The 144,179-nt window shown below is 35.4% G+C and overlaps 1 protein-coding gene and 2 long non-coding RNA genes across 8 annotated transcripts; 2 read left to right on the top strand and 1 right to left on the bottom strand.

Annotated features, from left to right (window-relative positions):
- The first annotated feature begins 27,164 nt into the window (after window positions 1-27,164).
- LOC123869807 (agrin-like) lies at window positions 27,165-112,355 on the top strand. Of its 6 annotated transcripts, none has more exons than XM_045912882.1 (27): window positions 27,165-27,334; window positions 36,235-37,083; window positions 52,525-52,560; window positions 63,457-63,666; window positions 69,071-69,283; window positions 72,099-72,323; window positions 76,471-76,686; window positions 77,118-77,339; window positions 79,619-79,722; window positions 82,339-82,453; window positions 87,927-88,166; window positions 88,946-89,248; window positions 89,950-90,102; window positions 91,382-91,663; window positions 92,705-92,851; window positions 93,207-93,340; window positions 93,725-94,025; window positions 95,983-96,150; window positions 97,528-97,891; window positions 98,356-98,568; window positions 98,945-99,339; window positions 99,835-100,081; window positions 100,460-100,624; window positions 101,010-101,206; window positions 101,665-101,851; window positions 106,228-106,592; window positions 107,317-112,355. In XM_045912882.1, exons 2-27 carry the CDS (start codon window positions 36,288-36,290, stop codon window positions 107,460-107,462), a joined length of 6,144 nt encoding a protein of 2,047 aa, XP_045768838.1. In that variant the 5' UTR covers window positions 27,165-27,334; window positions 36,235-36,287; the 3' UTR covers window positions 107,463-112,355. The 6 variants fall into 6 exon arrangements, with proteins under 6 accessions (XP_045768838.1, XP_045768821.1, XP_045768846.1 ...); XM_045912865.1 differs by having other exon boundaries at window positions 36,214-37,083; XM_045912890.1 differs by having other exon boundaries at window positions 27,165-27,343; window positions 36,214-37,083; window positions 69,074-69,283.
- On the top strand, window positions 38,024-43,212 carry LOC123869872. The gene is made up of 3 exons (XR_006796971.1): window positions 38,024-38,037; window positions 40,844-40,845; window positions 43,010-43,212. It is a non-coding gene; the product is annotated as an uncharacterized LOC123869872 (long non-coding RNA).
- On the bottom strand, window positions 75,114-80,963 carry LOC123869880. Its single transcript, XR_006796974.1, has 3 exons — window positions 80,953-80,963; window positions 77,774-77,779; window positions 75,114-75,390 (listed from the first exon to the last, which is right to left on the bottom strand). It is a non-coding gene; the product is annotated as an uncharacterized LOC123869880 (long non-coding RNA).
- Window positions 112,356-144,179: the final 31,824 nt, after the last annotated feature.

Below are 144,179 nucleotides of genomic sequence, written 5' to 3'. Positions count from 1 at the left end.
AATTCATTCAAGTGGATTCAGGTTTTTAAAAACCCAGTGACAATATTTTGTTTTTCCCAGATAAAAAGGGTCTATTGGCTTTTTCCGTTTAGCAGATTTATAACGAATCTCATTAAAATTACTTAGTAGCTGAAGCATCATTATCGTCATCGTCAATCATTAGATGCCCATTTGTGGACAGATTTTTTGTAGGGACTTCCACACGAAGTGATCTTGCACCCTCTGAATCCAGTAGCTCACTGTGGTTCGCTTGATGTCGGGCTGGTCCACTTTTCGACCTCGAGAGGTCGAGAAGTAACGAAAACACACGCAAAAACGACTTCGGTTTCCATGTTAAACTTGTTCCATGCTAAAATTTCGCAGTGCAGGCTTACCCTTAGAGCACAGGCTATTTCTTCACAAGTATGCTGAGAACTTATTACCCTTGAATAGATAGGTATCATAGAGATAGATGTAATTGACGGGTGATTCCTGAGTTTGCCAATCGCTTACAAAAAGAAAACGATTAGGTAGGTACAGTAATTCGGTGAAATCGCAAAGGCGCACAATCAGCTGAAAAGGAATGAAGTTTTTATCGGATGTCTAAGGCCCCTGCTCAGGCTGAATCTAACGAGCTCATTGGCAATTCAAATCGAGCGGAACCACTAGACTGCCATAGTGTAATCAATAATATTACATGTACGTGTTTTCCGAGGCCGAGCCTTCAAGACCGCTGATCGCGTAAGAGGAATAAATTGTCTTTATCTTCAAACCACTCTCTCGCAAAACTTTCTCAGTACCTTTCTTTTTAATATTTGATAGAACTAGGCTATGACCTAATATAACCTTATCAGGGTAGGTTTATTTTAGCCTGCCTTAAGTAGACTACGTTTGCTTAAAATTTCTGATTCCTTAATGAAAATTAGCGTGATAAATCTGTATTTCATACCAAAATAACTTGGCTCAATATCTTTATTTAATGTAAACCAACCTATAGCTCCATGATCTTTTATGCAAGTTATAAGACAACCACCAGCAGGCCGATTCAGAACCCTTCGATAACATAATTGTCGATCGATTCGGCAAGTTGTCGTTCGATAAAATGTATTTTCAATTCAGAATAACCGAATCGACAGTGAAATTGTCGAAACCGAAACCGAATCGAACAGACGTAGATATCGTTCGATTACGACTATCAAACGCTATTCACAACAACCTAACCGAATAATATTTGTCGAACGTCCGATAATTTTTGATGTTTGCTTATCGAAAGCTATAGGGCATTCGATATCTTTTTGTTCACCTAGTTTCGTACCATCGTACAAGAAACAACAGTTTTGAAACTTTGAAATTTAATATTATTTGTTGTTATAGCGGCAAGAAATACACATTTTGTGAAAATTTCAACTCTCTACCTATTACTCTTCACGAGATACAGCCCGCTGACAGACAGACGGACAGCGGAGTCTTAGTAATAGGGTCCCTAGGGTAGGGTATTAGGGTCCCTAAAACCCTAAAACCAGCGGACAAAAATCACAACACCGAGCTTAAAAAAGCTAGAACCCAGAGCCGTAAAACCAGTTAATAAAAAAAAACCAAACTTGCCATTGATTGACAGACGTAATTGATGTTTGACATTTGTGGTGTATTTACGAGGATAGCTTTAATAAAACTTCACTAGTACATTTCGATGTTTTTCTCTCGAAATCAATAATTTAATAAGCTATCATTTTAAGTAATGACTTAAATTACCTTCAAGATGAATAAAAGTTATTTTTTAATGTTTAACTTGAATTTAAAAACAAGTAAAATTTTGGTAACATAACATACTTTATAAATGCACATGTAATCGCAATGTTTCTTATCGAAAACGGTATCGTAATCGAAATCGAATCGAATCCTTTTGTCGAACGTTCTGAATTGCACGATAAAATTTGTTCGATTCGAGATCGATACCGAATCGAATCGATTCGTTATGTTATCGAAGTGTTCTGAATCGCCAGGTCTCCCAACACTACTCACTTTTACGAGTGTCAAACAAAATGTTGCATTAGGTATGACTTATCTTTGCTAAGTACGCGTACCTACTTATACTTTACTTTTGCAGACTGGTATTTTTTATATAAATTGCATTTCTTAGTCGCAACTATTGAATCTTTGATTTTCGGCGACAAAAAGTATTCTTTATGCCAAATTTCTTGAAATCTGCTTAGTTATTTAACCGTGAAATAGTAACAGCAGGATATACTTAAGTACAGACATTTTTACATTTAAAATTACACGATATTTTAATAATCGGATCTTAAAACTCTGAGCAAAATTTCCTCACAAAAGCAATCTACACTCTTTTTTAGAAGCATATCATTAATGAGATTAAATAGGAAAAAGTACACATAGAAATCGAAGCACGAACCAAATAGTTTCTTCTGCAACGTAGTCCGTAGTCATCTCACCTGTAATTACGTAACGTATCTATCCCGTCTCTCAGTTTTCCTTTTGCTAGAAACTTCGATAGACTAAAAATACTTCAATATTGGAAATGAAACTTATTCCATTAGTCCTGGAGTTAAATCTGGCTTATTTACTGAACGAATCTTTTTATTGGCATTGTTCCAGATTGAGACGGGCTTCGGCTAATAACTTATCGAAACTTTGACAAGTTTTCGAATTTTTACAAATGTTTCATCGCTTTGTCTGGCTTTGTTTTCTTTTGCAGGTGATCGTACCTTTATATTACTAAAAATAAGAACGATAAGAGCTGCAAGAGTTGTCAGATCCTTATAAGGTGTACGAGACGCATGCATCGCTCTTTACAATACCTACTGGTAATAAGTCCAAGTCAGCAGCTATATTATATTCAACTGCATCAGTCGCATCACAAAAATGCTGCCGAAGTCAACAAGACCTGAGGCCGCTGTTAGTGATCACTGCTTATGCATATGTACGGCGCGCCTGTTGCTGCTGACGTCACTTACATTTCCAGAATTAATAAATGGTCACGTGCTAACACACGCAAGAAAGAACTGTCAAGGATTCATAGCCATTCTCACAAAAACCATCAAACAGTAATGGGTAAACTAAAAAGAAGAATAGTCAGAAACAAAGTTATTTTCTGTGGGAATTACTGTTTTTATTACCTAGACATTATTTTCCAAGTACTACTAAGTACTAAACATTATCTTGATCAACTATAGAGCTAGAATTGTTATTGATCCTACAATATGCTATTCAGTCGTGGTGAATTATGTTATACTTACCAGATTTTTTTCCATATTTTTATTTTAAACTAGCTGATGCCCGCGACTTCGTTGGCGCGGATATAGGTTTTTAATATCCCATGGGAACTCTTCGATTTTCAGGGATAAAAAGTAACGTATTCAGGGTATTATCTATTTTCATTCTGAATTTCAGCCAAATCCGTCGATTAGTTTTTGTGTGAAAGAGTAACAAACATACACAGTATACACACACATGCAAACTTTCGCCTTTATAATATTAGTGTGATGAAACAGTAGGTAACTGAAGTTAAAATCTGGGAAAGAAGTTAAATTAGCAAGTAAAATTGCCACTTTGGGGATCATTATTTCATAAACGATAGCATTTTTCGAAAAACTGTTTAAAATACCTCGTAATTATTTTAAATAAGTAGGTACCTATTCAACGAGGTGTCTTCAAGGAGGTATGCCAAAATGTATGCAAAACAGAAGAAAACGAATAACTAAAGATTGTGTAACTAAAGATATTATGCTTTTTATTTGAGTCTTTTCTGCGATATTGAGATACATCAACAATATACCTACCTACCTACTCATATCCTTTACTAACTATTTTGAGAAAACTAAATTGGTAAAAAAAGATTGAACTAGCTTGATACTCTTGATAGCTATAATTTATTATTATTATCAATAGAGATATAAGAAATTGCTATAAAAATTCCTGGATCTAAGAAAAAGCTTATTATTTTTATAACGTTCAAACAGCGCTTTCAAAGGCTTCTAATAAAAAGATGAAAATGTCTAGTTTGTTTGATCTCTCTAAAAGAATTCTTTCACAAGTTGTCATCACGTAAAAGATTCTGTGGCTGTTGGAGAACATTAATTAATTTACTAATCAGTTACAAAAAGGATTTACTTTTGAGATAAAATACGTAGGTAAGTATGTTAATTTTATGACTAGAAGTTAGTTTACTGACTGTTGTTCAATCACTCGGACTATTAGCATTACTTTAATGGGATCGGAAAACGGCCTATTAATATTATTCCCATCTCTTATTTAAAAGAAGTAATCCTAGCGTGCTTCCCACTGTTTTCCTTACAAACGTATTTTGACTCTCATTTGCATGTTAGCCTATCAAACTCAATAAAATTATGTAGGAACGTTATAAAATTAAATATCTGTGTCTATAGTTTTCCAAACTTCTGTAAAAATATTAAGTTTTAAAATTACATAGGCTCATAGATTAACATATAAATCTTTGATCTGGTATAACTTTGAAATTACAAATCGCCGCGCTGAGGTTACTTATCTTTAAGTCCAGTATTCCAATTTGCCAAAAGCAATTATTATAGGTGTTATTCATTCCATTCATAACGCTTTCTACGACGGCATTCGTGTGCCGAAGAAAATTGCACTAACTAATGATCGTATCGTTTCTTGAATACAAATTTGAGTCTTTCAGTAGAGGCCGGTAGTTGGCCCATTACTACTATGTTGGACTTGGAGTAAATTGAAATGGCGTTATGATTTATAGTAGAACTTCACGGACTAGTATTACGGTCAGCTTCTGTACGTGACTTGAAATTAAAACGCTTACTCCAAATTGTAATAGGTATAATAGGTACTTATATAGGTAATTTAAACTCTACACAAACCTACTGCTCTGAAGCAAAATTGAGTTTATACGTAATCTATATTATACTAAAGATAGTTCATAGTCTTCTACATTGCTGGTAAGTACCTAATCTTTTTAAGTTCACAAGCAAAAGATGCCTACAATCATTTAACAAACCACAGTAGGTAATTTATTTTTAACCCCCGACCTAAAAAGAGGGGTGTTATAAGTTTGACGTGTGTATCTGTGTATCTGTGTGTCTGTGTATCTGTGTATCTGTGTATCTGTGTATCTGTCTGTGGCATCGTAGCGCCTAAACGAATGAACCGATTTTAATTTACTTTTTTTTGTTTGAAAGGTGGCTTGATCGAGAGTGTTCTTAGCTATAATCCAAAAAAATTGGTTCAGCCATTTAAAAGTTATCAGCTATTTTCTAGTTTTCTTGTAGAAAAGAAGGTTAGATAACCCTTAGGTTCATAATATTCAAGTGTCAATTGACAAATGTCAAGCTGTCAAGATGGACGTTGCCTAGATATACATAATTATTTATTTGAAAATGATTTGTCGGGGGTGTTGAAAATTTTTAATTTACACTTGTAGACATTCTCATTCTTATTTTAAACAAAGTATATAACTTATAGGTTCTGTATTTTGTGCATCAGCACATGATGCAAAAAGTCATGGAATTTTCCATACGACCAAATTTTTCCCAAGTTATCGACTTCAGTGCAATTCGAACCCAGCTGTCTTTAGCTTGTCAGCTTCAGTTCCAGGAATAGCTGCAACCTTGTTTTTAGCATGCTACACTTCCATTTGCCACCTCGTGGCTGCCACACTAATAATTCTTCTCAAACATCATTCTCTATTTTCTATTTAATGACACAAATTGGAAATCATAATTAGTTTATGGAAATGTGTTTTTTAAGAGGGCTCTCTCCGTCACTCGCTTCGTACAAACATAGTTCAAATTTCATTTGAATATTAAGCAACCAAAGTCCATGAAATTTTTCAGAGATATTCTAGAAACTAATATCTGTGTCTGTGGTTTTCCAGATTTCTGTTAAAATATTCGGTTTCAAAGTTACGCGGTCTTAAAAATTTACATACAAATCTTTGAGCCCCTGTAATTTTAAAACTACATATTTTTAGAAAAATCTAAAACACCACAGACACAGATATTAGTTTCTAGAATATGTCTGCAAAATTTCATGGACTTTGCTTGCTTAATATTCAAATGAAATTGGAACTACGATTGTATGAAACGAGTGACGGAGAGAGCCCTGTTAAAGGTACGTTGCCTAAGTAGTTAGGTTTGTTAGAATAAAATCGGTCCCTGAAAAGACAAACTTATTTTTGTCAATTGTTTTAAGTTTCAGTAGGATAAATGATAAAGAATGATTAATATTGTATTACCCAAATTAGCTACCGTATTATAATATGATTACGGCATAAACAATTAAATCACGCACGCCTTCGTTTCGAGTTTATTGGCAATCTAGTAGCCATTATAAATTTCGCAACAAATTTGTTATGTACCAAATTGGATGCTTTCGATCGTGTTAATACTTTCGCATTATCCAATATAACGCTATTAACATTCCACACGATTCATTAAGCTTTCGAATTGTGGGTAAAAGATTTTTTTAATGTTTTTCATATCCATTCAATTTTTAAATACTTACTTATACAAACTTTTCATTTTCTTAAAATCAAATCGAACCTATTTTGTATTTTAATGGGCTGTACGATTTCGTTTGGTAATATAGATCTATCTCTATTTTGCTTATCTCTCGTATTTACCTAATTGTTGGAATTAACAGTTTCAATGATATTATTCGTTAACCAGTTTGAGATTATTTTAGACTACATGCCCGTGGCTTCGTCTGTATGGGTAAAGATTTTTTAATCCCGCGGACACTCTGAGTTTCCGGGAAAAAATGAAGCCTAGCTACTTATTGATTTAAGAGCATACTTAGCAGTCATTGTGGCGTGAAGGAGTAACAAACATCCAAACTTTCACATTTATATTATAAATAGGAAGGATGAAGACATGCCAAATGGTTGGTTTATTAGATTCCCGGCAAAAATGCTATTATATATTTATATATATACTAATCTTCAACAAAACGTTTAATATTAAGTACATTGTGCAAAATTATTATTATTAACGAACCTTAATTTCATATGCAAAGTGTACCTGTTTCATACATGTCGCAGATTGTGAACGATTTTAATAATTTACATACATGGTCTCGGGCAATTAAATACCGCCAATAAACGAACACGTCTGTCGGTAGGTACGTCGGCTGATTGAGCCATTTCATAAAATATGTTAATGCTATGTAGCTCTACTTTAATTTGCAAAAAAAAGAGCATATTTATTGATACAACTTTAATTTCCAAAGAGAAACATATTTATTGATATAATGTGAGTTTTTTTGACGTGACAACGTCTTATAATTCGATAGAGCCGGCTGCACGCACGAAAAACATGACTCATGCGGCGTTACCTCGCTCTGAGGCGTTCCATGTAAGGCTTGAAGTGCAAGCGAGAGCGCGGAACGAGCGACAAAGAAACACAATCGGCCTTTGTTGTCACGTTCAACTATCGTCAGTAAACCGACTTTACAGACAGCCAATTTTTTTATTATTTTGAGAAAATTGACGACAATCATGCCTAGTTAAAATCAATGACGAGGTCTAGGTTAGAGCACGCTTGCCTACACGATACCTATTCACTCTTGCCTTTACGCAGATTTAAAGATTTTTCACTGCAAGGAATACCTATACTCAAAACCGGTCAAGTGCGAGTTGGACTCGCATAGTAAGGGGTCCGTACCATCGTACAAAAATAACTTTTTTTTGTGATGTAAGCTGCACAAATCGCGTTTTCCGGATTTTTCCATTTATCTACTTGTGCTATAAGACCTACCTACCTGCCGAATTTCATGATTCTAGGTCAACGGGAAGTACCATATTGGTTTCCTGACATACAGACAACAAAGTGATCCTATAAGGGTTCCTTTTTTCTTTTGAGGTACGGTCTACGGAACTCTAAACATAAATCAATCTAGCAGATTGAAGTCCTGGGTTGATTAGTATTCACACAGCTGACGTTAGCAAAGTCGTCAAAAATCTATTTCAATGCAAAAACACGTATTCCGAAAGTTAACCTCAAACCGTCGATAAATAAAAACTGTTTTTAATAAAAGCGCTGCATCGAACTACCGCTACGATTTGCACCCATATTGCAACTGAACGTATAAATTCGCTAATACGCCTGAACTTGTGCGATAAAGTCTAAAATCGCTAAAGTTATTTTACTGCCGGAATAATTCTTGGCATTTTTGACAGTCCAATCGAAGTTGCCTTGTTTTAATTAAACACTGCTCCGGAACTAGAACACCTACATATTGTACCTATATTTTGTAGAGATTATTCATGCATTTATGTTATAGATAAATACATGATAGTATTTATTATTTACATAGTAGTTATATGCTAAATATGGGGTGCCATACAAAATTACAATTATTTTTTATTCGGAGTGAATCGTCCAAAAAATCGAGCGTACCGGGAATTAAAATTTACACTTTGTGTCAAAATGGTTGTGTGTTGGCAATGTCTCATCACTAACATTCAGTTCCAAGTACGCTCAATGACGTTTACTGATGCTATCAACGCCAAAAAGGCGATAATCAAGTTGCTTCAAAAACACGTCGTCTATCGCATATTATATCTGGTGTTCATTCAATATATGTAGTAGTATATTATTGTACATTTATAGTTTTAAAAAAACTCGTTTAAATAATCCACTTGTCACAATTAATAGGCTAAAAATAGATATGCAAAAAGGATTAACTGAAAAATGCAGCGACCGGCGACGGTCGAGTTAAACTTGTATTTAACTAGTTGCGAGCTATTTAGAGTGGCTTATGGCTTAAATTGAACTGACTTTAAAATTAGCGCATAAAGTTGTGGTCTGAGTTCTGCTCGAAATTAAATCTGTTTTGTATAAGCTTTTGTTTTAGTAGGTTTCATCGATAGGTCTGTGTTTAACTCTATAATAAAAAAGTCATGTTTAATTTAGATTAAGATTTATTTTTTGCAGTTTTAAGTATAAATTAAGATACATATTATATATTATTAAGTAGGTACTGTATGTCACAATCTACTATACAATGGCAAACAAAGTTTTACGTATTTACATCAAATAATAATGACAGTTCTTGTCTATCACTAGTTATTATAGTAATGGGGCAAACTGAGTATAAAACTATTTACACGTTGTTTGTACTGCAAAAAAAATATATACTAACAAAGTTTTAACTGTGAGAAAAGTTCTATGCTCAATGCATGCACCACTATGGTATTCGGTTAGATTATTCTTGCAAGAAACGTGCGGTGTGGTGTTATAATGCTAAGCTTAACCAGAATTATGTTGACAGGCGAGAAAATGTTACAGTTTACAAAAAAGGGGACCGATTACAGTAATAGGCGGGATCACAACGCTGCACAATCAGCTAAAAAGAACGACCGATTTGCCCGCTGTCCAAGACCCGTAACCGCGCCGGTTCTAACGAGCTCATCGGAAATTCAAATCGGCCCGAACCACCGGACCGCCGCACTGTAATCAATAATATTACATGTACGTGTTTCCTGAAGCCGTGGCTTCAAGACCACTGATCGTGTTACGCTCAAGTGAACACGGTGATACTGTTACACCCGGTACGGGTAAAATCATAGATAACCATATTGCGTCTGCTGCAGAATTCCTACCTACCTTAGCCTTTGTCTGTGTACTTGTGGAAATTGTATGGTACTAGGTAGTAGGTAATGTTCAGGATTTCGTTTGCGTGGATTTAGGCTTTATAAATCCTGTTTGAACTCATTAATTTTCTGACACAAAAACATAATACATATTATGTCCATTTTCGGGATGCAAGCTATCTTTGTACCTACTGAATTTTGTTAAAATCACTCAAACTGATACATTTTCGCATTTATAATATAATTAAGACTGGATCACTACTTTGCTCAGTTAAATTAACAGCCCTAAAATTAAAACCTTCCTATTCCTTATTATATTAGTTTGGAAAGCACGGCACTTTTCGATTTAAACCTGTCTTGTTCAATTTATTTTTATCAACTACATAGTGCTAACTACCTATTGTTTTCAACTAAATGACACAATTAGCTCAAACCAAAACTTTTAATTTGAAACTACGGATCAAAATTAATATTCCTTATTGCATTGCTAGTTCTATTAATATCTCTAACAATAAACTTGTGGCTTTGTACTTTGAAAAAAAAAGGTAAGTATAGGCACTCTAAATTTGGGCATGAAACTGTTCCATTAGCAGTGGTCTTAAATCTGGTTTATTTACTGGCCGAATCTTTTTATTGGCATTGTTCCAAATTGACACAAGCTTCGGCTAATAACTTATTGAAACTGACAAGCTTACCTACTGATATTACCAGTCTTATTCATTGCTTTACAGTTATGAAAAGTATCCGTCAGATTATTAAAAAACAGAAATAAAATGATTAATAATTTCCACCACTGTCTTAAATACATTAATGATGTTTTAGTAGGTAGGTATATTAGATACTTTCTTTAAATTTATCATACACTTTTGCTCTACAAAAGACCATCATTATATAGGTACATCCATATGCCGCAGTCTTGTATAGCCTGTAACCAGCGGCTATCTGCGACTCGTTCACAGTTGGTTAAACGAATGGACCGTAAAAAGCCGACAGACAAGCATACGGGGTATTTATAATATTACTAGCTTATGCCCGCGACTTCGTCCGCGTGGATTTAAGTTTTCCAAAATCCCGTGGGAACTCTTCGATTTTCCGGGATAAAAGTAGCCTATGTGCTAATCCAGGATAATATCTAACTCCATTCCAAATTTCAGCCAAATCCGTTCAGTAGTTTTTGCGTGAAGGAGTAACAAACATACACACACACATACAAACTTTCGCCTTTATAATATTAGTGTGATTATAGATTATTATTAAAGCCCTGCCTGAACTCATACGAAACAATATACCTAAATAATATAAATATGCCTGTATGCTTGCCGGAATACTTCCAATTACAGCGTGACCGAGCGGAACTTGTGGGATCACAAGGAATATAAACTAATGCTATAGATATGATCAAAATATTAATTAAAAAATATGAAATTAAAAGCGATAGAGACTTAATTCAAAAAAGGAAAAAAGTATAGCATTCTGCAATGGCTGGGCATACACATTCTCGTGCAGTAAGTACCCAGGTAAAAAAATATTGTCCATAATTTTAATAATTTACATTGGCTCGTCCAATTAAGTGTTGCTTATTAATGAGTGTGTCGGCCGGTTGATTGGGCCGTTTTATATATGTTAATTTGTATTGAGCTGCTTTGGTTTAATTTATAAAGCGAATGATCAGTAGCCGATGAATTGAATTTGTATCGCCAAAATATTGTAAAATATTTTTAAAAGTTGTATCTCATAAAAAATTTAATACTCGTTGAAAAGGCGCTTTCAATTTATTCAGTGTTCATTTTCGTTTTTCAGTAACTTTGCCTTCATTATTTTTATCAAAGATATCGAGTAGGTAATTAAGAATACCTACTGGCGTTATTAGTAGTGTAATTAATTACTTGAAGTCAGCGAAGAGATAGCTACTGAAGAGCGAGGACAGAAGCTGGATCAAAGAATTGCTAGATGACAACTGGTCGTAGAAGTGGAAAATCCGATAGGTACGCAGTAAATGCGCTGCTATCCAGTAAAAAATAAACGCGCGGTATTAATGCCGTGTAATCCTGGTCTTGGCCGACCACCTGCGTGATAATACAAACACTCGAGAAGGCAGCGGGAAAGGATTGGATGGATCATGGAATTGACTAAGAACCGTAGTAAATGACTTCCTGCAAATCAAGCCTTGCGCTGCAAACAGTTGCAGTTGATGAGGTTCTCAAAAGTAAACAAATGCTACGAACATTAATGCATTATTTCCCATTGCAAAAACATACAATACCGGTAATGATTTCTCAGTCGGCTTGTGAACTAAATCCAGTGTGAATTGGAAAACAGATCAATATTCCTACCTACACGAGCTACCTAGGTATCGTTAGGTTTAAAGCAATGAATAGTCATTTTACTCTCGTATACGCTCTTGGGAGACCACCTCGATCATTCACTTCGAAATTCGTGAAGAGGGTCATTAGGCCTCATTATAAATCTTGTAGTTAGGTATCTGAAGATAATGGAAACACAAATTAATGTCAGTTAAAACACACGAATAAACGTACAAACAGTGGTCAATGATCTATATGTGCGGTATTTCAATACTAGTTTTTACGCGAATTGGTTTGGTTTGGTTTTTAATCATGTAGGAATCCTTTACTTTCACAACGCTTAAGTCAGATTCTGAAATATTACACTGTTGCTACTTTTCACAATATTTTAATTAACTGTTAGCGAAGGCTTCTAAGCTAGCTCAAAGACAGCAATTGGAATAGGTACAGGTTTTAATTATTTTCCACTGAAACCTAGAAATGTTAGTAATTGCCCTACAGAGAATAAACCGTCAATAAATAAAAACAGTTTTTAATAAAAGCACCCGATGAACTAGCGGCACGGACCGTTTCGATACTGCATTCGGATGTATAAATTCGCTAATATGCCTGAACTTGCACGATAAAGTCTAAAATCGCTAAAGTTATTTTACAGCTGGAATAATTCTTGGGATTTTTGACAGGGCAATCGAAGTTCGCCGGTAGGCTTTGCCGTGTTTTAATTAACAGCCAGTGCATTGAAGTGGTGGAAAACTCACATACCGACTCAATGTTATATATAAGCAAAGGTTTTTAACGCACTGAACGTTATTACTTATTTCTGCTATACGCTAAGTTATGTAGCTTATTCCACATCCCGTAGTTTTAAGATCGTGAAAATATGACGTGAAACCTAATACGCATAAATGTACACTTCTACCACTAATATTATAAATGCGAAAATATGTCTGTCTGTCTGTCTATCTGTCTGTCTATCTGTCTGTCTGCCTGTCTGTCTGCTACCTTTTCAGGGCCCAACAGTGTAACCGAATCTGACGAAATTTGGTACAGGGTTAGCTTATAATATCCCGGGGACGGACATAGGCTACTTTTTATCCCGGAAAATCAAAGAGTTCCCGCGGGATTCCTAAAGACCCATCCACTTAACCGATTTGTATGAAACTTAGTACCGAAGTAGCTTGCGTTCCTGTAACCGAAATAGACAACTTTTTATCTGAAAATCAAACAGTTCCCACGGGATTTATAAAAATCTAAACCACGCGGACGAAGTCGCGGGCATCCTCTAGTTTTTTTTTATATTTAAACTGATTCCTCGGAGAGTTCTGAACTAATTAATTTTTATTTACTCAATCGAAAAAGTATGCATGATAGTCTCATAAAAATTTCTGCATTGGACTCTTTAATCCTGATACTGCAGGGTTACTGGCCGTCTAAGTCATAGGGATTCAGGAACTGTTAGTGCAAGTAGTGACTTCAGGGTTGAACTCCAAGTCCCAATTCCTGAAGCTTATCAAGGTTGAGTTGCAGCTCTCCTAAACCATAGGGGTTAAGGAACTGTTGTTGGTAACAACATTTTAAGGTACAGCATTCCTAAACCATAGGGGTTAAGGAACTGTTGATGGTGAAATAATATGTTAATGAAATGAAATTCAACGAAAATTAACTTCGTACTGTGATTCAACTTACTTTTAGAATTTTGTTAATATCACCTTGCTTGAGTGGCACAGTACAACTTTCACGTAAGAAATTTTAAAATAATTCCTTTCCTCCACTTAAAACACGAAATAATAAGGGTTTTTTGAATAAGAGTGCAGGACTTGAATGGCGGTTTCAGATCTATTACTATAACTTTCGGTTTAAAGTAAAGTAAAAGTAATATTGTTTATTGCACACCAACAAGACATAGTAATATATAAATAACATTATAGATTTATGTACAAAAAGCGGCCTTATCGCTAAAATAGCGATCTCTTCCAAGCAACCTCAGGGTGAGGAGATAATAAAAATTAAAGAAAGTGGAAGGGGTGTACTAATAAATTAAATTGAAATGGAATTATGATTTAGGTATAGTTAAACTTTACGAACTGGTATTACGGTCAGCTTTCAGCGCGAACGTGACGTGAAATTAAAACGCTCACTCCAAATTATAATGGTTGCTGTAACAGCTACATATTTTACTTTGCACCACTAAAAATGAGGGCGCATTGCGTACCCATGCAAAAAATCTATAAAACGTTATGACTTAGTATATACACGAGCTAATATTCGGTATCCATTGCAATACATACTCCAATTTAAGACTTACATGCCACTTATTTTACTTGATAATGCCATGCCAACAATAAGTGTACTATCAACGGGCAAACATTAATTTTTATAATTTCAAAAGAAGCTAAACGAAAGTAATAACACTATCATCATACAGCTAAACCACTGGTTTTAGAAACATAAGATTTTGCATATAGATAACTTTTCCTTTTATCGTAAACCCCTACTAAGAACAAGGTTTCAGAAATTCCATCCGGGCAAAGCCAGGGCGCGTCAGCTAGTCATATACCAGTATTGCCACCACCTCCCGAGCTATATGGTCCTGAATTTAAAATCCGTGTGAGCCGCATTTTTTACCATGCGTGTGTAATAAATTGCACAAATTGATCGCGATGCGAAAAAAGCGCTATTTTTTGGGAAGCACGATACAACGTAGCTATTCTCTCTGGTGTTTGAATGTTACAGAGAATGATTGATATAACGGTAAATATAAGCTGATGGATACAATGGAAAAAGATAGGAAAAAGCGTGCAAGCTAGGTGGGAAGAGGAATAGTGGATGGTAAAAATAGTAGGTAGGTATATTGTTACATTCGTTTTTGAAGTAAGAATTAATATTTATTAATATTATCGAGAAATAAAATATTTTACATAATATATTAATAACTATTATGTTGGTACTTTACATAATAAAACACACACACACACAAACACACGCACTCGTGTTGTGTATCACCTATTGCTACTACTTTACTGAAAAACTTCTGTTATAATTTATAATCACTTTTATGTAAACTGTAATCATATATTGTAATCCCATTTGGCTTTATTTTTATATAGTCTAAAATGTAAAATTATAATAACTGTACCGCTGTTGATTACAAATAAATGAATAAAATAAAATAAAGTATAAACAATTTTAGGGTGAAGTCTGTATGTAATATACTTACAAAAACTGTTCTTTCCATTTTGTAGCGTCTGGGATATAATTTTTTTTGAAATTCCGCGAGAACTTAAATTGTCTGAAATTAAAAATAGTCTGCGTATTCATTAGGGTCGAGGCGGTAGAGGCAGTCTCTATTCCAAATTTTAGCCCAATCGGTTCAGTAATTGTGCAACAACGTTCACATAATATTAATAGTAGGATGATAATAATAGTGAAAATAGGTACTAAGATGGAAATGGGATGGAACTATTCCATTTTAACCGTGAACTGCTTGTTGTACAAAATTGTATAGGTATAATATTAAAATTGTTTGAAAATATTTATACAAACATGAAACTACTGAAACTCGTAATAAAGTTTTCACTGTTGTGTTGTGTTGTTTAGCGGCAGAAAAGGAAACTTTAAGCATGAGGCGAACGTCGGAAAGTTTGGAAATAGAAAAAGTATCAGGCAATATTCATATTCATAGAGTTAGGTATATAGTTTCACAAAATAAACGTCTGCAGCAGCATTTTATGATCTAGACAAGGAGATGAAAACAGATTTATTATTTAATACCAGTTTTCATCCGTAGAGGCATCCGCATAGAGTTAGGTACTGCATGCATTGTTTTGAATAACCTTTGGAGAAACTTACTTTCAGGGAAGTGATTTTTATGAGTTTAAAGTTTTGAATTTTCTCTTAGACAATGTAATATAAAGATATTACTTTGCCTGGTAAAGCGGCTTTTATTTCACTGCTAACAAAACTATAAAGTAAATTTTTTTAATACATGTAAAACTACTTTCAAAGCCCCATTTTACAATTATCATCATCATTATTAACCCATCGCAGGCCCACTGAATAGAGATGGAGATAGATTTATTTAGAGTTTCCCAGCCAGGTCTATTCAACAAGCATTTGAAAAGAGTCTATTTAATTAAGAGTCTATTTAAACTAGTTTAAAATGCTAATCACTATTCATGTAGTGATTAAAACTTGTGCTTGTTTTTCGTCTTCAAATAATTGATTCAGAGCAGTAGACGCTGCTGAGCAAAAGGTTTTTAACGGAAAGCTTCCGAGTGTTTTTGTGATAAGAAAATTGCTATCGATATAGTAAAATATCTAATTTTTTATAATTTTTTTATGTTACAGGGTTGCTACCTTAGTAAGATGTAGACCTACTACTAAAACTTTCGCCTTGTTTGATTACTATTTATCTCAGGAAATTAGTTCTAAGCGTAGCAGGTTTTTAGTGCAACTAATAAAGAGCAAATTAAATCCAAATAATATCCATTTAGCTCCACCATTCAGACTATATTAATTTCCTGTATAAGCTTTAAATACTAAAGTCGTTGGATGCAATTTTGTTCAGTTAGCCGAATAATGTTCCTATCTGATACTGTCCACTCTGGCAGTTGACATCGGCAGCCATCGGAGTTACTAAAATGGAATCCAATGCAAATAGAGTTCCTGCATGTCCATTAATCCAACATGTGCACTAGGAATATATCGATGGCATGACCCACTTAAGGGTTCTAGTGACAAAACGGGCGACGAAAAGTGTCCAATGCGGCTTCCAGAATAAGTAATATGCCTACATGGGACTTATACCCGTATCCACAATCACTACTATGAGGTCTCACAGTGCGCTCGAACGCACAGTGTAGGTTCCACCAATCAGATTACTGTGTCACGTCAATTTACAATGATGTGATTGGTGGAACCTACACTATGCGTTCGAGCGCACTGTGAGACCTCTTAGTAACGGTTGTGAATACGGCCATTAAATGTGCGGAACGCGTGTAAATGATGTGCCATGGCCGTCATATGAAATGCGCTGTTGCCATTCCTCAGTATCATCACCAACCACCATAGCCCACAGCTGAGAATTGGTCTCCTCTCCGAACTAAAAGGGCTACAGCCATAGTTCGCCACGTTAGCCCACTGCGGATTGACAGACTTCACACATCTTTGAGAACATTGTATAGAAAACTCTAAGGTATGCAGATGTTTCCTTATGAAATTATTTTAGTTGATCATGAAAGCAAGTGATACAGCTTAATATGCGTATAACTCTGAAAAGTTAGAGATACCTGTCTGTGATCGAGCTCCTTGACCTCCTGAATAAGAAGTTGATGTCTAACACGAGGCTAGCACCACTTTTGACCGCCCCATAGTTACCATTGGGTACAAGTATTCCTTGCTTCATATAGTTTCTTATATTATATTACAAATCGTGTATATAGTCCATGTAATGTTCCACCATCTGCTGCTGCCGTCACGTTTTATATCTGTGCAGGCCTATATGCCTACAGAACCTTACTGCGGTACTCCTACAAGTGTCTAGGGAAACTCGTAAGCTGTTATTACAAGAGAATTTATGAGTTCAAATTGTTCGTTCTAAATTCGCAGTTTACCGTAAACTACAATGTACAACTTGGCATGTGTTTAGGCTTTAAGTACCAATATTGGATCAACCCGCCTGGAAATGCCGGGATTTGATTTTGCGGTGAGAGGGTATGTATAATGAATCTCTAAATATAAAAAAGGAAAAGCTGATTGACTGACTGACTGACTAATCTTTCAACTCACAGCTCAAACTACTACATAGATGGATCGTGCTAAAATTTGGCCTGTATTAACAAGTAAACATCCGCTAAGAAATAATTTTTGAAAGTTCTATTTCTAAAGGGATAAAAGAGGGGTTTGAAATTTGTGTACTCCACGCGGATGAAGTCACGGGCATAAACTAGTTTGTTCATATTCAAAATTTGTTTATTTACGTTAGACCTTCATAATTAAATCGTGCGCCATTATAGGTATTATGTGCACCAAACAACTTAATCGGTTCAGTAAATTCGGAACTGATAAAAGAACAGACAGACACACGAGTAACCCTATCTATGCCTTGCATTTTTTCATTCGGACGTACGGAACCCTAAAAAACAACAACATTCTATACAACCTACGCGGCCGAAGTTAAGGTAAGGCCTGTAGAGTGTAGACACGGGGAGTCTGTTACCCGCGGGAGAGTAGGTGTTTGAGATGGAAGGCAAGCCCTTGCTTTCGGTGAGCCTTAAACTATGTCGGGGACCTCTTTTAGTCCCAGAGTTGGGCCTGCCTTGGCGGGCGCCGTTAACTGGGTCGCAGTTGAATACGTTCGTGGCCCTGTTCCCAGCAACAATGAATGAGACGGAAAGCCATGGGGTTTTATTCGGTAAGAGTCCGACATAATCACCGCACCTCTCCAATCGCGGTGATCTCCATGAGGATTTCCCCAAGTTTCGAAAAAGGCTTATAATGGTGGCTGTATCATGGTTGATCCCAGCCTTTAGTTGGTGCCTTGTCGATCTACGTATTTAGGCGCCAACATAATGCGACACGAAAAATGGAAAGAAATCTGCGCTTGAAAATTTGTCAAACGTCGTGTTATGAAACTTTATTTGCTGTTATGTAAAACTTTTCTAGTGATAAATTAAACTGTTACCCGAGGGGTTCTGAAATTTGTCGCTTAGTTTTCTGTTTATATTAAAATTTTTGTTTGTTGTGTTACTTTGCAGTGTTGCACTGTGTGCAGATAATTTTAGGATCCATTGTACTTTATTGCGTTAAAGAAAGTTTACATTGCACGATATGATATCGTTATGATACGATAATTTTACCTTCTTCTTTTTTGTCTGTAATTGATCAGCCAATTTACATTTATTTTACACCATCTGTTATGGGTAGTGTATCGGATACCTAATTTTTTTATTGAACTTATACATACATACAACAGCAAGATCGAGTTTCCGTCCCTCTGCACTAATGTGTAGTGTTTATAATTTTATGGTGGACTGAAATGTAAGTCATTCCGATTTCAATAGTGATTTCTAGCATACAACAAAGTAAAACCTCGCCTGTATTTAAGTAACTTTCTAATATGACAAGAAAAAACAGAAAAGTACGCCACTATTTTCTGTAACACCATGCTTTGAAACTTATTCATTGATTAGTAAAACTTTTGTGTGATCAGAAAATTGACATTTTATCTTCGTTTTTAGGATTTCGTACACGAAGAATGCCAACGGGAACTTATTACTAAGCTTCCCCTGTCCATCCGTCCTTTCTTTTTTCTTCTCCTTTAACAAAACAAACCTGATTTTGCCTTTCTGGTTTTGATTTTCTGGTTGCCTGGTAGAGATTGCTCCAAACAATAAGGCCGCTTTTGCACACAATTGTTTTTTCTGTTTTCTTCTTTCTGTGTTGTGTTCCTTTACATGTGTTTTTTGTGTGCAATAAAGTGTTCTATCTATCTATCTATCTATCTGATATGTAACCCAATTGAAAACTAAATATAATAATAAAACTGTCTGTTACTAACAAAAAATGTACATATAAAGATTAGCAAGACTTTTCATACCAAATATTACAATGTAATACATATTATGTAACATTATTCAACCCATTACTAGCATTGCAATCAACAGCGTGAGTGAAGTGAACACGCTATTTAACAATTAGCTATTATAGTTGCCTTTTCACATGTTCCAGCTGTCGGTCTGTAGTTGTCCCACTAGCAAATTGTATGAGCATGCTGGTAATTAACCGCTATGTGTGAACACTATACAACCACATTCACTTCATCATTGGGTATCCGGTCCCTACAATCCGGCACCGGAACGTGTGAAAAGGCACTTATTCTTCAAGTATGGTTTCAAGGTGGCTTACATCGTATTTACGGGAGCGCACCCAAGCGGTTGCTGTTAAGGGCTTTACAACTACATTTGTCCCTATCACATCAGGTGTACCCCAGGGCTCGCACCTTGGACCATTGCTATTTAATATCTTTATAAATGACGTCATAAAAAGTGTTAAAAACTCTAATATATTATTATATGCAGACGACACCAAAATTTTCAAAGTAATTAGAACGGTAAAAGACTGTCAAGATCTACAGGAAGATCTAGATCGCATTAGTCTATATTGTACAAATAACGGTTTAGAGTTAAATGTGGATAAATGTTGCACCATTACCTTTACGAGAAAAAAGAATTGGATTTGCCATAATTATAATTTATTTAAAAAACCGGTACGCAGAGTCAAGGAGGTGCGAGACCTGGGAGTTCAGCTGGATAGTCAACTATTATTTGACTCACATTTAACTAAAATAAGAAATAGAGCCTATAAGATGTTAGGATTTATTCTCCGTCAGTCAGTTGATTTCAAAAATCCAAATACCCTCATTTTACTTTATAACTCATATGTAAGATCTCATTTAGAGCATGCTTCTACTGCATGGAATCCACAATACGCTGTTTATATCAATATGTTAGAATCTATCCAACGTAAATTTTTAAGATGTCTATGTAAAAGATTTAACTCCTTTAATGGTACCGAATTAATCTCTTTGGAACTCAGAAGGGAACACAAGGACCAAATCTTCTTATATAAAATTGTAAATGATCTTATTGATTCTCCTTATTTGTTAAGTAAAATAATGTACTTCATACCCAGAATGTCCAGACGAAACGTAAAAACCTTTTGTCTTCCACAAATCAACACGAACTTTGGCCATAATAGATTTTTAGTGAGAACATGCGATAAATATAATAAGAAATATGTACTTTTAGACCAATTTCAACACAAAATTAGTAAATTTGTAAATGAACTTAAATTTTTTAAATAATACTTATAAAGGCGTGATTTATACTAAATACATTATTACTATATCCACTATTCATAACTATTTTATAAATACTTGATAACATACTAACTTCTTGTAATTTAATTTTACTTAATTTAATTACTTAGACTAACCTACTAACTCCCGCACAGAATTGAGATTGTATAGACTATTCGTGAGCACTTTATGGGCGACTGTAACATCTAGAAATGATTGGCTAAGTGGTATTGTAATATGCTGTATGTGTTCCTACAATAAAAAAAAAAAAAAAAAAAAAAGTATTCACGTGATGATGTAATTCGATGGCTGTTGGCATTTTTATTATTTATCAAGAGAAGCACTATATGTGATTACTTACGTTATGAATGTTAGAGATTATACGATTAATAAATTCCTAGGTAATGGATAAAGTGCTTAATCCACTAGCATAAAACGACTGGGCAGCTGAAAGTAATTAGTTCAGAATTTTAGATATTAGCCCACGTCCTTTGTTAGACTTTATTTATGTTTATTTTGATAAAATTAAAACATAAATGAACAATGAGACGCCACTTTTAGGCCACTGCCTCGCTGAAGGCGGTGGATGGGCGGAAGCGGAGGCGAGAACAAAGCGATGATACAATAATATGCATGCCATGCTTTTTTTCAAATTCAAATTCAAATTATTTTTATTCAATTAAACTTTCACAAGTGCTTTTGAATCGTCAAAATAATCTACCACTGGTTCGGATTGCTGTTCCTACCGAGAAGAACCAGCTTTCATCCACCTCCGCTCTCATCCAGGACGGCATCATATAAACGAATTCGTATGTCCCATGACCGTTAGTAATACTATTTAGTATTATTAAGAAATCAGTGGAATTGTATCATCGCCTAGCTTCCGCCACCACTATTTACCGCCCCGCCCGCCGCTGTGGACATAATATGCTTTATAATCGATGTTTCCAGATATAAGGCTGCAAAGCTTCACTAGATATTCCCGTAGAACCGGTGGTCCCAAACGCCCCTTCTGCCAGTTATTAATTGCATGAGAACAAAAGCAAATGACTGGATGGAGGTGATCCCGTGAGGGAGGGTCGACGTTATCCATTCAGCCAGTAGACGTCCACACGAAAGAGAAATGTTCATTCAAGATAGGAGAATTTATTAGTTTGATTTACGCGAAAGTTTCGCGTGGCCCTTTCAGCCTTGCTACGTAAATAGAAAAGGTTCATAGATTGACGTTTTTGAGTAGTTCGTTAATATTGCAAGAAGGGGCCAAGTGCGCTTGTCACTGTTCAACCTCCATCGACCGTAGTTTTGATTTATGAGGGAACTCGGCGTGTCCCTTTTGGACTTGCCGCGTAAATAAAAAGGTTGCCGCTTTTGAGTACTTCTTTATTATACGTACGGGTTGAGTGCAGTCGTCACTATACAACTTCCATTGACTAGTTTGATTAATAAACTCTAATCAATCTTGTATCGAGACGTTCGATGGAACTACTCTTCTTTACAATGTGTTCAAAGAATTTAAGTACTTACTTATGCGGCTGCAAAAATCCACGTGATACTTTCAGACTCGTCGTAAAGAGCTACAAAGGCTCTTTACGCACTACATCCAATCGGAATCCAAGAATTCTCGATCTGAAATAGCCTTAAGACGCTTGTAGAGTGTAGTAGTCCGAATTTCATAACGCGCAACCCCTCATAGGTCAATACTACGGTTACATCCATGTTACATCAGACCGAGAATTTTCGGATTCGGATTAGATATCATCGGCATATTATTGTAAATTGAATACTTGAAAAGAGCAACCGCCGAGTTTCTTGCTGGTTCTTCTAGGTAGGAACGGCATTCCGAACCAGTGGTAGATAATTTTGACGATTCGAAAGCACTTGTAAAAGTTTACTTGAATAAAAATAATTTGAATTTGAATTTGAACTTGAATTTGAGATGCAATGCGTAAAGAGATGGTAAAGAGACTTAATAAGAAAAAGGGTCGCAGAGTGACAGTTTTGACAGATGAGTTGTTTGCTATTGAGTGCCAAGTGCTTTTGTCACTATTCAACTTCTATCGAGCGTGGCGTGGCAATTTTGATATGGGAACCGGATAAACACGGATGCAAATTTATATATTGTTCACTTTTCACCCTTGTCTCACTGAAATATGATAACTCTGTTTGCAGATAGCAAAATAACTTTTTTTTTTTAGCAGTGAAGCGCGTTGGACGTTGGTGTTATGACATCATTCGCAAATAAATAACATTTCCAATACTAAATATATTATTATAGAAAGCTACCCATAAGATCATCAATCTTAGAAATTTATGTATATAAAAGATATTTTTATAAATAATGGGTATTTCTCTCGATAAAAGAAATACTATGGTACACATTTAATAAAAACATCTTTTTTTCCTTTTTTTATCACCAAATCCTAAATTTTTAACTCATTCGAATAAGAGTATCTGAAGAGAAAGGTCCTTACTCATTCAAAGACTCATTCACTGATTAATTTTATCAACGCCCAGGCCAAGCCTTTGGACCTAGGAAGGTAAAATTTTGCCAAAAGAAAATTACAAAATTTGCCTTTATAATGAAGACACGGAACAAGGCCTAATCTTTGAAATTCCCACGGGAGCCGCAATGCCGCGAGCGGTCTCTTTTTAACCCCCGACCCAAAAAGAGGGGTGTTATAAGTTTGACGTGTGTATCTGTGTATCTGTCTGTGGCATCGTAGCGCCTAAACGAATGAACCGATTTTAATTTAGTTTTTTTTGTTTGAAAGGTGGCTTGATCGAGAGTGTTCTTAGCTATCATCCAAGAAAATCGGTTCAGCCGTTTGAAAGTTATCAGCTTTTTTCTAGTTACTGTAACCTTCACTTGTCGGGGGTGTTATAAATTTTTAATTTACACTTGTATAAAATGTTTTACTGTTCGTACACGCATTACGCCAAAAAAATACTTGATAAAATTTTGCAATTGTGAAGACATAATTTTAATTGTCTACAAATATAATACTCTAAGTTCTAAATCGATCTATTTCAACCCAAAATACAGATTGACCAAATCTTAACTTAACGAAGTCTCATATTTCGTTCTCTAAAAATGTATAATTTGTCAAAGTCAAAATAACGCTGTTGGAAACACAATATAAAATGTAACATTTCATGTATTGCCGGCTCTTAAAAATGTATTTGTCAAAATCAAAATAATGCAGTTGGGAAATAACCAACACAAAATGATTGCGTTCTTGTTGTCGTCACATTGTTCGCACAGTGCAGCGGCAGTTAGGTAGTTTCAACGATATAAATCCACTAGATGGGGCACTTTATACAGGGTGTAACTAGAACGCTAGCAAAAATTTATAATTATTATACTACCTAAACATAACTCAGTGCCAATAACCTTTGCATTATAGTATAGTAATTTTAGTGATTTAGTATTTTTCAAACCCGCAGTGTATAGCGTGCAAAACTTGGGTCGATACCCCATTTACGACGCGGCATTGACTCCGAGTGGCCTATTTACTCAACGTTTCTTGGCCTCTAGCATCACTCAGATGTTTTATTTGAAATATATTGTGAACTTTTAAAAAATACATTTTTTTTAAACGTTTTGGTTCTGGTTACACACTCTATAGTAACAACATATCCCAAGGAACTTCAGCGTCCACACTCCTGTCAATCGGAACCCGCTTTAGAAGCAGTCCGTTTCAACGAAAATAGATAACTTACATCGACTAAATACTTAAGTATAGCTGGTACATTGTATACTTAAAATGAAAATAGATAAGTTAAAACATAGTATAAGAAGGTACTAAAGGTATGTGAATAACATAAATAAATTTAGATTTATCGCGCAAGTTTAATTTATATACAAACGGACTGTGGATTACGATTGACAGGTTTGGACACCGTTGTTGATTGGAACATGTTGTTGCTATGAAGCGCCCCATCTAGTGGAACATTTACACAGTTAGGTAGTTTTATCTCACACAATTTCAATTTTTCATCTGCAGCTGTCAGCTCGGCGGCGGCAGATAAGTAACGTTCCCGTTCGCGTCGCGTCCCAGCAGAAAAGTTTGTTCCCCGCCAGTTTGTTCGCTCCACTTCCTTTTATAAACTTTTTGTATGAGCTGCTACCCACGAGATATCAATAATTCTTACTATTGCGGCTGCGTCTCAATCGATATCAGTCGCCCTATTCTGCGATATTAAAAGTCAAAGTTATTATAGCCTAAATAGCTCAACGGTTAAGGAGCGGAATGGAATCCGGAAGGTCGGCGGTTTAAACCCCGTTGCACTATTGTCGTACACACGTACCAACTCCTAGCACAAGCTATACGCTTAGTTGGAAGGGAAAGGGGAATATTAGTCATTATTATTATGTCTAATATATTTTTTTTTAAATATACCCTTCACGCAGTTTCACTATCGCTACTCATACTAAATATCTGAATATCTGTCGATTAACTTTTCACGGCTCAACCACAAATCTTGACGAAAGAGCAGATACAGCTTCACCCTAGAGACAGACATATAATATTACGAGATTTTTTTATCTCGACTAATTAAATTTTCTATGGGATTTTAAAAATCGTAAATAATTGTTTTGCATCAGCTTTTCTAATTATTTATAAACAGGTTTTTTAAATCATCACCATCATCAATTTCAACCGAAAGACGTCCACTGCTGGACATATAATCAAATTAAACTCTATATGAAAGTGAATAAAGCTGATATTAAATCTTCAAAATGGGACGCTGCGCCTTGGCTTCACTCCAGCACGTGTATAGGTAGGTGTACGTTGCGCCTAGTCGTAGGTGGTGGCAACAAACCAACTAAAGACTCAGACTAAACAATTATACAATAAAATTCTGAATAAATGATAGATTAAACACATTGTTTTAGTACATACACATACGTGTAGAGGTGTACGTTGCACCTAGTCGTAGGAGGTGTCAACAAACCGAATAAAATCTCAGACCTACGGATTGTTATTCGTAGTCTCAGACTAAACAATGATTTACTCTTAGCAATGGTTTGGTGGTGTGTACCTATTGTTGTGTTGTGTTATGTTAGCTACTGAAAAGCTATAACTATGTATACGGTTCTACACTTGGCGATTATAATTGCCTGCGTAGATAGGCTTTCAAATATTGTTTTGGCTAATACTCTATCAATAGAGGCGCTCCTAATGGGTAAATATAATACTTACCTATCACCTACCCGTCCCCTACATCGCTAATAATAATTATTATATAACGCTCTTAATCATCATAAAGTATAAATATATTTTTATAACTAGAAGGAAGACCTGGGTTCAATTCCTATCTGTATCAATTTTTTTTAGTCGCCATCATCAAGTTTTTAGGGTGCCTTAGTCAACAAGGAACGTTTATAGTTTCGCTATGTCTATCTGTTCGTCCGTCTGTTCATCACTATGCGCGACCGTCTGCAGCTTTTCTCAGAGACTTTTAGTATTAGAAAGCTGTAATAATTAGGCATGGATAATTGGGTAATTAAACGGTCATTTTTATCACGCCAACAATGTGCTAAGAATATAAAATCTTGAAAAAAAATTGTTAGAGTTTTCATCTACTACTATCTAAATAAAATTATTTTTTATGCCTCTACATTTTGTAAACTCCAGATTCCAATAGTACTTAGCCAAGATAGGCAATGGTTCGATTAGGTTTTTAAAATAAATATTAAAGCCAATCACTCAGTTAATCAATTTGGTCGGAGAAGCTGAGGTTTGTTTGCTCGCTTGAAGTTATCGGATCATTGTTTGTTATTTTACGGGCAGTTAATTAAAGCTGTAGGTTCTTAGTTTAACTTGGTTGAACTTTACACCGATAACAAAATTAATGAAAACTCGTCTAGATTTGGGTAAGTAGCGGTGACAGGGGCGTTGGGAAGGGCGGGTGGTGGCGGGTAATTGCTTCGTTGGTCTAGCGATTAGCTGGTTTGACTGCTGATGATGAATCTTGGGTTCGATTCCCGGGCCGAGCCAAAAATAGGTAATATTTTAAGAAATTCTCAGTACTAGCCCGGAGTTAGGAATTTGGCGGTGGTGACCCCCGTGCCCCGAAGAGCACGTAAAACTGTTGGTACTGCATCTAATCTCCAGATTTCCATTACATTGAGCTATGAGAGTGAGGGGATAAAGACTGCACCTTTATTTGCGCACACACTTGTACCCTATAATATCTCCCACGTTGACAAATCTCTATGGAGTTTGGATAAGTTCGCCGTGCCTGAAATTCGCTCGGGAGGACGTTAATATAATTATTATTATTAAAAATTGACTTAACTTTATACCGATAATAAAATTAATGAAAAGTCGTCTAGATTTGGGCAAGTAGCGGTGACAGGGGCGGTGGGAAGGGCGGGCGGGGCTCGTAGTACTGCCGCTTTGCCAGTCCGCGACGCGCTACGGCGAGGCTACGTCGGTGCTACGCCACCTTCCGGGAGTCGCGTCGAGACCGCGAACCACATGTCATTAACAATTCGAAATCCTACTGTCCCCACCGTAACATGAGGACTCTTGTGAGAGCAAAATGAGAGCCGACATGTGTTTAGTGTTAACGGATGTGTCACTCGTTGTATGTGAAGTTGGTATTTTCGTTTATATGGGTGCATTGGTTGATCGCCCTATGCGGTCCTTTAGTCACTTTCGATGATTAGCATGACCCAGTTTGTGTTATTTACATTATATCTACTATCGCGATGACATACAATATGTGTTATATGATGCTATCTACGTTTAACCGAACCTTATTAATATTGCTTCACAACAAACTGATTTTTTGAAAAGTTTTCTATTACACAAAATATTTAATTACTGTACAACTTTATCTATGACTTTCAATTTGCTACTAAAATTAAACTAGATGATGCCTTCAACTTAGCCCGCGTAAGTTTTGGTATTTAAAAATCCCTTGGAAATTCTGGATTTTCCGGGATAAAAATAGCCTATGTCCTTCACCGGGATGCAAGCTAACTCCGTACCAAATTTTCAAAAATCTGTTAAACGGATGGACCGTGAAAAGCTAACACATAGACAGACAAATAGACTTTTGCATTTTAATATTAAGCATGGAGGAGTGGAATACGCATTTAATATTCATAGTATCAATTAACAACACACAATATAATAATTATTTTACTTATAAACACTTTACTAAGAAAACTAAGATCTTTTCATTTTTTGTAAAATATTGTGAAAATGAAAGGGATTTGACCTCTGACGGGTTCAAGTACCTACTTTTAAAACTTGCTAACGGGTACAAAAGAATATGAGAATATACTTATTAGTTATTTTATAAAAGGAGGTAATATTTATGACTGGTAGACCTGCCCCGGCTCCGTACGTTGGACCTACTTATTCTATAAACAAAATGTATTATAATATAAAATATACTTTTAAACCTTCGCAGGGAAATCTTTGGAATGAAAATGAAATTCGTATTGACCTGTTACGATTAGGAAAGAAATTAAAATGTGTGTTATATATGCTATAGATTATGGTTAAAAATCTTCTTTTTACTAAACTATCACATTGATCGCTACTGACTTGCCGCTCGAGATTGTACCGAGATGTAGTTACCTACCTATAATAAATCTTAATTATTATATTGAGTAAGGATATTTATCTCTGAAAGTTTGGTTTCGTAACAATGCTTAATTGGCTAGGTATGTCTAAGTTTATGTTTTAATATAACGCTATGTAACGGCTTGCCGTAAATTGAAATGTACCATAATATACCTAGGTAGGTACATGTAGGTAATATACCTAGTTACCTACCTATAATATTAATATCTATAACTATAGATTCTATAGTATCAATATTAATACTCGTTTTACTACTTTCGTAAATAAAATAAGAGTATTGTAAACGTGTTTTTTAATAAATAACCTCAAATATTATAAACTATCAAATCTTTGATATTATATATCATTTTAAGAGAGACTAATTACTTAAATTCATCTAAGGTATACGTACCTACTACCTAGTTACCGAAACTCCAAATTAGAATGCAACAGAAGAATATTAAGTCTTTTCGGCGTCAATACCTCAATATTTAAGGATGAATATCTTTTTTAACCAATATGTTCTTCCCATCCTATTAACTTATGGTGCTGAAGTGGCCTGATTGCAAATTTAAAGTTCACTCCTTAAGCTATGGAGAGGACTATGTTAGGTGTTTCCCTGAAGAATAAGATCCATAATGAGGAAATCGGCAGGAGAACCAAGGTCATTAACATTACCCAAACCCAAAGCAAGCTAAAATGGCAGTGGACAGGCCATGCTCGGCATAAGGCCGGCCCTTGGAGCTGAACTGTCCTAGAGTGGAGACTTTGTACAAATAAGCATAGCGTGGGGTGTCCTCCAGCACAATTTGGATTGACGATGAAAAGATGATGCCGAAAGCAGCTGTATGAAGTAATAAAAAGTGTCTAACTAATATCTCTTAAGAACTTATCAATAGAGAGCTCTCGGAAAATACTTTAAAATTAACAAAAAATAACGAGTATCTAGTAATTTTTCTGACACAAAAAGTACCCATTCCATTCGGCCATCATTAAAGTTAGTTTAATTAGATATTTAGGATACAAAGGGCTGACAATTTTATTACCTTATTAGGTACAAACAGAAGAGGATACAGAACGCCACAACAAGAGAATTAAGCTCATTTACTATTGAATTATTCCGAACTGCGTATTTTCCACTGTAACTAGCCTGGTCTAAATATTTTGGCTATTTGCATATATTTCACGTTCAGGTGGCCAATTATTCTAAATTCTAATACAAGACCCGAAACGTTTTAGTAAATCTACTGAATGGTTTCTCCCAGGCTTTATTTACTTTTTTTTTTTTTTTTTTTTATAACCATAAAGTACTGACAGCAGTACTTTATTAAGATTACAATCTAGCCTACGAGTAAAGCTAATAAGTAATATTATGTTAACCTAAACTTATAAAAGTACTTATATCTAAGAGTCCGTCCATTGACATATTTCTTAGTTTATCGTTAGTTATTATTTTATGACACTTTGTTCTTGTGTTCATTATATTGCACTAGCATTAAATTTTCACTTTGTTCTTTCTTGTGTTCTTTACACTGCACTAACACTATAACTACACTAGCTCAAAAGGCTTAGTCCTTTTAAGTCTACGTTTTAGGTCTGTGTTGTCGAGGAGCTGGATAGCCTCGACGTTCACATGTTGATGGAGCCTGCGTTCGTGGGATTTAGCATGTTTGCTAATAACTGAGTCCACGAAGTCCATTTGAAGATCGCGATGAATGTCTTCATTTCTGACGTACCAGGGTGCATTGATGATACCCCTGAGTACTTTATTTTGGAATCGCTGTATTATTTGAATGTTGCTTTTTCTGGTACATCCCCACAACTGGATACCATAAGTCCACACTGGCATTAGGACCTGTTTATACAAGAGTTTCTTATTTTGTGTTGATAGTAAAGAGTTTCTACCTATGAGCCAGTACAATTTTTTGTACCTTATCTCTAGGTCTTCTTTTTTCTTCTTGACATGAGCTTTCCAGCGTAGCTTGCTGTCAAGAGTCATTCCAAGATATTTTGCCGTATTAGCATAAGGTATCTTTTGTTGGTCAATATAGATAGGGTGATAGTTCGGTTTTTTATTTGTAAAATCAATATGGGTAGACTTGGAATCGTTCAATTTTATTCGCCATTTTTTCGTCCATTTGTTGAGTTCATTTAATGCTGATTGTACTTTTCCCGCCGCCTCCTGATGAGTATTACCCACAGCTATGATGGCAGTGTCATCGGCAAAAGTAGCGATGGTATTATGATCAGGTTGTGGAAGATCACAGGTATACAGGAGATACAGGACAGGTCCTAGAACGCTTCCTTGAGGTACTCCAGCTTTGATCTCCTTGAGTTTGGAGTAGGCTTCCTCTTGCCTCACTCTAAATACTCTATCGGATATATAAGATTCAAGTATGTTTGCGAATGGTTGAGGGAGTAATACTTTAAGTTTGTGAACAAGACCTTCATGCCAGACTTTATCAAAGGCTTGTGCTACATCGAGAAATACGGATGAACAAACTTTCTTTTCTTCTAGTGTTCTTTCAATTATATTCGTTATTCTGTGAACTTGATCGATCGTCGAGTGCTTTTCCCTGAATCCGAACTGATGGTCGGGAATCAGATTTTTTTCATCCAATATAGGTTTTAATCTGCTGAGTAGTAGCTTTTCAAAAAGTTTTGAGATAATTGGTAGCAGAGAAATTGGTCTGTATGATGTAACCTCATTTGGTGGTTTTCCTGGTTTGGCGATCATAATTACTTCTGCAACTTTCCACAAGTCAGGGACGTGCTTCATTCTAAATGCTGCATTAATCAGCGTCGTTAATTTAACGATTCCTTTTTTTGGAAGGTTTCGCAAGATTTCTGTAGTAATTAGATCATATCCTGGAGCTTTTTTCAGGTTCAATTTATTAATTATATTAAGTATTTCTTTAGGGGTGACTAGTTTAATGGGAGTGTTTTCTTGACTTTATTTACTTAACATAAATTTTTACGCAGCTAACGTTTATTTTCAATAAAAATTAGTAATTTCAAAACTAAAAAGATGTTTTTAAAATCTGTTTCTTCAATTTAACCGTCAGACATCCACTTCTGAATAGATTTCTTGCAAGTATTTTAACATAAATAGTTACCTATTTGATTCATAATAGGTACAATAATTATAAACTCGTCAATAAACATTTCACCAGGATTAAAATTTTAATTAATATAATGTTAGTATAAATATTAAGTAACATGATTCATTTATAAATTATCTAATAATAGTCTTTCACATAAAATAACAAGTTTCAGCTTACGTTTCATTATCGCCCACTATAATTTTGCTTATTAGACAGGTGATGTCAAAAGAATTCTTCAGTAATTATTAAAGATTTTTTCAAATTAATTAACATAATATCTAAGTACAACGAAAATATTTCGTTAATATTTTAGTCCAATAATAACTCCACTGAATTATTACCTTGTCCTTATATCATTAAATAGGCAGGCTTTTCGGTTTACTTTTACTCTGTGCTTAGCGGTCGGGAAAACTACTTAAGCTTATAAACTTTTTCATTGAGCTATATTAAACCAGTTTTAACGGTGTGGCCAAAAAACTTTACGCTTTTAAGAAACTGGATACGTCTCTAGAGTTTCATTCTTAGGCTGCTTATAAGCGTATTTATTGTACGTGGGTATAAATTCAATAAAAAAATCACGAGGCGCTATAAAGGCGCGTAGAGCGTAGGAGACGCAGACGACGCGTATGCGAAGCGCTTGATTTGGGCCGACCGATGTACATCTACTAAAAAAATTATTTCAATTGTACGTCAGAGTAAATAAAAATTATATTTCATTCTATTTATATTATTATATTTATATTTATTTAATCTTAAAATTGGTCTATTTACAAACTGTGCCGGGGGCCCTGAATTAAGTCTGCCACTTCCCCGCTCAAAATAAAAAATACGCGTGTGCGTGTGATGAGATTATATATATTTAGTAAAATGAAACTAGGACTGAATGAATGAAGAATGAAGGACCCTTACTCGTACTCTCGACACAGTGGAATTAAAACAATCCCTTTAAACAAAATATTGTAAACCACTTTTAACCCGCTCAATCCAATAATCAAATCAGCAATATTATAATAGCGAATATTGAATTTCCTCCCCTCCCCTCCAAACTTTCGCGGTCTGGATGATCATTATTAAGCTACATGAGCGAGCACTCTATATTTATGAAATGCAGTGTCTGTCTGCATATAGCTACTAAAATATTTATTAATGCAATGTCTGTCTGTCTATGCTATGGTATATCTTATAACTACATACAGACATGTAGCTCGAGTCCTCATAGAACTTGCATTAGTAGTGTTTTTGTACATATAATGCGTTTTAAATAAAAAATAAAAAATCACTGTGAACTTAAAGCTGTTTCCATGTGCCATAGTTGGCTGTACCTAGTATCCTGTAATCTTTTATTTAAATCATTCATGCGAAGTATGTAAGGAATAAAATTGTTTTGCAATACTCGGAAAGATTGTTATCTTGGTGGTGATAAATATGCTTGTAGCATGCACAAGGCGTTGACCTCTCAGTTGTTCTGGATAAAATGCACCATTAGGTACCTAGCACTCGTGTAAAAATCATGGAAAGCGTTGAGACATTCGATCTGATTTTAATCTATATAACTTACCTATATAAAATACTAGAATCAAAAAGTTACATGATTGCTAAGGAAAACGACTGGGTAAAAATCAGACTAACAATATAGGAATATTGGCAGTAGATAAATTCTTATTGCATTTTAAAATGTTGTGCCTGAATCACTGGCGCATCTATAGACTACTCATGTGCGTTGATAGATTAGTCATTCAATCAGTCACTTTTTCAATTATATATTTAGAAGAAGACAACTAAACTTGCATAAAATATTAAAATTGACGCTAAACTATCGATGAATGAGCATGTCGAAGTCATAGCGGATAGAGCCTACAAACAACTAGGTTTCATTAAACGCGTAACACGTACTTTCAGTAATATTGAATGTATAAAAACCCTATATTTTGCATATGTTCGTAGTATTCTCGAATATGGGTGCAACATTTGGTCACCGTATTACATTATACATACTCAAAGACTAGAATCAATACAAAAACAATTTCTTAAGTACCTGGCGTTTAAAGAATTCAAAAAATTTAGCAGTTATAAAGAAGCCTGTTCGCATTACAAAATTGACTCACTGGAACTTAGAAGGAACCAAAGTGACATGATGTTGCTACAAGCTATTTTGACTGGACAAATCGACTGTCCTAGCCTGCTGTCAGCTTTCTCACTCAACGCTCGCTCCTTTAGGCCTCGTAAACCTCAGCTACTTTGCGTACCGAAATCCAATACAAACTACGCCCAAAACTCCGTACTTCTACGCCTGGTGCGAACTTACAATAAAACTTATTCAGATTTAGACCTTTTCCACCTATCCAAAATACAATTAAAAAAAGAAACTTAAAATTAAACTGCATCAGAAAAATAATAATATGTAACTATGTATTTATGATATTATAAAACTACTATTTATGAATTATAATATTTATGTTAATATCTATAATCACACACACACACACATGCGCGCGCGCACACAGACACTCAAACGCACACACACTCACACACACACACACACACACACACACACGCACACACACACACACATACACACTAACACTCGCTTAGTTCTGTTATAATTTATAATCTCTTTTATGTTAACTGTAATCATACTCATATATTGTAAACCCATTTGGCCTTATTTTTATATAGTTTAAAATGTAAAATTATAATAATTGTACCGCTGTTGTTTACAAATAAAGGAATAAAATAAAATAAAATAAGAAAGTGTTCAGACTTCGAAATCCATAAAGCTCAAAGTCTATATACCTAAGAAGCTAAGAAAATAGCTCACAGTAAATAGAAGCGGTTTCAATGTCTTTATGCGTTCAAGACTTCAGTCTTGAGAGTGTTGCATGCCTTTGCTTGACCTGCTTTAGATTTTCAAAGCGTTGTTCAAGATTTTTTATAAGATAGAACGTTGAAAGCAAATAGAAGGAGGCTTCGGTTTAGCGACTTCAAAAAGGATTTATTTTCCTTGATATAAAAAAGCTCCGGTGCGTTTAATCTGAAGTTTTTCTTTTACTAGGACACAATCATAGTTGATTTAATTTTTGATTAGCTCTAGTCAATTAGATTTTAAATACCTGTCAGACTTTAATTTTAGGTAACACTCGTACTACGGTAGTTTTTAGGACTCCGTACCTCAAAAGGAAAAACGGAACCCTTATAGGATCACTTTGTTTTCTGTCTGTCTGTTTTTCCGTCCGTCCGTCCGTTTCAAGATTTTATTCTATCACTTTGTTGGGGTTATTAATATGTATAATACCATGCCGACACACAGCTTTCTAGTCTAGTAATAAGAGTTTCTGAGGTAAGGCACGGATGGACGGACGGACACACGGACATGGCTTAACTAAGTATAAGGGGTTCGTTGTTGATTACGGAACCCTAAAAAAGTAATCACAGCTCAGCAATTACATTAGATTTAAAACCCACGCGTTGAATATCATATTACGTATTATCTATGGAATAATCCAGTTTTCATGTGACGACTGTGTTGTTTGTTTTTAATTAAATTACTTAATTGTGACCGAATGTACTACTGACCACAGGGATTAACAGCCATTAAATTATTATTAACTTCACGGAATAGACGACCGAACTTTTCTTTTAATTATTTTAACTAGATGATGTTCACGACTTTGTCCGCGTGGATTAAGGTTTTTTAAATCCCAAGGGAACTTTTTGATTTTCCAGAATGTATCCATATTAAATGAGATGAAAGTATCTCTGATGACTGTGACTTCATCCACGTGGATTTATTATTTTTTAATCCAATGGGAACACTGAGTTTCCAGAACAAAAAGTAGCCTTTATCCATCCCCATTTTTGTACTAAAAGTCAAAATCGGTTAAAAAGATGGGCCGTGAAAAGCTAACAGACAGACTTTCGCGTGTTTAATGTTAGTATATTATGTATTCAGTTTTAAATTAAATACTTACTTACACTCGAAGTAATAGACGTATTCATAGTGAATTCTTCTTAAGTAGGTATGTGTATAACAAGCATGTTCTTAACTTTAACTTGTGTTAACATAAAGACACACGTGAAAATTAGATTTATGAGCAAACAAGCGAGGAAAGTTTGTTTACTCACGTTGTTACTTCCTTGTCTACGTTATCCGGTAGCGGGCGAACTACGGGCGTTTGTCCTAATACAAAAGATAAATACCATCGTTGAACAAGAGAAGTAATTGAGATAAACAGATGTGTATTCCATTCTATAAATTTCGGCCTCCAAATGTAACACATAACAAAATCAGCGAAGTTTATCTTCTAACTTAGATACTTCCCCTGTATCGTCTACGTTTATATGCATCGGTGTTTCTTGGTTATATTTAGGTTCAAGATTTTTTTAATTTACCTATACCTAAGTAGATGACTTCGCCATTTCGTCCGCGTGGTTTGAGGTGATTTTAATCCCAAGGGAACTCTTCGATGTTCCAAAAAGTAGCTTATTTTCATCATAGGAAAGAAAGCGAATTTCGTCAATATTAGTTAAACTGACAGATAGACATATCGCGCGAAAGTTCGCGAGAGTCATCTTGTAATTATTTAAAAAATATTTACAAATCTGTCGTCAAACTGGTGGGCCAGTTTTTGGTGAGTTAACGCTCTTAATAACTAGTCGTAACATATTCTAAGCATGCGACATTTCCTAACTTAAGCTTACTTATATCTAAACTTAACCTAAAAACATTAAACGAAACATAGATCATGGTTTGGTTACGTTGATAGCATTATATTCGTTCCGTTTTTAGAGCACCCTATTTTATTATCAGTAATGTCGTCTTTGACAAAAAATAAGTTCAAATGTGGCGAATAAGGACTAAAGATGAACAGGTCGGGCTACGATTACAACGTGCCTGTATCTACAACCTACTATGCGACGAACTCGAGGCCCCCGCAATATGAGCGGGGATACGGGCAGCTTGCGCCGGTTCCTCTTTACAGCCCCTCCTCACACCCCCTCTCCAATTACGCAGATGTGTATGAGGGCAATAACGATACTACACTCCGAGCGGAGGAGAGGCACTGGTACATAGAGAATCATAAAAATCTGCAGAGTAACTACAATGGAACTCACGAAGCCGTACCTCAGGAGGCGAAAATTAAAAAGGAGGAGGAGAAAAAAGTTGACGTGCAAATCGCGAGGGCTGACACGGCGCAAGTCCGCCAGAGGAGAAAAGAGGACCGGTGTTCCTGCGAGTGTTGGCCTAGTTCAGACAATAATGGTGTCCAGGACAGTAGTGCAAACGAAACGACGAGGTCGCTATCGGGCGTCGATATGGTGGCGTCGTACGGCGTTTACGGCAACTCGCAAGAGGAAGATAGCTCGGGATTTGCACGCACGAGTATATCGGAAAAGAACGCCACTTATAGTCAAAGAAATGAAACTCCGGTACAGGGTGTTATAGTTAATCAGCAAGGCAACAGTGCCGTAGTGCGGTCTGCTAGTTCGACGGATGCATCTTGTGGCAAGTGCTGTCCATGGTCTTCGAATGCCCAGGCCGCGAATTCGGAAGACTACTGTTGGATCCACTATTGCAAACCGACGCTTATAGTGCTCCTATTGTTATTTTTTCTAGTATTGTTGGGCGTTTCAACAGGGTTTTTATTAACAAATAATTGTAAGTATTTTCTATAATAATCAATTTTAGAACTAGGTTTATTTTTATTTTTGAAATACAAAAATCATCTAATCTTTCATTATCTTACTAAAGTTCATAATATACCTATTCGAATTTTAAAAATTGAAGATAATAATTAATTGTGTACGCTTGTATGTGTGTGACAGGCATGCGCGTAGCGACTTAGATTACGTAGATTTACTGTCGCAATGCTTACGTAGCTTTGAGCAAAACGTCTCCTGAGCATGTTTAAAAAATGGTGGCCCGTTACCAAAAGTCATTGCTTGGTATATTATATTTTCTCACTAACTTCACATTTATTATATTATCTGATCATCTTATGTCACCATCTTTGACGATCCTAATAAGTCAATTACTGTTAATCTTTAAGGGTAACTAAAGGCTGAATAAATAATAACTATTATATGTAAAAACTATATTAATCGCTAGATATTACTAAGTTAAAAAACTTGGACCCTCTTCAAGAAGCGGACAAAAAGTTATAGCCTAATTTCGCGTTATCGCAATGAGGGTATTAATCAAACAAATCCCTTGGGTTAACACCGTATAAGCGACCTAATTGCAACGTACCTAACTGATCTTTGACGGAATAGTGATATAAAGCTTCTCAGCTTTCATTTACGACTACCTACATCATCTCGTAAAAACAATTCATCAGTATACCACATTTTCAATGAAATAGTATCGCTATATATATGAATTCACAAGTAGATATGCAACACAGTTCTCGACTCATAACTTTCATTGTAAACGACAAATACAATAGTACGGCCGAATTTACAACTTGATGTTAAAATAAAACAAAGCGAAACACGAAGGCGTATAAACAGAGGACTTAAATCGTGCATTTCCAAAGCAATATAAATGATAAGTGCTGTTTGTATGGCCTACGCCCTTAATTCACGCTTGATTCTGCTGAAATGAAATAGTGAGGTGAACGAGTGGGGAGCGGGTGTGTGGGAGCCGGCGTTCCGCTCGTTTTTCTCTCTGACAGAACATTTATTTTAGTGGCACTTTGCCCGCCACGTAGGGGATTTTCAAATTGCAACGAAACTATCGGGCGAAATTTAAACACTAATCCGATACATATTACCAACTTTTTCACCAAATTCAGGACTCTCAGTGCAATACAAAGTGGAGTAAAGCCGAGGCTTAACATCATCTTCTTTGATAACAACTTAAATAGTCAGCTTTATTTACTTTGACATACGGTTGAAGTTTGAGTACTGAAAAAACGCGCTGAAATGACGCACGTTTTGATTCGCCAGCACTATGCCTAAGTAAATAAGGCTGAGTTGGAATTGTTTTCAAAAGAGACGCTGCATCTCGCGCCACTCCTCTCTGTAGGTGTGCATCGCATTGTTATGAACGCTGGTTATAAAGTTAAGGATTGAGAAGGAGTTGGATCCAAACATATTCATGGGACCACCACGAAAACGTCTGTAGATTAAAAAAAATTGCAAATTGGTTCAGAAATCTCGAAATTATTGATGTACTGCTTTAAGAAAAAAAAACGGGCTGAATTGAGAACCACCTCCTTTTTGAAAGTCGGTTAAAATTGAATATGAAATAGGACTATTAAATTTGAAATATAACCCTGTATATTTTTATTTTTATTGCAGCCCATTTTTATCCCAACCGAATAGAATGCATATAAAACAGTATGGTAATTCAATTGATCAATAAAAGTAGGTTATGTCAACATTTGATTCACCGGTAACGAAGCCTTACTGATGCGGATATTTGCTAAACTGGCGCTTGTGTACCTACTATTACTACAACGGCATAAAATTGTGAAGAGTTCTCGAATTCTATTGATAGTGTGTCGAAATATCGGAAGCATTCCTAGGGTTTTATGTAAACGCCACTTGACGTACCTAGGTACTACGAGACAATTCAGATTTTTATAACGTAGACAGGGTGATACAACCTTGAAATAAGTAGTGAAGACATATTAAACAAAACTATTAGCCTATCGGAAAGGCAACTGTCGCTGTTAAAATTCGATGCAAGAATCTTATGGCTAATATAAATAAATCGATCTCTCCGTAATCTGTAGATAAGTTAGGTACTTACTTAGTAATGTAGTTATTTGTCAAAAAATACCAAACAATTTTTTTATAAATAAAACACAAGTGTAAATTAAAAAATTATAACACCCCTGACAAGTGAAGGTTACAGTAACTAGAAAAGAGCTGATAACTTTCAAACGGCTGAACCGATTTTCTTGGATAATAGCTAAGAACACTTTCGATCAAGCCACCTTTCAAACAAAAAAAAAACTAAATTAAAATCGGTTCATTAGGAGCTACGATGCCACAGACAGATACACAGATACACACGTCAAACTTATAACATCCCTCTTTTTGGGTCGGGGGTTAAAAATAATGTTGGTGAGTAACATAACGTCCGATTACAGATACGAGTAGGATTGCTTGATTAATTTCAGCTGTTAGATGTCAAAATGTGAAAAAGATCGTTTAGTAAATAGACCTTTTTAAAACGTGTGAGAAAGGTGTTCACATCAATACCTACTCCGACTGCACTGCCCGTTAGGTACGAAGTACAACCGCTTTTTTGTCGAGCGAATTAATTTCGACGCAATGACCGGGGTGGGGACTGATTCACGGGTCTCGTTCAACCTTAGCTTTGGAGCAAATGGCTAATCGATCGATTAATTTTCACGCTGTTCGAGCACAAAATTCTTGCGGAATATATGAACCGAGTTTGGAATTTATGGGGAGATCCACCTAACGTTATGTAATTATATCGCAAACGTTCGTTTAACTAGTATCTATAAAAGGTAGTTTTACCTGTTATTTTGATACACAAAAACAGTTTTTTTAATAAGCACACTAATAGCGAACAAATGATCAGGTATTTTACACTTTGCGGAAACGAGATCTAAATGTAATAAAGGCACTCGACGGCCTCGATAGAGGCAGAGGGATGCAGGTCTAATTCTTGCCAGTTCCACAATTTTTGATAATGCATTTCGGAATATCCTTCAAGTGTAGGTAAACTGTAATAAAATTATAGACAGCAGGTGGTTCACACTTTAAGTGATTACCGCCTCTCATGAACGCACCAGAGGAACCAAAGCTCCATATTCTAGATTTGAAAGAAAACAGCAAGTGTAAGCTGGATCTATAATTTGCAAGTATGAGAAAAGTCCTTGAATAAAGATAGGTGGAAGGTAAACAGGTTACCAGGTGGTAGGGCTAAAATTTGTTTCTGCGACGTAAAGTGCGATCAGAAAACTGGTCGTATCATTTCAACTCTTCAAAACACTCCCCATAATATTGTAAAGTTGATAGAACACATAATATCATAAAATTTTTGTTAGTTGTCGAGACATCAGAATATTTTCGAAGGCAAAATATAGTTACCTAGTTCGGAAACATACATCTCTGATCTAAATCAGTCTATTAGAATACGATATACAGCTTGATCTGAACTTGATGCGGGCGAAGACAAAAGTAGGTAAACACAACAAAGTTACCTTTCTATGACACAGTGGAATCGTAGGATCTTCAAACCATGAATGTATAACACATAGGTAACTATAGTACCACATAGCTATAGCATTACTGTGACATGGGTGTCCCTGTCGTTGACCTATTGATGCTTCATAGTAGGTCAATCATATCTACATAACATTTAACAGACTACATACAAGTTGCTACGCTGTAAGCGCCTCATAAAACAATGTAAGAATCTGTCATACTCGCTTTAAGAGTGGTTACGCATTCATCCGATCCGAGTGAAAATACGGATATAAAAACTCGGACCGAACTCGGATATTTTTACGCACTAATCCGATCTCTGATCCAAATCCAAGCTAATGCAGTGGACCTCCTTGACATTTCTACGTAACATGTCCGATTTGAATCCAAGGTATTCTCACGGATAACGGAGAGAACTCGGGTGATAGAAGTCGGAGCTAATGCATAAGATACCATACAAATAGTTCTATGATTACTTCGGAACGTATTTTCACGAATTCGGATCGGATGCAGTGCGTAATCGCCCTAAGGCAGAAACAATTACTACACCCCACCTGACGTCATTAAATCTAATTTTTAACCCCCGATCCAAAAAGAGGGGAGTTATAAGTTTGTCGCGTGTATCTGTGTATCTGTCTATCTGTGTATCTGTCTATCTGTGTATCTGTCTGTGACATCGTAGCTCCTAAACTAATGAACCGATTTCAATTTAGTTTTTTTGTTTGAAAGGTGGCTTGATCGAGAGTGTTCTTAGCTATAATCCAAGAAAATCGGTTCAGGCGTTTGAAAGTTATCAGCTCTTTTCTAGTTACTGTAACCTTCACTTGTCGGGGGTGGTATAAATTTTTAATTTACACTTGTTAATCTTGTGTAAAGGCGAGTCTTAAATTGATTGTGGGATTTTGTTGTAATAGATGCTCATTCCCACATATGACTTTCAGACACAAAAGTCGTAAGCGAATAACGATTTCTAGTTTCTATGACCGCGGTAATTAATGTAAAAGGATTAAATCCGTGTGGATATTAACAAAACTGGCAAATGTTTGTGTACCTAAACTTCAATCACATTACCGTAACTAACTGACAGAGGCATTCGCGTCGCCCGCCCGGATTCCTGAGATAATAAAATGCTTCTAACTTTAATACAATTTCAGTTATCAAAATGTAGGTTGACATTTCAGCAATATTAAAATAGATACTTGCTCTCTCTCATATTATTATTACTATAGGTACACATTTCGAAAGTTGTTAGTTTCATTCTTGATAATGTTCCTGACTTCGTCCGCATGATTTTCAGTTTTTTGAAAATTCTGTGGCGACTCTTTGATATCCCGGTATAAATATAACCTATACCCGTTTCCAGTATGCAAGCTATTTCTGTACCAAATATTATGATGGCGACTTCTTCGATGTAGATTTAAAAATTCCGTGGAAACGCTTTGATTTTCCGGTATAAAAATAGCCTATGTCTATCCCCGGCTACAAGCTATCTCTGCGCCTTTCGTCAAAATCATATCAGCCATACAAAAGGCCAAGAGCGAGGCTACCACTATAAGGCCTCACGCTCGAAGACGGGACCTGCTACCGAGCTCGCTCCGGGATAAGCTCGAGAAGAAGCGCGCCCTTCGCAAGCTTTGGGCGCGCACTCGCTGTCCGAGAGTTAAGCGTGACCTCAACCGCCTTGCACAGGAAGCGTCACAAGCACTCGGCGCCCGCGAAGATGACGACTGGGAGAAGACCATCGATGCGGCAGCCGAGTCTGAAACCACGTTGTACCACCTGTGCAAGACACTAACCGGATCTGACTCACCCGTCTACCCTCTACTAGACAGTCAGGGTAGGCGAAGATACTCCGCCAAAGACCGCGCAGAGATCATGGCGGAGTATATGGAGGGCCAATTTACCCCCAACCCACCGGCCAACGACGACACTGTCTATAGACACCACGCGGCGATCCAACACCAAATTCCACCAACACCAAATAGAGGGCTTCTTGTCGGCCCAGACTCCTCCGCTCCGGGGAGATGATTTTATCTCACCGTTAGAGCTGAGGAAGGCCGTCTTCCGACTCCCCAAACGGAAGGCGCCAGGCTACGACGGGATCCCGATCGCCGCAATACAGCAGCTGCCTAGGAGAGGCCTTGTCGCGCTGACAAGACTCTTCAACGGTATACTCCGTACCGCCCACTTCCCGGACTCATGGAAGCTGGGGAAGGTGATCACCATCCCCAAACCAGGAAAGGACCGGCGACTTCCAGGAAGCTATCGACCAATCACCCTCCTGCCGCACATCGCTAAGCTGTTTGAGCGTCTATTACTGCGGAGGCTCGCCCCGCACTTACGCCCGCGGGCCGAACAGTTCGGCTTTCGCAGTAACCACTCCACGACGCTCCAGCTAGCGAGAGGACTAAACTTCATCGCCAGTGAGAAGAACAGAGGACACTGCACCGTCGGAGTCTTCCTCGACATCGAGAAGGCCTTCGACCGCGTGTGGCATGCCGGCCTCCTGGCGAAGCTCCTCTCGACCAACCTACCACCCGCGATCGTGCGGCTGGTAGCATCGTTCCTGGAGGGCAGGTCCTTCCGAGTATCCGTGGAAGGCGCGGACTCCCAGCCGCATCCGATACGGGCAGGAGTACCGCAGGGCAGCTGCCTGTCCCCGTGTCTATACGCGGTGTACACGGATGACATCCCTACCCTCGCCGAACATCTGCGCGAGGGGGAGGAAGACGTGCTGTTATCGCTCTACGCTGACGACAGCGCGTATCTTGCGTCGTCGTACCACCAGATCGTCGCTATCAACCGACTCCAACGTTTGTTGGACCTGCTGCCGGAGTGGCTGGATAAATGGAGAATGGCCGTCAACGTGGGGAAGACGGCCGCCATCCTGTTCGGTGCTCGGCAACCCTACCGTCAACTCCGTCTTCGAGGGCAGGACATAGAGTGGCAGACTTCGGTGCGCTACTTAGGTTGTCACATCGACGCCAACCTGCACATGGTTCCCATGGTGAACCACGCCGTCAACCAGGCATGTGCAGCTACGTCGATGCTGCGCCAGGTCCTCGCCTCAAGCCTCTCACTGAAGACCAAGCTCCGCATCTACGGAGCCTATGTCCGCTCAAGGTTGACGTACGCGGCCCCAGCCTGGTACTCACTCTGTTCGGAGTACCAGAGACGCCGCCTACAGGTCCAGCAAAACAAGTGCCTGCGCCTAATCGTGGAAGCTCCGAGGTACGTGAGGAATGACGTCATCCATCGCGACCTCAAGACGCCCACCGTGGAGGAGTACGTCCGCACACTCGCGCGGCGCATGTTTGCCCGCGCGGACAACGGACCGTACGAACACCTCCACGGCATCGCTCCACTCATCCCTCGACCGCCGACCGGGCGTCAACTACCTCGTGAGCTCCTGCGATCGCCATCCCCGGCGCGGCACGCAGCCGACCCAAGCGACGACGATAACGACGACGCGAGATCCACCGGACATGACTCCGTCTCCGCGCTCGACAGCGAACTCAACGCCGTCGTGCGGAGACCAGCCCCGGACTGACTAACATCGGATATACAAAAAAGTCCACTAGGGCCATAAGCCAAGATGGCGGGCCCTAGCCGGTGAAATCCCGGCTAAAAGTTCGACACCAGGGTACAAAGTTGCCCTGCGCCTCACCCGGGTAAGGAGGCCATGCCTCGAGGCCCGTACCCCCGCTTGGCCATTCCGACCAAACGGAGAAGACCTGCTTTGATGACGCTTGCTGCGCTGCGCCGTGCGATCCCAAGGGTGTTGCGGTGTGTGCGCGATGCGTCCCTTGACCGCGTTGGTGTGCGCCGTGCGTCAGTGTGCGGTGTGCGTCCACTTTTGATCACGTCGGCTGTTGCGGTAGTGTGCGACCACGCTTGAGTTGGTTGTGGTGGTGTGCGATCCGTCTTCGATCACGTCGTCTGCTTGTGGTGGTGTGTGTGACCACGCTTGAGTCGGTTGCAGTGTGCGATCCGTCTTCGATCACGTCGGCTGCTTGTGGTGGTGTGTGTGACCACGCTTAAGTCGTATGCAGTGTGTGATCCGCCTTCGATCTCGTCGGGGTCACCAATGGACGGGAGCGTGGCTGTCTGCTCGACCGTAGCAATAGGGAAATTTCCCAACCGAGCGGTGTTGTGCTCGGTAGCGCCAGCTGGGCCGACGGTTGTGCGTCGAAACTCCTATATATAGTGCAATCTGGTAAACGCTCTGTTATTGCGATTGAAAGTTGCGTGTTTCTCCTTTGAGTTTTCGATTAAGCTACCCGTGCTGCTATCTAGGCCGTAGGTCGTGTATCGAGCGTTGTTGATTGATTGAGTATAGAAGCGACATCTTCTTGCGAATGTGGCAACCGCTACAAATCTGATAAGTATAGGTTGGGTCCAAGATTATGTACTTAGTATGTTTTCCTAATAAACTAATAAGCCTATGACGTCTATAAAGATGAACGTCTATAAATGATTTATTACGGTTGATCTTACACATTAATAATAATAATTAATCATGTTATTGTAGTAAGAACACATTACTAAAATACCTAATGGGAAATGTGTAGGTATTTTTATATCATTAAAAGATTTGTTGTTTGTCGGTATTTCTATTTGAATCACGCAGGTCTCTACCGTCTACGGTTGTGTCCTGCACAGTAAAATAATTGAGTATAAAGCTATAATTTATACAATAGTGAAAATGACTAACGGTTGTTAAACACGCAGGTTTTTACCCTAATAAGGAGGACCCAGTTACCGTTGCTAAGGTTGGAATGGTGTAATACATCTAGCCGTTATTTTTTAATTTTTGTAACTTAATGAACGAAAAAGAAGGATCCACCATTATCTCGGAGTTAAGTTAAAAAACAATTCCAAAGCTATACATATTATTAGTTATCTCAAAAAAGAATGCTCAGATATCTAAATAACACAGAGGCACCTATTAAGTCTTGCGTTGCGACTCCTTTGATGTCTATCCACCTAGTGGGAGATGGCTGGTGGCGTTGGAAATCCCTAAAAAATCTAAGTCCAACAGTGGGCATCTATCGGTAGACGGTGATGATGTGATGATAATAATGACCCACTAAGTACAGAGATAACTAATTTGATGGCACTTGACCAGGATAAACCTGTAGTTCGAAACCCGCGATATTGTTCGAAAGCTATTTCTAACCCCCGAACCAAAAAGAGGGGTGTTATAAGTTTGACGTGTGTATCTGTCCGTGGCATCGTAGCGTCTAAAGTAATGAACCGATTTTAATTTAGTTTTTTTTATTTGAAAGGTGGCTTGATCGAGAGTGTTCTTAGCTATAATCCAAGAAAATCGGTTCAGCCGTTTGAAAGTTATCAGCTCTTTTCTAGTTAATGTAACCTTCACTTGTCGGGGGTGTTATGAATTAAAAATTTACACTTGTTGTTTCAATACTTTTCGTAAATCAGATATAGTTAAGCAAATCACGATATAGATTGCAGCTAGTGCGTGATTGCGCTTGACACCCGTAATATCCGGTGGCTGCCCACCGATGATATCAATTTCAATTTGTTGCGGGCTGTACCGGCCGCCTCGATTCCTTGTAAATCGATACCACTTCAGTTTCCTGTTGCGTCTCTACCGGATTTAATCTCGGACTCGATTGAAATGCTATCTATCTGATATCTTTTAAACGATTTTTTATCGAACTCGATAACACCCAAAATATTTAACGAAAATTTTGGCTTAGGCACGATTTCAAGTAGTCCCTTTAAATCTGACACCGTTTTCTATTCATCTGCGTATTACACGATTGTCTCAAAAAGGAGTGTGATTTTTCAGGGTTCATGTGAGTTTCTTTATGCCACAATAACTTCTAAATACCTGAACAGAACTGGATGCATTGGATATCGTGAGAATCCTTAGAATATCATCCCGAGTGACACAGGCTATAATTTCACTGAAACAATTTAATATATGTATGACTCCATTTTCAAATACGAAAAAAATAATTTTTAATTAATTTTTGGTATGGCCACGACAGTCGTGTTTGTCATTTATTGTATTCGAAATTATAACGGTGTTTTAATTAATGTATAATTAATAATATTGAGTTATATTAATTTTCTCGATACCAAAATATTAAGGCATCCTGCTCTACGTACTTCAGAGTATGTACAAAAAATACTTATCTACATATTGTGTCTGTGGGAACTTTATGCAAATAGTTGCTGTACACTTCCTACAAAACGTCAGTTACGCTTTAAATGCTTTAGTTTTTGGCAAACGTACAGCATTTTTTAGACCGCATAGCTACAGTTTTGAATGTTGGATTTAGTTTGATATTTGCATATCTTTTTTTATAGACGGTCTCTCTGGTGTACCAACTCTAGGATTTGATTTCCGAATGGATCCATTTCTAAAACTGTACCTATTCTTTATCGGCCAAAATTAATAACCAATAACTTTTAGCTATCGAAAAGTTGCTTAGCAATGTTGTTATTTATTAATAACTGAAAATGTAAAGAACCCCCGACACAAAAACCTATATAAGAAAACTAGAAAAGAGCTGATAACTGTCAAACGGCTGAACCGATTTTCTTCGGTTATAACTAAGAACACTTTCGATCAAGCTACCTTTCAAAAAACAACTAAATTAATATTCATTAATTTAGTTGATGTTAAGTTCTAAAACAACTAAAATTTCCAACTAAATTAAGGTTCATTAGTTTAGGAGCTACAATGCCACAGACAGAAACACAGATACACACGTCAAACTTATAACACCCCTCTTTTTGGGTCGGGAGTTAAAAATAGGTCATACTTATTTTTGATAAATAAAACAACGTTGCTGAGTTTTCTTGTTTTGGTTATTAAATTTGGTTGTAAGTAAATTCAGATCTGACTTTTTATAAAAAAAAAGCATCGTAACTATGATGAGAGCCGATGCTCGTCTAACATTTTGCAGCGATCGGATTCGTTTTAACACGTGACTGGGCACTGGCCGTAGTTTAATAGCCTCGTATATGTAAAGGACTGGCGTGGTACATCCAACCAATTTGCAATAAAACAATATGGCACCCCAGAACAACCCGGCCTGTGACCGCGCGTTTTGCCAGCCTCTAGTTGTATTTTATATTTATCAGTACCGCGGGACCCATTAGGTGAGCCGTGATTTTGTCGCGTTCCAAAATGCTATGTTCCGTTCCCTATGTGGAATTAATCCTCGCCAAATGTTTGGACCTTTTGTATCTAGGTACTTTGTGTATTGGATTTAACTGGATTCCCGAGTTGCTGCAAATTATTTTCGATTGCTCTAATTTTTATAAAGTTTTTATTAGGTTTTTGCGTTCGTATGTTGTCATTCCAGCGAAACTGGTAGCTGGTTTTTTTTTTTTCATTTGTCCGATTGAGTTGAAATTTTAAAAACACGTGTGCTTCGGATGACTATGGATAATTATTGTGATACAATTAATTTCTGTTGATGGAGGTGTGAAGTGGATATTGGAATGGGGACAGTTCTGGTGGCACATAGCAAGTCAACTTTGGACTCATTTGATTTATTTTCATGATTAAAAAATCAACTACAAGGTTGTGATGATGGGCATATGGCAGGAGTTTAGACTAAATATTATCATTAAATGAGTTTATAATTTGGTAATAATCATTAAAAAATTGACTTTAAAAAAGCTTTCTTACGTTTTCTTATTACAAGTCATTGAATGGTACCATAACACTCCAGTATGTCATACTTTTCTATATTACGTATATCTACTAGTTAAAAAACAACGTTGCAGGGTTACATAAACTTAAAAGGGGTCTCTCCGTCACTCGCTCCATACAAACGTAACTAGTTCCAATTTCATTTGAATACTAACCTAACAAAGTCCATGAAATTTTGCAGACATATTGTAGAAACTAATATCTAAGGCTGTGGTTTTCCAGATTTCCGTTAAAATATTCGGTTTCAAAGTTACGCTGTCTTAAAAATTCACATACAAATCTTTGAGCTCCTGTAATTTTAAAACTACATATTTTTTGAAAAATCTAAAACACCACAGGCAAGATATTAGTTTCTAGAATATGTCTGCAAAATTTCATGGACTTTGGTTGCTTAATATTCAAATGAAATTGGAACTACGATTGTATGGAGTAAGTGACGGAGAGAGCCCTGTTAAACACGTTTCAGTAATCCTTCCTTTGAGTCAAGTAATAAACAATAATAGAGTATTTAATCAAAACTTTGTCAAGACTATAATAAATAATATAAGTACGTAGGTGAATAATCGCTCCTTATTGTTCTATAATAACATTTCGAACAATTTACGTAGCTAATAAATAGGTGGGTGGCGACCAAGTTTCTATTCAAAGTTCTAGTTACAATATAACAATACTTATACAAAATATTTTTTCTTTCAATTAATTTACTTTGATCAATGGCCTAGAAACAATAAAACAATGGAATATACAATTCAATAACAGGAGGGCCATTAACAAAATAACTGAAACGAAATTGGTTATATTCATTGCTTTAAATTAATACAGTAATTTTCAATGCCATTATTTATTTATTTTATAACCTAAAATTTTGAATAAAAAAGAAAAAGATGGATTACCTCGTGATTTTACGAGAAGATTATTTATACAATTCTTTAAAAGTTGACTAAATAAAAATACTAACCTACCTCTGTAGTCTCTATTTCTGTAATTTACGTTAGTTTGTGTTATTTTTAGGGTTCCGTATCTCCAAAGGGAAAAAGAAATCCTTATAGGATCACTTTGTTGTCTGTTTGTCCGTCTGTCTGCTGTGTCTGTCAAGAAATTCTATAGAGTACTTCTCGTTGACCCGTTTCCATGAATTTTGGCAGGTACCTATCTTATAGCACAAGTAAAGGAAAAAATCCAAAAACCATTTTTCATCACAAAAAAAAAACTAATTTAATTTACTATCACATAATATAGTTGGCGCAGTCCGTCATAAACTTGCTGTGCCATAAACTTCTACACGTACAAGTACTAGGTTTATCTTGTAAGCTGGTACGGAACCCATCGTGTGCGAGTCCGACTCGCACTTGACCGGTTTTTTTGCAATGTTCTTAGGTATACAACTTATAAAATAAAATCATAATCATCATTATCAAACCATCTACTAAACACGGCTCTCCTCTCAAAATGAGAAAGGTTCTGGTTCACAGTCCACGCTGGCCAAGTGCGGACGGGCAGACTTCACACATATTTGGGAAAACATTATGAAGACCACTCAGGCATGCAGATTTATTTCCGAACACGGAAATGGAAAAATAATATATGGTTACAAATACATTGGCATATCGTAAAAAAGTCTATGTCTAGAATAAAATCCAATCCAAAATCAATAGGACCACATGAATAATTAAAACCACTTTCACCGTTCAAATGTGTTTGTAGCGATATAAGTTTATTTGATTGGAATAAAGTATAAAGTAATATTTTAAAAGGAGGTGGTAATAATTTTACTTTCATTTTGTTGCGCACCAAAAGAATTAATTATCGGTATGTGATGTCACTTCACTAAAAAAAAAATCGTGTCGTGTCGCCTGTCGTGAACAATACTTGCTAGTATGCAATTTATGCAATTCTGTCCTGCATACTACGCTTTATGCCTGCAACAACCAATTAAAAATGTAGACTCACATATTATTCCAGGAATTCGATTACGCGCATTGTTTCTGTATCCAAGCCCGAACGAAAATACATTACATTTAGCACCAGAAAGTAGTAAAAACTAATGGAACAGTGAGCTAGTAAAGTTAAAATGTTGCGGTGTGTATGGCCTGGCTTAATAATTAGATTATTGTGGTTTCTGCTCTAAATAACAATTCGAATGGGTTTCACAAATGAACTGCGCAGCCGACCGTGTTATTTTGGCTATATGATTTTTATTCACGAATTATTTGTGAATTGTTTATTTTTATACTATTAAGCTATATCTTATTTTTACCCGCGACTTTGTCTACGTTTATGAAGGTTTTGTAAAAATCCCATAAGAATATATAGTTAGTATATTATCTATGATCACTTCTTGTAACTATCTACCAGCAAAATCCCATCAAAATTAGTTCGGCTGTACGGAAGATACTCGAAAGAAAATATTATGAGCTTTACAAGTGTAAATTAAAAATTTATAACACCACCGACAAGTGAAGGTTACAGTAACTAGGAAAGAGCTGATAATTTTCAAATGACTGTACCGATTTTCTTGGATTATGGCTAAGAACATTCTCGATCAAGCCACCTTTCAAACAAAAAAAAAAAACTAAATTAAAATCGATTCTTTAGTTTAGGAGCTATCCCACAGAGAGACACACGTCAAACTTATAACACCCTTCTTTTTGGGTCGGGGGTTAATTAGGTAACCATTGTAATATTTTTCCTTTGTACCAAACCTTAAGGCTACTAAGTTTTCTCCCAACAAGTCGGTATAACTAACAGCAGTAGGTACGGTACAGTCAGCACTTAGTAGAGTCGTTCGCCGAGTGGACATGCCAGAGAGTGGTTTGGCACGTGATCTATTCTCCCGGGCAACTTGGTTTAAACTAGACCTAAATTTATTTTGTTTACTGCCAAGTTTATAGTGAAATAAAAGTTAGGTTGGATGTCAACAAAATATAGCTTTCCTGTATCTTTTTGAATTGTACGTAAGTCTGTTTAGGGCCAAATAAAGTTTACCTGACGAATAAATTTGACGTTTTGGCAGTTCTTAACCCCCGACCCTAAAAGAGGGGTGTTATAAGTTTGACGTGTGTATCTGTGTGTCTGTCTGTGGCATCGTAGCTCCTAAACTAATGAACTGATTTCAATTTAGTTTATTTTTGTTTGAAAGGTGGCTTGATCGAGAATGTTCTTAGCTATAAACCAAAAAAATCGGTTCAGCCGTTTGAAAGTTATCAGCTCTTTTCTAGTTACTGTACCTTCACTTGTCGGGGGTGTTATAAATTTTTAATTTACACTTGTTAATTTAGTCTACACTTAACCTAAAAAGGTTTTGTTTAACCGAAATATCACTAATGTACAATGGGTACTTACCTACTAATTTATATTTTCACGTACTGTGACTAAAACCCTAACGCATACGATTCGCTCTTTTAATTTGTACTGAAGGTCATAGGGCCATCATTTCGTGGAAAAACTAGTATCGTGTCAAAGTTAAATGCCGTGAAAATAGCTTAACGTTGAGTCATGACGACAGACTCTGTAGGTACTTACCTACTAAAATAGCAAATACTTGCCATGTCAATAACTGGAGGTCCTAGATACGCTTCTCTGCATAGGTTATTTAGAAAAACTTCAGCGTGGAGTGCTTAGTACACTAAGCGTAGCATTACTAATAATAATTTAGTAAGTATTTACCATTAGGTTGGTTCCGCGGTCTAAACTAGACAAGGCAGGGAATACTGAAGGCGGTGTGTGTACTTTTACACGTTGGTGTGATTAGTTAAACCACGTCTTCTGTATAACTAAGTATAAATTACGTCTGGGACTCAAACGTACCACCTACCTAGTTACTTTTTAATTTAGCAGTTCAGTTAAATCTTGGGAAGAAGCTTGTTTATGTACCTATAATAATTTATTAATCCATATTAATATTACAATAAACCCAAAACTGTGCCTGTTTGTTGATTTATTTGTTTTTGCATCTTTTACGCATTAACACCTATTCCACCAATTGCAACGAAATTTTGCACAATAATGACAATGTATATCCATGTCACTTGGAGTAGGATGTAAATAAAATTGGACATTTTATCGCTGGAAAACAAAAGGTTCCCGCGGGATCTATAAAAACCTAAGCACCGCGAATGAAATTGTGAGCAAAACTTAGTTCTTCATAAAGCTGTCAGCGTCGCTTCTACCCTGTGAAAATGAATGATAAGTAAATGTTGTTTTAATTTGTTTCAGATTTACATTATCAGCCACGACCACCCGCCCCAGAAGGTACGCGATAATACATCATTTTTACTGACGTAGATGTAATTTGTTATAAGCTACAAAGTCATTAATAGCTTTAAGTTATATTTACCCCGTATAGGTACTAGCAATTACCCGTGACTTCACCCACGTTGAATATGAATTAGTTATACCTAATGTTCTTTTTAGTTAAAAGTAACTGCCTTATTTCAAATCAAATGCAAAAGTCTATGCATTTGATAGCAAAATACGAGTACTAGGCACTTGCCCCACTGCCGACGAAGAAGCGACTGATTATTATTTTCTCATTCAAGAAACGCACAATCGATGCATGATTCCGTATCAATAAAAAAGATAAATATTAATAATAATATTGATTACTGACTGCGCATACAGGCGATGTCGGCGAGAACTCTCTCACCACTAGTTTGTCGCAGCGAGAAGAGTTATAATAATAATAATATAATAATAATAAACCTTTTATTTTAAAAAATTAAAGTGAGAAGAGTTATCAAATAAAAAAACTCTCTCCTCAACGCTCTCTTCATGGTCAAAAAACTCGCACAGCTTGTGCACGAATTAAATGAATAATAATATATAGGTGGCCGGTGTGAGTAATGGACCAACAAACTCAAAAAATGAGTAATAGCCCAACGACAAAACTATCCCAGCTACAAACTCGCTTCTCGTTGCTCACCGACTCATTTCTAGTTTTAGCTCAACTTGTTTCTCACTAAGTAAGTAGGTAATCGGAGGCGGTCGGACAGCTGCTATACCTTCAAAGTAAAACAATTTAATACAATAATTATTCAAAGACTGTATAACTAGTTAAAAATATAATTAGATGTCGTCGCATTGTACGCTTAGAACATGAAAAGCCTTATCTCTGGTCCACACGTGTTCATTGTGTGGGCGATGCCGACGGAGCAAGGGGCAAAATTATTTTCGTCATAATTGAACAGTACTTGATCTCTTTAGCCTCTTTCACAACATATACTTAAATGAGATGTTCACGTAAAATGTTATACTTATTTAACATTAACGCGGCGGTCTCCGTTTTCGTCGATACTAAAGTTTACTAAAATGGAATTAAGTTAGGAACGCATGGATCGAAAAATTTGAAATTAATATATAATATTTTTCATTATATCCCCTTGGATTTGGTCCGATTAAAACATGATTGGACAAACTTTCCTCGATAGAAAAAAAATCAGAAGTTTGGTCTAAAACCTTAGACTTTTGGGTTTTTCTCTTTAATGACAAAGCTCTTAAAGACGTAACTTTCACCATAGGTGTAAAACAATCAAATAAATAATTCGGTCCGATCATTTCACAGTAAGTGCTATATTTCAAATTATATTCTAAATTATTTGATTTCACGCTTCCTCGCTTATTCTCTTCAAATCGCGTACAGAGCGAGTACAAAGAATTTTCGACCCTATTGTTGAGTCTTATGGGCCGTAATTACGTTATCTTGTCAGTCATACCCGTCGCCTCAGCGCGGCAGGACCTGTTTCGGGTTTCATAAGCATTTTGTCATACTGTAATTGTACAGAATGCCATAGAGTAGTAAATTCAGTACTATGTTATAAAGTATTTTTATTTAGGATTTTTCTAGATTTTAAGATAAGTTTATATTGTGCATTTATTACATTAAAAAAGTAATTATTTTAAAAAGAATGCAGTAAACAGTACATTGCAGTGTAGTGAAGCTAATATTAGGTCATTATAGACCAGGACTTATAATTTGAAAATAAAAATTAATTAATCTGAGTGCTCTATCCCGGTAGCTCAAAGATCAAAAACCAAACTTGTAAAATGCATAAGTATTAGAAGATAAGATGGAAAAAAAACTTTATTGATATCAATTTAAAGGTTTTTAGGGGAAAGTACTAATTATTATGAAAATAGGATGAGAGGAGACCGCGTATAAGCAAGCGTAGTGTAGGACGTCCTCCAGCACGATGGACTGATGATATAAAGCGGCTGGCGCTCTTTAGGGAAGGCCCATGTCCAACAGTGGACATCCACGGGCTCATAATGATGATGATGATGATCATGATTATTATGAAAATGACATCCACTTTCAAGTCCGAGATGTTTATCCAAGGTGTTATAATTTTTAGTTTCTTCACTTGCTATGCAATGATATCATTTATTAGGGTTCCGTACCTCAAAAAGAAAAGCGGAACGCTTATAGGATCAATTTGCTGTCTGTTTGTCTGTCTATCTAACTGTATGTCTGTCTATCTGTCCGCCTGTCAGTCTGTTTTGTCCGTGTGTGTTGTGTCTGTCAGGAAAACCTATAGGGTACTTCCCGTTGACCTAGAATCATGAAATTTGGCAAAAACCATGAATTTATGGGTTCATTAAAAAACAATGTGTTTCAATTTTCAAAGTAAGATAACTATACCAAGTGGGGTATCATATAAAAGGGTTTTACCTGAACATTCTAAAACTGATTTTAATTTATTTTTAAGCATAATAGTTTTTGATTTATCTTGCAAAATGTCGGAAAAATACCTGAGTACGGATACGGAAACTTGGTGCGCGAGTCTGACTCGCACTTGGCTGGTTTTTTTATGTATATACGTCACTAAGTAGTCAATAATAAGTTTGACTAAAAATTTCAGTGTCATAAATGTTTTATAGATCAAAAAAATAATCATACTATTAAATATTCCTTCAACTTAGACCTTATTGTCACAGCTTAAAAGTTGAAAATGTGCAAAACAAAATTTCATACGTACTTAATACTTTTTCTCATAAAACTAGTTCAATTTACAAGAAATGAAAGATCCTATTGTGTTTGCCTTTGTCAATACAAAGGATCTTTGTGGCTTTTGTGTTCTCACTCACGTATACTAACATTAAAATATCGATGTTAAAATATTCGTTGTAAAACTTACCTTATGCAGTTATTCTTAAAGTATACATTAAATTGTTATTAGGACGAGAGTTGCTTCGTTTTGGAATGCCAAATCAGTGTATCAATTTTTCTTGTTTTGAATCGAAAGGTAAGAACAGTAATAAAATGTAACTACTGAAATCGTTTGTTCGTAGCTTTTATAGGTTCGTGAGAAGTAGTATTGTTGTATGATAATTTGGTCAATTTACAGATCAAATTTCTCAAAATCCTGTCTTAGTGCGGGTCTACGTTATATAGAGAACCAACTGCACCTTTTCAAACTTCAAAATCCCATCAGGACCAGTCCTGGCACAATTGTTAGTTAGTGGTAGTACCTTTTCACCCCCACTTTTTTTCATATTACATCCGTTAGGTCAATTTTTTTCGTATAAAATGTAGCCTATGTTACCCGGATTTACACCTCATTCATCAAAATCAGCCCAGTAGTTTCGGCGCTACGGTGGAACACACAGAATCTGGATACAACACACACACACATACATATACAGACTGCTAAAATCATAACTCTTCCTTTAGGCTTTGCCGCAATGGGGTAAAAAAACAGGCTGAATTGAGAACCACCTTCTTTTTGGAAGTTGGTTAAAAATTAAAAAAGGAGCAAGCAACAGACCATTTAGACTATTTACTTTTCCAGACGTTTTAGATACTATCTCATTCAGCGTTTATGTCATCCAACTATGTAATTTGACGTCTGGCTAATGAGGTGTTCTAATCATACAGACTATTCACAATTCCAGACGTTTTGCTACTTGTGCATTCTGTTTTTATGGCATACAGCTAAGTTGACTCTCTGCTGACTGGGTAATCTGCTTTGATGTCATCTAGCTGAATTGTCTATTGGCTTACTAGGCACTTTGCTTTCATGTCAGTCAACGTAAAATTGTCTTTTAGCGAAAAGGTAATGTTCTCTTTTTCTGGATGCCTAATGATAGGCATCCAGAAAAAGAGCTCAGCTTCTGAATTAGAGAACATAATTACTACAAATTTAAAATTTGAATCAATGGCCCGAATCTGAATATAACAAAAAAGCTATAAAATATTTTAATCTCTGTCTTGACTTTGTTCAGTATCATATAAAAACATTTCTCCAGCGCTTTGACTTTGAACCTTAACGTAAACAGTTAAGTTAGCGTATTGAATGTGTACATACCTACTTATGCTCTTTTGGAATATTTCACCTAATTAGTTAACTTTTATGGCTATTAGCTCCGAGCGGGCCGGTTTGACTGTAACCATATTGAATAAACAAAAACAAGGATTATAAACAAAACAGCTTTTTATACAACACGAAATATATTATAATGTTATCCTGTTATGGCTGCAGGTGCATATAATCTCTTTCAGGTGTTTTTGCACGCCTAGCGCGTGTGATATTTTTTTACTGTAAACGTTTTGATAATATGAAAAAATAGGATTTTACGATCTCGGTAATTAGTGAAATGCAATAAATAGTTACTTGTGTAATGTCCGTGCTAACTATATTTTCATTGAATTTCAGTTGAGTGTAATTTCTATAATCTCAGCATCTATAATAGCAATAAGATATAGAAAATATAAGATTTACCTATAAATGTAAGTAATTAGGAATGACAGTATTATCATTATCAATAAGTGAAAATTTCAGAAACTTGGACTTGTCTATGCTATAATCTTTTATCCATGTGAAGTATCTTCTTTCAAGGCCAAATGTAATGGTCACCACAGTAATGACCAAAACTGGCAGATAGGGGTTTATAATGAGAACGTTAACGTAAAATAGACCTTAACCGCCTTGTTTTATAGCTCAAATTAATCCATTCATGTATAGCCAGTCAGACAGAACCAGAAATTAAAATCGGTGTAATTGAATTTAGGACCTTAAGTCAAGGTTATTTAGGCCCATTTTAATTTAATGTTACTGTGTGTGTGTGATCTCATTCTATGAAAGTTGGTGAAATGTTGAATCTCCTACTATAATAAGCATACAGGTTGAAAAAGACACCTATTAGCATGATTGTAAATAGATCTCATTCATTATTTCTCGTTGTTGACAAAACAATAAAAGTACATTATAATATTGTTGTTTTTTTTTTTTATCAGTGACTGTTTACTAACTAATGATAGTAACTTGGCAACAGTGTGCATTAAAATCCATACTAATATTATAAATGCGAAAGTGTGTCTGTCTGTCTGCTACGTTTTCACGGCCCAACCACTGAACCGATTTTAATGAAATTTGGTACAGACTTGGGATACATCCCGGAGAAGGACATAGGCTACTTTTTATCCCGGAAAAATGAAGAGTTCCTACGGGATTAAAAAAAACCGAAATCAACGCAGGCGAAGCCGCAGGGATCCTCTAGTAGTATATAAAACAATATTTAACTTGTACACATATTTTTTATAGATACGCAATGTTATATATTACAATAAAGTAACCCAGCGAAGTCGAATGTAATCGATTCTGATGATGCCTACAGATTAATTTTTTTAAATAAATTTTTAATTATTTCATAATAAATATTTTTTATCACTATAACTTTGAATTTTAAACTTATACATAACTTGACTTTTTACTCCATCGTAAACACTGAAGTGGGGTGACGTAATGATTAAATGCAGGAGCGATGTGAAAATAATAATCTACACTGTGGCGATGCGCAACCGGTTCAGGGGCGTCTAAGAGAGATGCCGATACAATGTGTATCGCCATCTCTAGATTTGAAATTATACCTGGAATATACCGTCCCCTTAAGTCAAATGTTTTGATCTGTGACTATTGCACGATGTTAAACCAAATGTGACTTATATGATGATGAAACCATACCTAGGTTTTTAACTTTTAAATTTAAAGAAAAACAAGAAAAAGCATTATTTTAAAATAGATGATGCCCGCGACTTCGTCCGTGGAGATTTAGGTTTTTAAAATTACTTGAACTGTTTGATTTTCCGAGGTAAGAAGTTGTCTATGTCAGTTTTCGGGATGCAAGGTACTTACCTCAGTACATATAAATCGGTTAAACGGATGTGCCTTTAAGAATCCCGTGGGACCCCTTCTTCCGGAAAAGTAGCCTATGTCCTGCTCCGAAATCAAAAAAAGCAAATTTCATCAAAATCTGTTAAAATGTTGGGCCGTGAAAAGCTAGCAGACAGACAGACACACTTACGCATTTATAATATTAGTATGGATCAAAACGATGACGATTTTTTAAAAATTGAAAATAAAACAAAATTTACAATTTATACGCAAAAATTACTGAAATATAATGCCATGTTAACACAGACTGCAACGAAATTCAAAATTGCCAAACTATCCTAATTAAACATCGTCACATCGTTGGCTCAGTGTATTTAGAACTTTACAAGCCTTATCTTTGGTCTGCACGAGTACATAGTGCGGGTGACATGCCAACTACTGCGAGAACAGCAAAATTGCTTTGTTCAGACTTTGGGAGGGCGCGGCCCACATTAACCTCTCAAGCCCGTCCCATATTACATTTTATCATCTAACTACATCATTTAACGAATAGAAAATGCTCGTATTTTACACGAGGATGACAAAAAAGTCGAAAGGAGTGGCTCATTTTATTAACCCCCGACCCAAAAAGAGGGGTGTTATAAGTTTGACGTGTGTATCTGTGTATCTGTGTATCTGTGTGTCTGTGTATCTGTGTATCTGTCTGCGGCATCGTAGCGCCTAAACGAATGAACCGATTTTAATTTACTTTTTTTGTTTGAAAGGTGGCTTGATCGAGAGTGTTCTTAGCTATAATCCAAAAAAATTGGTTCAGCCATTTAAAAGTTATCAGCTCTTTTCTAGTTTTCTTGTAGAAAAGAAGGTTAACTAACCGTTAGGTTCATAATATTATGTCAATTGAAAAATGTCAAGCTGTCGAGATGGACGTTGCCTAGATACATAATTATTTATTTGAAAATGATGTTTTGGAAAACTCGAATACCTTGGATAGCTATAATCCTAGAAAATCAGTTCAGCCGTTTGAAAGTTAGCAGCTCTTTTCTAGTAACTGTAACCTTCACTTGTTGGGGGTGTTATAAATTTTTAATTTACACTTGTTTTAGCGTTTTATTTGATAGCACAGACACTAACTACAACCATAATAAATCGAATGCTTTAATTTAAAACATAAATAATATTATACAAAAACATACGAGCAAATTTTCACATCTTAGCAGACAACGCTACTTTACTCTGTAGTCTAGTAATACTACTGGAGTTTATCGAAAAAAAAAATTAATAGCTTTAAATACCTTATCAAGTTCGGAAAATATTAACTGTGCAGCTTCGAATTAGACTTTGCAAAGACCAAAAAAATATTTATATACTTACTTAAAAACTTACCACTAATAATGATATTTTTTTTAATATTTTAAGTTAATCTTTTTAAGTGTTTATGTAAATAAATATTTAATTTTGTTCTATGAGTTTTATCAAGTCTTAACGAAATCTTTTTTTAATAAAATATATCATGTTAGTCAAAAAATTTACTATATAAACAAAACAATGTTTGGGTATTTTAACGCTACGGAAAATCATATAAAATGTATGTAATATCGAGTAATAAATCATGAAAAGGGTAGAACAGTAGCCTATAAATATGCATCGTATTTCTTGTAATATGTTTTGTGCCTGGTTGTTTTTATTAACTCGATAAAATATAAAAAAGACAATTTCAGAAAATGCTTCACTGATCAAAGCAAATGTAAACGTACGTTTCACCTTTCAGCCTAATTACGAAAAGTTAATTGGGACTTTCTGTGGTTCCCTTTATGAAAAGGAAAACGAGCGGTCAAGTGTGAATCGAATTTGCGAAATAATTTGATAGTCTGCCTGATGGACTAAGAACCAGCGCGTGCAAGACCTTCGTTATTTTATAAAAGCTTTAAATTTCTCCGCGTGTTGTCTCCAACATAGGGAGGAACGACCTGTGACTATGAAGTTTGGATCAGGGTGGCTTTGGGAGATAACAGGTCTTAAAAATCTTGACATGACAAGATTTCTAATACTATTCCGAAGAAAATATAAAAAAAAAATTAGACTTTATACTTTGATATAACATTTTTACACCTTTTTTACCAGTTATCTCCCAAAGACTCTCTGTCTATGATTTTAACGCATACATTTTAAAAATGAAACTAATTTAGTTTTCTGGGAAAAGGGCAAGGAAGGAAAAGAATACTTTCCTTTTCCTTCTTTCTGGTTTTTTTTATATGGATATAAAAAAAATTATATGGATTTTTTATATGGAAATTGTAAACGAATAATTACCTACTCGTATATCCATCCCAACGCAACTATTTCATTACAACAGTCTTTGTTGATCTACAAAACGACGACGAAAACTGCATTTAAAGTTTAGTAGGTAGAGACAGACAGAGAGAAGAAGATATTAAAACCTTTGATAGTTATATTTTATTTTCATGATTTAACAAACATACAATATTTGCAATGCTGTCATATCCACTCCTAGCACAAGCTATACGCTTAGTTGGAAAGAAAAGAGGAATATAAATCATGATTAACATGGCGAATACTCATTTTAAAAAGTATAGACGTACAGAAAATTTCGCTTTCTATTTATATAAGTTTGTATTCAACTCACCACCAGCCCCTTTCATTTATAGCTTTAAGGAAAAAATATATAAACGGAGCTACTTACCGATAATTTATACAGTTCGAGCGCGGCTGAGAGAGCGGCGAATATCCTAATTTTCTTCAATTCACGAGGCATCCGCCATCATTTTTATCTCCCCTCCTGTCTCCATTTATATCAGCCGTCTACAGCGAACCACGTTCTAGAATTTTGTTTGTTTCTTTCGAAATTGTTATTTCCGCCTGCTTTCGTATCTGTAAGCGGATTCGTCTACAGCCTTTATAAAAGTCGAGGAAATGAATTCTTGGCTAAATCCCGACGCTTGATCTTATTTCGTGGAAGATAAATCTAATGTATATGTCTTTGGTGTTGAATAAGGTGATATTATTTCGATTTAGTTTTCGTATGGGATTTTTTAAACTGAAAGCTTTTTTTTGTTTTGCTACACCGCATTTCAAAAGATTCCTATTTGCTGATATAATTTCTGAACAAGTGAACGCTATAGGGAAATCCAATTATTTTCATATTAATTCAATTTTTACTCTATCTATTTTATATTATAATGCAAATAAAATATAATAATGATAATGACTGACTGATTTTCGGAGACTAGCTAACTACGCAGGAGATATTATACTACATACATAAGTATGTGTGCAAACACTCTCTATTTCCTCACTTCTGTGTACTCTCTATTCTCTCACTCCCATAATCGGTACGATGGAACGGCAATAAGTCCAGGCCAAAACACAGCAGCTTTAGGTATGTTCCTGAGAACATTGAGAAGTTATCATAATATTATTATGACTGCAACTATAAAGGTTATCTTTGATAATTAAAACTCTTGGAAGTCCATTGTGTGTACAGCAAACGTAAGCTTAAAGGATGAAAGTTGTGCAATACAACCAAAAGCATTTTCAACTTCAGAATTGAGAAGAAAATTGTAAATTAACTTTTGCTAAAGCGTTGTGTGAGTTCGCGCTCGACAATCTCTGCTCAGAATTTTAACTAGGCGATAGAGATCGGTAATCCCAAATCCAGAGGCTGCTAACACAATGCGGTGGTAAAGCGGATATTCGCATCTCATTTAAGTCCGCCTTTAATAATTTAGTCACGAATTCAACTCCTCAGGTAGAAAATTGGGAATTGCGTGATTCTTCGGAGTTTGGTTGAGTTTAATCATGCTCCTTTAGACTTGGATCGTTTTGTTTACGCAATTGTTTTATTGTTTTATGGCGGCGAATGTAAAATTTTATTAAATTAATATCATTATCATCTTATCCCATTGCCGGTACATTACAAGCACAGCTCTCCTTACAAAATGATAAAGGTTTAAGCCATAATATAATCCATCACGCTGGCCAAGCAGGGATTGGGAAACCATGAGAATATTATGGAAAACTCTCAAGCGTGCAGGTTTCCTAACGATGTTTTCATTCATCATTAAGTCAACTGATATTTAATTGCTCAAAACGAACGTTACTTCGAAAATATAGAGGTGCGAATCCTGGGCCCACCAAATAGGAAGCTAAAGTCTGAAGGTTATTATCATTACTTCTGTATTAAAATTGATTAATAAATTAAAATACATAAATTAAATTATAACTTTGTGTTTTAACATAATAAAAATTAATGTTTTTGTATTTATGTAAACTAAATTGCTATAATTTTTATAATTTTTATGCTGAAAAAGAATACCTATTCGCAATTATAATGAATAGGTAACCATCGAGTTTCTTGCCAGTTCTTTTGCATAGCTCGTAACGTTATCCACATTTACCTATACTACTGTTTTGATCATTCAGAAAGTTTTCAAGAAGTCTTACCTATTTATTAAATGACGTTGTTTTGTATCCAGGCTACTTAGTTTTTGCAGCAACATTCTATGGATTTTCTCGTAGCACTTTGTATTACCGTATATATTACTATGTGAATAGTAGCTGGCTTTCAAACGCGCTGGGGGAGGGTCTCACGCAGTTATGAACGTTATAATACCTGGGTGTTTTTTCACCCATAAAAGTCACGAAGAGAAGTGGAGGATTTATTCATAACTACCAGATGCCTGCAACTTCATCCGCGTTTTTATAAAATTTCGTGGAAACTCTTTGACTTTCCGGGAAAAAGCCTATTTTATCCGTTGCTTGATTGCAGCAAGGTTGAAAAACAAACACACACTTTCACATTTATCATAAGGGTAGTGATAACCTTTATGGATTAAAATGTATAAGTTACAGTGCCCGGCAAATAGCTTGAACATTGACGCGACTGGCTTACGAATGGCGGGTGCACGCGATTGGTTGATTAGTCTGCGCGGGTGCATGCCATTGGTTAATTGTAGTTAGCACCCAAGTGGTTTGCCGGGCATTGTATTTATAAGATTTTTCAAACTAGTTCCGTTTTTAGAGGCCTGTGAGAAGACGTTTTGTCGGTGGGGAGCCGAGTGCGTCTCTCTTGGTGACGGTCGTGCGCACTGCGCGTGTCCTACTAGCTGCCCGTCCTCAAGCGCGCCTGTGTGCTCCACAGCGGGAAGAACATATCGAAACCATTGCCACTTACGTAAGGAGGCGTGTGAAAGACGGCTCAACTTGCGCGTCAAGCATGAGGGTGAATGTGGTAAGTATCGATATTTTAGCTCTTGAACCGCACTCGATGAACGGTGAACCCTTGTGCCCTGCCCTAATGCCCTAATGACTCCTAAGTGCATGTTCATGTTAATTCGCGGGTGCGAGTAATATCATTGTATGAAGTAGGTATATGTATGTAACACCCAAATTTTTTAAAGTATTCAAATTACGTGAGCTTTTATACAAAAATTGGTAGGTACTGATTTCATTTAATATACCCTAGCTATTTACATTTTTTATCAATGTAATAAGAGAAAAAGAGGTACACACTTACTATAAAACGTTTTTATCAAGCCACCTTCTTGCTGGTCTTTTTTTTTGGTACCTACTTACACATTTTAGATTTTTTTGCGAAGAACTGTCAACAAATAAACTATGTGTGATGTAACTTTGTGCTTGAGCATGGTGTTTGTAGGCTAAGCATCTAGGTAGAACTAAAATTTGAAGTTAGTTAATATTCATTGCCCGACCTTTTTTAGCAATATAAAAAAAATGCAAGCACTCCAAATTAGCTCTTATATTAGTCTCGAGACATTAGAAATGATGCTATTCTCAAAAATCATAAAATGTAAAGTATGGAAGTAGGTAATGATAAATGTGATAATATAAATCTTTACTTGTGAGTTCTATAGCGATGTTATTATAAAGGTATATTATCAAGCAACATACATGAAAGCGTATAAAAATAAAATAAGTAAAGATAATAATATGTGAATAAAAAAAAAGTTTGGATAGAATCAGGCGTTACTTTGCGGAAGTTCATGTTTAGCAAGAAACAGTTAAAAATTATTTTGCTATAATCCGCCAACAGGATAAATCTGTATGGTCAAACATGCAGTTACAAGCTAAGCACCGCTTACCTCCCCAACCAAGCAATAAAGCCAAGTTCCCAAGCAAGCACTGCCACCACCATTCACATGCAACACCACACAAGACTTTTCCACTACTCTCGACGCACGTTTCGCCCCGACACCGGAGCATCCTCAGGAGATTTCGACTTTACAATGCTGTATTGTCAAGTGACGTTCTAATCAAATGCGCGGTATTATATACTGTTATTTAGTCCCACAACTGTTGCCCCGCCCATTACCCCCCTCACCCCCTGTACTACCCCCGCACCCCTCCAGTCTACCCCTTTCAAACAAACGAAGCAACGGTGAATTTGAAACATTAACTTGTTCATTGAGTAATTTAAATTGATTATTATTATTATGTTTTATTATTTTTAATTGTTCGAACATGCTCAATCGAAGACCTTTATCGCAAGTGTGTAGGATTTTATATGAATGGTCGGATGATAATTTGTGTCCACTATCTAGGAGATGTTTAGCAAAATGTGATTTTTGGGGTTGGTTGTTCCTAACCGCGGCTAAATATTCTTTGTAACGTGTTTCAAATTTACGACCCGTTTGACCGATATATGTGGCTTTGCAGTCTGAGCATTCGAGTTTATAAATGTATTATTAGTCCTAAATGCAACATGTTGCATTTAGGACTAATAATACACTTAAAAATATTTGCAACGGTAAAGATAAATTAAACAACAAACAAAAATCCGGCATTTATAAACTCGAATGCTCAGACTGCAAAGCCACATATATCGGTCAAACGGGTCGTAAATTTGAAACACGTTACAAAGAACATTTAGCCGCGGTTAGGAACAACCAACCCCAAAAATCACATTTTGCTAAACATCTCCTAGATAGTGGACACAAATTATCATCCGACCATTCATATAAAATCCTACACACTTGCGATAAAGGTCTTCGATTGAGCATGTTCGAACAATTAGAAATAATAAAACATAATAATAATAATCAATTTAAATTACTCAATGAACAAGTTAATGTTTCAAATTCACCGTTGCTTCGTTTGTTTGAAAGGGGTAGACTGGAGGGGTGCGGGGGTAGTACAGGGGGTGAGGGGGGTAATGGGCGGGGCAACAGTTGTGGGACTAAATAACAGTATATAATACCGCGCATTTGATTAGAACGTCACTTGACAATACAGCATTGTAAAGTCGAAATCTCCTGAGGATGCTCCGGTGTCGGGGCGAAACGTGCGTCGAGAGTAGTGGAAAAGTCTTGTGTGGTGTTGCATGTGAATGGTGGTGGCAGTGCTTGCTTGGGAACTTGGCTTTATTGCTTAGTTGGGGAGGTAAGCGGTGCTTAGCTTGTAACTGCATGTTTGACCATACAGATTTATCCTGTTGGCGGATTATAGCAAAATAATTTTTAACTGTTTCTTGCTAAAAAAAAAGTTGAAAAAACTATAACCCGACTACGGAAAAATGAGACAACTTGAACCCGACTTGGCACAAATACAATAAACTAAAAAGAAAGAAACAAGATTGTGCTTAGTGCTATCATCCTCTTCATCGTCTTGAGTAAGATTCAATACAAATGCCGTGGTCGTGCGTTGTCAACAGCGTATTTCTTATCCTTGATTGACGGAATTCCCAATGATTTTATTTGTCTACCAAATTAGAATATTTTCTTTTTGCTGTCGACAACGCACGACCACGGCATTTGTATTGAATCTTACTCAAGACGATGAAGACGATGATAGCACTAAGCACAATCTTGTTTCTTTCTTTTTAGTTTATTGTATTTGTGCCAAGTCGGGTTCAAGTTGTCTCATTTTTCCGTAGTCGGGTTATAGTTTTTTCAACTTTTTTTTTATTTGAAACTTTTCCGTTGTCTATGATGCGATGACCAACCGAGGTCTCGTGAATGACCAATAGGTGGCGCTGTATAAGAAATAATAATTATAATAAAAAATGATTTTCTGTCGCTTGGTATATTTTAATAATAACTATATTTATATTTATGAACTCAAAATTTTCTCCTCTTTCACTGGACATCTCACTCGACACAATAGCAATTAATTTTTTTTAAGACCCTCACTTTTTTTGATGTAACATCCATCTGGCCGATTTTTTTCGTATAAAATATAGCCTATGTCACCCGGGCCTTTACAACGAATCGATTGACACCTCATTCATCAAAATCGGCCCAGTAGTTTAGGCGCTACGGTGGAACACACAGAATCTGGATACATACATACATACATACATACATACATACATAGACTGCTAAAATCATAACCCTTCCTTTCGGCTTTGCCGTAGTCGGGTAAAAAATAAAGCAAGCAGGCGGACTAAAAATAAAAATCTGTGACTATACTATAGATATCTTTCACACATAAAGAACAGGTCAAGTGCGAATCAGAATCGCACACGAAACGTGTTTCGTACCATCGTATAAGAAATAATATTTTTACTTAATTTCTTTTTAATTACCATAACGGCCATTCAAAAAAAAAATATGTGTCGATAAAACGGCATACACACTGTGAAAATTCAGCTCTCTCACTATTTCGGTTCATGAGATACGTAGGTAAGGACAACCCGTTGACAGACAGACAGACAGACAGACGGATGGAAAGCGGAGGCTTTGTAATAGGGTCCCTTTAGCACCCTTCAGATATGGAACCATAAAAATGAACTGTCTACTAAACTCACACCTCATGACACAATATACCTACGAGTATTACGTGCCTGCATAAATTCAACATAAATTAGCGTAGGTGGGTAAATAACAACACACGAACAACCCTTTACCCCCCAAGTCATCTCATAAAATATGTCGCCTCGCGACAGCAATTGCGAGTATTTTGCCACGGTAAATTGAACTGAAGTTTTAGTTCATTTAACATCTCGGGCGAATTTTCAAAAAATTCAATGCTCCTAGAGCACCGGCGGCGGAGCGTTTAGTCTATGCATCCATTTTGTATGCTTCATTTTGTATTTAGCTTTTATATAAAAATACAGAATAACACTGAAAAGCTTTTGAAGTTAACGCGTTTTGTTTACGTCAACACAAGCTGCGATGACGTATTAGGTTTAAGGCACTGCAATGGACATACAACAAGTACGCGGGAAGTGGTGTGCCACACAGTATGACAATTATTTTTGTACCGATTAGAAAGCTCCTAGAGCACCGGCGACGGTGCGTTTAGTCTATGCATCCATTTTGTATGCTTCATTTTGTATTTAGCTTTTATATAAAAATACAGAATAACACTGAAAAGCTTTTGAAGTTAACGCGTTTTGTTTACGTCAACACAAGCTGCGATGACGTATTAGGTTTAAGGCACTGCAATGGACATACAACAAGTACGCGGGAAGTGGTGTGCCACACAGTATGACAATTATTTTTGTACCGATTAGAAAGCTCCTAGAGCACCGGCGGCGAAGCGTTTAGTTTATACATCCATTTTGTATGCTTCATTTTGTATTTAGCTTTTATATAAAAATACAGAATAACACTGAAAAGCTTTTGAAGTAAATGCGTTTTGTTTACGTCAACACAAGCTGCGATGACGTATTAGGTTTAAGGCACTGCAATGGACGTACAACAAGTACGCGGGAAGTGGTGTGCCACACAGTATGACAATTATTTTTGTACCGATTAGAACTGCCACACAATATGACAATTACGAGTATTTTTGAGATTAGAAGAGCCTCGCTTGCACCGAGTGTACCGGGAGGCGGGAAATTCAAATTGACACTTTGTATAGTGCGTACATTCTGAGATCTGACTCGCTATTTTAACTCTGTGTCAACTATCATGTCAAAAGTGCGGTTAAAATTGAAAGTAAGGACTAAATTCGTGCTTTTGACATGACATGACAGTTGACACAGAGAGCCTAAAATGACGAGTGAGATCTCAAAATGTATGGTATCATAAAATGGTCATGGTATTCTGGTTGACAGACTTGACACCTTGTTGACAGTATGCGAATATGCTCTTAATATTATTATGAAGCTCACTGCTAATAAGTATCAGCGCCAATAATAATGGCGAAAATCAAGTTGCTTCAAAAAAGGATTGGTAATCGCAGGTACAGTGTACGTGTATTAGTAGAGGTCAGTGATTCAAGGTGTTGGTTAGTTTTACATAATTAGAAAAAAAGTCAATGGATTATATTTTTAAACAGGAATATTTTGCGTTCAACATAAGTGGATAAGCTAACGTAAACGATATACTAATACATAATTAGCGTTTATTTCGTACCTACCTATGTGTAAATCTTGGAGATTTGAAATCAAACATTTTCCTTTCCATACTAAGGCGCCATCTCCCCGGACGAGAGAATACCGGTAATAGTCTCGCCGAGCGACAAAATTCGATACAATAACTATCGCCGCGATGTTGTCCTGTGGAGATTAGCCCATAGAGTTTTACTTTTTATCACACGGCAAGGCTATCGCCGCGATTCTCTGACGGTGCCTAAATGAAATAATTACGCACAGTTATTGTTCACTTGAACAGTTTAACTATAGCCTCTGGTGTTAAAATTGTAACTATATTTAGTATTTTTGCCCATAGAAGCTGGGGACCCGTGTTCCGGAGTAACGTGTCCGATAGGGTCTCGTTGCATCGTGACGTACGGCCAAGCCGAATGTCGGTGTCCACGCAGCTGTCAAAGACGAAAGCCGGTGTGCGGTAGCGACGGCCGGGAGTACCCGTCCGCATGCCATCTCGATAAGCAAGCCTGCGAAAATCTGCTTAACATCACTATCAAGTATCACGGCAAATGCGGTTAGTATCCATTTTTTTTTTAGTTTATTACATCGATGGTTTGTGCCCTATCCGCGCAATTTAGTATAGCGCTGCGAATGTAAATCCAAATCTTTGGTTGTATTTGTTACGTAATCTATATATATAAAAATACTTGTCCTGACTGACACACTGATCTATCAACGCACAGCCTAAAACGCTGGGGTTAGAAACATGAAATTTTGACACTAGGTACCTTTTAAAACGTAGGAGAAGAAAGTGTGTATGAAAGTTCGTCATTTTTCAAGTTGTTTCCATGAAAATTGGTATGTGGGCTTTCGGTTACAAATGAAGCAATTCGTGTTTTAAGATTTTTGGAAATTCCATCCCCACGCCGATTTTGTAAATTCCGCCCGAGCGAAGTCGGGGTGGGTCAGCTAGTCCCGTACAAAAACAGAGCTATACTAATTTCATTCCCTGGTTAAGTTAGTATATAAATATAAGTTAGTATATTATAAGTTCCCAACTAGCTTGTATCACCAAAAGATAAATAACGTCGCAAGTCCTTATTTGCTTGATTCATTTAATACTCTGTTTTGTGTAGAAATAGCTTATATGCACAGTTTTTTAATTAAAATGGATTCCTTTCTGATATTTATTATGTTTCTCTTATTACAAATACCACATTCAGCTAGAAGAAAAACACCCAACATTAATCTAAAAGTTGAGAATATTTTCAAACAATGTTGTAACAAATTAATTTTATAACTCATCTTCTCTTAACGAAAATTATACGAACAAATTGCTTTGTATTGTTTCTTCTTAAGTTTAAGAATATGAACGGATCTTGTTAAGGGGGTCGTTCCCTAATAAAAAGGTACGCTCGAAATAATAAAATTGAAACTGTCTCAAATGGTCTTCGTATTGACACTATGTTGACAGATGTTTCAACACTAACATTTAGTTCCGAGTACGCTCACATGACGCTGCAGCGTCTAAATGTTGAAAATCAATTTGTTTCGAAAGCAGGTTGGCAATCGCAGGTCCAGTGTACCTATATTAAAAGAGGTCAGAGTACGACTTTTAGGCTCTGAGAATCTGCATACGAAAAATCAAATTGCTCTTTTTTGGCGCTAATATTGTACAGCAGTTAAGTATGTAAAAATGTGTTCTTTTATTTGTCGTAACATAAAAATAAACTCCGAAGGGATCCCGAAAGAAAAAGGAAAAGGTTTCTTACTGAAGTAGGTCTTTTAATAATACAAATAAAACAACTTTCAGAAATTGTTTTCTTAGAGAGTAATTTAATCTGCTTCACTCTTATCTGTGCACGTTTTGTGAACCCTTTTCACAAAACTTGTCCCCGAGCATTCGATCTGGACTGAATTTGTAAGACCAAATGTGCGGAGCATTTCAGCATCGTTTGTGAATTTCACTGTTTGCTTTAGTTACTGGCTCGCTTTTGTGCTTATATCAAATGTTTGTCTTGAACTTTGCTTTCATTTTAAAATAATATTAGAGTTGATTTTTTTTTTTTAAGTTACATTATAATACAATTCTTACTATCCATAATTAATATTATAAATGCAAAAGTGTGTCTGTCTGCTAGCTTTTCACAGCCTAAGCTTTGAGCTTGCATCTCAGGGATGGGCATAGGCCACTTTTTATCCCTGACAGACAGACATACATACTGAGGGGCACACTTTCGTATTTATAATGTTAGTAGATATTTGTGGTAGGTTAAATATTTGATGAAGAGAAATATTGTACTTAGTTTTAAGAGAAGGGAAAATTATAGTATGTGTATGGGCAGAAGTTGCTTATATTTTACTATCATACGCGTTAATTTTTTTTTGGCACAAAATATTATAAAAATACCTCTTTTATAAATTAAATTTTATGTTAAAAAGTTCATAGAAGAGAATTTAAATGTGCAAAAAAGTTTAAAAAACTAGATTAGACCACTGTATGCACTGGTTAAAATATTAAAAGCGCCACTTGTGACCTTATACCTCACGTTTACGGGCAAAACATTTTTCGACGTGGGAATTTCTGTATTAACCAGGGCGCAGTGGATAACTTTAGGATTATGTAGAAAGTCTTTTTTTTTTAAATTGCTTTCGAGCGCTGATTGGATTGTTACGTTCTAAAGCTTTTTGTTACTTGAAGCATTAAAATGCAGAAACTACTGAAACGATTAAATTTTATGTTTTAATCTGGGTAAATTGAAAATGAACCTAAGCTAATATTGAACCTTAATAAATGTGGAGTAATCTTATGATTTACAACCGTATAGTGCATTTATATACAACTTGTAGTATCTTGTGCACTAGTAGTCCAAATCCAAGACCATTTTACAATTTTGTAAGACAGACTGGACTATGGACTACGCGACCAACTGGACTAAGTGACCAAGTGCGCTATAGAATGAAAAGTTTCATAGAATGTCTGGTTTAATGCAGTCAGTAGTCTTGACTTGACTATTAGCGCGTGAGATACCAACACTATTTGAGTACGGCTACCTGTAACAATTGCTGTTGACTGCATCATCACTTACCACCAGGCGAGATTGCAATCAAGGGCTAACTTGTATTTAAAAAAAATAAAATAAAAATGGAATGAAATGAAAATTTATTAACCAAAAAACTTTAACATGCCATGGAGTTCTGGTCCCTAAACTAGGACAACCCGTATCATAGGTGCCAGTGCCTTCCCATACAAATGGTTAAAATTGATGGAAACAAAAAAAGTTATGTACTTTATTGACTTTTATAGCTCTAAAACTATTCCAGATAGGCCATGTACATATACAGACAACTTAATAATTATTTAATAGGTATTCTTTCCTTTTGCGTAGATCCTTGTGCGGACCACGAGTGTGCTGACGGTGGAATTTGTCAACTCAACGAAGTTCGTGCCCCAGTATGCAGATGTGGTCCTCCTTGTGATCTGATACCGCGCTCAGGGTCTGCGGTATGCGGATCCGATTACAAAGACTACGAAAGTGAATGTGCCCTCCGTAGAGCATCTTGTCGCACTAGACAACAGCTCTCCATAGCCTACAGAGGAGAATGTGCTTCAGGTATGTAAGTTAAACGTGTTATTCAAGTGCTTAATGCCATCCATTAACTTCATTCTCAAAATCACTACCCATATAATATAACACTACCCATATTATAAATGTAAAAGTGTGTTTCTTTGTTGGTTTGTTGTTTGTCATTCAATCATGTCACAACGGAGCAACAGATCAACATAATCGTTACATGGGTGTAATTGAAGACCTTGAGAGTGGCGTAGGCTATTTTTTATCTCGGAAAAGCCAACACTTCCCACAATTCAATTCAATTCAATTCAAAATATTTTTATTCAATTAGACTTTTACAAGTTCTTTTAAAGGTCACAGGATTTTTAAAAACCTAAATCCACGTGAAAGAAGTCGCGGAAATCAGCTAGTAATGTATATAGGATTTAAAACCTAATAATGTTTCGTACAACCTAAAAAATTCAAATGTCATGGAATAGTCATTTTTGTAAATTATCGCAGCGGTCACTTTGTCGATTTTTCTTATTTACTTGCCTATTTTATTTGGTAGAAAGGTTCCATGTTAGAGAGTGATGTTCTTTTTCATTACAGAACTAAACGACAGGTCAGATTAACAAGAAATAAGTTTTCGTAGTAAAGTAAAACTCTCACTAGGAATACGCACTGATAGTACGTCCATATTTGGTTCTATGAACAAGAATTTTGTCAACGAATGTTTATTTTATTTATATAATGTGCCTTCTTTCTAAATCAAAATGTTTACTGGCGACGAAACTGAATCGTGGCGCCATATAAAACAAATAGATAAAATAAAACAAAACACACATAAGTTTTTATGATGTCTAGACTATCTAAGTCTAGACAAGTTCGATTGGATTCTATACTTTATTTGTTTTAGAATATAATATCGATGAACAGTAAAAACATTAGTTTGCTATACCACTTGGTTTCACTCCCTCTTCCAACATCAATAATATCAACTGTCCAATTACGCTCAATATTCTATGTCCATCTTACTTTTTGCCGCTGATCTTAACAATACAAGTACGCTGGACGCGTAAATTCACGCAGACAAAGTCACGACTATCAGCTAGCTCAATAAATTTAAATTGTTCCTGAGCCATACAATACAAGCTTATAAGAGTAGATAAACATCTACTAAGAACTAAATTTTTCTATCGCCCGGATTTCTACCAAGCATGTTCTATCCTATAATTCTATTGGCATTTTAAAAATTTGTAAAAGCCGACGATTAGCTGAAAATTTCTCATTTTTGAGTAAATAGTGACCTAAATCTCTTGTCTCCTAATCTAAAATTAAATCTATTCGAAACGCACCGAGGCACCATTATTGGGGCTCCTGTTGAGAAGACATTTTGTTCTAAAGAAAGTAATTGAACACGAGCGGCGAAGCGTAGTCTTTCCTGAAAGCAATTGTGACAGTTACAATATAATTCAATTTTCGAGAGTTATTAACTCAATATTCGAAGGGTTGTTATCGTTTTATCTATCCTTTTATCAATAAAACGAATACCTTCTCTTTGCTCAAATTAAATAACTGAAGGTTGGAAATTAATTCCGATAAGTGTTATTTTAATAGGTAGAAAATTATTCCTTTAAAATAGATTTCTCATTCGAAAGGTTCTTAGTAGCGTTCAGAGAACCACGGTTTAATTTGCTCATCCAACACGAGTACCTACTAGTGATGTAACGAATGTTGGATTTTTCACATTCGCGAATGCGAATGCGAATGCGAATATTTATCTTCAACATTCGCGAATGCGAATGCGAATACGAATATTTTTAAATTTCAAAAAAAGCGCGCGTAAAATGTTTGACATGTTTGACGTTTCGTGTCGGCCATGTTTAAATTGAACATAGCCGAGCCGATATTGGTTAAGGGTCATGAGCCCGGCCTGCCCGCGAAATTTAAATTTAATGTGGTTTTTCGCAATTTGTAAACTAATGCGACAACGTAGGCTTATGGTTATTTTATTTGCGACAATGGCAATATCATCCTCACAGGTTTATATAAAAATCTTCACTTGAAAAGGTCCAGTTTAAGAAATAAATTAAAGTACCCACTATTCTCACAAATTAGTCGATACTTTATGAATGAATTTAGTCACAGAAAGTTCATTCTTAAAGTTTTGTTTTGTTTTGAGGTTAGTTTTATAGGCCAGTCATTAAAGCCAAAACCCGAAAGTAATTAGTAACTTGATAACATTTTAGGGGATTTTTAAAGAAGGTAAAATAACTTACCGTGTGATTTTGCAGCGTTGTGGGGTGTACAGAAAGGGTTGAAAAGGGCTGAAAAGGGTTTTTAGTTAATAACATTGCCAAAAAATTAGTAAGACGCTGCAAATTTATAATAATGACGTTGTTCTTACCGTTTTCAAACGTTTATTAAATTTGCAGCGTTTTTCAACGTACGGAACATTGTTTTTTTTTAAAAAACAATGAAATTTGTTAATAACAGGGGTAAAAAAAGTAGTAACACGCTGCAAATTTATAATTAAGTTGTTTTTACCGTTTTGTAACGTATATTAAATTTGTTGTTGTTGTTAACAATGTTCCGTATGTTGCAAAACGCTGCAAATATGATAAACGTTTGAAAACGGTGAGAACAACGTCATTATAAATTTACACCGAGTTACTAATTTTTTTACCCCTGTTATTAACTTTCATTGTTTTTTAATAATAAACAATGTTCCGTATGTTGCAAAACGCTGCAAATTTAATACACGTTACAAAACGGTAAGAACAACCTCATTGTAAATTTGCAGCGTGTTCTATTTTTTTTTTACCCTTGTTAATAACAAATTTCATTGTTTTTTAATAATAAACAATGTTCCGTATGTTGCAAAACGCTGCAAATTTAATAAACGTTACAAAACGGTAAGAACAACCTTATTATAAATTTGCAGCGTGTTACTAATTTTTTTGGCAAAGTTATTAACAAAAACCCTTTTCACCCCTTTTCAACCCTTTCCGTACACCCCACAACGCTGCAAAATCACACGGTAAGTTATTTTACCTTCTTTAAAAACCCCCTAAAATTTTATCAAGTTACTAATTACTTTCGGGGTTTGGCTTTAATGACTGGCCTATTATGTTATTTATCAAATTTAACTGATATTTAAGGGACAAAGTGGCATAAAAACATGAGTAAAACATAGTTGTAACAAGGCTGATTAATGTTAGATTTGATCAGATCTCTGAAGTTCTTTTTTCATAAATGAGACTTTAATTTAGAATGTAGAAGTGTTATCTACTGTATTATTATTTCATATGCATGCATATAATAATTTCCTTTTTGATTATTAAAAACATTCGCTAAATATTCGCATAATTTTTGCGAATGCGAATGCGAATGCGAATATTGAAAAATATGCGGATATTCGCGAATGCGAATGCGAATGCGAATATCCGTTACATCACTAGTACCTACCTACCACGGAAATCTGCTATTATCTGAAATACTTATTAGGTAATTAAAGTAAGATAAATCGATTTACAATAATTTAATAACGAATTCTATAAAATAAACTCAAATCCTATAATGGATTTACACGGCAAGATTTAGGTAACGCAGTGCAAGACATAAATTAATGAGTGCATTAGTCATGTGTGATCATTATGTTTTAAGATTGTAGGTATAATTTCGTAAAAATGCTAATATAAAGTAATGACTTATCATCACTATCAAATCCAGCGGAATTTTCGCCCGCGCAGATAATATGGAGATTGTGAGTTGAATTTCGTTTTGAAAATTGAAATCCCGTTTCCATGATTTTCTACTAGATTTGCCCCTGGTCTTAAAATATCAAATAAAATATGATTAAAAATGTTTTCATTGAAAGATTTATAGATTTTACTAGCTTTTGCTAATGCCCATAATTCTTCTTCCGCATGGATCTAGATTTTTAAAAATCCAGTGGGAACGCTTTGGTTTTGTGGAATAGAAAGTAGCCTATGCCAATTTACAGGTTTTCACAACTACACCTACTACTAAAGGTACTACTTACTTAGGTACAATGTGAGTGAAAGGCAAACCAATAAAATATACCAATAATCAAAAACATTTGCAATTATAATTTTTCTATATTTTTTATAATTTCGATATGGGTAGTGATGGGTAGTGATAGAAATGAATAGCCTGTGTCTAATACTACATTCTCTTGCAGCTCAACATCCTTGCGAATCGGTAAAGTGCGGTGTTCGCGAGCGATGTACACTCGACGCACGCGGCGTGGCCGTGTGTGGCTGTGGCCCAGATTGCGAAGATGTGGTCCGGCCAGTGTGTGGCTCGGACGACCGCACGTACGACAGCCCGTGTTTACTAGATCGAACAGCGTGTTTGGATAATCGAGACATACGGATCGCCTACATGGGCGCTTGTGGTACGTAGTTTTTGTATGATACTTAAGTATAATGTTTTCACATTTCATACGCATACTGGAGCGCAGACTTCTTGACAAATCTTCTTGTTTGTTTTATTTTGTGGATACTGCGAACACCGTCACTTAACCACTGATCTCTGACACGCTAAACCGGCGTTTGCCGGCCTATTTTTGAAACAACTTGATTTTTCCCATTTTGGCGCTGATAGCAGCAGTTGTGTCATGTGAGCGTACTTGAAACTAAATGCTAGTGATGAGACATCTCTCAACATAGTATCAACACGAAGAGCATTTGACACAAAGCCAATTTTAATTCCCGGTACGCTTGTTGGGCGTATAGCGCAAATTTTCCAGCCTTGCTTACGTCCATTTGATTTTAGAATTTACCGAATTAATGAATTACTTATTATACTTTTTGTCAATTGTCGTAGGAGTAGAAAACCCTTGTGCTCGAGCAAGTTGTCCGTGGGGCGGCGCGTGTGTAACACGCGGTGGTTCCGCGCATTGCTCGTGCCCCGTATGTGACTCGACCCTAGCCCCGGTTTGTGCCTCCGACCACAACACCTATGGCAGCGAGTGCAAGATGCGCATGCACGCGTGCCAATCAAGTCTCAGGGAGGGAGAGCTTCGGGTTTTATATAATGGAACGTGTCGTAAGTATCATTAATTGTAGTCAGCGTGGTAGACTAAGGCCAAAAATCTTTTTCACTCTAATGATGATGATATGCATATTGATTTTACACGAGTGTAAAAAAAGAGTGTTATGTTTTCAGGGTGTATGTATGTAAGTGTCATTTTTTCACCATATTATCTTCTAAATACCTGAATAGATTTAGATTACGGAGTATGGTTACATTCTTTAGTGACACTGGCTATGATTTTTTTTTTCAATGATTTTTTATTTAAGTTTAGTATAAGATCATGAAAAGATCCTAATACACATCCAAAATTTTTGAGTGTTACAAATCGCATCATGCTTGAGTACTTTAATAAACACCATAATACCCCTATGATTATGTAAGTGTGAGTGAACCCATGAGTACATTAGTTACAATCTTGTCTAAACTCTGCGTGGACTTTTATTTACCTATATCTTTCTTTATCTATAGAGAATTTCATCAAAATTATAATTTTCACCTCACCTTTTTAATGTAAAAGGAATGGCTCCATCAGCCATTCAGCTATAAGAGTCTGAAAGCAATGAATTTGAAGGTAATGATGAAATCAATTATAAAATTCCGTCCTTTAGTAAAATCGCTATCAATTTCCCGTGATGAAAGTCTTTTTCTTTTATGAAGTTGTCAATAGAAGCGCACAAGATTTCTTTGCCGTAAAAAATGCTTTTATGAAAAACCGCTCACTTTTGATATAGAATCGACGTAAACTCACGCAGAAGATATTATATTAATCTTATCGATAAAATAAATATTAAGGAGTGGGACTTTTGATGAATAGGAAAAATATCGGAAAAATATCTCAATAGGTACATTTAGTTATATTTTATTACCTTCGAGTATATACCATTAACTTTTCTATATCATATCAACAATTGCTATAAAATGTCGAGTCTTATAAAAGCTTCGCTCAGTATAGAGCGATTAATTACATATATTTTATTTAGTAATCAAATAACAAAATCACTCGATTAGGTGTGTCTGCCAAACGCTGCGAAAGTAAGTAGATATACAAAGGATTTATTTTACAGGATCTTATTGGGCATTAAATCAATATTGGACAACGATGCCCCCTTATAATCCTTTCAAATTTTAATGAAATCTCTTTCAGGGGATTTCAATTTTGCACTTAGAAAATCATTTACTACGAACTGTATTCCCCGGATCGAGATTAAGCTAGCTTTAATCCGCTAGAGAATTGCTTAAACACGCAATCCTAAAATGTAAATTATAAACGAGGATGCTGGGATTAAGGATAAAAAACCGGCCATGTGCGAGTCAGACTCGCGCACTGAGGGTTCCGTACTCGGGTATTTTTTATACGATAAATCAAAAATATAAAAATAAATAAAAATCTGTTTTAGAATGTACAGGTAAATAAATCCCTTTCATATTATGATACCCCACTTGGTATAGTTATTTTAATTTTTTTTAATGATGTAACCACAAATTCGGGGTTTTCACATTTATTCCTGTACTTGTGCTATAAGACCTACCTACCTGCCAAATTTCATGATTCTAGGTCAACGAGAAGTACCCTATAGGTTTTTTTGACAGACACGGCGGACGGACGATGGACGGACGGACAGACAGACAGACAGGATGATAGACAGACAGACAACAAAGTGATCCTATAAGTGTTCCGTTTTTCTTTTTCAGGTACGGAACCCTAAAAATTTACTCAAATATTTACTTAGCGGATTCATTTGTTACATGCAAACTTGTATTTGCGAAGAAGCTGTCCATTTTACTTTTTCATACAAAAAATATACAGGAATTCCTTGAAACTTGAACACTGGCTTATGTGAGCGTAAACAGAGTGACGTATATTAGGAGAATTTTGCTGAAAGTCAACCTGTTTTTACAAGTTAATAGTTAATAGCTATTAACTTGTTACGTTTTTTTTTTGTTCATAGAGTTGAGCAATCTGTACGGTAATTCATGTTTTTAGGGTACGGTAATTCATGTATCTCTAGAGAAGAAAAGGAAGCCTTATATAGGATCACTTCGTTGCCTTTTTGTCTGTTTGTCAAGAACCGTCAAGGGGATCAAAATCTATAGATTCTTCCCGTTGACCTAGAATCATTAAAGGCAATGCCTTATAGTACAAGTACCTAACCTTAAGGGGAAATCCAAAATCCGCGAATTTGTGGTTAAGTACAACACAAAAAAAATGTTATTTGTATTTATACCCATTAGTACCCTTCGTGTGCAAATCTGACTCGCACTTAACCGTTTTTTTTTATTTTTCTGTGTAGAAACATGTGCGGATATGATTTGCGAGGGTGGAGGAAACTGCGAAGTAGATTCTGAAAGTGGTCGCCCTGTTTGCCACTGCAACCATAATTGCACTGAAGTTCAAGTAAGTACTAAAAGTCAATTACAACAACAATCTCTATGCGTTACTGCAAAGATGAATAACATAATCAAACTCGTATTTATTGACATCGTAATTATTCACAGATGATCCACATCTGCAGATAATACCTACTATACATATTCTTGACCCAGCAGAGTTAGAAAAATAAACATAGTATTATACCTACTCTTTTCTTTTTTAGATTATGATTACAATAATTGTAAATCATTCGGAGTTGATGACTTTTCGAAACAAAAGCTAGCAATTTCTGTAAATATGCAGATTAGGCAGTATTTTATGTTATCAAATTAAATTTATTGCCAGGCTCGGCGTTATTTTGTTTACAAAATAACTTGTGTTAATTTGTACAATTAGTTTTCTTATTTACTTAGTTCTGTTAATACTGCGAATCTGTTGGATTGTATTTTGATCTATTTAGCTACTATAATTTATTTAATTCTGTGCCTCAATTTTACTCAATACATGTTATAGTTTTATGAAGCAAACTTCCAAATAACTTGTTTGTAAAAAAAGTGTTAATTGAAAAGAACTGATATAAATGCAACAATAATATAAAATAAACTATAAACGTCTTTTAGCGTGAGTCTGGGCCTGATTCTAGGTCTCCAAATCTTAAAATATCTTCTGTAGCAAATCAGGCTGAAATGTGATCTTAAGTCTCCGTTGGTCCCTGAAAAATTAAAAAGTAAAATGTTAAGATGGTTAGTGGTTACGTAAGACCAGCACTCGCTTCACTTAGATATATTCATTAATTAATTTGTAAAACTTTATTCTTTTAAAAAACGGTATAAAAAAAAACTTCTAATTTATAGGGCGAAAAAAAATTCAAAAATTATATCAATAATATTTAGTATATCAATTACTTCAATTACTTCAAAAACCCTTGATCTGTTACTGCTTATATGGGGGATCTAAGCTCGATCAAATCATTACTTCCAAAAACATTGTTATAATGTGGTTGAGTTAGAACTAACAATTTTCTTATGTTTTTAAAAGTTCACAATATATTGCAAATAAAATATCTGACGCTAGAGGTCAACGAACGTTCCGTAAATAGATCACTCAAAGTCAATGCCGTGTCCGTAGGTGGGTCATTGACCCGAGCTTTGCACGCTATACAATGCGCGTTTGAAAAATACTAAATCACTAAAACTACAAGATAAGGCAAATGGTTATTGGCATTGGATTGTGTTAAGGTAGCATAGTAATAACGCTAAGTTTCTACAAGCGTTCTAGTTACACCCTGTATTATATTAGTATGATCCCATATTGCATAAATAAATCTAAGCGCGTCAAAGGCGATAATGTCGATGGTATACTGTAAAACGTAATAATTTGGATTAAATTTGGAATAACGTAAAAAGTCATTATTTGGATTGGATGTAGGAATTATTGTGTTTTAGTGGTATACCCTCGATATTACTGTATCTTTTTGAAAGTATGTGTTGGGGTGAAAACTGAGGCAAAACCATGCAATACTCCTTCGGCCGCCAACGAAACCATTCACAGGATACAACAAGCGGGTGCAAAGTTTCGCCGTATTTATACTTCTTGTATACTCTTACAGCAATGCTTGCGTGACTCAACATTGTTACAAAGTACAACTCTACGCAAATTTAAGCGTGCCTACCGAAGAAACTTTTCTTAAAGCTTTATCAACTTAGCGCTTGGAACGATTTCGTATAACACCACCATTTTAGCTTTTGCCTTGGAATTTTTAAACACCAAAGCATGATAACACTTTTGTCTGTAAATGAACGAGAATATTTAAAAAAATCATTTATGAATTATATTCCAAATTAAATTCCAATTTCACAAAGTTTTAACATTTCTACATTAATTGTTTTTGAATTAACGTAATTTTAGAACAGGTTAAAATTTTGAAGATTCGGTAGGTAGCTGTACAGCTTGTATGAATTTGTAAACAAATATCTAGTTACTGTAGCTATATGTACATAGCTACAGTATGTACAGCATAGTATAGCGTCCACCAATTCTTCATTTTATAACATGACATCGGTATTTTCGTTTTGTCGTGGTATAAAATGAAGAATATAAAAAACATTAATGTTTGTCTGATTCGCGCGTGTTTGCGCATCATTCATATACGATTGAGTTGAAAGTAAAGTTGTTGTGAACATGACGTCACTCAACGATATCAGGGCATTTATAATAGCTAGTAATTAGTAAAACTAGATGTAAAGAAACCGCTCAACAAAACTACGTACGGTAGTCGAAATACGATAGTAAAGGCATCAGGTATCACACTAATATTATAAAGGCGAAAGTTTGTATGTGTGTGTGTGTGTGTGTGTGTGTGTGTGTGTGTGTGTGTGTGTGTGTGTGTGTGTGTGTGTGTGTGTGTGTGTGTGTGTGTGTGTGTGTGTGTGTATGTTTGTTACTCCTTCACGCAAAAACTACTGAACGGATTTGGCTGAAATTTAGAATGGAGATAGATAATATCCTGGATTAGCACATAGGCTACTTTTTATCCCGGAAAATCAAAGAGTTCCCACGGGATTTCAGAAAACCTAAATCCACGCGGGCGAAGTCGCGGGCATCGGCTAGTTCAGGAATAATTTTATCGTTTGCTCGCAGGATTCGGACGTGGTGTGCGGTACGGATGGTCAGACTTATCCGTCACAGTGCGAGCTCGATTTGACAGCGTGTCGCGACCAAAGCGAGCTGCGGCTAGCCTACAAAGGAGATTGTGGTGAGTGATTGGTCTGAATTTAACATTCTAACTCCATTGCTGTTATTACCAGCGATTTTATTATTCGCTGGTTATAACAGCAATGGAATTCCATAGAAGTACTAGTTACGTTCTCGTATGGCGAAACAAACACAGTATGGTCACAGACCACAGTATATGGAAAGACACGGTACTCCTACACCTTTGATCGCGTGGTAAATGACTCTGCCATATAGATCCCAGAATTACTGTACTATCGCACTGTCTAGATGGCTTCGTTGAACCTCTGGTAGGGAATAACATACTATCCTACTCTGTTGTATGCGGTGCATATTTACTCTATCCCATGCCTCTTCAGTTTGATTTTAACTCCGTAACTGTCACTTTGAATCGGTCAGTCACGGTTATGTCGTATGACACACAGTATGAACCAATCATGAGCCTGTTACTAATTAGTGTACTAATATAATTGGTTGAAGTTACGTGTTTAACATATTTTGTGAGTTTGTGGCCTCTATACTCAAATAATAATTGTTAGAAATGCGTCTTCTATATTTATCATTCGCTGGTTATTACAATATTTATCTATTCATGTAGTGTGAATATAATTCAACGTACTTAAAGTTTAATTAGTTACTTCTACTAAAATTGATGTGATAAATTCGTTATGCAAAAGGTCACTTATTATAATAAATCAATAACGTAACACAAGGATTATTCCTGCGTTGTCGGTCTACGTGCAATCTGTAATAATAATATGGATTTACTACCCGGCTATTCTGTCGATGGGCAGTGGAGCGTATATTATTAGTTCAGGATGACATGAGTTGTTAGATTCAGCTAAGCTTAAGTACAAACATCGATATCAGCTATTATTGATAGGCTGAAATTACAATAATTTGAATCATCCCTGCGGTGTTTGTTTTTCAGTTGAAATCTGTAGCGAAAATTATAGAGGCATTACAATTTGTGCACAATGCTGGGAACAAATTATGGGCACTCAGGATAATTTCACAGAAACAATTGGATTCGCCTTACGCTAGTACGTGATTACACAAATTGCATTCTAGCACGAGAGCGTGCAAATGCAATTGAAAATATTTTGCGTATAGAGCAATTTTGTATTCAATTTCATCAAACAATGTGGAAGCAAATTTTTTCTTGTGATCCAATATACCTATATATAGCTTTTTATATAAGTGAAGTCGGGGTGGGAGTAAATTTCTTAAAAATCCTTTCCCACGAAGTTAATCTTCATTATAGAGAAAGCCTAGATGTAAAACCTCAAGTTTCTAGAGTCTAAACCGAGCAGTTTGAGCTGTAAATTGATAAATAATATAATTAATTGTAGTGACAGTCAGTTTCCCTTTCAATATACCTGGTTTTTTTTGCGGTGTCACTGCATAACTCTTTCAAATTTATACCAATTTAAGATAAGTGCAGATTCAGTAAAAAGGTCAGTTTTTTTGCTAACCATACATGATATAATATAATAGAAGAGAACCCTCCACAAAACTTCGTACATTGGCTCTAAAAAAATAATATTACAGAATTGCATTTTAACTCTTGTATCCATAATAAAAAAAAAATTGTTTTTCAACTTTCAATGCTATTTACAGGTTTCAGTACTATTTAAATAGGAATTTCTAAAAGTCCTTTTTTCTAATATTGTGACAAATTAATTAATTATCTTTGAAATTTATATTCAATTTGAATTCTTATTAAAAAGGTCGATAAATAATTTATCGAACGCCTAAAAAATATAGGCGCGTTTGTATAAAATATGCAACGTGGTAGAGATTCATATAAAATTTAACAGGGGCTTTTAACGTAGATTTCAGGTACGTTGTATCCCTTTTGGTAATGTTTACTTTCCAAACTCAAATACAGACTAATAAAGAATCAAATGAGGTAGCCACAGAATCTATTAATGTTTAGTTAGTAGGTACGCAGCAATGTTGGGAGGTTATGTTACGTAGCACAGTAATTTACCTCTACTACCTACATACATATTTAGTTCTCGTAGCAACGCGTAGCAATTCGTAGAACCTACTAGTAACTACATATTTCACTTTGTGAAAACGTTCCTTGCATAGCAGGTAAGCATACTGCCGTATTTTTCCAATTAGTCTCCTTCTAAGACTGACTTAGATCATCATTACTCACGACCGTAAGATCGCAGTCTTGTCGTCAAAGACCAAAAAGGCAAACAGTAGGTCTTCATCGTAATAAATTTTGAATTAATTAAATAGTAAATGAAGGACATACTAGACTTTCACTAGTATTCTATTTATAAGCTTAAAAGCAAATAAAACCTGTACTCTACTTGATAACGTAGGTTTTTTTTTAACACCCGACCCAAAAGAGGGGTGTTATAAGTTTTACGTGTGTATCTGTGTATCTGTCTGTGGCATCGTAGCTTCTAAACTAATGAACCAATTTTAATTTTGTTTGAAAGGTGGCTTAATCGAGCGTTCTTAGCTATAATCTAAGAAAATTGGTTCAGCCGTTTGACAGGTATCAGTTCTTTTCTAGTTACTGTAACCTTCACTTGTCGGGGGTGTTATAAATTTTTAATTTACACTTGTTAAATCAAGTTTTTACTTATTTAATGCTCTAGCAGAGACGTTGCGCGGTGTATCTATAAAAACTCGAATTGAATCAAAGCGTACTTTTACGGTGGGCTCTGAAAATAATAGCTGGGTGCATACTAAGCAAGGCAGCTTCTCGAGGCGTTGTTACGAGCAGCTCGGATGTAAACTCTCCAGTGTCTCGAATAAGGTAGCGCGGTGCGGCGGTATGCGGTGCATCTACATCGCTGCTTGGCAACTTCACGATGCTGCCGCACTTAGTGTGGACCCTGCTATTGGAGCACGTGCCGCTCAGCACAGTTAGTACGCAAACATAGTGGATATTCAGCTTAAGATTCTAGGTTCAGTTAAGTAAGCGGGCTCCGTAGTCGCTTAATGGCCTATAAATAACCTACATCAACGAATAAATGTCTGAAAACATACAGTAATATCCTACTACACTAATTACTTTTATTATTTGCTTTGCAGTTCTCGAACATAAAAGCTAATTTAGATTTGTTTGTGAGGATAACATACTATTTCAACTATTCATTTCTAAGCTTAGTTTGATAAAATGTTTGTCTTTTTGTTAAAGAAATTACTCGTATTTCCAGAACACATAATATGCTCTCAATAATAATAATCAAAAGGTTTTCAATCAAAAATTCCTGTTCAAAATATTTATTTCAAGCACTTAAACTTCTGGCTTTTGTCATGTTAACTTCAACAAACAATTTGTGGATGATTACCAGTTTCTGAAAAAAAAATTAACTTTGATAACAAAAAATATTGTTGTAGACATCTTGTTTTTTCTCTGTTTAGTGAACAGAAATAGTACGAGTAGAAACATTAAATATTATTACAAGTTTTGTACTTATATGTAATTTTTAGCGTGAACAAAAAATTGTTAGGTATAGACCTTGGCGTAAGCATGGTTTTATCGAACCAGTAAATTAGTAAATTATTCTGTTGATTCAAAAGCACTTGTAAAAAGTTTATTTGAATTAATAATTAATATTTTATTCTGTTCGGAAAGCAGATTCTACTAATATATATTTTTTTCATATTAATTAATCATTGGGCCCTTATCGCAGTCTAAATAAAAAGGTCTATAATCTATATAAAAATTGAAACAAAGGGCGGTGTTTTCGCCGCTTTGAAAATTAATGAAGTTTGCTAAACAAAATATCACATTCCTTACGTATTTTCACATAATCATTACCGCCTACTCGCGTTCCGTTTTCAATGTTTTGCTTTATAAAACTCCTCTCAAAGCTTTTTGCCGACTTAATGTTCTGTGTTTCCCTTAAAAGCGCGACGTCTGCTCCTTCGCTCGACGACGGGGTTTCAGATCGATAAAGGATTTAAGTGCTCCCCATATTGGAGTCCCCAAAACCAAGTCAGATGAAGTAAATCGCCTCTTTGACGCCGGGAGAGTTATTTTGTGCTAAATCGCTGAGAGAAATTCGTTGAGCGTGAAATTTTGTATAGTGAAGTAAATAATTTTTATTTTTTGGTATTTTTTTACTTTAGTAAAATACTAAATGACATGCCCCAGCTTCTCTTCGGGGAACTTTTGATTTTTTTTGTTAGTGCGGGTTGTCTTTACAAAGAAAACCTTTAAACGAAAAAGTTCCTTGTTAATTTACATTAGTCAGTCAGTTTATCCTTTTGTATTATGTATCTATCTATAAAAATAATTTAAATTATAGGTCTATATTATGTATCTATTTCTTACATTTCTATTTATATTTTAAAAATTGCGTCTGATTAATCTAATAATATACCTATCATTGTAACTATAAATATTGAGTGCCAATCACCATAAATCACGAATCAAATAAGAAAAATGTTCTATGCTCTATGCAGCATAAAATCTAATGAGTATTCGTGTATTTTTTCTCAAACTTTTTAATTAGCCGCCTCTTTTGTTTTTATTTTGCTGCCTACAGGCAAAAATGTATTTTTCTTCTAGCTTTCTCAGCGGCTAGTAATCGACCGCTCTACAGGCTTTCATATTGCGCAGTAGTGGTAAACAATCGTTATTAAATTTTCACGGATGTCTTCCCTCATCCCTCATTCCGTTAAATGGAAAGCCTGGAACATGTCTCGTGCAGTAATAGGATTGTGTGCGAGAAATTTATCGTCCTATTAGACGATTATTAAATTGAAGGATGTAGTTCTCAATTTATATGCAATTAAATATTATATTAACATTATAATTAGATGCGCCACTGTTTTCAAAATTCTTACGATATTAATCAATCCTACTATTCAATAATGAGTATCCTTACGACACAAAGATTCCAATGATTAGTAATTAGTTTTTAAAATGAGTGTGTCGATATAATTTTAATGTCGCATTATTTTTAACTCATGTTTAAAGGTTTTTAAAGGACTCTTTGATTTTCCGGGATAAAAAGTATCTGATGCTAGTGACTTCATCTACTGGATTTAGGTTTTTTAAGAATTTCGGGGGAACTGTGTGATTTTTCGGGACAAAACGTAGGTACCTAGTCCATGTATAACCCCAGGATGCAAATTATCTCCGTACCAAATCGGTTAAACGAATGGCACAGTAAAAGCTAACAGACAGATAGACAGACAGATACACTTTCGCATTTGAAATATTAGTATTATATGTATTATAGTATAGCCGTTGCTCACGACTTCGTCTGCATCCCGCGAGAACTGTCTTATTCCATGGATTTTCCAAAAAATCTATCATATAAACTTTGTCCTGACAATAAAAACACAACAAAATAAAATTATCATAATGTTAATAGATAAAATTTATTATACTTTATTGTTTCAGCAATAAGTAGGACAGTATTAATAATTGTTATTGTTAGTATGTACCATTGATATAGAATCGTACCTATTTATTTATAGTTAGTAGGTACTGAAGTCGGTCTTTGTTCCAGCTCTTTGCGAACCTGTCCAGTGCTCTTTCGGAGCTCACTGCATAGCTGGTGAATGCGTATGCCCAACCGATTGCACCACCGCACTTCGCGAACCAGTGTGTGGAAGCACAATGCAGACATTCCCCAACGAGTGTGAACTACAAAAGGCAGCCTGTAAATTACAACCACCCAACAAACTTCACGTCATCTTCTACGGAGACTGCAAAGACAGGCTCGCCGTAGTTCCACCAATCGCTATGAGTACGTATCTATAGAAATGAGTTTACATTATAGCCAACCTTTCTTACTATCTCTATCAACATTCTAAGCTGCTTAACTAATAATTTAGTTAATTAACTCCTGCTTAAAGTTTTATTATATACCTATTTAGCACGCGCAAAACAAGTAGACCAATCTGAACGCAACCCGTATGACTTCGCATATATAAAAAGTAGTTATAAAAAAATAAAACACTGCTGCTGAAAACGACTGCTCTGCCATATTGATTTTTTTCGAAATTTATAGTCAATGTCACTTGGGACCGAGTAAAGATTCTAAGTTTTTTTGAACTTTTGGACGATTATAAATTTATGGTGGTGTGGAACAAAGAAACTACACGCATACACAAACCCTGAAAACAAGGTCCTTTTTCGGGAAAAGGACCCAAAGTCCCAGGAAGGACCATCCCAAACAAAGGTCCTTTTCTGGGAAGTCTGTAAAAACAGATCTCAGCCGGGCTTGAGTAGGTAGGTATTTATTTAATTCTTAATCTAAACCTGAGAAAATAGCGATGTCGGAACTTCAGAATGGACTATTTGATTTGCACGCACTGTATCTGTATTCTAAACAGAATAATTTTACACTTAAATTGTTCATTATAGTTAGGTATAAGATTATTGAAATATTTTCTAACGAACCGCGTATCGTAATGAACTCCAGTTATTAGCAGAAATTCAATATAGCAACTTTTCCTCGTCCAATTAACTAACTTTCCGCTTTACGCTTGACTAACACGCAAATATTTGGGTACGTGTGGGCAGCTACGACCGCTATGACCACAACAGAGGCGGAAGAAGGATCGACGGATTCTTTGGGCGCAACCGAGGGCGGTACCATGAGCCCATCGGCGTGCCGGGATATCCGATGCGATTTCGACGCCAGCTGCGAGATTGGTTTCGATGGTTACCCGCGTTGCTCTTGCCTATTCGAATGCCCGGTTGACGATGAATACTTTCCGGTGTGCGCATCTGACTTTCGACTTTACCCGAGCTTGTGCGCGATGCGTAAGGAAGGCTGCCAAAAACAATTGGAGCTTAGACTGAGGCCCTTGGATCTATGTAAAGGTTGGTCACTCGCTAACTAACAAATCGATCGCATGATTTACTTACTAACATCATACTCGTAATAAGCATTTAATAACTCCCAAATTTAACCCCTAAAGTGGTGAAACGGCCTTTCAAAGGTTAAGTCTATGTATAAAAATTAATTAGTTACATTTTACGTGAAAACAGCAGGCTATTATTACATGAACTTAGTCATTACTAGCTTTTCTCGGGACTTCGTCCACGTAATATTATAATTTATAGCCAGCACGCGAGGATATTGTACCTAGCTACTTATTAGTTAAAGAATTTTTAGTTGGATATTACCCGCATACAGTCAAACTTACAAATTTTCATTATCATTATCATGAACAACCCATCACCGGCTCACTACTGAGCACGGGCCTCCTCTCAGAATAAGAAGGATTCGACCATCGCCTACTACGCTGGACAAGTGCAGATTGCCAGATTTCACACACCTTTGAGAATATTATGGAGAACTCTAAGGAATGTAGGTTTCCTCACGATGTTTTCCTTCACTATTAAAGCAAGTTAAATTTTAAGTGCTTAACAGGCACGTAACTCTGTAAAGTTAAAAATCTGTGCCCGAAATCCAACCCTCGAACTTTATAATATTATCGAACTTTATTCACAAAGTATCATTTATAAGCTTTACCTCTTTATGAATTAGTTTACATTTACAAGCTCGTCACTGTACACAGGTATGGAAGTGAGGCCTTGCGGTAATAACAAGGCAATGATAGATATGTCAACGGGGCTTGAAATCGACTGCGGCAACGGACCACATCGCCAGGACTGCCCGCCGGGGAGTTACTGCCATATAACGTTAACTGCCGCAAGATGTTGCCCGAAAAGTGAGTTTATACTAACATTCAAATTCACGAGGGTCTGTTTACTTAGCACTTAAAGTAACTGATAGTCGCCTTCCAGCTTAGTATTCCTATTTTAATAATGTTATTTACTTTGGACGAATATTATATTTATAAAGGGACAATGTTTGATATATTATGTATAAATGCAAAATACCTTGGTTGACGAGTTAATTGAATACGCAAAGTTATCTTGTTTTATTTTAATTTAAAACCAGTTTGTTTAGTATGTAGGTATTATTTGTAAAGTTTTCGGCAAGCAAAATAAAGTTAGTAAAGATTATACGTACCTAAGTATAAATAATTGTTTAACCTAATTTACTTACATGAAACTCGCTAAGAACATTTCTGAGAAATACTCTGAACGTATCGTAGCATGTTATGTAAATTTTTAATGAACGTCTTGTATTCTATACAGCAATATACAACTACCTACTTATTTATGAAATTCAGTACTACGGATAGTAAAGTTGCAAGACGCTGTTTCTAAATTGGATACAATCACGCTAGCTGTTACCGCTTTGAGTCCTTTGTTCGCATCTCATAAAATTCACTTCACTTTATCTCTTTTTTTATCGATAACACATCGGCGTTTCACTATCTACCCTTATCAGTGAGTAATAAGTTGTTATCAGTGAATAATAATCAACCTATCCGTACGTTAATTACCAACATTGTTAATTGTCAAAAAGGCCATGCAATTTCTGACTAGTTCTAAATGTATTGATATCTCTTTTATAATGTTCCTGCAGAAAAAGATATCACTAGATTTAGACCTGTCTTTAATTTAGTTTAGAACCTGACAACCTCCCTGGCGCAGTGGTAAGCGCTGTGGTCTTATTGGTGGGAGGTCCTAGGTTCGATTCCCGGCAGGCTTTGAAATTTTATAACTTCTAAATCACTGGTCTGGCGTGCGGCTTTGGCCATGGCTAGTTACCACCCTATATTCAAAGCCGTGCCGCCAAGCAATTAAGCGTTCTGGTATGATGCCGTATAAAAACCAAAGGGGTATGGGGTTTATAAAAAAAACTGCCAAGTGTCCAGGTTAGCCCGCTTCCATCTTTGACTCTATTTTCATTTACCACCACTAACTTGTATCTGAATAGTAAAAAAAAGAAACTAAGTAAGTACAACAGATATAGCCACAATATTTACATTTTAGAAAATATATTTATAAAAGTTATAAAATGTCAAGGTATTATGTATCTACGAAAAGAAAAAATACATGCACCTTGTTTTTTCAATGCACTTCAATTTTATACAGACGATACAAAACAAGTGGATGAAAGGAAGATTGTACACTGCTCTGAGAGTGCTTATGGTTGTTGTTCGGACGGATCGACCGCCGCCTCGGGTCCGGGCGAAGAGGGATGCCCAATTACAACTTCGACTTGCGGCTGCAATCGTCTGGGATCAGTGTCGGATCGTTGCGATGACAGTGGCCAGTGTGTTTGTCGTCCCGGGGTGGGAGGGCTTAAGTGCGATAGATGTGAGCCCGGATATTGGGGACTGCCTCGGATAGGATCTGGTCACACGGGATGCATTCGTAAGTACGAGTACTGCTACTATCCCGCCGTTTGGTTATTAGTTATTCTATCTCACAAAGCCTGTTCGGTCATGGTTGGAGTAGAATTGCGTATCGTAAAACTAAGTGACATTAAAATTTGGTGAGCAAAACAATTACATACACAGGGACTCAAATGATGCTAATAAAATCAATTTGCTTTGATGTAAAAAATAAATAGAGTCAAATGAACTGCCCGAGATAAAAGAACTATAACGAATTTCGATTATCAATTCGTTTGTCGTTCCGGCTTATCTTCTCAAAAGGCGAAAAATTTTACAATTTAAATTCTGCAAAAAAAGCGCAAGTATTGCTACTATTATACTTCCTGAGTATTTAATTTCGTATATTTTGGGGATAGTGGTAATTTATACATAATTATTATTGCATCGATTGATAACTGAACAACGAACCAAGTATTTACCTAAAGTTTCAAATCAAGTTGTACCTATTGATATTTGCAATTAGATGTCAGAGTCTTGTATCTTCATCAAACTTTCACAAGCTTGCGAAGTTTCCTACACTTACGTTAGTTCTAAACTTAACAAACGTATGGAGTGGGTATGCAGATAACGAGAAAGGTCTAACATCAATATATTATATTATACTAGATGATGTTCGTGACCACGCAAGTTTCCGTCCGTCCGTTTTTTTTTTTAGAAATTTTTGATTTTTCGGGATAAAAAGTAGCTTATATAAAACGTTACCAGGATGCGAGCTATCTCTCCACCAAATAGATTTCTCCACCAGATCCACCAGATAGATTTTTTCAGTGTGGCTGTAAGTTTTGTAAGAATCCCGTGGGAACTCTTTGATCTTCCGGACAAAAATTTGCCGATGTCCTTCCCTGGGACGCAAGCTATCCCTGCACCTTACATCAAGAACAGTAAAACAAATGGTTCATAAAGCTAGCAGACAGACAGGCAGATAGACTCGTTTTTATCATTTTAAGTATGAATTTACATAGTTAGTTACATTGTTATAACTCTACAGCATCTTTTTATGTTGTATGTTTCTTTATAGCCTGTGGTTGTTCCGCCTTCGGTTCAGTTCGAGAAGATTGTGAGCAAATGACAGGTCGCTGTGTATGCCGAACTGGCGTACAAGGCCAGAAATGTACAGTGTGCGCCGACCATCGCCGCCGCTTGGGCCCTAACGGCTGTTCTGATCGTAAGTACCCGATAATCCTGATATATTGGTTTTTATATTGGGATATCGACCCTCTATGAGCCACTTTTTATTCCTTTTATGTGCTTTGGAGGGCTTCGTAAGGAATAGAGACGTTAGCGTTTATTAAAATTGATTGCACTAAGACTGATCATATAAAAGTAACTGTAGGGCCTTTATTATTATCTGCCAAATTGAAATAATATGGTAACTAAGGAAATTATTATTATAGATAATAATTTAGAGAAGTTAACATTTTGTGACGTCAATTTTTATACCAATTTATTATATTATATCAACTAAGAAGTCTGTTTGTAAATCTTATAATACTTAATATAATAAGGTAAAATTATTTTAGCGGAGATTGGCGGTATAGTGGAGTCATGCGCGGACTTATCATGTTACTTTGGAGCAGTGTGTACTGAACGGACTGGAGGCGCGCTATGCGAATGTGCGGCTGCGCCATGTCCTGATAGTGATCTCAACATGCTGGTAAGTATCAAAAAGATTACAAACACTAATTATTTAAAAATAGAATGCAAGTTGAACTTGAAAAATAAGAGATGTTCATTGTCTTGTTCTTGCGCCGCTTGAATCCATCCAAGCATAGTTATCTACATCGCTCGTTGAGTTTCTGAGCTTTTTTTAAGGCACATAGTTGATGAGGAGGAAATGTAGGTATACAAAGTAAAAAAACATGTTAACGTCAACGTGCCAAATTAAAACTCGCAGTTACATAATACCATGGCCGTGGGAAACGTCTTGAAATGCAACAAGTGTCGTTAGTTTATTGGTCTCTTTAAGGAACTCATTAAAACTTTAGTGCAGTTAAACGAAATGCTCTTTAAGTTTAGTAACTGCAATGAAAATCAACAGGTATGCGGGAGCGACGGCAAAACTTACGAGTCAGAGTGCCATTTAAAACTGCAAGCGTGTCGCACGCAGGAAGACATAGTAGTGCAGGCGTTTGGTCCCTGCAAGTTGTCCGAAGTAGCTGGCACAGCCGGGCCTCCGCGACCCTCGTCTCCGATACAATTTACACAACAAGACGACGGAGCCGCTTCTAAATCAACAAGACACTTACTAAATCCCGATAAGTACTACAATAAGTATGATTGGACGAGGAAGGAGACGCCCAGCGATTTCGACAACATTCTATTGGGACAGAAATTAAAAGGTAAGTGGGGGATCGAATTAAACAATGGACCTTCAGTAAAGTAATTTCGTGCTCTATTGCCATACTTAATTGATATTTTAATTTGATTGATTTTATATACAGTTGAAGTTTATTTAGATTCCTAAGTTATAATCGGTTTATATTTTCAAAGGTCGCAATCGAAAGATTTATAAAGAAGAAGGGATCAAAAGAATACTGCTAAAATTATTATTTTCATTTGTAACACTTATGCATTAAAAACTGAAACTCTCTTTCTAGTATTAATGGTTGACTTAATTATTTATAATTAGATGATGCCCGCGACTTCGTCTGCATGGATTTAAAAATCCCATGGGAACTTTTTGATTTTCTGGGATAAAAAGTTGCCTATGCGGGTTTCCGGGATGCAAGCTACCTCTGTACCTTTCATATAAATAGATTAAACGGATAGACCCTTAAAAATGCCGTAGGAACTATTTGATTTTTCCGGTATTTGAACTCTGTACCAAGCATTAAAATCAGGTCAGCGTTTGAACCGTGAAAACGTAGCAGACATGCAGACAGGCAGACACACTTTCGCATTTATAGTATTATTTATTATTTTAACTCAAAATTTAAAAAACCCCCGACACAAAAACCTTTATAAGAAAACTAGAAAAGAACTGGTAACTTTCAAACGACTGAACTGATTTTCTTCGATTATAGCTAAAAAAACTCTCGATCAAGCCACCTTTCAAATAAAAAACTAAATTAAAATCGGTTCATTCGTTTAGGAGCTACGATGCCACAGACAGATCATAGATACACACGTCAAACTTATAACACCCCTCTTTTTGGGTCGGGGGTTAATAATCCGATGAATTTTGGGAACATTACGTTAATTTTGTTGGAGATTAGGTACAGTTTGGCTTGTTGTGTGAGCAGTTTCCCTTGTCACTCGTGACACTACTCCTCGCAACCTTAACTTAGTTGCCGATTTATCTTACTTATTTGTTGTTCCAACATAATTATACAGAATTTGTTGTTGCTTATTTCTTAGGCGACTTCGGCTTATAGAGGATTAGTTTCAACGCGATAGTTTCGAGTAGCAGTGTAACGTTTTCTTTGGTAAGACACGCGTCTGGCTTTTAAGCAAAGAAATATGGATCACTAGAGGATGCCCGCGACTTTGTCCACATGGATTTAGGTTTTTAAAGATCCCGTGGGAACTGTTTGATTTTCCGGGATTAAAAATTACCTATGTCAATTACAGGGACGCAAGCTACCTCGGTTAAGCGGATGGGTTTTTGGGAATCCCGTGGGAATTCTTTGAATTTCCGGGATAAAAAGAAGCCTATATCCGTTCCCGGGATATACGCTAACCCTGTACCCGTCAGAATCGGTTAAACTGTCAGGCCGTGAAAAGGTAGCAGACAGACATACAGACAGACAGACACACTTTGGCATTTATAGTATTGGTATGGAGGATTGGTGAAGTGGGAAACCAGAAATCATTTGAAGGCAGTTCGATGCTCTAGCACCAACAAGTATAGTCAGGGCACGCATCCCGTGACAGTAATGTGTTTAAAAAAAATGTTTCTGGCGAAATCTTGATACTGACGAAAATTCTCAGCTTGCCTTTCATCGTACTGGCTTTTGTGTGTTGTAATTCGGTGAAGTTAGCGGATTCAGCCACATCTAAGTATTGTTCAAGTTATCAACACACAAAATCTGGGTTTTCAGTCCTATTTTTAAACTTTATAGAATTAAATTGATTTTCGTTAAAAGATTAAAATGAAAAAAAAAATGAAAAAAATATCTTTATTAACACTTAACAAAATTTCCTACCAATTACAATTCGGGTACTTTTAAAACGAGCGAATCTTCTAGGTGAACGCGTTCCATCTTAGGCCACATCAACACTTTTCAGCAGGATGTGATTATAATTAAGCGTATGCCTTTAATGAATAAAAAAAAACTTTAAGCATCCCCTTATCAGGTTCACAAACAGCAACAACAGCTACCGTGGGAGCAGTGGGCGCACTACTAGGAGATCTCTGTACCGAGGACGCTGATTGTTCTGCTTTGCCAGGCGCGTACTGCGCGCGTGGTGGTTGCGTGTGTCGACTGGGGTACACTCCCACTGTACATAGAAAAGCTTGCATTGGTAAGTAGGTTATAGATATCAAACTACTTTAATTTCATAATTGACTAGCGGCTGCCAGCGGCTTTGCTTGACAAAAATATAAGCCCTCTTTATTCCGCGAGAATTTATAAAAACCCAGCCTTTTTATTGTCTACATTATAAAAAGAACCTCTGTGTATTTCGCAGCTCTAGAGGTCCAAGGGATGGGTATTGATTAGACAGCCAGTTAATGAATCGGGTCTTTTTTGAAATAATATTTTCTGTAGGTATTATTAAAAAAAAAACACTTATAAACACAAAATACTCATCAATATACCTTCTAAGTCCTACATACTCTTTTGCGCTGTTGGGCACCCTGGTGAAAGCACATATTACATTTTACAAAGGATACCCTTCGTACCGATACAATTCAATACTGAACTTACTAAATTTAATAAAATAAATTTTAATACAAGGTTTTCGTAAATTAAAATTATTGTTAGCTTAGGTAACAAAAACGTTTTACTCGTGGACCACTCGTGTTCCGAATTGTTATTTAAGGAAAAGGTTATTCCGAGAGGTCGGGTACCCCTATTATGTGTGTATGTAGGTCAATATTCAGTTAAATGATATTATCATTTACTTATTACTGTTTGTATAAAAATTTCGGTTCCCAATTCATTTCAGTCAACTATTCTTATTATCTAACTTAAGTCAAAAAAATCTATTATAATCACATTACATAATATGGTTATAATAGTTTTTTTTTACTATACTAAACAGTAAATATTTCTTCTGTGATACCCCAATAAAATATTACAAGTAATTTATCTTAATATTCTTTTGCCTATGATAACATAAAATTATCCTAAGCACAAAGGTATATTTAAGGCGGCAATCATAGAATTATGGTTTCGAACTTATTATTAATTTAAGGTTAAATATACCTACCATGTAATCCTACTACTCGTTACTATTTTGAATCACAGCTGTCTTCAGCTATTATTTTTGAATTTTTGATGGTTTAATTTTAATCGGTTTGACTCACGGTACTACCTGAAAATATTGTCAAATTGAAATGAATATTTTTCTATGAACATTTTATTTTCCTATTGATGGCGACTTGAAAATTGCTTTATTAATATACTACCTACCTATATACATAACTTTTACTTGTGTGTGTTCTGATTTATACACGGGCATAAATTGCGAACTCTTATCGATTTTACTTATAATAAGTACCTATCTTTTGTTCCTACTCGTCAGTCAGATTAAAGTTAAAATTTATATGAATAATATAAATGGCAACTGACTTTAACTGTTCAACTTAGGGTCCCTATGTTTATTTAGAAGATTCAGTGCTAATTGGTCCTTTTGTTTTTAATTAAGTCTAGCTCTTTATTAAAATGTTTCTTACAGAACAAATAACGCAAGAAACAACAGAGGAATACAGTGCCTGCTTATCTGAACCGTGTTATAATTTTGGCACATGTATAGACTTACCCGGCTCCACCTACACTTGTGTGTGTTCTGATTCATACACGGGCGTTAACTGTGAATCTCTCATCAAAGATGGTCCGTCAATTACTTACATTGAAACTCCATCCTTCGACGGTACATCGTATATTCGCCTAAAACCACTGAAGGCTTACCATAAGTTGAACATCGATATTGAATTTAAGGCATTCTCCGAAAATGGGGTTATATTGTACAATCAGCAGAAACCCGACGGTACGGGTGATTTCGTTTCGCTCGCCCTGGTAAATGGATATTTGGAGTTCAGGTGAGGCATTTTTATTTTTTGTTCGTATATTTTCGTATTACATTATAATTTGGGGTTCATGTTCAACTTCTTGATGGAATACTAGATACATGGAAGTTATACTATAATATGGATAAGTGTAAGTTTATCTGCTGTGCTACCGTCCTCAATTTAAAAAGCGGTTAACTACAAAAGACGTGAGAATTTTCAAAACTAATGTTTCTAAAAAATAATGCTACGTAGGACTCAATATTTGGTTAGTTTTTAGTTTGATGCTATACGTACTTATAAACTTTTGAAGATTTTAGATTTTCTAAATTCTCATATTTTTTGACGATAACAGCTGTTATGTGCCTACCTACTATTTTTTGCAATCGCTTTTTAGACATAAGACGGCAGTAGATTTGCAATTACTTTTGTTAATATCTCTCATTCAAAAATGGCTAACTTGAACTAGTACAAATAGAAAATTATTTTTGTACTAGGTACAATCTTGGAAATGGTGTGATAATATTAACGTCCCTCGAAAAGATTACGTTAAACGAATATCATAAGGTATCGGCAAAAAGATATCACCGAGATGGCATTCTATCAGTCGACGATATGGAAGATGTGGCTGGTCAATCGAGCGGTAATTTGAAGGCCTTGGACCTTTCTGAAGATGCGTATATTGGAAGTGTGCCTGCAAATTATTCCAGGTAAACTTATTATGTCACAAAACGTGGTATTGACAAATCCAGTAATTATTTTAGTAACTCAAGAATTGTGTCTGTAAACTTCAACTGAATCGCAAAGTTTGTAAGGTGAAAATTAGGTATCAGAAATTCGGGCGCATTCCTTTGTTTTGTATGTCAGAAAATTATATAATTGAATCAACAGCGTATGATTAAATTCATTGTTTATGTTAAATGAAATAATCGAATTACTTTCACATGTTTATAAATGAATAACCATTTGAATATTTGTTAAATTCAATAAAAGCTTTGGAAATATGATAATATTTTATTCATTCCATTAAAATTTCTGTTACTTGAAAAATTGAGTTACTTATAAAGATTATTTCTATTCACACAGGGTATTCGATAATATAGGAACGAGAAGCGGATTTATTGGCTGTATAAGGTATCTGAGGATAATACGCCATCAAGTGACAAAGAAATTGGGTCGTCCGGACTCATTAGTGGTGTCTATAGAGAAGGTTCGAGAGTGTCAATCTAATCCGTGTATGAGTATGCCGTGTAGGAACGGTGCCACGTGTATGTCTGTGGAGGGTTCGGCGACTGAATATACATGTAGCTGTTCTATCGGATTCCAAGGAGCCAATTGCGACGAGAGATTAGATCCATGCGAATCTAATCCCTGCGGATATGATGAGGGGCTATTGTGCGATATCGGGCCCGACGGCGGACACATTTGTCGCTGTTTGTTTGGTGGTGATATTGATTCTAATGGAAATACGTGCAACAATGGTAACTTCTATTTTATTTATTGTTAATTTTAAGGAACATTAATCTTATTTGTAAAGGGTCTTGTAGACAAAATTCAATTGTATCGAGACGGTAAGATATAGGTTTCGTAATTGTATTAGCCATCTCAAAAGGCGTCTATGTCTAAATAATCACACCCTGTATAAAACACACATGTTAAGTCGAGGCTGTTAAACAATTATTGATGAATTCATTAATCACAAAGTTGCGTACCTGTGCCTTCAGCCCACAAGATGATGTAGTGAATTGTTCAGGATAATGTTGTTTTTTATAATTTGAAAAGAACAACTGCTGAATTTCTCGCTGACTCTTCTCAGTAGAATCTATTTTCTGAACAGATGGTAGAGTCACCGACACAGCAAAAGAGACTCTAGTTGTCCAACAAGGAATAAATAAATTGGATTTTGTTTTTTTTTTTAATTTTCAAGTTCATAAAATATGTTTTGATTTTTGTATTAACTATCAGTTTATTTTCAGATGTAAATGTGATGCAAGAAAGTTGGTCGCCACAGTTCAATGGGACGAGCTATATCGAATCACAGCCGCTCGAAGGGCTAGGGAAGGCGTTCCGAATCGAAATTTGGTTTTTAACGAACCGTTTTTCCGGAATGCTCCTCTACACCGGCCAGTCCAATAAAGCCAAGGGGGATTTTATAGCGATTAACTTAGTTAATGGATACCTACAGTTTCGGTACAATTTGGGGAGCGGAATCGCCAATATCACGTAAGTAAGGCTTACGGGCCGAAGAATTAATTTAACAAATTAAGTGAACTCAGCTAAGCCCCACGGGTCATAATTTATTCTTAATGCAAATAGAATTTCAGCTAGTTTACAGTTTGGGAGGAGTTTGGATGAAAATAAATAGTTTAACAGCATAATGAGTTACGGCCCTAATAATAATTACGTCTAGGGAGCCGTTGTCACGCCTTTGCTAAGTAGATCGAGATACGAGTATTTACCTACTCAAGCTTTTAGTTACATCCAAGTAACCAGATCTGCTATAAAAAAACGTTTTCTCTTTACACTTAAGACCTATTATTACGTTCATTTCGATTCGCATAAATAATTATGGGTAGTGATATTTCTGAATGTTTGCCGTAGGTCGCCCGTGCCAATAACAAAAGGTCGTTGGCATAGAGCACGCGCAACTCGCGTTGGTCGCCATGGCAGCCTTCAACTCGATCACCACCCTACACAGCGAGGAAATTCTGCGCCGCCTCTTACGCATCTTGAACTTATCTTACCGGTCTTTATAGGGTCTTTACCGTAAGTATTGTACTCCATTTTTATCGTAAACTAGAGGATGCCCCCGGGTTCGCCCGTATGGGCATTTAGCTAATGTCGCCTTCTCTGGTTCTCCTTTCCAAGCAACTTTCTCCATTGCCCGCTTAGTAACTCTGAGCTTTCTTATGAGTATCAAAATTAGCAACCATGTCTCATTACCTATCTTTTGATGTTTGTTCATACATCAGCTACTGATATTCGATTCTGACGGCCGCCCTGCTCGCCGCTACAGTCACCGCATCGGTATGAATGGGCTGTTAAACATCTCATCAGAATATTATCCACAATATCCAAAGATCATCAATCTTATTCAACTACGAGCGTAGACATTTATATTTCTTAGCGTTGAAGTAAGCAATCTTTTCAGTGCTTACGTCCGTCCGCACAAAATGTCCGGCGTGACCAGCAGTTTCATAGGCGCGGTGCAACAGGTCTTTGTGAACGGCAATCCACTGGCTCTGTACAGTGGGGAGACTGCCAAGTGCTCTGTTGTGGCCGACGAAGATCAACTGCCTTGCGCTACGAGCGGCGTGTCTAAGTACACTGGACCTCCTTGTGGAGATGGTAAGTGCTTAAAAGTCTGAGGAAGCTTAAACTTAAGCTAGCTAATTTAAAACTTTTTATTTCATTGACTATTTACATCTTAGGATGTTGACTAGAGCTCATGCTACGCCAATTCAATAAGCGCATTTTCCGAAAATTCTCCGAAAAAAAATTTAAGAGAAAAATCTTTAGTCTGATTTTAATATTTCTGTGATATCCGTTTTTTTAATATTGCAACAGAATATAATATCAATCAAGAAAAAATACCTCTAATATTTTTTTTTATTTCTAGGTGTCTTGTTGATTCTCGTGGTTTTGTTTCGTACTTTAATATTCTATCTACTAAATAGTCAAATCACTGTCAATGCTTGAGCTATGTATACCTATTTGATTAAGCAATATATTAGGATCTGGTAGGAAAGTATTCTTGTATTCCTTGGGATATTAAACATATTATAATCATTATGTAACTCTGTTAGGTCTCACCCCGTGCAAAAATAATGGCTCCTGCATACCTTTGCTAAACGAATACAAATGTATCTGCCCAGACGGGTACCAAGGAAGGAACTGCGAGGTGCAATTAAAAGTAGAGATGCTAAACGACGGAGCGCCTATTAAGTTCGACGGAAATAATTACTATTCGTACCGAAGTCGGGGTGGACGTAGGTAAGTGGTAATGAATTGAGAAATATTATGAAAATTGGTACAGTGTTATACAGGGTGTAAGAGACGTCATGCTAACGAAAACTTTAACCAGAGATTTCAGTATATGATACACATGGTTACTAACTACAACATAGAATCACCTATGAAATGTATCAACATATTTTTAAATAAAAATCAACAAATTACCCAAAACAGCAATTTAAATTTAAACTCCCATACGTGTGTGATCAGCTGTTTATCAAAAGTTCAGAGAAGGTCAGGACTCGGTATAAGTATTCACAAAGTTTTCATTAACATGGCCGTTACACCCTGTATAAAATGATAACTAAAATAAATATATAACTAAACCATCCTATTTATGATATTTTAAAAGATTATAGTAACTGCTTTCATAAAAGCTCTCTTTGAATTTAACTCAGAAGGGATATATATTATTCTAAAAGCACAACCAAGCTTTCCAACTACGAATGTTAAAATCTTGGTCTCATATGTTTTGTTTTCACGATAAAATCAACGTCGAATAAAGGCATTTAAAGAATAAAGAAGAAAAAAATAGCGCTTAAATGTAAAACGTTATACCATTGCCCCGATTTTGCCCCGAAAAAATTCAGACTTCTTATTAAAATTGTACTAAAACAACTTTTTATAATTAAAAGTAAAGACGGCTATTGCTTAAGTAATTATCCCTTTTTATTAACAAATTAATTGCTATTCTTTGACTTCGTAAAAAGCTCTATGTTTTTAATGAATTCCATTAACTAATTTTATGTTTTTCTAGCTTACAAACTAACACAGAGGTCGGTGAACGACATTATGATGTAAGATAGCATTTGAAGGTCTTCAGTCATGCCTTTAGATATAAGTTTTAAAGAAACTACATTCATTTTATCATAGCTTAGGTAAAAATATTTTTAAAATAATTATTCTATGCATGTTTTATATCATGTTTATCACTTGTATTATGTAATACACCTATAGCATAATATATAGCACCTCACTGAATCGTAATTAAGCGTTGATTAATCTTTCGATAGTTGCAAGGAACACTAAGATCCATAATATTTGCATGATAAATAAGCACACAATATTTTTTATTTTCCTTGTGTACCTATTTTCTGTCTTTCTTCGCCGAAATCTTCGTAACTGAGAGTTATGCCCCCTTCCACTTAAGTCAAGAACCATATTTATAGAAAAATTGGAATTCTCCTCCCTATTTCTCTCTTTCAAACCTAATATCTCTATATCAAAGTCTAAAATGTCCGGTTTATGTATATTATTGTAATAAAAATATGTCTAAAATTATGCTACCTAGCCATTTTTGTCAAAAGTACAAAGTACCTACTTACTGCGACTTTTACAATAACAATCAAAAATGTTAGAATTTGTTAAAGAGCGGGATTATCAACATGCTACGGGCTCTTAGGGTTGTATGTGTACAGCCTTGTCTTTGCCCGAGAGAGATAATTATTGTGTCATCAATTTTAAGTAAGAAGTTAGCGAATAAGTTTGAATCTCTTTGACGCCATTGAAAGGACGTTACGAGTTCCGCATAATCCAGCGGTTCAAACAAGTCACGTACGAACACTTTGGCGTGATCTGATAAATTCAACTCAATTTACAAAGGCTAATGAAGTTCGACTAGGTAGGTACTTGGAATATGCTTCGAATGTATTCCTAGTTAAGTGGGGGGGTACGAACTTTATAACAAGTTACATCTGTATAATAGTTGTTACAACCCTCCCACTTTTTATACGCAAACGATAACTAACTACGTAACATACAGATTTGTTGACATGACTCTCTATGACTCTACACAAACTTCCTGGTTAACTATGTCATCATCAGCATTAGTAGTATCAAAAATGCAATTATAGATGTTTCACACATACAAAGACAAGGAATCGTTTACAGTTATAGACGTCAGGTCTAAAGATCTCTGACATTAAACCTGTGCTCTCTCTTTATAGTCGTATAACTCATTGCTGAGGGTCGTGATCCCTTTCTATTAATCACATAATGGTAGAAGTTGCTTGGCATTCACAATCGATTGATATGCTTTGTCACAAATAGGCCTGTTTCCCCAAAACTTGTGCAGTAGGTGAAATATGGATCTCTTTGGTGATATGAAGATAGGCTGATGGCTCACGGGGGTATCTGTGCCGCCAAGTTTTTGGTTCGTCAGTCAAACTTTTGCTTTCCACGCCGTAGAAAACTACAGTATGCATACTTAGATACATCCCATTCACTGTCGTCAAGACTCAAGAGGTCTATTTACTTGACAGCATCTATATTTTTCAACCATAGTACGAATACGTTAGACATGTAAATAACAAAATATTCCTATTCACATATAGTTGTCTGTAGTTGCGACAAATCCATTAAGCTTTTAGTTAGGTAAGTGATGCGTATTTTATTAACGTAGCGTCAGGAATGTGACGCACTGTCAAATCGATTCCGATTTTGCATGCATTTTATATGAAGCGGTTTGTTGCCCCATTCAGTAGTTTTATAATCGGCATTTTCCACCAACGGGATGTGAAAAACTCACTGCAATCTGGGACTCTAAAAGTTCTATAACACTGCAATATGCAAGACTAAAAGTTCCATAAATAACGTTGAAATTGTTCTTTTACACAATTCTGAATTTCTATTAAGCTTCGTATACATTTGCGCAACCGAATACCAAGCAATCTGACTTGAAGCAAACTAAGGCTGCTCAAATGTATGCTCGGTTTGAGGCTTTTTTGAGTGGTAGAAAAAACTGAAAGTACACAAAAAACAATGCCCAATATATATTTAAAAAAAAATGTCAATTTAAACAACTATCAATTAACACAATTTATACGTTATTATGAAGCATATACCTAATGTATAGAAGGTTATATGCATTTAGTTTCTTCGGAATACGCATTTAGTTTTGTATGAGTCTCATGTTACTCCAAATTAGCATAATTTGAGGCTGTAAATAAGTACAGTAAGGGAAACTTTTAGTACCTACCTACTGTGTAAGGTTATGATATTGGCCTTTTTTCACTAAAAGTGAAGACTTATTAACACCACATTTTCAACTTGCACTAGATTTTTTACAACAGACTAGCTGGTCCACCCGGCTTAACTTGTTTGTTTTTCGATTTGGTTGTTTTGGATTTTGATCCGCGCCTACCTCTAGTGGAATCGAAGCTTTAGGTGTTTTTTTTTTTTTTTTTTTTTAAAGAATATTAGCCATGTCAAATGACTAATATTCCCCTTTCCTCTCCAACTAAGCGTAAGGCTTGTGCTAGGAGTAGGTACGACAATAGTGCAACGGGCGGGGTTTGAACTGTCGACCTTTCGGTTTTCAGTCCACTCCTTTACCGGTTGAGCTATTGAGGCTCTTTTATTGTCTTTTATATTTTTCTACGTCCATTTTTAAATAGCATCCATTTCATAACGCCCGCGCCAGTTTGATATTCTTACAGACCTACGCTACCGCGTGGAATCACAGCGGACGCCATATAAAAGTTGAACCGATGTTATCCATTTACATAATAGCATAAATTCTAAATGCTGCTTGCTGCTAGACGTGGTTGTATTGCATGCCATTATTTATGTACATAAAGCTAATTATTTGCATACAGATGTTTTCGTTGTAGTTCTAGGGAACAGTCTATGTTAGTCATAAAACACATTTTTTTTATTGCGGCATAAAAAAGGTATTCTTGACAAAATACTTGTTTGGTTTCTGATATCACGTAGATGTTTGTGGAAACTAATAACATCAAAATATAAATTCTGTATCTATTTTTGGTGACGTTAACTATGGTAATCGTTTTCTTTCTACCTACGCTTCGCTCAGGTTATCTGATGGAAACCCTAAAATCATACTGAATAACCTAATATAAAATATAAATGATTTCGTGATAAATAAATGAATATTTATTTAGACAAAACTACAAGTGACAGAAAATATACAAACAGATAGAGCACATAATTATTTTCATGATAATGTAACCTATCTAAGTATATCATACTTAACAAAAATATAACCCATTGCAATGCCGCGAAGGGACAGCATGAAACAACATCATAATAATATGGTACATGAATGCGAATAAATTAATAATTGAATGAACGCAGAGTTTAAAACGAAGTCCATAGTTAACATTTTAAACTTAAGCTGCAGACACATTACTGTGTTGTGTTGTGTCGTAGCGCAATCTGATGACATTATCGACTAATTTAAAACGCGCTTCAAACGTCAATGTGCCTGGCACCACGATATTTAGTTCTTGACTAGTGTCATGAAAATCTCCACACACCACAATAGAGTACTTAATGTGATTGCACCTTTAATTTAACATAATTACTAATTACTACAGATTTATAACATTTTTTAGAAATCGAGGTCCTCGTGGTATTAGATACGAAATAAAGTTCCGGACTTATAACGATTCTGGCCTGTTGATGTGGAGACGGAAGATCGGTATACGACCCAGAGACTTCATCGGACTTGGACTGAGTCATGGGAAACTGCAGCTTATATACACTGATACGGATGCCAAGGAAGTCAGTTTGGCTGCCAATGAGGATTGGTTCCAATGTATCGAGTCGAAGGATAGAGTGGACGATGGACTTTGGCATACGGCGACTGTCAGGAGACGTAAAAGGCTTGCGATGCTCCAAGTTGACGATATGCCACCAGTGAGGGGTTACTCGCAGTCATTGCTTGTACCTTCGAAAGCAAATCCCAAATTATGGATCGGTAAGTTGAAATTGAAGCTATATCTTTCACTGCTTTGGATATGTTTTTAACCCCCGACCCAATAAGAGGGGTGTTACCTGTAAGTTTGAAGTGTGTATCTGTGTATCTGTTTGTGGCATCGTAGCTCCTAAACTAATGAACCGATTTTAATTTAGTTTTTTTTTTGTTTAAAAGGTGGCTTGATCGAGAGTGTTCTTAGCTATAATCCAAGAAAATCGGCTCAGCCCTTTGAAAGTTATCAGCTCTTTTCTGGTTACTGTAACCTTCACTTGTCGGGGGTGTTATAAATTTTTAATTTACACTTGTTTATTGATAATATTGTTATTTTTTTACATTTTATTTTCGTGGTTAATGTTAACCATAATTAATTTATTATAATAAAAATTATTATTATTATTATTATTATTATATATATATAATATTATATAGACTTAGGACAAATTTCAGAATCAAGCATACCTAACTAAAAATGTAAAGTAAATTTTTAATAAAAAAAATTCTTAGCATCAAAGGGAAATACGACTGTTGTACACAACTTTAGCCAGCAGCAAAAATATTGTACCTATTTCATTTCTAACAAAGCAACAAAGGAACAAGTAGGTACAAAATATTCCTATCGTAGTCTTCCTTAAGCTGGCGCAAAAATCCCATTTCGGGGGGAATTTTTCTGCTCTACCCTCTATTCTGTTTTATGAAGTGAATTAATTTGACGTTCCAACGATAGGCGGATCACCGTCGCTGCCATTGGGATTACCAGCGGCCCTTTACACGGGGCTTCGGGGCTGTGTAGCGAGCGTCAAATCAAGCGGCAGGCACATCGACGTCACTGCACCGATACGACCAATGACTACGATACGATATTGCGACTAAAAATGGCACTTATCCATCTTGGGATATGTTTCGTAGCATACGTAACGAGATTTCACTATAAAGCTGGAAATGTACAAGCGTGTCGTGTTGTCTAGTGACGCATTAATAGCATATCGGTTCCATACATTTAATATAGTCAAAGAGAGAGATGTAAGGTGTTACGACATTTACTCCAATATAATATTGTGTTTCTAGTTACAACGACGATGATTATTTCTGACTTGACGCGTCTTTTTTGAGATCTTTAGCATATTATGTAACGAGATATTATACAAATGCCTACGTTGTGGCATATAAGACCGAACACATATCGAAATCCCTAATAGTATTTTGAACTAATCGGCGATCAACTTAGGGCCAGGGCACACAGTCGGAGCGACAATGAAGAGCAGTCGACATTCCAAGAGAAATACAGGCAAAGTAGCGGAAAAACGTAGCTACTTTTGTATACGGCTGAAATAAGTAAAATAAAGAGCGGTCTCGAGGTGTGTGGTGAAGCCAGCAGACTTGCATTGGTTTTTGAGATAATATTATATTATACAAAGATAACTAAAGTTTGTTTCATTTATATCGAGCTTTATAAGTTTACGCCAATATGCTAATCAATTAGTCCGCGCTGGCCCTAACAAGTAACTTTTGCGATGTTTTATCTCATTACGTGTGCTTCGAACTAAGATTTTTTGTTTCGTAATGGAAACAGAAAACGAATATCGATTCATATCTTCAGAAGATTATGTAAAAGTGAAATGTGAAAGTATTATTTTTTTGTGTATAAATAGTATTAGAGTACCTGTTAGGCGTAGTTTTCACTGGGTCTGTGTTGCTGCGACAGAGTTTTGGTATAAAAAAATTAAAATCAACAGAATTTTGTAATGAAATATCATGATCTCTTTTTAGGTTTCCGTACGTCTGAATGCAAAACGGAACTCTTGTAGGATCACTCGTGTGTCTGTCTGTTACTGCCAATTTCCTCTGTATCTGTTGGACCGATTAAAATTTGTATTTTGTACCAATATGAATATCTGAAATCCAACTTTTAACGTAAATATCAAATTCATCAATTTTGAAGAGGCTTTTATAAAAATGCATACCTATAGTAGATATGTGTGATATATCTTATGAAAAGGCTTCTTGTGAGGATCTTTAATACATAGATTTTATACAACTTTTTGCTCAAGGTAATTTAACTTGGGCAACTTCGGTTAATCAGCAAAAATGGAAGATGTGCGTTACTTTATGCTGTGCAATTAAATATTTCCCTGCTTAATTTCGACGAAAACGTACCTAACCGATTAAACGACAACTTTTCCTAAGCTGTTCCTCAAACCAATTTGTAAGTTAATTAATCATCGAATTAAATACAGAGAGGAGATATGGTTTTGCATTTAAAATTATACGGTTACATAATTATTATGTAAGGCGCAAGTTACATTGGCATAGAGTCGAAGCGCAACTTTCCTGTAATTTTGGAAAGTTTACTAAACTTTATCTACATTAGGTACTTAATGTACAAATTTTGGTACAGTACAATTGTATAATTCATCATCTGTTTCGTAGTAAATTAAAGTTCAGTTTAAGTTCTGCATTTTTGTGCGTTTCTGCGCCCATTAGCTTTGAGCTTAATATTTTTGACTCAAAAACGCCTTGCTCCTATATTTTATCAATATATGATAATGAAGGAATGAGGCATAGATCTAGAACATTTTTACGTAGAAATCTGTCGCAACAGCATAGATTCAGTCGCCATTTAGAACATACCTACCGATACATATCCTGCTCATACTCGTTTATTACTTTTGTGTAATCAATGCCGTCATTAAACTGCGCGATTAAAGGGGCAGAAGTGAACACAGTTTATATTCTGAGATCTGCAAAATTAAGTGAATTTTTTCGTTTAAACCCGTCGATAGGTTTTCTTCACTTTCGTAATTTAGATCAACTTGACTGTGATGGAAAAGGCAATATGACTTTTTCACGAAAATGATGCTATCTTATTGCTAGGTTCCAAAATTCATTTGCGTAGAAATGTGAGTGAATTGTAAACATGTTATGAATAAACTTACAAAACCTTGGTAGAAAGGCAGCCTAGGATAGCTGTGGCGTTAAGTACATAGAAAAAGCGTTTAGGGTACTGACTGACGGTTTTACATTTCAGTGACGTCATTGGACATTATTTAGCGATCACTATGTGATGGCACCAATCAATGTGGCGGCATTACTACGCTTAACTAGATCATATATAAATGTCTAATAACGTGTAAACAATCAACAAAAGTTTTAGCCTAATAAGATGTTTTCCACTCTCCTACTCTAATCGCGCAGATTTTGTTAGGTAATCTGTATAATCGATTATAGGTAATCTTGTATTCGTATCTATAACCAAAAGATAATGTTGCCATAATAATTTATGTTTATAGTTTAAGATTGTAGGGTATATAAAAAAGTTACATCGGTGCTCGGTTTACACATCAGAGGTATATTAATATGAATAAAATTGCATAAACACAAAAGATTAGGAGATATTATTGTGTTGTTATTACAATTAATATTGTATTAATATTCTAATATTGGTTTACAAAATGAGAAAGGTCTCTTCATCACCAGGGATATCTTGAAATTCTAGATGAAAATTAATATTGAATGTTAGAAAGGGTATTGAGAATATGAGAGTAATATTATAATGTTGAAAGGGCTTTAATATTAACATTCCGTATTATAAATGTAATGCTTTTAAATTAAAATCTATTTACGTGAGTAACGCCGATATTAAATATAGGCAGCTAAGTAAATAATAACTCAACCTATTACTTATATGCGCCAGGGCCATCAGGTGAGATTTAAGATTTTTTAAGATATTCAACCTACCTACCTTCAAGTTTTTAATTTAGCGATTCCATTGTTATCATTCCATGTTGATTAAGGTACATACATTACATAGTTATAAAAATAATACCTATACTTTAAACAGTGCCATAGTTGTACAGTAGATGATTTTACTAGATAATAGGTATAGAATAATTAAAAAAGCTTAGTAAGTTTTTATTTAGGAAAATATATTAATGTTTTTTAAAACTCAAGGCATTAATTAAACCATGCGAATTTGGTACTTTATCAAGCGAATGTGAACATATTATGCAACTTATTTTTAATGGGTACTTAATAATAATAAATAACTATTATATAGCGCTATTAGTAAGTACTAATTTATTCGGTTACAGAAGGTTTTAGTGCCACACACTCAAACTAATAATACTCATCAATGAATTACTTGATAATATTATTGTGTAACCACAAAATAACTTTCATCAGTAGGTATACGCAAAACAGTCTAAAATAGTAACCGAAAGAAACTACTGGGAGTTATTAAACAAACCATTGAAATAAAATCATTTCATAAACACTTTTTCTTAACTTATTCGCTATTTACATTGTCTAAAAGTGCCTAGTCCACATTGGGCCAATGTAATCGGCAAACGTGTAAGTACAGAGTTACTAGAGAGTACATTTGCGTACGACCAGCGCTGGTTCGCTGACTTGTGTGTTTTCGTACAAACATCAAGGAATATTCCGTGATTGGTATTCGTATTGGCCGTTTATACATTGCCGAATGCATTAGTACAATGTGTACTGGGCCCTTTGAATATTATTAATAGGGGGAAGAAAAAACAATAGCAGACACGTAAAAGTTTGACGAGCTCTTGAGAGCTTTTTTTGATAAAGAAATTTACAAACTATAACTTAATATTGTTCGATTCGTGAATCAAATTTACCTTTTCAATCTTAACTTTATAAATGAAAATACATTTTTCTCGCTATCTCCCCTGTATTTAGATTATGTTATTTTGTGGTTATAATTTTTCTTTGTATGTGAACTTGATACGCATTATTTTAACTTAATCTAATCTATTTTGTAATAAAATGTATATAGACTGTAGATTAGAATTTTTACACAGTGTTTGATTGCTGCTTCTTATTATTTACCTACTTATTAATGTCCAAGAATTAAGTACGAGAACTTATGATTTTTACTGCTTTATCAATGTTATACCTATCATTAAAAGGGTAATTTGGAGTCTGAAACTTATTTATTTTATAATATAAAGTTAGCAATCACGAATTTATACTGGACATCATGCATATGTTGAATATGTATTTAAATTCAATTAATTTGTTTTCTACAGCATTTACTAAATAAATAATAGAAAAATAGTAAAGGAATTTTTGTACTTACTTTTATTGTTGATAATTGCTTTTGTAACGTAATACGTCTTTTCTACTCTAGCGATGTACATGTAAAATATTATACGTAAATGCTAATTTAAAGTAAACTATGACAATATTAAAAATATCTTACACGGCGTCTAGACTTACTTTTATAATATGTTAGCGCTTTGTGGTCAAGGTCGTAGCCAGAAAAGTGTGGGAAAGTGTTATTGTTTTTGTAATGTCTAAGTAAACTTCCTAAAATTATTTTTCAATCTCGTTATTACATTTAAACAAAAAGTTTTTATTATCTTAGACGAATATTTAAAGGAGGTCAAATTTTCCCACTGCTCCTCTGACTACGACCCTGTTCGTGATGGGACGATACTAAAATCGTTTCAATCCTAGATTTAGGTTAGACATCCTGCCGTTAATTCGGAAACATTTCGGTCAGTGGAAAATCAATTTGTAGATATTTGCTTACTCTCCATGCGGGAGGTGTTAGCCTTTCGGTGGAGATTTTCGTCCGGGGGTGGTTTGGGGAGGTGCAGCAATAAATAAACTGTTGTAGTACGTTGTATCACTGGTTCTTAACGTAACTTCCGATCTAATTTGTTAATACGCATGTGTGTTTTGATGTACCTATATTAGTTTAAAATACAGATGATAAATTAAATGAGACTGCATATATTTAGTGTTTTATTTTTATTTTCATAAAAAAAGTTATACAGGCATATATTATATAGCCTGCTACTAAGCGGACTAATCTGGTAACGGTATCTTAGGTTGCATCATCACTTATCACCAGATGAGATCGCTATCAAGGGCTACTTAGGTATAACTTTTCACTAATAAAAAAAGGTCAGACCTAAATACAATACTTTGATCAAAATCGCTCAACCAAAAACCGAGCATAATAAAGTGTACCGTCTGTACGTGTATTATACGCAGACAGAATCAAGGGAAACAGCTAGTAATTAATAATTATTCAAAGTTGATACATATTATACATATAATGTGTATACTATCATAATATATTGTGTACTTTATATTTTAATAGTTCAAAACTGGGTGCCCTACTTTCATATTCATCGACGACCAGAAAACAACCAACAAATGCTCAGGAACGTGTTTTATCAACGTCTTGATCTAAAATTTATAGACAGTGAAATTTTAGTCTATTTTATCGTCTAAACCCTTTAAGAATCAATATAGAGAGTCAACTCGCCTCGTGACTTCATCGAGCTTGTGATGGAAAAGCCAGGAAAATTCTGACAGAATCTGTTTACTTGCACGATACGTTTCTGATACAAACCGCTATGAGTGCGCCAGCTGTGTTTCGTGCCACATATAATTTAAATACCTTCAAGGCAACAGGCAAATAATGACTTGGCATCTTCTAGGCAAATAGGCTCAATGTAAAGCTCATATGGGTTTAACTGAACTGCTATTCCCTTTCCAGGTTAACTGGTTTCCTTCATAGGCTATTCCATCTAAATACCAGCAAGATAGCTGTCAAGACCTTATTTGTCATCAAATATAAAGTAACCACATATTATTAGACCCAATATTTTATTATTTTTCGATATTTGAACAGATCAGTTGATCAATTTGCACAGCTAAATCAGCTGTTGCGATCAGGCTGGTCCCGTTTCACAGAACGATAGTTTCAACAGCGGTCGTACCCTTGAATCGTACAAGGCTAAGGTGGGGGAGGCACAAATTATACCTTTATTTACAACCTTCAATCACGGAAGCTTTAATTGATAACTACAGAAAATGAAAGTCGATTCAATGTTTCAACTACTATAATGAATCGAAAGGAATAAATATTGGCTTAATAGTTTTCGTGTTCGTTATCGAAAAACTTCATGTTTTCATGTTATTCGTTTAGTAAACCTGCTTCTGAATTTAGGAAAGGTCACGCACTGTACAGTCAGACACAAAGCCACGTTTGCAACCGTCCATAGTCGCTTGGACTAACGGGTGTAAACCAAGCTTTGTTGCTGACTGTACCTATAAGTAAGTAGATAATAATTAAATGGAAGACAAACAGAAGAATCGCTTGGTGGTAAATTATAGCTACTGTATTATTAAAACACTCCATAATACAAGGTATGTATGTATATTGTATTCTATGATCGTACGAGTATGATGTCCTCCCGACCGAATTTCGGCCACAGCAGCCATCTCCGTAGACATTAGCCAACTGCGCGGGTGATATTTTACTATAGTGCACATTAGTGTGTCACAAGTACACTCTCTATTCCCTCACTCTCACATCCCGATTGACAAAGGCTAAAAATAACCTACTTATTAACGGGAAAGATAAGATAAAGAATTTATTCTACATTCTTTGCATAGCTACAAATCACGGGAAACCGGAATCCCTTGAGGCGTTATGTATGAGGGAAAATAAATAATAGATATCTAGTAAACAAAACGCTTGGAAAAGCAATTTGTTCTTCTTTCGCAAGTAATTTCTGATAAGGAAGCAATAGATTTTTTGTTCAATAATATTAGGTAACTTCTTGATTTACTTTAAAACTTATTATGTAATACTATATTAGGTTTTGAACTCCAGATAAAGTTTTATTTTTGTAAGTACTTAAGCTCTAGGAGACCAACAAACAAATCAATCCAAGTCGAAAGTACTCGTGGTTGATTAGTTGTATGTTTTATTTATGATATTATCTATTATACGTCTTTACCATAGACATGTTACGTTCATATAACAATATTACATGGCGTTTAAAGTACGTATCACCACGTAGTAGGTATATCTTCTTTTTACATAATATAATAATTAATATCATTGGTTTAATTCATAATAATTAGAAATGTTAGATACATTCTTAATTAAATTCGTTCTTTCTTTCAAAAAACAAAGTTTTCATAAGTAATATATAGTTGCTATTTGATTTACATTTTGTTTATTTTATTTATACCGATTTCTGAATATTTAGGTACGTAATCATAGCACACGAAATAGGTATGCGAAATAAACAGGGCTCTCTCCGTCACTTACTCCATACGATCGTAGTTCCAATTTCATTTGAATATTAATCAACCAAAGTACATGAAATTTTGCAGACATAATCTAGAAACTAATATCTGTGCCTGTAGTGTTTTAGATTTTTCTAAAAATATGTAGTTTTAAAATTACAGGGGCTCAAAGATTTGTATGTGAATTTTTAAGACCGCGTAACTTTGAAACCGAATATTTTAACAGAAATCTGAAAAACCACAGGCATAGATATTAGTTTGTAGAATATGTCTACAAAATTTCATGGACTTTGGTTGCTTAATATTCAAATGAAATTGGCGCTACGTTTGTATGGAGCGAGTGACGGAGAGACCCCTCCTTGCGATTGGTGAATAAATAGGTACAATGTGTTTATAAATTGACCGTTGACGAGGCAATACTGCGAATCATTTCAGTGATCCGGCTCATAGAATCTCCGGTTCTCAGAAAATATAAAGATATGTTATTAGGTAGAGACGGATCAGCAGCTTTTATATAATATGTATCTTCATGTTTTTACACAAAAATAACATTCATTTATTATCACAAACTTCATTTATTTTAGTTCATGATCCGAATTCACCTTTTCTCATACGGCATATGTATTAGAAAAGGTAAATTTTCTACAGGGTATCATGTCACTAGTCCGGATAATTTAAACAATATTTATATAAATGTTTAGGGATTAAAAGGTAATTTAGAATTCAAAATTACATTTTTATGTTTGCTTTATAGTAGCTTACTTGACCTGGGCGGCTCATTTTACACAACATGAATTGTATTTTTACATGATATAAATCTTGTGAACTGAAATCTACTGAAATCATCGATGTATAACTGAAATGCTCTAAATGACATTGAAAAACCGCATTGAAATATCAGCAAATAAGCAAATAACGTAAAATATCTAAACGGGGTTTGATCTAGTCTGGTTTAAGACTTCAACTGTATATATGCTATAGTTGCCACAATACTGGAAAAGATGTGTCATCAAGCGATTTTGCATACCGGTATGATATCGCATGGAAACAGTTGAATAAAACTACCCAATCCAGGTTAGCCAGCTTCTATCGTTAGACTTCATCATCACTTAGGTAACCATTAAGGCAGTCAAAGGCTAACCTACTTGTCTTGAAAACCGCTTTTTTTTCTTATTATGAGTACCAATAAGTCAAAGGCTAACCTACTTGTCTTAAAAACCGCTTTTTTTTCTTATTATGAGTACCAATAAGCTACTCAATTATTGTACTAAGATCTAGGCTTATTTATGACTAGCTGATGCCCGCGACTTCGTTCGCGTGGATGTAGGTATTTTAAAATTCCCGTGGGAACTCTTTGATTTTCCGGGATAAAAATTAGCCTATGTGCTAATCCAGGGTATAATCTATCTCCATTCTAAATTTCAGCCCAATCCGTCCAGTAGTTTTTGCGTGAAGGAGTAACAAACATATACACACACACACACACACACACACACACACACACACACACACACACACACACACACACACACACACACACACACATAGTAGTTTAACTTTATCTAAAGCTTATAAATTATCTTACATACTATCTTATATAGTTTACTAAGAAAGTGTCCATTGACGAATCTTACTCTTTTTTGATTAGAGATACACTTTGTTCACGTGTTTAAAAACCGGACGTGGACAAATAAACAAGTTTAATTATGTATGAGTTTTTAGACAGCAATCTAAAAACAACAAAGCGAGCCGTGACAAGGGCTTCGATCGAAAATCCGAATCTGTGTCAATAAATCGTTTAATTCCACCCCCGTGACTCGGCCGATTGTGAAGGGTCAGAGTACTGTCACAATTTACTGCTACCCACTCTTTGTATGTGCCTATTGAGACAGCAAAGTAATATCGTTCGACACGTCATATTCCATTGGCAGGTATTAGGTACTGCGATGGATAAGTCAATAACTGGAAAAAAGATTTTCAAGGAAGGTTAATTTCCTTTGAATTCTATTTAGATACTTGTAAGTCTTTAAATCTCGGTGGCCCTATCACATTTTGGTTGATACTTTGGTGGATACTAAGTAGAGCATTTTTCAAATGAACACTATTCCAAGGATGCATGCCCACTGAAGCGGAGCGGAGATAGTATAAAGTCGACCAATCAGATTTTTTTCTGATGTCTGTCATCATCATAAAGTTATCACGGCTACTACCTACTAATAATCTGATTGGTCTGCTCGATACATCTCCGCTTCTGTTGATGTGTGACGTGTGTACTTAGGCAGCGGTTTATTAAAGCTATGAATTTTGTATAATGTGTTTTTTACCTTTATTCATTGTTGCCGTACCAGTAAATAGAATAGCGAAATAGAATTCTATCAAAATAAAGAAATTTTACTATTTCGCTTAATACATGTATGTGTAAAAGCTGCAGCTTAAAATTATATGTATTTTTCCAGATTGTGTAATTATACTCTTAATCAGAATAAATGTGCAATAACTGTTTATCCCGTATAAGATGTACTCGTAAGCCTGTAAGATTCCTGTTCAGTAAATACAAGCGCGCTCCGCTGTCGCTTAATGACTGCTTAAATATCCTACAGTAGCGAATAAATGTCAGAAAAACATACGGCAATGTTATTTCTGTGATATAATTACACATTCTAGATAATTGTCGTAATATTATATTTAACTAGAGAATGCCTACGACTTCATCCGCTGGAATTCAGGTTTTAAAAATCCCAAGGGAACTATTTAATTTTCTGTCATAAAAAAAAAGTATACGGGATACGGGAATTCAGAATAAATAAAAGGAAAGCACCTAGATTTCTAACAAGGAGAATAAGGCTATAGGAGAAGCCACAGGAGACCTAGGAACCACATTTTTCAAAAATTTGCCCATGATAGTTCCCATAGGGTTTATAAGTAAGTACCTAAATCCACGCGGACGAAGTGGCCTGCTTAGCCAGTTTTTCTTACAAATATACAGTATTGAATACGAAATTAATGTTTCGAATAAAATACGTGAACTGAAAAGAGAATTTCAGTATACTAAAATATGTTTTATTGGAAGTTTCCGTTTTTTTAGTGCCTACAAAAAGTTATTTATCAAAATATATAGAAGATACATAGTTTTCTATATACCTTTGCTCACGTACCGTCCCAGATGTTTGCTTTACTCCTCTAAAAGATCTATGAGTGTTCTGTTCCTACTCGAATAAAGAAAAAACTGACCAAGTGCAAACACCCTGATGGTACGCTTCCGTAGAGCTACTGTGCTTATTTCTAAAAAGTTTGGCGCTCATGATTTCTTAAACGATATTTATTTTCACAAACTTGTATAGCTAACTTTAGTTTTGGTTAAACAAAATTTCTTTGACTCTCACTTTTCCTGTATACTTAACGGGGCGCTATACGCTCGACATTTATGTAGTAATATAGTTTCAAGTAATAAAATTTCAACTCTCGGTACACTTGGTGGAGCGCTTCCAATCGACAAAAAAATAACTGTCGCTACACCATGTCGTTAGTGTTTATTTCTCTATCATAGTATGGAGCAATACCTTGTGGTTAACAATCGTTATTAAATTTTCACGGATGTCTTCCCTCATCCCTCATTCCTATAAATGGAAAACCTGGAACATGTCTCGTGCAGTAATAGGATTGTGTGTAAGAAATTTATTGTTCTATTGGGAAGATATTACACTAAAAGATTTAAGGATATCCCGAAAATGTGTAGGGAAGAGTTATGAAATGATAAAATTCCAATGAATCGTTTCTAGCTGAAATTAAAAAGAAACAACCATATTTTTATTTTATGGAATACCAGCTGATACCGGGCGTATATGGCTTTCCGTATTTTGTACTTCTCCAAGTGAAGATTAATTAAGTAGGCTTTTCTAAGGGCCTAAGCTCGTGGCGACAAATTCAGTTCTTACGCCTTTTTTGCTACCGTATAAGCTTATGTATGCACAACCTATATTGGTGGACTTAGAAATATGAAAGAGGAAATATTTCTTCAGTAAGTACCTTGGAAGTGCATTGAGGAAGGACTTTGAAAAATTCCAATGGGATATTTGAACAGACGAAGTCATGGGAAAAGCTAGTAATAAACACAAGGAAACAAATACCTATGCGATTTTAGAGTCGGGTACAATAGCTGTTAACTTTTAATTTTGACACTTATTCTGACCAAATTCATTAACCTCTTGTAGTGTAAGTTGTGAAAATGCAAAAGAATTCAAGTAGGTAGGTAGTTTTTATCTAGAGGTCTATGTGACATCTAATACAAATGCATTCGTCCATAAACATGAGTGGCGAGAGGCGGCGAGGTTCTCTTACATTCTGTCGTCTGAGAAAGCAACCGCCATGACTGCCCTACCGGAATTCCGTAAAGCTGGCCTTTAAAGGATTTGAATAAAGAAAACTTCAAACACTTTTTTCCACTTTTCACCGCCACGGAATGCTTTTGCATAAATTCCTTTGCCCTTTTGGACGGCGGTGTTTTTACATTTAATTTACTTTGCGCGAAGTTTTTTTTGCATAAGGTACTGTAGGTACCGTTATTTTGCTTTTTTTTACTATGAAAATACCCACATACTTTAGAAACAAGTCTTAATTGCTGACGATAAAAGGGCGGCGTTAAATTCAAAAAGTCGTAACCTTATCCACATGTGTGTGATAATCACATTAGAGCCACCGTACCTTTATTTAAAGAAAAGATTATGTTTTCTTCTACATTTATATAGAATTGTTCTGATGTAAGTGAACTGTTGTTTTTTTTTTTTTTGAGGTAATAGAATCTTTAAACTTAATCAGCAGTCCCATTTACGAATTACGACTAGTATACATGATATAAAGTATCACTTATACAAAATTCGTTACATAAATATAATTACTCACGCCGGATGTCTCGATGAAAATGCGTCACTCGCGTAGTGTATTCAATAACAATATTTGCAGAAGTCAAATTTTGTTAATATCGGTTCTGCAGTAATTGAGCCGCGAAAAGGTACAAAACAGACGGGAAACAGACAGTTTGAAAAATTGGTTAAGTGCGAGTCGGACAGCACACGATGGGTTCCGTACCATCGTACAAGAAATAACAGGTTTTATTTTTTCATCGCAGATATTGTGAATTTTTTATTCTACTCTCTAAGTACCTTTTACAGACTAAGAGATAAAACCCGCTGACAGACAAACGGACGGACGGACGAAAGATGGAGGCTTAGTCCCGTTTGGCACCCTACAAAATTTTTGTATAAATGAACATGACACGTTGAGATAATATCTCTTGAACGTCGTTATCTATTAAACGTCAGTGACGTCTAGAAGCCAACTTTTAGGGCTTCGAAGATATTTGATAGTAAAGTGAAAACTAGATCGAAATAGAATCTAAATATAGACATTACAACCAAAAACTCCCAAATAGGTAAGTTTCACTTACGCATCTACTCGTAGCTACAATATAATAATTTCTAATATCTATGTTTTTTTTTAAATAACCCAAACAAAACAGTAAATCATAAGGAGAAGCCAAAGTCGTATTTGATCGTATTTTTATTTTATCCGATAAATGTGTGTGTTATTTACTCGCAAAAATTATTTATCTCGCTTGGATTTCGAGTATCAACCTCTCAGCAATCATATTTCAATGTGGCTCATTCCGTGCGGGTCTCCACGGACAATATATCAACCCCAATTTATTTTCTTTAGTAACCTTTCATAACCTCGCGTTTTCTTTCATCTTATCTAATATAAGTAAACGAATGTGGTACCATGTTTAATGAAATCCTCTTGGACTCTTTTCTATATAATATTCTGTATAAGGTTCTGGGTGTGGCAACACTCGAGTAAACAGCTGTTTGAACCTGTCCTTATCTAAATTAGGTATTAGTAAAAAATTTTTTTGCGTAATAATAGCCCATGTTTTATTTCATTAATTATTATACAATTATAATGTGTGTAGTAAATGTACCTATTTCAGTGTTTGAATTGCCTAAAAATAAATTTCATGCAAGTAAAACTGACTAACTTATAGCTTAGTAGGTACATAAAAAATCTGACAAGAAGTTAAAAGTTATCTATAGATAACTTTTCAACTAACTATTCAGAGTTATCTATAGATAACTTAGCTTTTTCCTTTTAATGTACGGAACCCTAAAAAATATTTTATTTTTCCTTTTACGGGATGCCATTGTGATCCCGGGAAACGTTTAAAATAAAATAAATCCGACAAGCAGTGGGTGCACAATAGAGTACATAATAGCTCATTCTGACCCTCTAATGTTACAATTAGAACAAGGACTACGGGAAGAATTTATTTGTCCTTACTAATGAAGCCAACTGAAAGAAACAATTCTCGAAACAAAACATTTTTATCATTGAACAATGTTTTTGCAGTTGTTAAAAGTATGTTCGGGTATTCTAAAAATAACTACTTGGTTTGGCCATCCAAAGGGGTGCAATGGGTGCAATGCCTCGCTGCGGTGGTTTCGATGAGGGTTTAGTTTTTATTTAATTTATTTTAGTTTTTAATTTAACATCTTTTTTTATAGTTTTAATTTAGATTTATGTTTTTTATAGAATTGTCAATTAATACCTAATTCTGTAAATTAAATAAATTAACAATTACTATTGGTTTTATTTTGCAAATTCTTGTCTCCAGTACATTATTTTCTGTACTAAGGTGTTACGTTAAAAACCCAGAGACTTGAGCATTGAATAGGTAAGAATTTTCTAGTAATATTAAGAAAAACAATTCTAGAAAAATCTGTATTCAATCTAGAAAATAAATAAAAGTTCAGTATCATCTTAAATGTTTCTTTTCATTTGCAACAGTGTATTTTTTAGCGAACGCTCCCACGGTTCTCAGTCCGCCATTGATCCGGGCAGTGAGCTTATACTACACAATAGCACATTCTGCTCCCCTAATGCTACAATTAAAACAAGAAATACTACTGAAAGGATTTGTCTTTGCTAATGAAGGCTACTAAAAATAGGACCTTTCCGAGTCCCTTCTTTTAAATGTTTGAAAGAATAAATGTACCTATATTGTCTTTAGCTCTCTGTCTTTTGTTTGTAAACGGTTAATTTCGTGCTATTTCTAGTCATTATTTACAAAAATAACTAAACTAAAATTAAATCAATTCTTTTGACTATTTGTAATAAACATATTCTTGCAAAACTTAGCACACAAATTTTATCATTATGACTCCTGATTCCATCTGTTCAATACTTTAGCTAGGTTAATGAATCTGAAAAATCTGTCTTAGCCGTTGAACTGTTCTAACTTTTCAATGCTGATGAGGTAATGATAACACAGACCGTAAGCACAGAGGAAATTTCCTCTGTGCCGTAAGGACAGAAGTTCTACCGATTTTTATGAATTCCATATCATTCTATCAGCTTGTATCCATATTGAAACAGTGGGTTTAAATAAAAAGAGCAAATCAGTATAATCGCACTAATTTATTTTATCACTTCACTCAACACACTAATAATTACTCTCATATATTTGTTACTAATTTACACTTATTTACACAAACCGGCAGTATTTCAGCTTATAATATACTGCTGGATATACCTACTAGGTCTATCGGAAAATGCGCTTTTTCGAACCAATTACGGTTCTGCACCTACCATGGCCACTCCACTTCACACTGTACACTGCAACTCCAGATCGGGAATCCTTTGAGCTATGTTGGTTTTGTTCTTTCTAATTGATAAAATTAATTAATGAAATAAAACTTCATTTTTTTTAAATTTATAATTTATATTTTGTTATGCTTACTTAGCCGTTCGCGTCGGAACATGTAATAGTAAATTCTGTGTTGTGGTCTAACCGCTAATGGATATTCAGCACACGTCACAAGGCTCCGTCAATAAAGCCGCAGCTTTATTGGTGCCTTTGTTGAAGTTGGTCAATTTACAAATTACCCACTATGGTAATGACTGGATATTAAATAGGGTGAAGTAGCCAAATATATAATCTCTCTCTCTGTTTTAACATCTCGTACTTATTCTAGTTTTTATGGCAAATGTTAGCTGGCTGACCACCTGGCATAAGAGGAACTTACGCAACTGGTAAGTACAGAAAAACAGCTCATTGGTTATTCCATGTAGCGATCTCCACCTTAACCGTTGCTATAACCTTCAAGTTTCTCTGGACTTTACACCCAATAGTATTGTCCAGAGAAGCTTTTATAAAATAACGAAGCTCTGGCACGCGCTTGCTCTTATTGTCGAATTTCTTTGATAGTTCAAAGAAATTGTACTTATTGTATTATAATGTTACAATGAAGAACATGCGAAAACTCTATCGCAACAGTGTATGTACGTCTACTATGTAGTCTGCAGATAACTATACAAATGTCTTTAGTATATTCAAATCACGTCTCATGCTGTGGATATGCGAGATACAAATTCTTCGAAAATATAAGGAATCTGTTTGCAGCGCATATATTCATATTCACCTTTGCATTATTTACACGCGTCTCAATGCAGAATATTGTGCACGATGGAATGCAAAGAAAAATTTTATACCTCTATAATTTTCTAGCTGAAGTTTATGAAACGCGAACTTATCTCATAGGCGGATTTGTCATACTTTTTTGAAACAAAATGTATATCTTATAGTATGAGAATTACTACTATAAGTATAGGTGACTCTATGCCAGAATGACATACTAATGCGCGCGTACGATGTACGATTTGTAATACAAAAAACGCACACACGCAAAGGTATTTCAAATTGCAAGATCGTATGGGTAATGGGCATAGTTCTATTCAATTATGATGTTTTTTTTAGTTTTAATCGTCTAATCTCTTGTCCTCCTTCATCAACTCATCGCCGGCTCACTACTGAGCACGAGTCTCCACTCAGAAAGCGAGGGGTTTGGCCATAGTGTTACCATGTTAGCCAAGTGCGGATTAGCAGACTGAGAACATAATGGAGAACTCTCAGGCATGCAGTCATCTACTCTCATGTAGCGCCTATTTGATAGTTAAAAATGGAAAACTAAAACCATCATGAAAAGAAAATGTAATTAAACGAACAGGTATTGAATGTTAAGTACGTAGCCGTAACGCTTTTCTACGTTCGCGTTATCAATATGCAGTTAGCAGCACAGTGAAAGAAACGTAAGTAACGTTATTTGTCTGCTGGTGATTAATGGGATCTTCACAAGAATTGTTCGAGCGCTCTGAGGCAGTCTCCACAACCCGTGAAATTAACTTTCGTCTTCGAAGACCTGTCAGTTATGTTTTCACAAGCTTTCCAAAGTTATTATCTCGAAATTAGAAACGTTTTATTTTGGCGCAACAGTCTCAAGGCCAAGAAGTATATTTGAACAATAAAATTGTAATAATTTTCAGATATCAGTAATCTAAATATTCAAATGGAAAAAGATGACCAACTGACTAACTGGTCTAACAACGCACAGCTCAAACTAGTGGATGGATCGAGCTGAAATTTGGCATGCAGATGATTATTATGACGTAGACATCCGATAAAAAAGGTTTTTTGAAAATACAAAATAGTAAAGAAGGGATTTGAAATTTATGTACCTAGTCCACGCAGAAGAAGTCATCAAATATTTAATAAAAAATTCAGAAATTCAAAGCTCACACATAGCGTAGCGTCCACACTACGTATTATTGGCACGAGGTTGACGCACCTTTTGACACCTACAAAAATTGCGGCTATATAATCATTAGCGAAGCTTATCCTGATAACCAGCATCCTAGCATCCTGGATATTTTTTAACAAGAGAAACAAAGATTTCTAATGCGATATTAAAAACTGCACAAATGCTAGAAAAAAAAGATATATCCTTAAATGAATTATTTCAACATTTCATTTAAAATCTCAAAGAAATTCTTCGTTAAATAAAAACAGAAAATGTAAGAAACTGAGGGTAGCAAAACAGCTGTATTTATATACGGAGCACAACCTGAGCGTCCAGAATATCGACTTATAAAACGCTTAACTAAGGTAAAACACGCAACATTCTTATTCCTTTATATTTTCCAACACTGCAGCTGTGTATTTTTATATTGGTAATATGTATCAGTTAAAACCCGTTTGCAATTTAAATTCATTTTACACTAAGTTAACTAAGTAGTTTGACTTTCACTAGATATAACAAAGGTTTTCAGTCAGAACAAGTATTAACTAGGGAAAACAGGCACTGTACACGGTTTTAACTGTTCATCTAACTTTATGAGTTTCAAGAAAGCTCTAAAGATTTTGATGATTTTCTTTTGTTTGATATTACTATTACTAGTTAAACCTAGATGTGATTCCTGAGAAAATTCGTTTTCACCCAAAATAAAATAAAGTTAGGTGCTCAGAACATGCCAAATCCGCGTTTATCTAAGTCTGATTTCAGGAATCTGCCAAAGCTTTTAACTTGTTTATAATCTGTAATACACAATTTTTCTAAACTCATAAAACTTCCGAAGCAGTGAATAGAAATATATTTTTTTTAAATAAAAACTGTATAAGTAAATCCTATGCTGAAGTTACCCTATTTATGTTCTTAAAACTTTTTCGTAAGATTCCAACATTGTATTCCCCAACAAAAGTTAACCTTTACGGGCTTAAAACCCCGCTATTGTGTTCTCAGGAAACGTTTAAAATAAAACAGATCTGACAGGCGGCGGCGTGCAGCACACAATAGCTCATTCTGCTCCCCTAATGCTGCAATTAGAACAAGCAGTACAGTACTACCTATTGAAAGAATTTGTCTTTACTGACACTCTTATAATAATATCATATTATAATAATATGATTCTTTGGTTATTTCAACATTACTACGAATAGTTATAAATTTAAATAAAACTCCAATCAATCAACTAAAATAAAAACCGGCCAAGTGCGAGTCAGACTCGCACACTGAAGGTTCCGTACTCGGGTATTTTTCCGACATTTTGCACGATAAATCAAAAACTGTTATGCTTAAAAATAAATAAAAATCAGTTTTAGAAAAAAGCCCTTTCATTTATGATACCCCACTTGGTATAGTTATCTTAATTTGAAAATTAAAATACATTTTAATTTTTTTCTGTGATGTAACAACAAATTCACGATTATCAGATTTATTCCTTTACTTGTGCTATAAGACCTACCTACCTGCCAAATTTCATGATTCTAGGTCAACAAGAAGTACCCCATAGGTTTTCTTGACAGACACGACGGACGGACGGACGGACGCACGGACAGACAGACAGACAGACATACAGGCAGATAGACAGTCAGACAGACAGACAACAAAGTAATCCTATAAGGGTTCCGTTTTTCCTATTGAGGTGCGAAACCCTAATTATCAAGTTTCTGCTTTTTTTTCACGAAATTATAGGTGTACTATCTTCACTATATTGTCACACTATCGATATCAATCATATTGATTTATACCCAGTACCAAGAGCTATTGTTTGATTTCTACAATTTTCGGACAAAACAAATAGAGAAAAGGAAAACTCCATTTTTTCCGTTACTGAATGCGAAACAACTTTTCATATATTTTTATTCAAGTATTTCATTAACAGATAGAGTATTTTATTTTTATGGAGTTCTCGATAAAAGCCATTTCAAAAACCTTGCAAATGAAACCAGAAAACAGGTATTCGCATTTCGTTACTGTAGTGAAAAATCCAATAAAATATTTTTGCGATATTAATAAAATGCTTTCCTAGTGAATAAAAATTATAGTATTGCACATTCAGTTATCAAGATTCCACTCAATTTTTTTTTAACTAGTAAAAACTGAGGGTATGTTAATGTAGTAAGTACAAGTCGTTTTTGCTCACTGAACACAAATATGTTCCCAATCTAGGAAATAATTACGATAATAATAATCCTGTATAAAACTAGTAAAATGAGTTGTTTAAAACAACAAACAAACAATAAAAAATATAACAATTAATTCACATTATGTAGTCTGAAACACTCGTAGGTTCATTTATGAGGCAAAATGTTAATACAATGGATGTAGAGTTGTATATTATTTACCAGTTGCCCGTAACTTCATCTTCGTGGATTCAGGTTATAAAAAAATGGGAATTCTTTGATTTTCTGGGAAAGAGTAGGCCATGTCAGACAGACATACATACAATGAAGTGATCCTATAAGGGTTCTTTTTTATCTAGAGATATGGATCACTAACAGCTGATTAATTTCACCTTAAGACCAGAGATAACGTTTAAATCTAACTTCTTAATCAAACTCTTTCAAGATAACAAAGTTAGACAACGGTGGCGGCTTTGTAAAAAAGTGGATTAAGTTTTTCTCCTTATACCTAATATTTCACTCGGTAAGGTGGGTTCGTATGATTTATAACATAACTTGGGAAAGTTTTGCATGTCATCCACGAGCTCTTAGCGAATTTCTAAAGAAAGTTTTAACTTTTTACGTTAGACTGATGACGCCGTACTTTGTGGGGGATACTTTTTACTTTAATTCTTACGTTTCTCATTTTATTGCCAAAGATAATCTTTGTTTTTTTTTTGAGAAAGAGTTTTTTTACATAAGCTAGGTAAAAAAACTAAACATTTTTGATGTTTTTTGCGTTTATTTAATTTTGCATAAATCGGGAAAAAGTTATGTCAATGTTTATGTAAAATTAAGTTTAGCATATGTAATCATCATAATTATTTATTATAGAACTATGACGCTACTAGCGAGCTGTTACAGTAACCGTAGCAGGTTACTGTTAGGCTCGCAGCGAACATGGTTGTCTTGTTTTAGCTGCGAATAGGGGTAAACGCTCTGCAATGAGATAAGTATAGGATTTTACATGTCACCAACACTGATCGAATTGCCTATGTCAATAACAGGGACGCAAGCTACCTCGATACCAAATTTCATATAAATCGGTTAACCGGATGGGTCTTTAGGAATCCAGTTGGAATTCTTTGATTTTAAGGGATTAAAAGTATCCTATGTCCATCTCCGGGTATAAGCTAACTGTGTACCAAATTTCGTCAGAATTGGTTAAACTGTTGGGCCGTGAAAAGCTAGCAGACAGACAGACACACTTTCACAATAATAATATTAGTATGGATTGACGGTTAAATTCTATCTCATACTAAGCACGTAATATAGATCGACACAGAACCTCAAACTCTAACTGTCAGTCATAGATTGTTCATTAGCAAGTTATGAACAATCTTAAGTCTACCTGGTAAACTATCCATTGAAAAAACTTACATTAAACAAAACGTTTTTAGATCCCGTTACAGACTGAGGCGATTGTCTTAAGAGCTCTTTCTTGAACTGTACTTACGCTGTTCCTGTCACAATTCGTTGGTATGCGGTTTCAAGACAAGCTGTGCTTAAACAAGTTAGTGGAAGTTTCTGTGACATTGTAAGCTAAGATGCCCGTTTCGGTAAGGAAGCAGCTTTGCTACATATTATTCACAAGTATTTGTAGTTTCAAATGTTTTCCAAAATGTTAAACTTTATTCTGCTAAATCATAAATCTTTCAATATGTACAGAAGCTCCTGATAAGCTGCGACACTAGAAATACCACATAGTAATCTACTGGAATTCAGAGTATGACTTAATTTTAAGCAAAACAATTTTTGTCTCAGAGCTCCTTATATGTATGGATGGAAAAACCTGTTTTCATGATTGTGTTTAAAATTCAAAAACAGTACCTACCTATAAATCTATTCATTATTGAGCATGAAGAAACCAGATGTTACCAGTGTTTTTAATGTTCACATGAAATCAAAATGATGATTAACGACAAAGATTGGTAAATACTTAAAACTATAAAATATGATGATAAGAATTAGAGCAGCAAATCTATTGGGAGAGCTTTTGGCTTCATGCTTTACAAAATTAATCTACAACTTATAACTACAACGTCTATAACAGTTTAAAGTACGTGGCCTGCCTATTGCCACTTCAGCTTTGCAACCTGCTGAGCAACCTCCAGAAGGTTGCTCAGGAGGTTGCTCAGAGGTTTCTGATTTGATAACATAGAAAAACTTCCAGCATGGCTCTCTCCATGGCTTGCTGGGTGACTCTGAGCTTTCCTATGAGCCCCAAGAGTATCGTTCTAGGTACATGTATTCCGCTACAAAAATACCTAGAAATTCTGCTTGGCTTTATTCAAAAATGCTATTGGGTCTCTTCCACTCAAAAGCGTTTCAGTTTTGTCAGCGAATAAACATCTAGCGAACAGAAAGCGAACACTCAAAGGAATGTAGCCAGTTAACTGCACTTGGATATCCCTAGGGATTGTTCAGACACGTTTCGTTCACTCAGCGCTACAGATATTTCGACTCCTGAAGACATTTTTACTGTTCCCACTATTCCTTTTTCGTCGATGAAATGTATCAGACATTATTTCAATTAAAAACCTTAATTTGGATATTCTACTTTTCATATATTTTTTTTATAAAGAATAGAAGGCAATTGCACTTCTTTAAGACTTGAAGATTTAAGAACTCATTGCATTATTTGTTATGTGCGTTTAAGGAAATAATATAGCACCTGCTTTAACAATGAAGGAAAACATCGTGAGAAATCCTGCATGCCTGAGAGTTCTTCATAATATATTCAAATGTATGTGCATGTAATCTGCCAATCTGCACTTGGCCTGCGTGCAGATGACTATGACTTAAACCCTTCTCATTCTGAGAGGAGACCTGTGCTCAGTAGTGGGCCAATAACTTATTGATGATGAAGATGTAGCTATGTCTACAATCTACATTATACCATTATTTCAAGAATTATTCAAGTGTAATGAATTCAGAGCTGGCTTCTACAATCCGTAAAATTAGTTTACAGTTTGAAAGCGTGGCAGTTTCTTTTGAGATGAAAAAAATAAACTAATTTGTCCTCCCGACAGCCACAACGTTAAATTTATTAATTTAACTTTACAACAATAGAAAAAGAAACACAGTTTAGTAACAAAAAAGATTATTATAAAAGAGCCGTTATTAATTTGTAAGGATTTTAGAGTGTGTTTCCCAAAATTTCTGAACCGTTTAGAACTTTTTTTTTTAGAAAGGTACCATAAAAATTTCTAGACTGATTGTTAATTTATTTATACGTACTCTACACTTAAAAGCGTAAAATAAAAAAATCTTTTTGTATAATATATACTTAAAATAAAAAACACACCTACTTCCAAAACCACTAAAAAGTAGAATAATGTTTGTATTACACGCATATTGAACTCGAATGAATATAAAAAAACGACATATTGACTTATGACGCTCGCCCAACTTCAAAATAGGTGTAGAATTTTCCCAAACAGGCAATGTGATTTCAAGATTTTCAATAATGTAAATGCGTTTGTTAGTCAAACGGGCTAGGCGACGCGGCCGGCGGCTACGTAAGTGCATTTTGTCGTAGAAGAACGCTAGCCAACCGTGACTATGCGACTTACTGTCTACCACTTTGCATCTCAGCCTCGCTGAGGACTGAGGTAGTGAGAGCCTTACGGATTACATTTTTCTTCTAGTCACAACTTACGAGTATGCTCTTTACAATATTATGATGATACCTGTATATTTTTATCATGCCTATTATAAAGAAAAATTTATAAAAACAGAAAAAATAATGAACTAGTTGTAGCCACTAAAGGTGATCGTACAATTAGCCAGTCTTACCCACAAAAGCCACAAGTCGTAAATAAAACAAAATTAAAAAACGACTACCCTGCCATAAAATTTTTCACATTATAAAATGGCACCCCTGGCCGCACTATTGATTTTTTTTTTTTCAAAAAATTTATAGCCAGTATCACTTGGGATGATTTGAATATTCTAACAACACTCAATGCATCCAGTTCTGTTCGAGCATTAAGAAGTTATGGTGAAATAAAGAAACTACATACATAAATACATAAACCATGAAAAGAGTACTCTCCTTTTTTGGGCATTCGTATAATAAACGACGCCATGATTTTTAGTACTGAAAATGCGATTTTTTTGTATGATGTGTGACTTCAGTAGCCGCAAGAGTATAGACTACAACAGGCGCATCCAAGAAATGCAGATGACGTTAAAAAAGGTGAAATAAATTGATAGTCTCTGCTCACACTATTTTGACAGCCTGCCCGATGTTCTATGACTCGCATCTTGTGTATCATAAAATGCGCTTCTTGCAATTCTTGCGCCTCTTGTCCAGTATTTTGTGTATAGTGTGCGATCTCCATAAAGCGACCATGTTCCAACAACTACAACTAACTGTCTTAAGTACAGTATCAGTTTCCAAATTGTTGTTAAGTATGCGCTGTCAAAATTTGTTGATATGCGGTTACAACACAAACTGTGCGCACACAAGTTAAATAAGACTTAGGCAAAGTTTGTGTGACATTACTAACTAAACTAAGTCTGCAGCTTTGGCTACAACGATGGCTGCAATGAATTTACAGCTCAATATTTACCTATTGTAAAATATAATATACATGTAGTAAATGTAACACATAATAAGTTTTAAAGGTTAAGATAATTTAAGGCACTTTGAGTGCATGTTTTGTTTTTGTTTTATATAAAATAGCGAGCAAACGAACAGCTATTTAATACATTAATAAATTTTAAAATCAATGAAACTCTAATGAGAAACCTTTTCTAATTTTGAAATAATTCTATTTTAAACTCAAAGAGTTTCCAGAATAAAATAATCCCAAAAAAAACGGTGTTTTTGAAAACCTAAATCCATGGGAATGAAGTCGCGAGCAGCTAGTAGGATAACACAATACTCGTACGGCACTGTGTAGTCAGAAGTATATTTATCATATTTCAAAAAATCTAGCTTTTCAGCGATGGGAGACCTATAGTAATAATTCATTAAAACCTTTTGTTGTTCTACGTTTTACGTATCTAGATAGGTGTGAAGATAATTTTGATGTTAATATAATCTGATACCTCACATTCGAGTCGCTGGGGTGGAATTAAGCGATTTATCGTCACGGTTCCGGATTTCCAAGTATCCCCGCCACAGCTCGCAATTTTGTTATATGGGTCGTATGAAGTGCACGAAATAAATTTTGTGTTTGCTGAATCGCCCTTTTGAGTAAGTGAATTCGTTTTACCCTTATATTTTATATGAGATATTTACAACAGTCATTTTCAATTTGCTTTGCACATACTTACAGCTAAGCACTTTATATTTTTCTCTTTCTTTATCATCATCGTCATCATAAGTCTGTGGACATCCACTATTGGGCATAGGCCTTCTCTAAACCAACCGATCCTCAGCCTTCCTCATCCAGCCACTTCCCGCCAGCCTCTTTATATCGTCGGTCCATCGTGCTGGAGGCGTCTTTTACGCGGTCTCCACTTCACTTTCGTTATCGTTCAATGAAAGTTATATTTTTTTTATTGATAGTAACTTACAGTAGGTAGATTCTTTCCACAACTACATACATAGTGGTACAATTACTCCGTTTCAATGGCGACTAAAGTAAAACTGGAACAGAGAGAAGTACTGTAAGTATTAGAAAGAAAAGGGCTGTAAAAGAAAAGTTTAGTGATGTGAAAATATTAAACAGTGGACTGTTTAGTATTTTCACATCACTAAACTTTTTTATCTATCTAATCATATTTGATCTGTCAGAAATTTATTATGCCTCTCTCTCTCTCTCTGTAATTTGAACCTAAATAAAATGAGTGTGTTTTGAAAGAGCTCTGCGTTTTATTGAAATACAATGCCTGGTGCCTTCGTCCGAGGTTTGAGAGCAAAGAATCCCTAACAAAATTTGGAATTGGCCGTAGTTGTCCACGAAGATCACTAACATCCACACAAATAATAATCGTAGTTTTTTGTTTTCTTCTGCGTGGATACTAGGGTTTTAAAAATTCTGTGGAAACTCTTTGTTTTTCCGGGATCAAAAGTCTCTATCCAACTCCAAGATGCACTCTTGTAGATAGGGCACATGACTTCGTTCAAGTGGATTTAACTTGTTTTTAGTCTGGTGGGAACTCTTTGATTTTCCGGTACAAAAAGTAGCCTGAGTCTTTCACTGGGATACAAGCTATCTCTATGCCAAACGTCAAAATTTGATTAAACGGATGGGCCATGAAAGCTAGCAGATGGACACACTTTTGTCATATTTTTATCATATTATTATTGATAAAAAAAGTTAACGACTAGAGAAAAAATTGTATTGCTTATTTTTCTCCCCATAATGCCTCGAGGGATTCCGGTGGCTCGGTGATTTATGGGTTATGCAAAGAATGAGAGGATAATATTATTTTCTACACCATAATTCAGTCTAGTTGAGATTAGAGGCCGACGATAAAGTATGATATATCAGTCTATTTTACGCGTGAATACTTTTTTCTTTTGCGACTTCATTTTCTTGATGCGGACGTTGCTAATTTTTTATACTTACATCAAAACCCTGTTTAAAGTGAACCATTCAGAGATTGTTTAAAAATTTAATGTTGTGTAAAAAAAATTGTGTTAAGAAAAATTAATATAAGAGATTGATTTAAAGTAGTACCTTTTTGAGTGGTATTAGTTGTATTTGCTGTAATTTTTTGTTAGTATTAAATTTTAATAAAGCATAAATAAAGTTGATGACACTCCTAAAAGAGTCTTACGAGTATGTTTTACAATGAATGCCCTTGATTTTCTTAATATCCTCGTCATTTATTTACCTATTGAGTTATCCACTCTATGTAAAATATACATTACATAAACTTACACTATCTTAATCCAATACGCTTGTTCAAGTAATGGTAAATGGTTTCAGGCAAATATCGTCTGAAGGGTTTCCGTGTAAGTAATCAATAAGCTTGTTGTACAAAGATAAACAGTTAAGCTGGTATACGTTAAAATAATATTAGTACGTATTGAAATCAGAGTAAACGAGTATCTTGTCAACACAATATTGCTACCTTTCATGCTCCAAAGAATTTATAGGATGAAGGTCCTAAGGCTTTATCCTATTATATTAAACAATTAAAAGTACCTAAATATAAAACATATTTCACTGAAAGTTATTGAACTGCTTAAAATAGGAGGTGCTAATGATATTATTATAATATAATAAGAAATAATTTGATCTCTCTTTCGGCGGTAACTAATCAAACTCATCCACCATATTTTGATGTTTTATAAACATCAAGGAAGGGTCTTGGGGAAAGGTTTAAACTTTTAGGTCTTTATTTTTTGAAACTAGGTTTTTTTGACAACAGAAATAGTGTTTGATGTCACTAGTGTGTAGTTATATAATTTTATGACTGAACTGCATAGATCTTACACTAATCTGATTGGTGGAATCTACACTATGCGTTGAAGTGCACTGTGAGACCTCATAGTAATGATTGTGAATACGGCCGTTTAACTATTTATCTACTTAGTTCTATCTAGTAGGTACTTAGTAGTTTTATCTGGAAACCCCAATGTAATCTCAATAGACAATACGGGTAATATAAAGCATTACATTTGCCCAAGAAGCCGCCCAAGTAATAACTAACAACTGAGGAGCAAAAGCAACTTTTCTATTATGTTGGACGAAGAAATAAGTAAGATAAATCGATGACTGAGCCAAAGATATAATGAACATTGTCCCGGGGTAACAAGGAAAACTGCTCACATAGCACGATATAATCTCAAACCTAAATTAGCGTGATTAAGATAAATTGAGAAACGCGTCTATAAGTTAGAATAGAAAGTTTCCACAGAATAGAAGTTTTCCACAAAAGCTTTCTCCCTTACAGGGGTTTCACATAAACTATTAAATCTTATTTTTAACTGGTGCCAGATATATTTTTTTTTTGTTTTACTAAAGCCAAACAATGCTCTTACTCTAATCTAATATTTTTTATTTTACTAAAGTCAAAAAATGCTCTTACTTGAATCTAATCTGACCTCATCGACTACCAAATTTTAGAACTATAAACAAAATATAGTAGGTACGGATAGTATTAACCGGTATTGATATCTTCACGCATACCCCATTTACCGATTCTCCCTGAAGTCTGATATTTAAAAAGGGTATCTTAAAAATAGGTGTAGTGGATGAATTTTACGCTAAAAGCCTCCGTTAAATTTTATATGGATCTCATGCTTTGCATATTTTATATGATGGCGCCTATAAAATAATTATTTATCAAACAAATCACAACTGTATTCTCATCCGAATAAAGTACACGCTCGCGCTACATTTTCGTTTCGGGAAAAGTGAAAATGCTCAGTCAGCGATTAAATCTATCAAAGTGCTATAGCTATTTAAACTATCACTTAACGCTCAAAACCCACATTATATTTTTATTTAGTACATACTTTATTAATGCTACTCTTTGAAACTAAGACTACTAATTTTATTAAGACTACTAATTGTCACTAAATAAATATTTTGTACTAAGTAGGTACCTATGTAGGTATATTGTATAATCTAAAAAAAATTAACAGTGGTGCGTCAAGAAACTCTTTATATTGTCTCTGGAACTATTAAATCGGACTACGGAATATCATAATCGAACAGATCTTAATAAATTAATACACAATGCCGCACAAAGCCGATTCATGTCCTATATGGTCGCTATAGTATGCAATCTATATTAATATAATTTGGATTTACTGACGATCTATTCTGTGGAAATTAAATGAAGCGTTTATTAGGTTCATACTCTATTGAGATAAATATTATTTGGCTTAACTATAGCTACAAATCTTACTTTTCCTAGTTTTGGTCTAGTTACCACCTTACCGGCAAAGCCGTGCAGTCAAGCGTTTAGTCCGTGTATATCCTAAAGGATTTGGGTTTAATAAAAAGTGGCATACCTCTTCCATGTTAGCCCGCTTCTATCTTAGACTGCATCATCATTTACCACCAGGTGAGATTGCAGTCAAGGGCTAACTTGTATCTAAATTGAAAAAAAAAACTCCTGAATATGAATAATAAAGTTATATAAATTGGTTTAGTTATTTACTTCTGTTACATTGCACCTAACTTTCGGATGTTAGATCGGTGGACCGGATAGACGGTAGGCCAAAACTGTGCTAGTTAAATGGAATTAACCGAGATGCAAGAGTCAACTACTGAGCAGGCCAACTGGAGCAGGCCCGAGTTGCCTTTTGAGGAAAATGTATGAAGTTGATGAATATCACAATTTACCTAGTTACTAATATTAATAATTATTTAAAAATAAATAGCGTACCATCGAGTACTATATATTTGGTCTTTCGCGTTTCGAGCACACCTAATAACTCAAGTGAAATACATAATCTTTGCCCCAAAGCTCTACCAGGTATGTGAGGAAATTCTCATTTACATATTGTATTTAAATTGCTAATAATAAAATTTGCATTTTGTTTTTGGACGTGAAAAAATAACGCGATAAAATACGGATGTCTGTTTTTTTAATTCGCATATTTTTTCATAACGGTTTTAGTTGAGATTTTATCAAATATTTACAATTGGGGGTTTAGTTTGCTAACAAGTTCACTGTGTGCAACATTTTTGTTTGTAGAACTTGATTTCTGTCTACAGTTTTTGTTACTACATGTCACTATAAACTAAAAATAAAAGGAAAAAAACTAAATACTATATCGCCATTTCAAAAAAGTATTAAAAAAATTACTTCACTCGCGTGAAAATCGCTGCACGAAAACTCGTTTATTAATGTTATACAAATTATTAAAACTTTTAATGAAAAAAAGCGTTAAATTTCAGCGAATTACAAGTAATAAATAATAATCTTATTATTTTTAATTATCTAGTTTCGTTAAAACATCTAGGTACGGAGCCCAATCAAAAATGCGCCACATGTAATGTTAATTCTGTATTCATTACCTACTGAATTGCTTTTTATGATTAAGTGAATTTGTACCCTTATATTTTATACGCGACACACTGAACCGCCGAATTAATTTCGTTTTACTAAAAAGGGCAATTTATTTTCTGATTATTATAATTGTTAATTTGCTTTATCTCGTTATATTCTGCTAAGTGTTATAAAGATCAATTTATAACAATTTTAAGCTGCAATTAGTGGTCACTTATAAATAAAGTGCTTTTACTAACGGTCTCTATATAGGTAGTGCTTATCACAAGATTAGTTATTCCCAAGCGTTTTTTTTTGCGTGTAGAAACTATTTTTTTTTTTACCTATCATCATACTAATTTTAACAGCTTCATAGAACACGATAATTAACCGACTTAAAAAAGGAGGAGGTTCTCAATTCGTCGGAATCTTTCTTTTATTTATTTTTTATGTATGTTCCCCGATTACTCAAAAACGCCTGGACCGATTTGGATTGGATGTGTTTTTTTTTAATTTGAAAGGTTAAATACTTTGCAGGTGGTCCCATATAATTGTTTGAAATATGAACGAAAGTCTTGTCAGTTGTTAGGGGAATAATAATATAGTTTGATACTCCTTGATGTCATTGAAAGGACGTTACGAGTTCCGCATAATCCAGTGGCTGAAGCAAGTCACGTACGAACACTTTGGCGTGATCTGATAGATTCAACTCAATTTACAAAGGCTAATGAAGTTCCACTACTACTCGAATAAGCTTCGAATGTATAATTTAGTGAAGAGGATGATAATTCGTTGGATTATCCAGCAAAAGCAAAGTTATGTCACAATGATGTTTGCAACAAATTAAAATTATAATATGTGTAAAATACGAAACACGAAACTACCGAATCAATAAATGCAGTGCCGTGTTATGAGTTATGACGGATTTATTAAACAACTAGCTGATGCCCGCAGCTTCGCCTGCGTGGATTTGTCAGATCCCCTGCAGCATCAGGATTGAGGAGTTGGACTCCAAATTTTTTATGAAACAATGTCGCAAAGTTCCTCAATCGATTAAAAAAGAAATGACGCAAATCGGTTCAGAAATCTCGGAGATTTCGGTGTACATAGGTAGAAAAACACAACTCCCTTTTTGAAAGTCGGTTAAAAAAGTAGCCTATGTTACACCCTGGTCAATCCTCTACTTGTCTGTGAAAATCCCGTCAAAATCGGTTCAGCCGTTCCAAAGATTAGCCTTTTCAAACAGACAGACAGACAGACACACAGACAGACAGACAGACAGACAGACAGACAGACAAAAATTTTAAAAACGTGTGATTCAGTGTTGGTATCGTTCAAATAACCATATGAGCTTAATATGAGGTAGTTATTTCGAAATTACAGACAGACACTCCAATTTTATTTATTAGTATAGATGTTCGCATTTTAATTACTCATTTTACTATACAAGAATACATTGTTAAAATACTTAACATGCAATGTACCTACCTACTTTATTTATACAACGTCGATTTTAATATACAAATTCTCGTTTTTATAAATTGTCATTTTCAATGTATGATGGAAATGAAACTATTCTGTATTACTATTCAGTAATAATTTATGTTATTGTAATTTAAAGCAATGTTTTACTCAAACTTAGATATAAGAGAAAAAGCAGTGAATATAATTTTATTATGTAGAAGTTAAAGAAAAATATAAATAAAGTAATTAATGTATTAATTGGTCTATAATTTGTATTTTAAGATTGATTGTTCCTGAGCGGAGGCTACAAATGACTACTTGGGAAATAAAGTGTCGCAGGTCATCGAAGACGAAAGTTAATTTCACGGGACGTGGATGCTGCTTCAGAACTCATCTCGCTTGAACAATTCTAGAGACGTTACCATTAATCATGAACAGCAGAGAAACTTGGCAGATATTAAAACAATTAAGTAGTTTTGCATTCAAACTACTAATGAGTGTAGCTTTAGAAGAAGGTAGAACTTAATGTATAAAAATCTTATATGTTGAAAGTTCATAAAATATATGTTGCTTCATAAAACAATAATTGAATAGGTGGTCATTTACAGTTTATTATTCAAGAGCACAACTACCGATTTTTCAATTACATGAATGGATTGCATTAGATTAGACCATGAACCAGCAAAACTTATACATAACACGTCAACAAACTTTCTATTTCTCTTTTTATAAGATAAGAGTTATATCATAACTCGATATAATTGAAAGAAGAAATAAAAATAGTTCTGATTTAATCACACTAATATTATAAAGGAGAAAGTTTGTATGTGTGTGTGTGTGTGTGTTTGTTACTCCTTCACGCAAAAATTACTGGATGGATTGGGCTGAAATTTAGAATGGCAATAGATTATACCCTGGATTAGCACATAGGCTACTTTTTATCCCGGAAAATCAAAGAGTTCCCACGGGAATTTTAAAAAAACCTACATCCACGCGAACGAAGTCGCGGGTATCAGCTAGTAATATTATAAAGGCGAAAGTTTGTGTGTATGTTTGTTACTCTTTCACGCAAAAACTACTGGACGGATTTGGCTGAAATTCAGAATGGAGATCAATAATATCCTGGATTAGCACAAAGGCTACTTTTTATCCCGGAAAATCAAAGAGTTCCCACGGGATTTCGAAAAACCTAAATCCACGCGGACGAAGTCGCGGGCGTCAGCTAGTGAATGATAAAATCACAATGTTGCAACTTCGACAGCAGTCGGACAGAGCCCATTTTACCGGGCATTGCATTCCTCTCTTAGTATGGAAACTCTATAAATTAATATGTAAATACAAAATATTTAGGTCGAAAATGTAAAAATATTATAATGAGATAGAGGCAACAAGAGTAGCAGTGGCTGTTACCTTCATTACATGAAATGGACGCCATAGCTTAGACTACGTAGTTGGTATTCAAGCCATTTTCACCACAGAATAAATTCATTCTGAAGAAATTAAATTAAAGACAATTTCATTTCATAAATATTGAAAGGCAAAGCCGTAAAAAATATCAAAGCTGCTTAATGAAATCTCAAAGTCTAATGTAAATTAAAAACTTTGTTTGAATTATTTGTTTTATCGAATAATGAAAACGATGGAAAGGATGCGAAAAAGGCAGCCATTACTATTAATGTATTTCTAAAGTTAAGAAAAGAGACGGCTAGGAAGATTAATTAACAGAGAACTAGCCGCAGGGAGCGTTCGTCTACGTAGGAAAACTTAATTACTTTCCTCAAATCATAAAATTGAATAATTCGAATGTCAGATATTATGATAAACTCTCTCTGCGTTGTATTTTTTAACCCCCGACCCAAAAAGAGGGGTGTTATAAGTTTGACGTGTGTATCTGTGTATCTGTCTGTGGCATTGTAGCTCCTAAACTAATGAACCGATTTTAATTTACCTAGTTTTTTTGTTTGAAAGGTGGCTTGATCGAGAGTGTTCTTAGCTATAATCCAAGAAAATCGGTTGAGCCGTTTGAAAGTAATCAGCTCTTTTCTAGTTACGGTAACCTTCACTTGTCGGGGCTGTTATAAATTTTTAATTTACACTTGTCTTATTATTCAAGCATTACTTCGTAGCTGTATCCTTTCTCTTTGATGTGTACCTTAGTTCATCCATTGATGAAAATACACATATCTACTCTGATATTAATGCAATTCATGTGAGACATATTCTAATTACATATCTATTAATCTGAGCATGAGCAATGAGCACAGAGATCCCTCAATCCATTGCTACAAAGGCATAGATTACATATCTGCGAAACCATTTAACTTATAAGATTAACATTTCCAGGTATACGTAGACAGTGGCGTCAATTCTGATGTTTTTCTCTAAGCTGTTAGAGTATCTGTATCTTTTTATTTTTAATATTGCTAGAATAGGGCGGAAAATGAATGTAAAATTTAAAGACTTGCACTCTACAAATTTAAACAATTGGCTCGCGACTGTTATAGGTTTTAATATGATCATTCAGTGAGCGAAAAATTTTCTATGGTAAAAAAGGGAATTTAAAGAATTGAGAAAAAAATATTTTTTTCAACAGTATCGTTTAGTACATAATCGAAGATAATCCTAATTTCCTTCTCCTAATTTCAATTTATTTCTTCATAAATGGCCTGGATATATAGTATGGACATAAGGACTGACGAACAGACAACAGAGTGATTGCATAAGGTTACCATTGTAAGTACCAACAGAACTCTACAAATGGTTTTTATTTTGCTTTGCCGAAAATCTATACCACTGGGTAGCACATGGATAAGCTATTGAGCTATAGACATGTGTTTATACCAAAGCTACGCTTCCCTGGTTTTCTCGACGACAAAGTGCACTCAGGTTGAGTCCCGTGTGCACTCACTGGAAATTCAAATGCGCTGATATTATTGATCTTGGGTCCTACAGTCTTGCGACGTGCTTCTCTAAAACAAATCTCTTTAAACCCTGAACCATGTCTCAAAAAGAATTGAATGTTTGATACTTTTAGCTATATAATATAATAGTGGTTGAAGGACACACTAACAAACAAAGGTGGGTAGTGATAATAATACTTAATAAGTTTAAGAACATAATTTACTGATGCTGACGCGCTATGGAGCGAGTACCTGCAATCCTCAAGCTCTCTAATTGAAGAGAGAAAAAAAATTGTTTCTCAACATTTAAAGTAAATTTAGCCCACTAAATGAAGGTTTATCCAAAATTAGGTTAGGTTCTCGGTACAGATCCCATGTAAAGCGAAACACGCGATGAAGCATGTGATCCCTCGCGCTAAGTTAAACCGACCCTGTCTAAACGAGCTCGCTCGCACATCTATCGTGTTTGCGACCCACAACAAGTTCATTTAATGTAGTATACTTACATAATAATATACTAATTGATCTACCCCAGCTTCAATCGAGTGGAATTTCTTAAAACCCTTTCTCTGTAAGCATTTTAATTATAAGTGAAAAGACAAAAGGTTCAGCTGTACGTTGATAATTAATTTATTCAGTCAGTCAGTTATATCATATCTATACAAGATAGATTACATTATGTTTAACGTAATACTTTTAGGCAACGCCATGATTCACTGAACTCGCTGTAAGAGTAGGTGCCTAAAGTACCAAGTTCCACAAATATGCTGTCAGAGGACCCGCAATAGATGCCAGAACTAAATGAGTCGCACGGTTCATACTGATAATTAGCGTAATTTGACCACATTGAACTCATTAAAAAAGTTTATGAAGTCAGCAGAGATTAGCATTGATCTAACTTTTGCTCAAGCATCTGATTGCATTTTTAGTACCTACTTGAGTTTTCTATCTCTTGCAATTACTAATACCCCGCATCATGTTTGTAGGTATACTTTTGAGATAGTTGCTTTTCTTTCAGGGTTACATATACGTTAACTTTCAGGGTTACATAAAGAACAAATACTTTTAGTAGCACAGCAGGTTTCCAAAACCTAAATGCACTGTTATTATTTACATACTTACTTCATTCATTCAACATAACGTAGAATTTGTATGTAGATATTATAATTTTGCCAAACAACTCAAGTTTCTTAAAGGAAAAGAGAAAAAGTTTAATAGATTTTCAATTCTTATCCCCGTTGTTTGAAAATTGGATTATAGAGAAACAATAAAGAGATAAAATAATTTCATGTTCGCCTTCTGGCGCTACAGAATTTGGCAATTCAAGTGTTAATTCCAATAAAAAAACGTACCTATATGTTGTAATTTTATAAGATCAGGGATCAACATTTGCTAGTAGGTGGTAATTCCATACTAATATTATAAATGCGAAAGAGTGTCTCTGTTAACTTTTCACGGCCCATCCGTCAAACCGATTTTACCTAAAGGTACAATCCCGGGGACGGACGGGTCCGTTCCGGGACAAAAAAACAACGGGGGGGTTGTTTTTTTGTCCCGGAAAATCAAAGAGTTCCCATGGGATTTACCGAAACCTAAATCCACGTGGATTAAGCCATAGACATTATCTGTATGGTAAAGAGATAGGTTGCAGCCTGGACACAGTTATATAGGCTACTTTTAACTCAGAAAATCAAATAAATAGGTATTTAGGTACCTAAGTAGTTACCACGGGATTATAAACAAATCTACGCGGATGATATCTAGTAAATAATAGATAGCAGTTCATTCTATCACAATTATTTAATCATTGATTTTAATTATCTTGTTGTTAAAATATCCCCAATCAGAATTGAGCCGCTTTTCCCATTAAAAAATGCATGCACTATTTTCACATTTTTAACAATCGGAACACTTTATTTTCGAAAAACTTGACTTTTACGGCACGGAACTTGCAATTGTGTTCTGCAAAAGCTTTTAAAATAAAATAGATCCAACAGGCAGCTGCAGTACCGTACACAATAGCTCATTCAGCTCCCCTAATGCTGCAATTAGAACGAGGAGAACTACTAAAGAGATTTGTCTCCGCTAATTAAAGAAACTGAAAATGTTTTAGATCTTTCTTTGTCATTTATTTCAATAGCTATTCGAGTTTGTCATTCCAGCATAGTCCAGTTAAAAGTTGCATCAGTGGCTTCGTTATTAAAGATTTTAACACTGTTTATTATTTCAATCACACATTTGACGGTTACAAGCCATGTTTTATTATTATCTAGAGTTCTTATTCAATGGGTTCATGAACGCATTTGTGGTCAGATTTCATTGCCAGGATCGATCATGAAAAGTTCATGTACGGAACAAAGTCTTATCTGCGAATCATATAAAATAGTATCTTGACTGACTGACTGACTGACTGACGAAGTTTCAAGCGAAGTTTTTGAAAATTTAAATCCATGGGAAGTCCTGAGAGGAGTTATTCAAAATAATATAAGCACTAGTTTTTTTTATTGAAAATACCTGTAAAATATCAAGTACATACAATAAATGCAAAGAATTGTGTTTTTAAATAAAATTGTTTTATCACAACCTTTATAATCGCATTACATAGGGTATTATATCTTTTATTATACAAATAAAACAGGATTTTGTGTTTGTCCTCGCTTCAGCGGTTGCACTGAAAGTCTTGTTTAATGCGATTTATTTGTGGGGGCAACACTTAAACACCGACGAGATTCTTAGAATTGGTTCTCTACGTTTACTTTCGAATAAACGAAACGGAAAGGAGAAAGATTAAATTCTCCTTTTTTAAAAAAAAAATAATGTTAAGAGTGCTTATTAATAACAAAAAACAACAATTGTTGCAGAAACTCTTTTATTAACTTTGTAATTTACCTGTAGTTCAGGTATTCTTTCTTTTAAGTTTTTGTATATTGATTGAGGCTTTCTGTTTTTTAAGTTTTTGTATATTGATAGACAGCTATAGCAAATATCCAAAAAACCTTAAGATAATATTATAAGCTTTTTTAACCCCTGACCCAAAAAAGGGGGTGTTATAAGGTTGACGTGTGTATCTGTGTATCTGTCTGTGGCATGGTAGCTCCTAAACTAATGAACCGATTTTAATTTAGTTTTTCTTGTTTGAAAGGTGGTTTGATCGAGAGTGTTCTTAGCTATAATCCAAGAAAATTGGTCCAGCCGTTTGAAAGTTATCAGCTCTTTTCTAGTTACTGTAACCTTCACTTGTCGGGGGTGTTATAAATTTTTAATTTACACTCGTACTTACAGGCCCCAAATAATATTCAGCATCATTATCATTATCAACCGATAGACCTCCACTGGTGGATATAAGGGCCTTTGTAGGGACTTCCATACGACACGGCCTTGCGCTGCCTTAATTCAGCGGCTCCCTGC

The sequence above is a fragment of the Maniola jurtina genome, chromosome 2 (genome assembly GCF_905333055.1).
Source record: "Maniola jurtina chromosome 2, ilManJurt1.1, whole genome shotgun sequence".
In the NCBI taxonomy this organism is placed as follows: Eukaryota; Metazoa; Arthropoda; class Insecta; order Lepidoptera; family Nymphalidae; genus Maniola; species Maniola jurtina.
The sequence above is the reverse complement of the archived record's forward strand: the minus strand, read 5'-3'. Positions and strand labels throughout refer to the sequence as shown.

Coding starts and splice junctions, on each gene's coding strand:
- LOC123869807 (XM_045912882.1), top strand. CDS start 36,288: ATGAACAGGTCGGGCTACGATTACAACGTGCCTGTATCTACAACCTAC. Junction 79,723..82,338: donor ATAATTGCACTGAAGTTCAA/GTAAGTACTAAA, acceptor GTTTGCTCGCAG/GATTCGGACGTGGTGTGCGG. Junction 91,664..92,704: donor TGGTCACACGGGATGCATTC/GTAAGTACGAGT, acceptor GTTTCTTTATAG/CCTGTGGTTGTTCCGCCTTC.